Genomic DNA, 110,260 nt, shown 5'->3' with positions numbered 1-110,260 from the left:
CTTAGAGCAACACGCTTGTGTGTTGCTGCCCTCTACGTTCGTTGGTCTTTGCTTGCGACTCATCTCCCCTCACCCAGTCGCAAGCCAGTCGGCGACTGGTCGGGTCGTAAGGTGTGCGGTGGCCTTTAGAGCAACACGCCTGTGTGTTGCTGCCCTCTACGTTCGTTGGTTGGCATGAACAATAAAATATGCGCGCAGCTCAGCTGCATGCGCGTATCGAGTTGACCTTCCTTAGAGCAACACGCTTGTGTGTTGCTGCCCTCTACGTTCGTTGGTCAAATCCTTCCGATTTTCCTTGCGACTTGTCTCTGACCGGTCTGCGACGCACAAGCTGACAAGAGCCGTGACGTCACATCTCCCCTCACTCAGTCGCAAGCCAGTCGCCGACCAGTCGGGTCGTAAGTAGTCTAGTTCTAGACGATTTTCATCGAATCTCTATTTTCACCGATATATACGTACTATCCCGTGCGTACGCCCAGATGAGTGTATATTGGTGAAAATAGATTCGATGAAAATCGTCTAGAACTAGACTAGGTCGTAAGGTGTGCGGTGGCCTTTAGATACACACAGCTAGCGATTCGTGCTCGCAGCATCTCACGAGGATGCCCTTTCAACAGTAATTATCGCCACAATCATGGGCGGAAATCCCAGGGGGGACAGGGGGACGCGTCCCCCTACCAAAAATAGTAGGAGGGACACAACTATATCAAATGTTCCACCTACTATTTTTTATCTTTTATGATGGAGAAAAATTCATCATTCACAATCAAAGTAATACATGTATTTTGGACTAACATTTCTGGGTAAAAACCTTATTTTTTTTTTGGGGTTAAAATGACCTTACACTTTACGTGATAACCTTTTTTTTTGCTTGTCAAATTTTCCAGCCCGTGGTTCCCCTTACCTTTTGGGACAGATTTCCGCCCATGGCCACAATTGACAAAAAAAGGGAGTTTCACAACTTCAGATTTAATTTTTCTTTTCCAAAAATAAAACCTAAATATGCATTTTTATCAATCAGAAATCACTTCAAAAAGGCTTTGCTCAACCTGATTACTACAAAACACACAAGTACTTCACGCAGATGATAATCTCAAAGTGAAAATATCCGTTTGAACCAAAATGCCAATTTTGACATATACATGCCCCTTTTGGGGCTTTGCCCCCTCCCTCCCCCCCCCAAAAAAAAAAAAACACGAAAATCCATTCCGCCGCCCCTGCAGGTTTGATCATTTGACAATTGTCAACAATGGATCAACCTGAACAACTTCAGAAACGGAAGCGGATCAAATTTAAATGTAAAGATTGTGGAGCGAATGTTAACGACTATCTGCAAGTTGTAACAGTAGCCAGGGGCAGATCAAGCCTTCGCCAATAGGGGGGGGGGGGGGCGGCGGGATTGTTTCAGCCACATTTTCCCCGATTGGCCGCTCGAAGTTGATTTTTGTTTGTTTCTTTGAAGGGATAGTCCAAATGTTTACTTCTAAACTTTATTGTTATACAATATATCATTATCTCATAAGCCTTATTTAAATAGTGCGAGCGCGAAGTGCGAGCTATCTTTATAATTTCATGTATTTTTGTCCTAAAATTTAAAAATTATAGGCAGTGTTTGTGTTCTTAAACGAGATCATCCAACTAAATAATTACTGCGAGCGCGAAGCGCGAGCAGAAATTTTTAATATAGGCCTACGTTTTGATATGACAATAAAAAGACATGTTAACGGCTGCTCGCAGTTAGCCATGAATACGTTACAATATTTTAACAATCAAATAATGCGAGCTGAAATTTTTTACATTTCTACCTGAAGAATGGAAATTCCAAGCACTTTTTGTTATTGTGAAAAGGATAAGTATATTAATAAACAATTGATGCGAGCGCGAAGGGCGAGCGGAAAATTTCGAGATTTACACCTCAAAATGAGACACTCGATTCATGTTTTGTAAATCATAAAAAGGATGAGTAATTGGAAATCTTTTTACATCAAAATGCGAGCTTGCAGCGCTAGCTGATACGTATTGACAATCTGACCTGAAAAGGGATATTTTGAGAAATTTATGGAATAAAGGAAAATAATACCTGACAAATCAAATTTTGCGAGCGCGCAGCGCGAGTCAAAAATTTTAATTTTCAGACCATAAAACAGAAATGTTTACAGAGCACTGTTTAAAAATCAATTTGTAAATCAAACAAAATAATGAAAGTTCAATTTCCGAGCTGATATATGTTTTGTATATTGACTTCAAAATTTGATAATTTAAGCTCCATATTGACCAAGATATGTAAATCACTTAAAAGGTAATGCGAGCGCGAATTTTTTTTAGTGACATTAAAGCTTTTTAAAATTATTTTCCAAGTCTTCCCCTCATCTTATTTTATTCACTCGTCTTCCTCCTCTTATGTTTCCCCTTCTTTTTTCTCCTCTCTTTTCCCTTCTTTTTCTGTTTTTTTCTTTTCCCCTTTTTTTTGCTCCGCCAATAGGAAGGGGGCGGGCCCCTCGGGCCCGCTGGATCCGCCTATGCAGTAGCCTTTATATTTTGATCCAAAATATGTATTTTTTTTACAGTGCAATCTTTGTAGGATTCAGCTTAAAGTATTCAACAAATGCCACGAATTCAATTTCCAAATTTCAAAATCTTTTAGCATCTGAGGGGGCACATCCCCCATCAGGCCAACCCCTGCGCGCTCAAGCGCGCACGTTGGCGCTGTCGCACCAAATTTACAGGGGGGTGAAACTCCGCTTCTGCATCCGGTCAGAATTGAAGAAAATTTTGGAGGGTCAAAAGTGCACACTGCTCCCATTTTTCGTATACAAGCCTATGGACACCGCCACTGTTTTGGTACACCAGCGAAATGAAGGCGTGGACACGGAACGTCCTTCGCGCATAGCGTAAAAATATGTAAATTAGTATTTTGTCACTAATTAGCATAATGCGCGACCTGATTAATATCGTTTATGGTGTCTGTCAGTGATTACATCATGTCAGATCATTCGGTTTTTTTCCTCCTCAGAGTTTTATTATTCATCTATTTTAATGATCTATTTTTTATTGCTTGTTACGATTATTACTGCATCTTTGCTTTGTTTTAGCTGCAAATGGCCAGGATCTTTGCTAAAAAATATTACAGAGGAGGTTCCCAAAGAAAATGTTGCCATATACGATGACATCTCTTTAGGTTTCTGGAGCCCTTTTTTCTTTTTATTGCAGAAAACGAAATGAACCTCTTTTCATAATATAAACAAAGATAATAACAAATCACATTCTTTTCCATAATTGTAGTCTCCAATATAAGTCCTATTATGAATAGCAGTCCTCGGAGCACTTAATTCTAAATGGCGACTTCTATGTCAAACATCAATCATCATGACCTAGGTATATACCATATTTTAGGGGGGATCGGGGTTCTCAAAATTAAATAGGCAAGAGAGCAAACCGATCGTAGGCTATTTCTTTTTTATTTTCAACTGAAAATGAATCTGGTGTAATTTTCATTTGGAAAGAAAAAATACATTTTATATGTAGGTTTCAAATATTTGGAGAAATAATTATCCCCCCCCCCCCGTTATGAACAGTAAGGTGTTATAATTGCTTCTTTCAAAACAAACTGAACTTTCACCCCCCCATCTCTGTCTCTTTCTGTCTGTCTCTCTCTCAGAAACTGACATAACTATACACAACAAAAAAAGTAAGTCCCCCTTAAACAAACATCAATAATTTCCGAACCAATGCGAGTTTTTAATACATTTTTACATGAGCGTGTAGGTAATTGTATAAGCTACCCTCTGAGTAAACGTTATGGACCTATTTCACTTCATGCTTCAGTAGGCACCGTCAGAAGGCAAAAATGTCACTTTTCAAAAGTCACAAGCCAAATATCATGACTTTGATTCCATTTTATTGGAACTAATTCAGGGACCTGGGAACGATTTTTTCAGTGGGGGTGCTGAAATCTCTCCTCAAAGGTGGGGGGAAGGGGACACAATTGAGTTTTCCATAATTACACACACGCACACACACACACACACTCACACCCGCGCACACACACACAGCTCTATGGGCACCACACACACACACCCGCCCATCCACACACACATATACATATATACACTTATAAATTATGACAGTCACTTCTTAGCTTTCTTCTTATAAAAGAACGTTGATATATAATTAGATAACTCGAGCGCGAAGCGCGAGCAATTTTTTTTTTTTTTTTTTTGGGGGGGGATTTCATGTATTTTGTCCTGAAAATTTTGAGCAATGTTTGTGGTCCTGAACAAGATGCGTATGTAACAAATAACTGCGAACGCGATCAGATATTTGTTATATACGCTCTGGTCTGATCGAAAGGGAAGTGTTATAAGGACTGTTTGCTGTTAACCATTAAGACGATACATATATCAACCATCAAATAATGCGAGCGCGAAGCGCGAGCTGAAAAATTTGACATTCCGACCTAAATACTGGACATTCCAAGCACTTTTTGTATTCATGAACAGGATAGGTATATAACTATACAATTGGTGCGAGCGCGAAGCGCGAGCAGAAATAAAAACGAGATTTCAGACCTAAAAACGGGACATCTTAAGCACTTTTCTAATCATGAACAGGATAGGTAAATAACTATCCAATTGATGGAAGCGCAAAGCGCGAGCGGAAACAAAATTGAAATTTCAGACCTATAATCGGGACATTCTATTCATGTTTTGTAAATCAAGAAAATGATGGGTAATTGGATATATTCTTACATTAATAATGTGAGTGCGAAGCGCGAGCATAAAATTTTTTATATTCTGATCTAAAACTCAACACTGAATGTAATATGGTTTAAACAGATAAAGAAAAATCAGACGAACACAGTCAGACCGCAGGTCCCTATGCTAATGAGCAAAAAGGCCAGATTCATCCAAAACATCTCGTGGCTGAATCCTCCTCCTTGCAAAATCTCGTTATTCGTGAGATTTTCTTTCTCTAAGAATTTACCTGTTTTAACCTCAAGTTAAATGAAATATTATTGCACCGTCAGATAGAGTAAAAGTTAATCTTTCATATTGGTCATTTATTTTGTATACAATATTTTGTTAAATAAGTAAATTTTTGGCCTGAAAATGTGCCTCAAAACTGAATTTTCTTCCTCTGTTTTCTTTTGCAAATTGTGCAAAACTTTTTATTTTGAGCCTGAATGATATCTATATCACCATAAAGCTGAACTTCTGTACTTTCTCACAATGCCACTCTTGATATGCGGCACCTTTTAATCGGGTCAAGATCACACTTTTCCTACCAAGGTACAAGACGAGATTTATGAAATTTTGTACTTGCATGAAATCCAGAGTTCTGATTGGCTGGATAAGGTTCACAGAACAACAGGCGCGGGGTATTTGAGGAGATTACCACATGGGAAGTGTGACCTTCCCACGAACCCAGGCACTGGGACCGTTGGAATTTGCCATTTTGTGGTCTCTTTGACCAATCAGAGTGTAGTATTGTTGTTTTCAAACTGCTTTATGTACTTGGCAAATGAAAAGTGTGATCTTGACCCGATTAAACCAATTCTCATTTTGAAACTTATATCATTTCAAAGCATACATATTCAGCTTTATCATGATATAAAAATCATTTGGGCTCAAACAGAAATAAAGTGTGAAAATAGCAGCTTTTGTCAGGTGAAAATATTTATTTTGTAGCATATTTTAGATCAAAATTTTAACCTATATTACAAAATCTTTGAATAAATCCAAACACATGACCTGAAAGAATGATTCTTCTTCTTTACAATGGTACCAAATTCATGAAATTCGATGCACAATTAGAGCAGCAATGACCAAATGAAAAGAGGTGTTTTGGTCCGCATCAAGCTCATTAAATATGCAAAACATCTCAAGTCATGAATATCACTTGGATGAAAGAAGCCACTTTCTTGGGACCTGCAGTCTGACTGAACATAAGAATAAAGATTTGATCAAAATCCGACAACGAATATCAAAGTTATTGCATTTTAAAAATTAGCCTTATTCCGGTGAAACAGTTTTAAGCATGTCTTCATTAATATTCAATGAGCAAACTGATGATGTCATATCCCCACTTGTTCTTTTGTATTTTATTACATAAAATTAGGTTTATTCAGCATTTTCCCTTCAAGAACCAAAAACAGTTGAATTGACAACTGATTTAGTCTATTCATGGACCTATGAAAGCTGGACATTCATCGGTTAGTTAATGATTTCACTAACATCTGACTGTCATTGTCATGTGAATAACATTCTCTTCATATTGATCTCCTGTGATACCATCATGGTCGCCGTCAATTAAACCATGAGTTACAGAAGCTTTCGGTGATTAGACATTTAACATTAGACAAATTGTATGCGCAGAAGGTAATAAACTACCTGAATTCTCGGAAATTAATGTGCAGTTCTGGTTTACAAATGGTTATCTTAGTTCCATGGTTTTTATTTGGAAAAATGTATGAATATTTCAAGATAGAGGCTGAAAAGAAATTGATTGATTGTAATTTATAATCCAGAGAAACATGGTGGGTTTCTTGTAGGGGTCGTCCCCCTCTCGTTGTTAGAAAAGTCATTATGAGTGTGCAGAAGCGTGCAAATCGATAATAATAAATTTGATATCACAAAAATCGTCTGCTTCTCAATTTGTTGTTCCAAATCTGAAACATCTTAATTGAAAGGTATAATCTGCTACAAGACATCAGCCAACAAACGGCAAAAAGAGCAAAACATTCCTTTGTGAAGATCAGATTCGCCTTGGTAGTCGCTATTGTCAAAGCACCTGTATGTTATCATTAATATGCACATAATCAGGAGACGGCGACTATGATTGCATCAAAAGAATGCTCGCGTTAATCGTCCATTTCTTATAGGTCCATGGTCTATTGGATATTCTTAACTGCAACTTATTTCATTATAAGGGAGGCATATCATTCACACTGGTATGAAAAATGAATCAATTTTGATTCCATGTAATAACACAAGAAACATGATAGTGGGGATGTGACATCTTCAACCCACATAGGCGGAAATCCCAGAGGGGACAGGGGGACGTGTCCCCCTACCAAAAATAGGGGGACACAATATCAAATGTCCCCCTACTATTTTTGGTCTTTCATGGAGAAAAATACATCACTTCACAATCGAAATAATACATGTATTTTGGACTAAATGACCTTACATTTTGGGTGAAAACCTTTTTTTTTTTTGGGGGGGGGGGGGGGGGCTTGTCAAATTTTGTTAGGGTTAAAATGACCTTACATTTGGGGTGATAACCTTTTTTTTTGCTTGTCAAATATTCCAGTCCCTGGTCCCCCTACCTTTGGGGACAGATTTCTGCCCATGTCAACCCACCTATTAAATATTAATGACGACATGCATATCACCATTTTCATAAAATATTGCTAAACTTTATAATCAAATAACTTAACTATTTGTTATCAGATTTTCATAAAATTGTATTTGATATTAATATTTTCAGCCCGGAGTAGCCCCAAAAGCAAGCTGCGTAATATCTGAATAAACATGCGTGCGCGTGTTTAAAGTTAGACCTAGTATCTGGGCATTGTAAATACATTTTTTATTATAAAAATCAATAATGCGAGCGCGAAGCGCGAGCAGAAAATATTTGATATTCCGATCTGAAAAGGGTGAATTTAAACACTATTTTAAGTACTGTGTCGGAAAAATCTGAAGTGGGGGGGGGGGGGGGGTCTACAAAACGTCGTTCATTTTCATTATATTTCTGTCATTTATCAACTTACCACTAGATTTCCAGGAGGTGCTGCCTATGGAAAATAACACATGCAGCACCCCCGCTTCCCAGGACCATGGGGAAGAGCGAAAAAGACTGTGAAATTTGATTTCTATTGTCTGACTTGTAATTGTTTATACAAAACACGGGCGGTCGGGCGCGCGCACACTTGATTCGACATAAGACCTGGAATTTTCAAGTCCAACCACACCCATATCCCAGATGTCCCTCCCTGCTATCGAGTAGTGTGGTGTACACTTTGGTTTGCACCGTCGCACAGTGGGCCAGAATGAGTTGAAAGTGCGCCAAAATTATATTCCGTGTTATATTTTTACTTTAACATGTTGAGTAGGGGTAATTTTTGGCGTAGAATCGACTGAACATAATTTAAAGCCGATATGACGTCACATTTATACCAAATTTTGATTTGCTACTTAAAACCTATCTGTGAAAAGACAAATTATGCTAAACAATGTGTAGTATATAAACTTTGTGTTATGTATTGCTTTACGATTGACCTGAGTGAATGTTGGTTAAGCTTCTCGCATGCCTAAAAAGTGTGTATGAGATCCAAAACAAATTTTTTATGGCATCAAAATGATCATTAAATAAAAAAAATACTTTAAAATCTGAAAATATTAACCGTGATTGGAATATGTGAAAGACTATGTATATGATTTGCGATTGTCGGATGTGATAATGTACATTATAACATATATGAAAAAAAAAAAAAACTGAAAGGGAACCTGATTTCGTGGGGGTGCTGCCTATGGAAAATAATACATGCAGCACCCCCAGGAAAATTTCTGAGGGTGCTTCAGCACCCCCAGCACCCCCACTTCCCAGGTCCCTGAACTAATTCCACATTCTCATCATAAAAAATTGTCAGAAGGCTTGTAAAATATACTCTCTAAAAGACGATACAACTTTTTTTGCTAAATTTTATGGTTGAATAAACACAAGTCCAAATTTGCTATAATTGGATTTTTTACACATTTATATCAATAAAAATTATAGAATATGATGACAGATATTTTTGGAAGAGTTTCTTCAACAATATACATCGTTTCACGGTTCAATGAACATTTATTGAAAACAAAAAATACGATTTACAAATATCTGAGGCAAGTATTGGTTCATTTTTGGAACTGAAAATGATCTTTTCTTAACGTTTTCGTTATGTTCACGACCAATTAACATGCTTCAATGATTCAAAAGCGTTTAATTAAATATCCACGCTTGAATGAACATGTGGAATGCGATTAGCTCTTTTTTACGTTATTGGAAAAAAAGCAATTTGCTACAATGGATATCTGTCACAAACCTCCTTGCATAGTTTATTTGATTTGATTTTTATGAAAATCCCGATGTTTAATGCATCAGTGAGCACACAATATTCGAAAATTATGCAAATGAGAAGAAAGTTCAAGGCCTTGGCCCCACTCTGTGTCGTATCGAATGGTTATTTTGGTGTGCGCGCCTTTTGGATAGTGTTACTCTGAAGCCATGTACGAAGTTTCATGAAATAACTATTGGCAGAAGTAACAAAAACCGTCCATGAAACAAACCCTCATTTCATATTTGTTAAAATTTTGACTTCGTTTCTCATAGACCTGTGTACATTATGGGTGCACATGTTTAAGAATAAGTAACCCCTTATTCAATATGGTGGAACTTTTTTTTTCACGGCTGTCTTTAGCAATGTCATTTGGCAGTAATGTTAATCAACCTATGGGCAGAATTCTGTGCAAAAATGAAATCGATTTGTCTATTTATGGATGAGTGAGCACGCATCAAAGTGGAAACATTGGTATTTTCAATGTCACAGACTCATTTTAAAGGGTAATATAGTGAATATTGGGGGCAAATTCGGTTTCAAATAAGACTTTAATTCCCATTGTTTTTATCATCCATCATTTCTATCACCACACACTTTCCGAACTTTAAAAATGTTCATGGTTGAGCGAGCACATTCGAAAACTTAGGAATAAATACTCTTTATACTGCATAAATGTATTCTTTTCCTAACAATTTATCATGATCAGTTTAATTTATGGACAAATCAGTGATGGGTCCAGAATTTTAAAATGGGGGAGGGGCCTATAATCGGGGGAGCCACCAACATTTTCAAATTTTAACATGATCTAACAAGTTGTAGAAGATACTACCATAAACCCCTATGATGATACGTCACAATACAGGGGCCGGGGAGCGAAGGGTTTTCAAAGTGGGGGGGGGGGGGGCTGACCATGCAAACAAATCACAATCGTATGGTCATTTTTACATTTTTGTACATGCTTTTGGAAAAAAGTGGGGGGGGGGATGAAGCTCCCCGCCCAGCCCCCCCCCCCCCCCCCCCGCTTCTGAGGCCCCTGCAATACATTGTGCTCACTCAACCATGAATATATTATATCAAAATTGTGTGTGGAGTGGCTAAATGATGGATAATAAAACAGCATAACACCATAAAATTCACCTAAAGACAACATTTGCCCAACTTTGTATGTGCACAATCTGAAAAACGACTCTTGTGACTTTCAAAAATGGTCATTTTTAATTCAATCTTTAATTACTCATGCATGACTCAACCGATCAATCTTATTTTTCTCCGGGAGTTGCTTAATGAGTGTAGAAATATTTGGAGAAATAATTAGCCCCCCCCCCGTTATGTACAGTAAGGTGTTATAATTGCTTCTTTCAAAACAAACTGAACTTTCACCCCCCCCCCCCCCCATCTCTGTCTCTTTCTGTCTGTCTCTCTCTCAGAAACTGACATAACTATACACAACAAAAAAAGTAAGTCCCCCCTTAAACAAACATCAATAATTTCCGAACCAATGCGAGTTTTTAATACATTTTTACATGAGCGTGTAGGTAATTGTATAAGCTACCCTCTGAGTAAACGTTATGGACCTATTTCACTTCATGCTTCAGTAGGCACCGTCAGAAGGCAAAAATGTCACTTTTCAAAAGTCACAGGCCAAATATCATGACTTTGATTCCATTTTATTGGAACTAATTCCACATTCTCATCATAAAAAATTGTCAGAAGGCTTGTAAAATGTACTCTCTAAAAGACAATACAACTTTTTTTTGCTAAATTTTATGGTTGAATAAACACAAGTCCAAATTTGCTATAATTGGATTTTTTACACATTTATATCAATAAAAATTATAGAATATGATGACAGATATTTTTGGAAGAGTTTCTTCAACAATATACATCGTTTCACGGTTCAATGAACATTTATTGAAAACAAAAAATACGATTTACAAATATCTGAGGCAAGTATTGGTTCATTTTTGGAACTGAAAATGATCTTTTCTTAACGTTTTCGTTATGTTCACGACCAATTAACATGCTTCAATGATTCAAAAGCGTTTAATTAAATATCCACGCTTGAATGAACATGTGGAATGCGATTAGCTCTTTTTTACGTTATTGGAAAAAAAGCAATTTGCTACAATGGATATTTGTCACAAACCTCCTTGCATAGTTTATTTGATTTGATTTTTATGAAAATCCCGATGTTTAATGCATCAGTGAGCACACAATATTTGAAAATTATGCAAATGAGAAGAAAGTTCAAGGCCTTGGCCCCACTCTGTGTCGTATCGAATGGTTATTTTGGTGTGCGCGCCTTTTGGATAGTGTTACTCTGAAGCCATGTACGAAGTTTCATGAAATAACTATTGGCAGAAGTAACAAAAACCGTCCATGAAACAAACCCTCATTTCATATTTGTTAAAATTTTGACTTCGTTTCTCATAGACCTGTGTACATTATGGGTGCACATGTTTAAGAATAAGTAACCCCTTATTCAATATGGTGGAACTTTTTTTTTTCACGGCTGTCTTTAGCAATGTCATTTGGCAGTAATGTTAATCAACCTATGGGCAGAATTCTGTGCAAAAATGAAATCGATTTGTCTATTTATGGATGAGTGAGCACGCATCAAAGTGGAAACATTGGTATTTTCAATGTCACAGACTCATTTTAAAGGGTAATATAGTGAATATTGGGGGCAAATTCGGTTTCAAATAAAACTTTAATTCCCATTGTTTTTATCATCCATCATTTCTATCACCACACACTTTCCGAACTTTAAAAATTTTCATGGTTGAGCGAGCACATTAAAAAACTTAGGAATAAATACTCTTTATACTGCATAAATGTATTCTTTTCCTAACAATTTATCATGATCAGTTTAATTTATGGACAAATCAGTGATGGGTCCAGAATTTTAAAATGGGGGAGGGGCCTATAATCGGGGGAGCCACCAACATTTTCAAATTTTAACATGATCTAACAAGTTGTAGAAGATACTACCATAAACCCCTATGATGATACGTCACAATACAGGGGCCGGGGAGCGAAGGGTTTTCAAAGTGGGGGGGGGGGGCTGACCATGCAAACAAATCACAATCGTATGGTCATTTTTACATTTTTGTACATGCTTTTGGAAAAAAGTGGGGGGGGATGAAGCTCCCCGCCCAGCCCCCCCCCCCCGCTTCTGAGGCCCCTGCAATACATTGTGCTCACTCAACCATGAATATATGATATCAAAATTGTGTGTGGAGTGGCTAAATGATGGATAATAAAACAGCATAACACCATAAAATTCACCTAAAGACAACATTTGCCCAACTTTGTATGTGCACAATCTGAAAAACGACTCTTGTGACTTTCAAAAATGGTCATTTTTTAATTCAATCTTTAATTACTCATGCATGACTCAACCGATCAATCTTATTTTTCTCCGGGAGTTGCTTAATGAGTGTAGAAATATTTGGAGAAATAATTAGCCCCCCCCCCCCCCCCGTTATGAACAGTAAGGTGTTATAATTGCTTCTTTCAAAACAAACTGAACTTTCACCCCCCCCCCCATCTCTGTCTCTTTCTGTCTGTCTCTCTCTCAGAAACTGACATAACTATACACAACAAAAAAAGTAAGTCCCCCCTTAAACAAACATCAATAATTTCCGAACCAATGCGAGTTTTTAATACATTTTTACATGAGCGTGTAGGTAATTGTATAAGCTACCCTCTGAGTAAACGTTATGGACCTATTTCACTTCATGCTTCAGTAGGCACCGTCAGAAGGCAAAAATGTCACTTTTCAAAAGTCACAAGCCAAATATCATGACTTTGATTCCATTTTATTGGAACTAATTCCACATTCTCATCATAAAAAATTGTCAGAAGGCTTGTAAAATGTACTCTCTAAAAGACGATACAACTTTTTTTGCTAAATTTTATGGTTGAATAAACACAAGTCCAAATTTGCTATAATTGGATTTTTTACACATTTATATCAATAAAAATTATAGAATATGATGACAGATATTTTTGGAAGAGTTTCTTCAACAATATACATCGTTTCACGGTTCAATGAACATTTATTGAAAACAAAAAATACGATTTACAAATATCTGAGGCAAGTATTGGTTCATTTTTGGAACTGAAAATGATCTTTTCTTAACGTTTTCGTTATGTTCACGACCAATTAACATGCTTCAATGATTCAAAAGCGTTTAATTAAATATCCACGCTTGAATGAACATGTGGAATGCGATTAGCTCTTTTTTACGTTATTGGAAAAAAAGCAATTTGCTACAATGGATATTTGTCACAAACCTCCTTGCATAGTTTATTTGATTTGATTTTTATGAAAATCCCGATGTTTAATGCATCAGTGAGCACACAATATTTGAAAATTATGCAAATGAGAAGAAAGTTCAAGGCCTTGGCCCCACTCTGTGTCGTATCGAATGGTTATTTTGGTGTGCGCGCCTTTTGGATAGTGTTACTCTGAAGCCATGTACGAAGTTTCATGAAATAACTATTGGCAGAAGTAACAAAAACCGTCCATGAAACAAACCCTCATTTCATATTTGTTAAAATTTTGACTTCGTTTCTCATAGACCTGTGTACATTATGGGTGCACATGTTTAAGAATAAGTAACCCCTTATTCAATATGGTGGAACTTTTTTTTTTCACGGCTGTCTTTAGCAATGTCATTTGGCAGTAATGTTAATCAACCTATGGGCAGAATTCTGTGCAAAAATGAAATCGATTTGTCTATTTATGGATGAGTGAGCACGCATCAAAGTGGAAACATTGGTATTTTCAATGTCACAGACTCATTTTAAAGGGTAATATAGTGAATATTGGGGGCAAATTCGGTTTCAAATAAAACTTTAATTCCCATTGTTTTTATCATCCATCATTTCTATCACCACACACTTTCCGAACTTTAAAAATTTTCATGGTTGAGCGAGCACATTAAAAAACTTAGGAATAAATACTCTTTATACTGCATAAATGTATTCTTTTCCTAACAATTTATCATGATCAGTTTAATTTATGGACAAATCAGTGATGGGTCCAGAATTTTAAAATGGGGGAGGGGCCTATAATCGGGGGAGCCACCAACATTTTCAAATTTTAACATGATCTAACAAGTTGTAGAAGATACTACCATAAACCCCTATGATGATACGTCACAATACAGGGGCCGGGGAGCGAAGGGTTTTCAAAGTGGGGGGGGGGGGGCTGACCATGCAAAAAAATCACAATCGTATGGTCATTTTTACATTTTTGTACATGCTTTTGGAAAAAAGTGGGGGGGGGGGGATGAAGCTCCCCGCCCAGCCCCCCCCCCCCCCCGCTTCTGAGGCCCCTGCAATACATTGTGCTCACTCAACCATGAATATATGATATCAAAATTGTGTGTGGAGTGGCTAAATGATGGATAATAAAACAGCATAACACCATAAAATTCACCTAAAGACAACATTTGCCCAACTTTGTATGTGCACAATCTGAAAAACGACTCTTGTGACTTTCAAAAATGGTCATTTTTAATTCAATCTTTAATTACTCATGCATGACTCAACCGATCAATCTTATTTTTCTCCGGGAGTTGCTTAATGAGTGTAGAAATATTTGGAGAAATAATTAGCCCCCCCCCCGTTATGAACAGTAAGGTGTTATAATTGCTTCTTTCAAAACAAACTGAACTTTCACCCCCCCCCCCATCTCTGTCTCTTTCTGTCTGTCTCTCTCTCAGAAACTGACATAACTATACACAACAAAAAAAGTAAGTCCCCCCTTAAACAAACATCAATAATTTCCGAACCAATGCGAGTTTTTAATACATTTTTACATGAGCGTGTAGGTAATTGTATAAGCTACCCTCTGAGTAAACGTTATGGACCTATTTCACTTCATGCTTCAGTAGGCACCGTCAGAAGGCAAAAATGTCACTTTTCAAAAGTCACAAGCCAAATATCATGACTTTGATTCCATTTTATTGGAACTAATTCCACATTCTCATCATAAAAAATTGTCAGAAGGCTTGTAAAATGTACTCTCTAAAAGACGATACAACTTTTTTTGCTAAATTTTATGGTTGAATAAACACAAGTCCAAATTTGCTATAATTGGATTTTTTACACATTTATATCAATAAAAATTATAGAATATGATGACAGATATTTTTGGAAGAGTTTCTTCAACAATATACATCGTTTCACGGTTCAATGAACATTTATTGAAAACAAAAAATACGATTTACAAATATCTGAGGCAAGTATTGGTTCATTTTTGGAACTGAAAATGATCTTTTCTTAACGTTTTCGTTATGTTCACGACCAATTAACATGCTTCAATGATTCAAAAGCGTTTAATTAAATATCCACGCTTGAATGAACATGTGGAATGCGATTAGCTCTTTTTTACGTTATTGGAAAAAAAGCAATTTGCTACAATGGATATTTGTCACAAACCTCCTTGCATAGTTTATTTGATTTGATTTTTATGAAAATCCCGATGTTTAATGCATCAGTGAGCACACAATATTTGAAAATTATGCAAATGAGAAGAAAGTTCAAGGCCTTGGCCCCACTCTGTGTCGTATCGAATGGTTATTTTGGTGTGCGCGCCTTTTGGATAGTGTTACTCTGAAGCCATGTACGAAGTTTCATGAAATAACTATTGGCAGAAGTAACAAAAACCGTCCATGAAACAAACCCTCATTTCATATTTGTTAAAATTTTGACTTCGTTTCTCATAGACCTGTGTACATTATGGGTGCACATGTTTAAGAATAAGTAACCCCTTATTCAATATGGTGGAACTTTTTTTTTTCACGGCTGTCTTTAGCAATGTCATTTGGCAGTAATGTTAATCAACCTATGGGCAGAATTCTGTGCAAAAATGAAATCGATTTGTCTATTTATGGATGAGTGAGCACGCATCAAAGTGGAAACATTGGTATTTTCAATGTCACAGACTCATTTTAAAGGGTAATATAGTGAATATTGGGGGCAAATTCGGTTTCAAATAAAACTTTAATTCCCATTGTTTTTATCATCCATCATTTCTATCACCACACACTTTCCGAACTTTAAAAATTTTCATGGTTGAGCGAGCACATTAAAAAACTTAGGAATAAATACTCTTTATACTGCATAAATGTATTCTTTTCCTAACAATTTATCATGATCAGTTTAATTTATGGACAAATCAGTGATGGGTCCAGAATTTTAAAATGGGGGAGGGGCCTATAATCGGGGGAGCCACCAACATTTTCAAATTTTAACATGATCTAACAAGTTGTAGAAGATACTACCATAAACCCCTATGATGATACGTCACAATACAGGGGCCGGGGAGCGAAGGGTTTTCAAAGTGGGGGGGGGGGGGGGGGCTGACCATGCAAAAAAATCACAATCGTATGGTCATTTTTACATTTTTGTACATGCTTTTGGAAAAAAGTGGGGGGGGGGGATGAAGCTCCCCGCCCAGCCCCCCCCCCCCGCTTCTGAGGCCCCTGCAATACATTGTGCTCACTCAACCATGAATATATGATATCAAAATTGTGTGTGGAGTGGCTAAATGATGGATAATAAAACAGCATAACACCATAAAATTCACCTAAAGACAACATTTGCCCAACTTTGTATGTGCACAATCTGAAAAACGACTCTTGTGACTTTCAAAAATGGTCATTTTTAATTCAATCTTTAATTACTCATGCATGACTCAACCGATCAATCTTATTTTTCTCCGGGAGTTGCTTAATGAGTGTAGAAATATTTGGAGAAATAATTAGCCCCCCCCCCCGTTATGAACAGTAAGGTGTTATAATTGCTTCTTTCAAAACAAACTGAACTTTCACCCCCCCCCCATCTCTGTCTCTTTCTGTCTGTCTCTCTCTCAGAAACTGACATAACTATACACAACAAAAAAAGTAAGTCCCCCCTTAAACAAACATCAATAATTTCCGAACCAATGCGAGTTTTTAATACATTTTTACATGAGCGTGTAGGTAATTGTATAAGCTACCCTCTGAGTAAACGTTATGGACCTATTTCACTTCATGCTTCAGTAGGCACCGTCAGAAGGCAAAAATGTCACTTTTCAAAAGTCACAAGCCAAATATCATGACTTTGATTCCATTTTATTGGAACTAATTCCACATTCTCATCATAAAAAATTGTCAGAAGGCTTGTAAAATGTACTCTCTAAAAGACGATACAACTTTTTTTGCTAAATTTTATGGTTGAATAAACACAAGTCCAAATTTGCTATAATTGGATTTTTTACACATTTATATCAATAAAAATTATAGAATATGATGACAGATATTTTTGGAAGAGTTTCTTCAACAATATACATCGTTTCACGGTTCAATGAACATTTATTGAAAACAAAAAATACGATTTACAAATATCTGAGGCAAGTATTGGTTCATTTTTGGAACTGAAAATGATCTTTTCTTAACGTTTTCGTTATGTTCACGACCAATTAACATGCTTCAATGATTCAAAAGCGTTTAATTAAATATCCACGCTTGAATGAACATGTGGAATGCGATTAGCTCTTTTTTACGTTATTGGAAAAAAAGCAATTTGCTACAATGGATATTTGTCACAAACCTCCTTGCATAGTTTATTTGATTTGATTTTTATGAAAATCCCGATGTTTAATGCATCAGTGAGCACACAATATTTGAAAATTATGCAAATGAGAAGAAAGTTCAAGGCCTTGGCCCCACTCTGTGTCGTATCGAATGGTTATTTTGGTGTGCGCGCCTTTTGGATAGTGTTACTCTGAAGCCATGTACGAAGTTTCATGAAATAACTATTGGCAGAAGTAACAAAAACCGTCCATGAAACAAACCCTCATTTCATATTTGTTAAAATTTTGACTTCGTTTCTCATAGACCTGTGTACATTATGGGTGCACATGTTTAAGAATAAGTAACCCCTTATTCAATATGGTGGAACTTTTTTTTTTTCACGGCTGTCTTTAGCAATGTCATTTGGCAGTAATGTTAATCAACCTATGGGCAGAATTCTGTGCAAAAATGAAATCGATTTGTCTATTTATGGATGAGTGAGCACGCATCAAAGTGGAAACATTGGTATTTTCAATGTCACAGACTCATTTTAAAGGGTAATATAGTGAATATTGGGGGCAAATTCGGTTTCAAATAAAACTTTAATTCCCATTGTTTTTATCATCCATCATTTCTATCACCACACACTTTCCGAACTTTAAAAATTTTCATGGTTGAGCGAGCACATTAAAAAACTTAGGAATAAATACTCTTTATACTGCATAAATGTATTCTTTTCCTAACAATTTATCATGATCAGTTTAATTTATGGACAAATCAGTGATGGGTCCAGAATTTTAAAATGGGGGAGGGGCCTATAATCGGGGGAGCCACCAACATTTTCAAATTTTAACATGATCTAACAAGTTGTAGAAGATACTACCATAAACCCCTATGATGATACGTCACAATACAGGGGCCGGGGAGCGAAGGGTTTTCAAAGTGGGGGGGGGGGGGGCTGACCATGCAAAAAAATCACAATCGTATGGTCATTTTTACATTTTTGTACATGCTTTTGGAAAAAAGTGGGGGGGGGGATGAAGCTCCCCGCCCAGCCCCCCCCCCCCCGCTTCTGAGGCCCCTGCAATACATTGTGCTCACTCAACCATGAATATATGATATCAAAATTGTGTGTGGAGTGGCTAAATGATGGATAATAAAACAGCATAACACCATAAAATTCACCTAAAGACAACATTTGCCCAACTTTGTATGTGCACAATCTGAAAAACGACTCTTGTGACTTTCAAAAATGGTCATTTTTAATTCAATCTTTAATTACTCATGCATGACTCAACCGATCAATCTTATTTTTCTCCGGGAGTTGCTTAATGAGTGTAGAAATATTTGGAGAAATAATTAGCCCCCCCCCCCCGTTATGAACAGTAAGGTGTTATAATTGCTTCTTTCAAAACAAACTGAACTTTCACCCCCCCCCATCTCTGTCTCTTTCTGTCTGTCTCTCTCTCAGAAACTGACATAACTATACACAACAAAAAAAGTAAGTCCCCCCTTAAACAAACATCAATAATTTCCGAACCAATGCGAGTTTTTAATACATTTTTACATGAGCGTGTAGGTAATTGTATAAGCTACCCTCTGAGTAAACGTTATGGACCTATTTCACTTCATGCTTCAGTAGGCACCGTCAGAAGGCAAAAATGTCACTTTTCAAAAGTCACAAGCCAAATATCATGACTTTGATTCCATTTTATTGGAACTAATTCCACATTCTCATCATAAAAAATTGTCAGAAGGCTTGTAAAATGTACTCTCTAAAAGACGATACAACTTTTTTTGCTAAATTTTATGGTTGAATAAACACAAGTCCAAATTTGCTATAATTGGATTTTTTACACATTTATATCAATAAAAATTATAGAATATGATAATAATAATAATTATAATAATTATAACATTTGTAGGGCGCTTAATACAGGTGTTTCTAAGCGCTCAGTTTTCTGCCTATCAACTAAATTACCGGAAAAAAAAAAAAAAAAAAAAAAAAAAAAAAAAAAAACCTTGATATATTCAAAGCAAAATTTTAAACAAACAAATGCAACTAAGATGTCCACCTCAATATAGACCAACCCACAACTGATACCTATACATTAAAAAGGTGGGTCTTTTGCAAGGTCTTAAATTGATCAAGGGAGTTGGCATTATGGATGTAAGATGGTAATTTATTCCACTGGATTGGAGCGAAAACGGAAAAGGCTCGATCCCCATAACTGGTATTTGTACGTGGTCCTAAAGTAAGCTGCAAGGTTGTTGAAGAACGAAGTGGTCTGAGTGAGCTAGAAGAGCGGAGAGAAATGAGATTAGAGAGGTATTCAGGAGCTAGGCCATTGATTATTTTATACGTCATGAGAAGAACTTTGAAAATGATGACAGATATTTTTTGAAGAGTTTTTTCAACAATATACATCGTTTCACGGTTCAATGAACATTTATTGAAAACAAAAAATACGATTTACAAATATCTGAGGCAAGTATTGGTTCATTTTTGGAACTGAAAATGATCTTTTCTTAACGTTTTCGTTATATTCACGACCAATTAACATGCTTCAATGATTCAAAAGCGTTTAATTAAATATCCACGCTTGAATGAACATGTGGAATGCGATTAGCTCTTTTTTACGTTATTGGAAAAAAAGCAATTTGCTACAATGGATATCTGTCACAAACCTCCTTGCATAGTTTATTTGATTTGATTTTTATGAAAATCCCGATGTTTAATGCATCAGTGAGCACACAATATTCGAAAATTATGCAAATGAGAAGAAAGTTCAAGGCCTTGGCCCCACTCTGTGTCGTATCGAATGGTTATTTTGGTGTGCGCGCCTTTTGGATAGTGTTACTCTGAAGCCATGTACGAAGTTTCATGAAATAACTATTGGCAGAAGTAACAAAAACCGTCCATGAAACAAACCCTCATTTCATATTTGTTAAAATTTTGACTTCGTTTCTCATAGACCTGTGTACATTATGGGTGCACATGTTTAAGAATAAGTAACCCCTTATTCAATATGGTGGAACTTTTTTTTTTCACGGCTGTCTTTAGCAATGTCATTTGGCAGTAATGTTAATCAACCTATGGGCAGAATTCTGTGCAAAAATGAAATCGATTTGTCTATTTATGGATGAGTGAGCACGCATCAAAGTGGAAACATTGGTATTTTCAATGTCACAGACTCATTTTAAAGGGTAATATAGTGAATATTGGGGGCAAATTCGGTTTCAAATAAAACTTTAATTCCCATTGTTTTTATCATCCATCATTTCTATCACCACACACTTTCCGAACTTTAAAAATTTTCATGGTTGAGCGAGCACATTCGAAAACTTAGGAATAAATACTCTTTATACTGCATAAATGTATTCTTTTCCTAACAATTTCTCATGATCAGTTTAATTTATGGACAAATCAGTGATGGGTCCAGAATTTTAAAATGGGGGAGGGGCCTATAATCGGGGGAGCCACCAACATTTTCAAATTTTAACATGATCTAACAAGTTGTAGAAGATACTACCATAAACCCCTATGATGATACGTCACAATACAGGGGCCGGGGAGCGAAGGGTTTTCAAAGTGGGGGGGGGGGGGGCTGACCATGCAAAAAAATCACAATCGTATGGTAATTTTTACATTTTTGTACATGCTTTTGGAAAAAAGTGGGGGGGGGGGATGAAGCTCCCCGCCCAGCCCCCCCCCCCCGCTTCTGAGGCCCCTGCAATACACTTGCTGATCGGCATGGTTCTCAATTTTGTACTTCTGACTAGGTGTGAACTGCTAAGAACTTGGTCCCATTGGATCTGTAATTGACAATTTAAATTTGAGAGTTTTAGAGATAATAAAATTACTCTTCTTAAACAATATTTTTGAAATTTCCAGCTGCCCATATCCCAGGTCTATGTATGAATATTCCAAACTAGAACATAAAAGTTATCTGGACCCGAAACTTCATTCTCTATCGATCACATAGAGGCATAGGCCTACCTCACTCTGTTTATAAAAGTAAAATGATTCCAACCACATATTTCTACAGCTGTATATAGCTGGATCTGGTCTATGCTGGGCCTGTATAACTTAAGAATCACATCACATTTGAATGAAGTAAACACTAAAAACGTTTTCAAATTACCACCCCAGCCCAGGCCGGGCCCAGGGTATCCTGTTCAAATAGACTTGATTTAGGTCTAGGGTAGGCTACGCCATTTCATTCAAATCTAAGACTAAGACTAAGACAAGTAACACTTAACATAACAGACATTAATGCTAAGTCAATCGTATTTCAACACTGATTATTCTGAAGTAAAACGTTCCTGAATAAAAGAAACTGCTGAGAATTATACTTATTCATATGAAGATGAAATAGCGGGGACGGACTAGGCCTAAACTTTAACTTTCAAGCTTGAAGTTTGGGCCTAGTCCGTCCCCGCTATTTTCATACCCCATGACTACATCGACAATCTCGCTAGCCGGCTAGCACCGGCGATATCAAAGGCTGGATCCCGCTCTGACCATATCCCTACATTGACCTAAATTTGAATAGGCCTAAAATCAACAGTTTGTCGTTACTAAAAAACAGGAGGTCGGAAACAAGTCCACATCTACCCCTGATAATTGTCTAATCACAATAAAACTGAAATAAAGGTTTACTTTGGACCTACATGAAGCATTCCGATGAATGTCTAGATCTACGACAAACTATAGACCCCTAAATATAGGCCCTAGTATTTTTGAGAAACTCAATGACAATGATCACACTTATTTGGAATTGGAAGTCAGGCAAAAGAAATATTGAAATTGAGGTTTACATAGTAGGATGGGGGGTCGGGTGTCCGGACACTTTATATTTTTGAAGCCTTCTTTTTTGTCTTAAGATTACACTAAAAATATGAATTCAATAGTTGTAATCATCCTCTATTTTGTTCTCTATAATATTTTCTAACATTTTGTACTAAAAACTGATGTAACTTCGCTTGTAATTTTTTTCCAAATGACTTTCTAAAATTGATCGTCCGGACACACAACCTGTCCGGACACACAACAACTGGGTATACGTAATACAGGATGAGCCCCGAACCCCGGCAAACACATTACAATTTGCAAGTGAGATCAAAACATGAAAATGAGCGTAACTTACTTTTATTCCTATGGAATGTCATTAGAATAGTATTGATGTTTCCTCCAAGATTTTCCGCTCCAATGAAGTTCACTCAGAAACCATGATTTCGAACATCAATTCTATAAACAGATAATTAGTCTAGCTATTTCGTTTCAGAAACTTGAAATTCGCAGAGTCCAAAAGAACGACACTTCGCGCAGATATCGTAGGGAATTGTGGGACGGAAAAAAATGTTTAATGCATGAGTACATGAATAAAACATTAGCGTTTAATCCAATCATACAAGTGCATTATGCGTATTTTGACGTCATTCTCATGAATAAAACATTGACCCTCCAAAATCATCCTTCAAATTGTCCGCCGGCAGCCATGTTGGCTATGTACAAAACCTATGGGAAATAAGAACGCGCGGAAAGAGTTCCCTCTCTAGCTCCCTTCGGGAGCTTACGTATACGTAAGATCGTCTCTCTGTGCAAATTTAGTTGGCAAATTTAGCTGGTACACCCCCAACAAAATGTTTCTGGCTACGGCCCTGGACATATCATTCCGAAATACTAATTGAAGAGTAAGAAAGGGGGAATAAATTAAAATGTGGCGAAATGGAAGGGGAAATGTTTACGGGGAAGGGAAAGAAAAGAGCCTAAAGAAGGGGCCTGGAATCGGCTATAAAAGGCTAAGGGAAAACCTGAATTGGAAGATGAAGAACAACTTTACACTGCCGGGCTGCCGAGGATTAAAATATAGAGAACGGGAAGATGGCGTATCTGTATTATAAAAAAAAACCATGGTTTTACAACCGTAATCATGGTATAACCATGGTTAGGGGCGGTTTTACAATGGATCGATGGTAGTCCATGGTTTTAAATTCATAAACCAAGGTAAATGTGTGGCAGAAGTGTGGTAATACCATTGTTAAAATACCATAGTTATAATAACATGATAAAAATGTCATTTTATGACGATTTTAAAACCATGGTTATAAAAACCATCATTATACCACAGTTTTAAGAAAGTTAAAAAACAATAGTTATAAAACCATGACAAAATCATCTTTCTACTTTGGTGAAAAAAACCATAGTAATTTAACCATGGTTGTAACCATGGTTTCACAGTAGTATAAAAACAATGGTTAGGAAACCTTGGTTTAACTCCCGTTCTACTAAGGTTGGAAATCAATGTTATAAAACCATGATTTAAACCATGGTTTTATGATAGCTTAAAAACAGTATTTATAATACCATGGTTAAAATTCCGTTTTACAAAGGTTGAAAACGACGGTTATACACCATGATTTTAACCATGGTTTTAAGATAGTTTGAAAATGATGGTTATATAACCATGGTTTTAACCGTGGTTTAATGAAAGTGTAAAAACAGTGGTTACAATACCATGGTTAAATTTCCGTTTTACCATGGTTGAAAACGACGGTTATACACCATGATTTTAACCATGGTTTTATGATAGTTTGAAAATGATGGTTATATAACCATGGTTTTAACCGTGGTTTAATGAAAGTGTAAAAACAGTGGTTACAAAACCATGGTTAAACATTCGTCTTAGCAAGGTTGAAAACGACGGTTATAAACCATGATTTTAACCATGGTTTTAAGATAGTTTGAAAACGATGGTTATATAACCATGTTTTTTTTTTAACCGTGGTTTAAAGAAAGTGTAAAAACAGTGGTTACAAAACCATGGTTAAATTTCCGTTTTACCAAGGTTGAAAACGACAGTTATACACCATGATTTTAACCATGGTTTTATGATAGTTTGAAAATGATTGTCATATAACCATGGTTTTAACCGTGGTTTAATGAAAGTGTAAAAACAGTGGTTACAATACCATGGTTAAATTTCCGTTTTACCATGGTTGAAAACGATGGTTATACACCAAGGATTTAACCATGGTTTTATGATAGTTTGAAAATGATTGTTATATAACCATGGTTTTAACCGTGGTTTAATGAAAGTGTTAAAACATTGGTTACAAAACCATGATTAAATTCCCGTTTTACCAAGGTACTAACTTTGTTAGTCTGGGCCTATAAAGCTTGTCACGACTAACTCAGCTGTGGACTAACGAATGTTTTTCATTACTCGTATTTCGTATACTGCATGGGTCCATTGATATTTTGTATTTTTATTAATGACATGTGTAATTTGAAATTGCATGTACATTCTAAAATGTCTCTTTATGCTGATGATACCGCCATTTTTAATCACGGTGAATCAATTAAGGAGGTACAAAAGTATTTGCAAGATGATTTTGATTCAATAAGTAAATGGCTAGACTTAAATAATATGCATTTACACCCGCAAAAAACAAAAGCCATGGTATTTGGTCAAAAGAAAAAGTTGAGGGGTGCTCATTTGTCAGTGAAATTCAGGAACATACAATTAGAAAATGTAAAAAAGATTAAATACTTAGGTGTCATGCTCGATCCGGGCTTGACGTGGTGCGAACATATCGTTTGTAAAATATCTCGGGCAATAGGTTGTGTAAGGCGGATTAAGCACTTACTGTCCTTTGATATCATGAAGAAGCTGTACTTTTCTATGATTTTACCTTACATTGATTACTGTATTACATCTTGGGGAAGCAGTGCAAAAATACATTTAGATAAGATACAAAAACTTCAAAATAAATATGCTAGAATGCTTTTGAAAAAAGATTATCACAAATTTCTTTGTTGCAGTCACTGAAGTGGCAATCAGTAGATCAGCGTATAAAATATCAGTGTTGTGTTCTTGTATATAAAATAATGAATGATTTAGTTCCAAATTATTAAAAACCTTTAGTATGTAAACGGCCCGTGAAATACAGGACACGGTATTCTTTACGATGCCCCCTTCAGCTTCCCAAAGCTAGAATTGAACATAAAAGAAAATCTTTCGCATATGTCGGACCCAAATTATTTAATGCACTTCCTTCAAATTTACAAGTTTGTACCTCCTTGTTAGTTTTTAAAAAATTATGCAAAGCCTTTCATACGAATTGATAAAGAGCGAAATGATATTCCATTGACAATGCTATGTATGTTTAAATTGTCACTTCCCACTCTATATTTTGGTGTTAATTGTTTCTGATGTTAGATATTTTGTATTTTTGATGTTGTTTGTTGTTGTTGTTGTTGTTCATAGTTATCTTGACATGTATTTTAAACTGCCCTTTGTAAAGCAGTTTTAAGAACTGAACAGGCCTACCCTGCAGTATAAAATAAATAAATAAATAAATAAATACTTTATAATTGTGTTCAACACGGATTTCGCGCATTCCCCGCCTGCATGCCCCCCCCCCTTCCCGCTCATTTTCGCGCCTTTTTTTTAATGCGCGTCGATGTACTAGTACCACGTGTGTAACGCACAACCCGCACATGATATGCATAGCGCATATACACACCATAGAAAAATGCACACACAGTACACACGTACGTACGCCGTGCAGATACAATCAGCTTAATGCTTCGAAGGCCAAGGCCAGGGCTAAGCTTGAAGTCCATGAAATTCAGGCAATTAACTGCATTTTGAACTGAAACTATAGGAGAACAGACCCCGGGGGGGGGGCACTCGACCAAAAAAGTAGTAGGTCTGTGCCGCGGGCGAGACAAAAAACGGGGGCCTTGGAGCGGGCTTATTCTAAAAAGGAGGGTCCTCGGAACGGGCTTCGGAACTACAAATGTTTGTGAAAACGGGGGTCCTTGGAACGGGTCGCCTTCGCGTGAGTGCGTATTCATCCCTATGGAACGGGCATACGTGCACCCGGCGGCACGGGCGCCGGGTGCGCTAGCGCAGAGGCGATGGTCGGACAGCGCTTTGCGGCCGCTTTTCACCAAAATTGCGGCTTATCAATACGGCCAGAACGGCGTAACGCAAAATATGCGAGGCTTTGGAGCGGATTTCTTTCTTCTTTTTCCTCGATAAGAAGAAAATGCTATGCTTTGGAGCGGCTTTCTTTGTTCTTTGTCTCAATAAGACAAAAATGCTATGCCTTGGAACGGAAATTTGAGTGTAAAAATGGGGGTCCCCTCCGCGGCACATACCCACTATGCATTATATACTGAGTGCCCCCCCCCCCCGGGGAACAGACAAATTATAGAACTGTCAGGAGAACTGTCAGGAGTTAACGGTAAGTAAGCTAATCTAATCAGTAATCTGTTGGGCATTCTCGTGAATTAGTCCACTCCTGGCACCTCCTAGACCTTGCATGACTCGGAAATTGAACACTCAGCGGATTGTGCGTGTACCGTACGGTATGTACCGTACCAAGCCCGAGTACTACCGTGCGGTACAGCACTCTGCAGCAGGCAGTGTCACTGTCAGTGGATTATTTCAAGAGTTTGCCTTAATCTGTAATGTTGATGCATTTATATTGATTAGGAGTGTTGCATGGGTCTAGAAATGTATTCTGACTTCAACTTGAAGTTGAAGCCAGGCATTGGGGCTGGCTACATGTAGGGCCTAAAAGTTATGGCTATAGGCCTAATAGGCTTGAGCTTGCCTTGGACTTTGTCTTTGCCTTGCTTTGGACTAGATCTATTATTATGGTGGAACACGTCGTACTCGCCCTTGTAAAAAAAAAACATGGTTTGATGTTAAGGTAAAACCATGGTTTTGCATTGGATCCATCGTACAGTAATTTCATAGTTTAACCATAGTAAGATATGGTTTAATTATGGTGAAATCATGGTGCACTAGTGTTTAACCATAGTTAAACTATAGCTTTAGCATGAGTAAACCATGGTAACCATGGTTAAAAGGTGTTAAATTGGAACGCACTTACCATGACATTACTATGGCATAACCATGGTCACAACTGTGTTTTTACCATATTTTAACAATGGTTAAGAAAGTATAAAACCATGGTAAAGAGAAGGTGAAACCATTGTTAGAAAAAGGGGAAACCATTGTTTTACAGCTGCCAAACCACATAATTATACAACCCGAATCACGGTAAAACCATCATCAATTGTATGGTAGACCCACCTTTTGACCATAGTGCAATATTGTATGATGATGGTTAAACCGTGTCAAAGTACTGTCTAGCCATGGTTTAACCATGGTTTACCACGGTTAAACTATAGGTTTAGCATGGGTAAACCATGGTGACCATGGTTAAAAGGTGTTAAATTGGAACGCACTTACCATGACATTATATGGCATAACCATGGTCACAATTATGTTTTTACCATAGTTTAACCATGGTTAAGAAAGTATAAATCCATGGTAAAGAGAAGGTGAAACCATGGTTAGAAAAAGGTGAAACCATTGTTTTACAGCTGCCAAACCACATAATTACAACCCGAATCACGGTAAAACCATAATCGATTGTATGGTAAACCCACCTTTTAACCATAGTGCAATATTGTATGATGATGGTTGAACCATGTCAAAGTACTGTCTAGCCATGGTTTAACTATGGTGTACCACGGTTAAACTATAGGTTTAGCATGGGTAAACCATGGTTAAAAGGTGTTAAATTGGAACGCACTTACCATGACATTACCATGGCATAACCATGGTCACAACTGTGTTTTTACCGTACTATAACCATGGTTAAGAAAAGGTGAAACTATGGTTAAGAAAGTATAAAACCATGGTAAAGGGTAGGTAAAACCATGGTAAAGCGAAGGTGAAACCATGGTTAGAAAACGGTGAAACCATTGTTTTAAAGCAGCCAAACCACATAATTACAACCCAAATCACGGTAAAACCATGATCAATCATATGGTAAAACCACCTTTTAACCATTAGTGCAATATTGTATGATGATGGTTAAACCATGTCAAAGTACTGTCTAACCATGGTTTAACCATTGTATACCACAGTTTAACCATAATGTGCCACAGTTAATCGATGGTTTCATTGTAGATAAACCATGGCTACCATGGTTTAACCGTGGTTACAACCTTGTTTTTATCGTGGTAAATCCATCGTTTCAAAATGTCTTTACTATGGTTAAGAAAAGGTGAAACAATGATTTTAAAACAGAAACAGCGATAATAACATGGTTATGCAATGAAATCCAAAGTATAACCATGGTTTCACTACAAACCAATCATAGAATTACCATGGTCTTGCATCCTCAAAATCATGGTAAAAGCATGGTTGATATTGGATCCATTGTGCGACATACCCATGGTTTAACCATGGTGCATGATGGTCTGATGATGGTTAAACCATGGTGCACCTTGGTCTGCCCATGGTTTGGACATCCTTCAACCGTGATCGTACTACAGTTACTGTGATTTAACTATGGTAAATTTGAAAGGATTTACAACAGTATCACCATTTCCATTCATGAATTCATCGTGCATAAATTATCTCGGCACGAGCAGACGACTTAGACTCGAACTATGATCGAAATAAACTTCGAATTAGTGGTGATCGAATATGCATCATAATTACACAATAGGTGTTATTTTGGGGGCAATGTAGATCAAGTAAGTAGTAGTCAAGTTGGACATTACTGTTTATTTCGATGATTGTGTTAACCAAGCGAATCGGCCGGTCGACGTATTTTTTTTTCTTTTCGATGCACCGATTTCGCAAAATCTGCACCGGCGCTCGATGACATCGATCAAACACCGATTTTAAAAACGATCAAAGTTATGATATTTCAAAATCTTTGAGTTTTTTATATTGACACCTAAACATGGCCTAAGTTCAGTAACCCCAGATGACCTTTGACCTTGATCATGTGACCTGAAATGTATAGCAGATCGATCAGTGATACTTGGTTACCCTTATACCCAAGTTTCATGAAATAGGACCAAATTCTTCCAAAGTTATTATACCATTTCGAAAACTTAACCAAGGTTAAGATTTGGTGTTGACGCCGCCGCCGGAAAAGCGGCGCCTATGTCTCACTTCTGCTATGCAAGTGAGACAATAAAACCGTGGTTCTCAAGCTCAAACCAAAGTTTAACTGTAGTTTCACAGCCAGAAACGATGATAAATCCCTGGTTCTACAAACCAAACCACAGTAGAGCCATGGTTTTACAACCGACCTCTGGTATAACCATCAACTGCTATACCACCCAAACCAGAGTATAACCATGGTCGTATGGTCATACACAGCATACACGATCATCCAACATGTCTGCTTTTTACCTCTATCATATTATCTGCTGAAATGAGATAAAGTGGAAACTCAGTATAAGGAGGACCTTGGGATCATGAACCTTGTTATTATACCTGGAATCTAACTTCACCAGGGCACAAAAACAAAAGGACCTTGGACCAGCAAATTTGACTGTTATATTGGGAATCTCTGTATATTGAGTTTCTAGTGTATCAGCGAAAGAAAAGAGTCAATTAAAATACAGTTACAATGTACACATTCGGCTACATCATCAAAGAGCCACATTGGTGATGGTATAATAAGAAATTACATTTAAAATTGTAGGTCAGTCAGACAGATAATATGACAGAGGTCATATTCCACACTACACATCGCCACTTATTGTATCAATCAGTGAGTGATCACACAATGACCTAAAAAGGGACAAAATGCAAATCAGTGTTAAGAACAACGCAATGAATACTTTTAATAAAAATAAAGTCAAACACATCTAATACAGTACTACATGTACAGCTCTAGAAACATTACCCAAGTTAACTTACAAAAGAGGCAAGTCTCTATACATGGCAGGTTTGAATACATATCTAAAAAAAACAACAACATAAATTTGAATATATTATTTATAAATTCATGTACTTTTCACACACACAGTTGAGTTAGCACAGATATGGCAAGCTAAACTGAGTAAGGAATGCATACATGTACTCCTGAAAACTGTTTTACTACTGCTGATTTCATACAACCTGATTTGGCCAAGAAGACATGTTAGAAAGACTTTATACAAAAAACAAAAGAAAATACAAGAAAATTACTAAATGGATTCTCGACTGCACACAGTCAAAATTTATGCCTCCGCCATTGCCACTAGATCAGAAATATGTTGCACAGGTAATTTCCCATAAATCTTCAAATTTGTTCTATTCTTTTTATATTAAATAATTCATGCCTTATCCCAACATAAATAAACACTGAATGTTCAGTGCATGTTTGAGCTGCTAAGAAAAAAATTCACAGGCCGGCTCGGGTAGGAATCGAACCCACGTCCTTCTGGTTACTAGACAGGCGTCATACCACTTGACCACCGAGAAGCCCGATGGCTGGTAGCTGGTTTGATTCACATAATAGCAGCAGGTACTGTGTTGATATATCACATAATAGCAGCCAATAGCCATCGGGCTTAATTCCTGGTGGTCTAGTGGTATGACGCCTGTCTAGTAACCAGGAGATCGTGAGTTCGATTCCTACCATAGCTCGCCTGAACATTTGGTGTTCACTTATATTTGGATAAGGCAAAAATTATTCAATAAAATTAAATCTACCCAACGGAAAACCTTGATTGATATTTTTTATTATCATATTTATCACTCTCATATGCATCCAAGAACCATTAATATTGAATCTACAAGCAATTGTGACAAGAGACATGAACTCTTAGACCTTTGAACTTCTCAAGTCAATGTCATAATGTATGCATTGTCCATATTTGAAATTGATCTATCGAAGTCTTTGGTTTATCACAAGAACAATTTCATGCATACACTGACCTAGAATCAAACTTGATACATGAAAATAATTTTTAGTATTCATAAAAAAAGTTGTAAGTATATGACCTTTATGACCTTTGAACTTTGGCCCTGCAACCCCCCCAAAAAATCCCCCCCCCCTATATCAAGCATATATGTACCAAGTTTGGAGTTACTTCCTCTAACAGTTCTTTAGTTACACAAGAACAAGATATTTTAAGGCATACTGACCTCTGTGACCTTTGACCATGTGACCCCAAAATCCAATCAGATCATTCTCCCTCTATTATGTATATAAAGAATGTACCAAGTTTGAAGTTATTAGCTCCAATGGTTAAGTTATCACAAGAACAGGACATTTTAAGGTATATAACGACCTCTGTGACCTTTCACCCGTGACCATAAAATCAAAACAAAGTATTATCCCCCCAGGATATACCCTCATACCAAGTTTGATGTAAAACCACTCCACGGTTCTTGAGATTTCGACAAAACAAAACGGGACGGACGTACGGACGACCCGAAAACGTAATGCCTCCGGCCACTTCGTTGGCGGAGGCATAAAAAATCATAAATATTCTAAATAAATTAAGAGTTAGCACAGATATGTCAAGCTTAATTAAGTATGGAATGCAGAATGATGTCAAATACTCCTTAAAACTGTTTTTTTTTTTTGCTGTTGATCTTATAAGATTTGGTTTGACTGAGAAGACAAGGTAGAAAGACTTTATGTATATACAAAAAAAAAATCCCTGAATAAACTAAATAAATTAATGTACTTTTCACACACAGAGGTAGCACAGATATGGCAAGATTAAAGGACAAGTCCACCCCCCCAAAAAAAAAAAAAAAAAACCTTGATTTGAATAAAAAGAGAAAAATTCAACAAGCATAACACTGAAAATTTCATTAAAATCGGATGTAAAATAAGAAAGTTATGACATTTTACAGTTTTGCTTCATTTCACAAAACGGTTATATGCACACCTCAGTCGGTATGCAAATGAGGGAACTGATGACATCACTCACTCACTATTTCTTTTGTATTTTATTATATGAAGTATGAAATATTTTGATTTTCTCGTCATTGTCATGTGAAATGAAGTTTCATTCGTCCCTGAACACGTGGAATTCCATTATTTTAACATTTTGTGCTTCAGGCAAGGAGGTCCTAATCATCAAATTCGTAAAAATTGAAATATTGTATAATTCAAACAATAAAAAACAAAAGAAATAGTGAGTGACATCATTGGCTCACCTAGTTGTGCATATCACTGTTTTGTTGAAAATATGCGAAACTTTAAAATTTCATGCTAGTTTGATTTTTCTCTATTTATGCAAATCAGCATTTTCCTGGGGTGGACTAGACCTTTAATTTGAAGATTAGAGACATTGAGTCAAATTTTCAAAAACAGTCAATGAAACATACACTACTCAATGCATCCTCTTCCCAGTGGTACATGCTAGCAGGTTTTACATCCATATTTCATACTGTTAAGGTGACATTGCATTAACAAAGATATTACCTGAATTTCACAAATTTATTTTCGAGCTACATATTCCAAAATATATCCAGATCATCTCCTATAGTGGTACATGTTAGCACCAAGTTTCACATTTATATTTCAAATTGTTAAGGTGACAATGTGTTTAAACAAATAAATTTCACAAATTGACCTTTGACCTACATATTCCACAATCCATTCAAATCGTCTTCCTAATGATGGTACATGTTAAACACCAAGTTTTTACATCCATACCTCAAGCTGTTTAGGTGATATTGCTTTGACAATAAAATAACCTGAATTTTACATACAAGGACCACATATGAAGTTCATACCTTACGCAGTCTTGAATAAATTAAGTTTATGAGCAAGTTTGGATAATCCATGTGGAGTTAGAAGTTTCCAATAAATTCTGTAAATCACTGTAATAGGGAAACATTGAGTAAGCAACTCTATCAACGTCCGTCAGCATTCAATCAATCTCGGGATATTTAGTATATTTCAAAATCTGGTGAGAAAACTCTGCATAGATTACCTGATCCTCATCAAAGAGCCAAGGATACTTCAGTCGGTCATCAGTGATCCTTGGCCGAGGGACAGAATTTATGATCCATGCCCTTCTGTCTGCCAGTGTCTTCTGCATGCAGAACTCAACTCTCTTGAAGTCTGGCTGCCTTTTTTTCAGTGCTCATCCACTCTATGTGCCTTGCAACAGTGTCAGATTTGGAAAGAATAAAAAATTATACTTAAAAAAGAAAAAACAAATAGATTTAGAATCCTCATTCATTTAGTTTCTGTCAAATCACTTTTCATCCGAGTCCTTAATAGATATTTACAGCAAATTTTACTATAATAGCAAGTTTTATGCAACGACACGCCAGTCTTGTTGCCAAAGACAAGAACAGAAAAGCTCCACTTGGTCACACTTTGCGACTATCTGTCACAAACACACTGTACCAGTTAACATTTGGTGAAAGACCATAGCAGAACCAATGTACATGCGAATTAGACTAAAAAATAAACTTTAGGTAAAATCTAACAGAGAAATGCATTACAAAATGTAACAACAATCTAGCCACTGTAAGATTCCTGCATCAATAGTGATACTCAAACATTAGTAAGTTATAATGCAAGAAATATTCTCATATTTTATGCATTTACTCACATTTACTTAATTCATCAACTCTTAAGGTGCCCCATACACGTTTAAAGCGTTTTTACTGGCCAAGTTCTAATCCTCTTTAATAATCCTTCTGGTTGAGTCTCATATATAACTATGTCATGTGAAAAAGAGAAATGCCTTTAAGTTTGGCCATTATCAAGTAATATATTTATCTAGAAGGATGAATCAATTGCCAAAGAAATTAAATGGCATGCACTTGGGCAAGACTATGGCACATTGAGAGTTAATTGGGGTTTCTGTTTGGTACCAGATACTTACTCTCCACCATTCACCAGTTGCTGTGCACCGAGGACCACAGGTAGTTTGTAATTTTTACTCTCAATGGCCCTGTCACAAGTTCGTCCTCTTCCATGTCTGCAAAATCGTTGAATTTGTCTTGCCATGTCTGCAGGAAAATATCTTCTTCTTTCACTCCAAATGTTGTGCACACCACCCTAAGCAGCTCCCGTTTTGAGGTCTCCTCTGACTTGTTGGTTACCAACACCCTTCTTTGATTTTGGCCATATATCAATAAAAATTTGTACCTGGAATGAAAAGTAATTGATTTTCTTACTAAACCTGAATTTTGAATAAATAATGTAGGCAAAGAGCTTTCAGGATAAATGTGTGTAATCAAAAGATATTGCATGTACATGGACACAAATATTCAGTTTTTGCCTTGATGCAAGAGGCAAACAGACATATTCCAATGTTTGTCTGGGTTTGGTGATACATATTCCATTCATTTATCTTTTTTTCTAGTATTAGTTTCCTGTCTTCGAATATTAGTAAAATTGAAGGGATGGTCCAGGCTGGAAATATTTATATCTCAATAAATAGAAGAAAATTTACAGAGCAAAATGCTAAAAATTTAATCAAAATCCAATAACAAATAAAGTTTTTGAATTTCAAATGATATTATTCCGGTGAAACAGTTCTAGGCATGTCTTTATGAATATTCATTAGGTTGGCTGGTGATGTCATATCCCCACTTGTTCTTTTGTGTTTTATTATGTGAAATTGGGTTTAATAAAAAAAATTGCTACCAAGAACTAAAACAATTGGATTGACAACTGATAAAGTGGACTAGTTATTTATTGCCTCAACTTATTTCATCATAATGGAGACACATCATTTACACATGTATGAAAAAATGAAACATTTACGATGTCATGTAATGACATAAGAAACAAGTGGAATGCCTCTGGCCGTCTCACCTGCATCACGCGATTCAATATAGCAGCAGTGCTGATTTTGAAAACTACTATAACTCGCACAAGATGTTCAGTGATACTTTGATACTATTTCCACGTTTTATGAACTAGACCAATACACTTATAGAGATATGATGGCAATTCAACAAATACCCCAACGTGGCCAAAGTTCTTTGACCTTACATGACATTTGACCTTGATCATGTGACCTAAAACTCGCACAGGATGTTCAGTGATACTTGATTACTCTTATGTCCAAGTTTTATGAACTAGACCAACACACTTTCAAATTTATGGCTGTAATTCAACAAATACCCCAATTTGGCCAAAGTTCATTGACCCTAAATGACCTTTGACCTTGATCATGTGACCTGAAACTTGCACAGGATGTTCAGTAATACTTGATTACTATTATGTCCAAGTTTCATGAATCAGATCCATAAACTTTTAAAGTTATGATGGTAATTCAACAGATACCCCCAATTCGGCCAAAGTTCATTGACCCTAAATGACCTTTGACCTTGGTCATGTGACGTGAAACTCATGCAAGATGTTCAGTGATACTTGATTAACCTTATGTATAAGTTTCATGAACTAGGTCCATATATTTCTTAAGTTATGATGACATTTCAAAAACTTAACCTTAGGTTAAGATTTTGATGTTGATTCCCCCAACATGGTCTAAGTTCATTGACCCTAAATGACCGTTGACCTTGGTCATGTGACATGAAACTCAGGCAGGATGTTCAGTAATACTTGATTAACCTTATGGCCAAGTTTCATGAACTAGGTCCATATACTTTCTAAGTTATGCTGTCATTTCAAAAACTTAACCTCAGGTTAAGATTTGGTGTTGACGCCGCCGCCGCCGCCGCCGTCGCCGTCGGAAAAGCGGCGCCTATAGTCTCACTCTGCTATGCAGGTGAGACAAAAATGGAGATGTGACATCATCAGCCCACCTAATGAATATTCATGATGATGTGCATATTCCAAAAAATATTGATAAACTTTGAAAATCAATAACTTTGTTATTTGATATCCAATTTTGATGAAATTTTCAGCATTTTACTCTGTGAATTTTACTCCATTTATATACTTTTAGATATAAATTTTCAGCCTGGACCATCCCTTTAACTTCCCGCTACCAGGAAAGACAATTGTATTGTAGTCTATTAAAAATTTTGATTTGAAATTAAGATACAGTAGGCCTACTATTACGACACAACGGTCCAGCGATGGTATTTCCATTTTTCATCACATGAAATTTCATTCATTTCATAATAACCAACCATACTTAAATTCATACAAATTTCAGACAATTCCACTATTAGTGACACATATGGAACAACACTTCCTAAATTAATAACTTAACCCATTTGTGACGAAATTCCACATTACGTGGTTTGGCCTCGGATTTTTCATGAATAGTTGTAGGGCCTATATATGAAAATACCAAGGAGACTCGAAAGTAAACACTAGAACTATTGGCATTACTTTTCTTTTGGTAACAATCATCGCCGCTATGGCTAGGGAAATGCGCATATCTTTCAGTTGTGTACAACCGTGTAGATCTACTATCCTAATGTGCATGCATGCTGTAGAAATCGTCGAAACAAGGAGCCAGCCACGTTCCCACAACCACACTCTGAACTTACCAAAAAAAACACCAGATTTTCACATGGAAAAACATTTACAGACATATGAATTGTATGAACTTACCAAAAGAAAAAAAAAATCACATGGAAAAACATATTATACAGACATATGAATTGTACTCCCGCTTAAAAATAAAGGATTTATTAAAACATACTACTTTGCAGCTAGCTGATCCATTGATCAAGTATTACTAATTAAATGAGGACTAATTAACCCGCAGTAGCAGAGTCTGTAGCCTAGGCCTAGAGTCTAGACCTATCAAAATAAAAAAGAATACAGATCAGTGGACTGAATGATGTTGCCGTTCAAAAGTATAACATTAATTAGGACCACCGACACCGTACTCTAACGTAAACTTTAAAAAGTTAAAGTATAGATCTAGATCTAGACCCTAGTCGATAGTCTAACGTTAATTAAGCCAGTAGGAGATCTAAGTTAGTACAATATTTTTCTTCATACTCGATGGCAGCCAACAATTTTTTTTTTCAGGTAGGCCAAGCGCTAGCCTAAGTTAGGCCTAGGCAAGGGCCGGGACTAGGCTATGAGTACGACGTGTTCCACCATAATAATAGATCTAGTCCAAAGGCAAAGTCCAAGCTAGACTCAAAGGCAAGCTCAAGCCTATTAATATATAGCCATAACTTTTAGGCCCTACATGTAGCCAGCCCCAATGCCTGGTTTCAACTTCAAGTTGAAGTCAGAATACATTTCTAGACCCATGCAACACTCCTAATCAAAATAAATGCAGCAACATTACAGACTAAGGCAAACTCTTGAAATAATCCACTGACAGTGACACTGCCTGCTGCAGAGTGCAGTACCGTACGGTACTACTCGGGCTTGGTACGGTATACCGTACGGTACGCGCACAATCCGCTGAGTGTTCAATTTCCGAGTCATGCAAGGCCAAGGAGGTGCCAGGAGTGGACTAATTCACGAGAATGCCCAACAGATTACTGATTAGATTAGCTTACTTACCGTTAACTATCTCCTGACAGTTCCATAATTTGTCTGTTCTCCTATAGTTTCAGTTCAAAAATTAGTTGAATGCAGTTAATTGCCTGAATTTCATGAACTTGAAGCTTAGCCCTTGGCCTTCGAAGCATTAAGCTGATTGTATCTGCACGGCGTACGTGTGTGTACGTGTGTGTGCATTTGTCTATATGGTGTGTATATGCATGTGCGGGTTGTGCGTTACACACGTGGTACTAGTACATCGACGCGCATAAAAAAAGGCGCGAAAATGAGCGGGAGGGGTGGGGGGGGGGGCAGGCGGGGAATGCGCGAAATCCGTGTTGAACACAATTATAAAGTAGACAGGTTCAAAATGACAAATTATATATATGCAGTGGCGTAGCTACGGGGGGGGGGGGGGCCTGGGGGGGCACGTGCCCCCCCTGAGATTTGGTGTGCCCCCCCCCCCCCAGGTGCCCCCCCCCCAGGTGCCCCCCTGAAAAAACTTGGCAGAGCAAAAAAAAAAGGGAGAAAGAAGAAAAGAAAAAAAAAGGAAAAGAAGGAGAAAGACAAGAAAAAGGAAGAAGAGGAAAATAAGAGGAGGAAGACGAGTGAATGAAATAATGTGAGGGGAAGACTTGCAAAAAAAAAAATCTTTCATGTTACTATATAAAATTTTTGCTTGCGCTTCGCGCCAGTATTGCCTGTTCGATGAGATTCATATCTTGCTCAATAGGCTGATGTGGAGCAAGTTTTGAAGTCAATATACAAAACATATTTTAGCTCGGACATCGAGCTTTCATTATTTTTTTTTCATTTACAAATTTAAGTGCTCTGTAAAATGTCCGTTTATGGTCTACATATCAGCATTTTAAGCTCACGCTGCGTGGTCACATTGTTTGATTTGCCAAGTTCCTATTGTCTACGTGTATTCCATAAAGTTCCATTAAACAAATGTATTCATAATGCCCAGATTCTAGGTCTAAATTTAAAACATGCGCGATAGCCTGCATGTTCTTTTTTTTATGTAGTTAAATTATCCAGTTTCACATCAGAATATCAATAATTGTCTGCTCACGCTTCACGATTGCATTATTAATGATACCCAATTAACTATATCCTATTTATGATTTACAAAATATGAATAGAGTGTCCCGCTTTTAGGTCTAAAATCTCAATTTTCTTCCTCTAGCACTTCGCGCTCACATCAATTGTTTAGTTACATACCTATCCCATTTATTAATACAAAAAGTGCTTAGAATGACAATTTTTTAGGTCGGAATGTCAAAAAAAATTTGCTCGCGCTTCGCGCTCCCATTATTGAAATATATACCGTCTTCGTGGGTAACTGTAAGCAGTCCTTAACAGCCCAGAAGGAAAAACCAGTTCCACTGGACCAGTTAGACCAGTAGAATTTTAACTGGTAACTCTGGAAATTGGAACATCGGTTTACTGGTCTAACTGGTCATACTGGTCCAGTTAAAATTAAACTGGTCTTGAATTACTGGAATTTTATACTGGTCTTGTTTCTGGTGGTTTTTACTAGTCTCACTGGTCTTCATACTGGTATCCAATTCAAGCTGGTCTTTACTGGTATTTTCTACTGGTCTGACTGGTCCTCGAACTGGTCGAACTGGTCCTCGTACTGGTCTAACTGGATCAATTTATTACATGCATTTGGTTTGTTATATACCATGGTCAGTGAAATGTGATGGAAAAGATGGTTAGTAAATTAATCTTTCTGCTGTTATTTTAAATGTGATATATGAAATTACACATTTTCATTGTGAATTAGTTCACACACTTGGAAAGTTTTTTTTTGCCATTGCAAGGATATTCCATTGTAAATCCCGATTTTTCTTTTTAAAATAGGAAATATGCAAATGAAGTAAACCACGTGATCAGCATCATCAGAATTACTGGTATTACTGGTCTTGACCAGTTCAATTTCAAACAATGAATTACTTTAGACCAGTTGACTATATCAGAGGAAAATATCTTGCTTTGATCTTAATCATAATTAAAGGAAATAATTATTTTAATGATAATGTTAATACTTGATAATTATGATAATATTAATAATAATTATTACAATATCGATAACAATGATAACAGTAATAAGAATTATGACAACAATGATCATAATAATCATAATAATAATCATTATGATAATTATAAGAAGAATGATGATAACAATGATAACGATAATAACTTTCTCTGAATTGCAAGATTCATTTTCCATAATTCGTCAAATGATCTGACTTGAAATAAAGTAATTATTTATTGGACCAGTAACACCAGTTTGATGAAAAACAATTTAACTGGTATTACTACTTTGCTTCAACTGGAATGCAATTGTTTGAACTGGTCTCCAGTTGATTTTTACTGGTCCAGTTAAAAATCAAGTGGTCCAGTAAACATATACTGGAAACCAGTAAAAATCTACTGGAAACCATTAATTGGACCAGAAACACCAGTTTGATGAAACACAATTTAACTGGTATTACTAATTGCTTCAACTGGAATGCAATTGTTGGAACTGGTCTCCAGTTGATTTTTACTGGTCCAGTTAAAAATCAACTGGCCCAGTAAAAATATACTGGAAACCAGTAAAATTCTACTGGAAACCAGTAAAAATTCTTAATGGTCTTACTGGTTTTTCCTTCTGGGAGGTCCCTTTTTGATAATGCTAGAACAGTTAAATAAATTTCTGCTCGCGCTTGGCGTTCGCAGTAAATCATCTAGTTACATACGAATCTTGTTTAGGATCATACATAACATTGCCCAGAATATTAAATTTTCAGGACAAAATACATGAAAGTAAAAAAAAATCGCTCGCACTTCGCGCTCGCACTTTTTATAAGGCTTTTATGAGATCATTTCATGTATATGTTGTTTTATAAGAATAAAACTAAGAAGTGACTGATCGGGGAAAATAAAGGTGAAGATAATTTCGGGCTCCGGTCCCCTATTGGCGAAAGTCGGATCCGCCCTTGTGACACATACACACACACCGGAAAAATGGTGCCCCCCTGAAAAAGCAAGGACCCCCCAGTGCCCCCCCCAGGAAAAAAATCCTAGCTACGCCACTGTATATATGTACGTACACAGACAATGTTTAGTGACTGGACAGACATATTTTGAAAAAATACAAAAAGATAACTAGTCCTATTAAAAATAAAAAAAAAACACCAGCGGCTACCCCCGGCCCGACTACCTTCAAGATCAACAACAACGGCCCTGCTTAGTTAGTAATTCAGGTCGCAGGCCTTTATAATTTTAGTCATGCCTTTGGATGGCCGAAAGTTAGTCGTACAACATTATGAGGTGCGCGATACGCCTCATTTAGTCAGAAACCCCAAATGGTGTTAGTCAAGCCTGTCTTTTTACGAAATACGAGTAATGAAAAACCTTCGTTAGTCCACAGCTGAGTTAGTCGTGTCAAGCTTTATAGGCCCAAACTAACAAAGTTAGTACCAATTGGTAAAACGGGAATTTAATCATGGTTTTGTAACCAATGTTTTTACACTTTCATTAAACCACGGTTAAAACCATGGTTATATAACAATCATTTTCAAACTATCATAAAACCATGGTTAAAATCATGGTGTATAACCGTCGTTTTCAACCTTGGTAAAACGGAAATTTAACCATGGTTTTGTAACCACTGTTTTGACACTTTCATTAAACCACGGTTAAAACCATGGTTATATAACCATAATTTTCAAACTATCTTAAAACCATGGTTAAAATCATGGTTTATAACCGTCGTTTTCAACCTTGCTAAGACGAATGTTTAACCATGGTTTTGTAACCACTGTTTTGACATTTTCATTAAACCACGGTTAAAACCATGGTTATATAACCATAATTTTCAAACTATCATAAAACCATGGTTAAAATCATGGTGTATAACCGTCGTTTTCAACCATGGTAAAACGGAAATTTAACCATGGTATTGTAACCACTGTTTTTACACTTTCATTAAACCACGGTTAGAACCATGGTTATATAACCATAATTTTCAAACTATCATAAAACCATGGTTAAAGTCATGGTGTATAACCATCGTTTTCAACCATGGTAAAACGGAAATTTAACCATGGTATTGTAACCACTGTTTTTACACTTTCATTAAACCACGGTTAAAACCATGGTTATATAACAATCATTTTCAAACTATCATAAAACCATGGTTAAAATCATGGTGTATAACCGTCGTTTTCAACCTTGGTAAAACGGAAATTTAACCATGGTTTTGTAACCACTGTTTTTACACTTTCATTAAATCACGGTTAAAACCATGGTTATATAACCATCGTTTTCAAACTATCTTAAAACCATAGTTAAAATCATGGTTTATAACCGTCGTTTTCAACCTTGCTAAGACGAATGTTTAACCATGTTCTTGTAACCAATGTTTTTGCACTTTCATCAAACCACGGTTAAAACCATGGTTATATAACAATCATTTTCAAACTATCATAAAACCATGGTTAAAATCATGGTTTATAACCGTCGTTTTCAACCTTGCTAAGACGAATGTTTAACCATGGTTTTGTAACCACTGTTTTTACATTTTCATTAAACCACGGTTAAAACCATGGTTATATATATAACCATCGTTTTCAAACTATCATAAAACCATGGTTAAAATCATGGTGTTTAACCGTCGTTTTCAACCTTGCTAAGACGAATGTTTAACCATGGTTTTGTAACCACTGTTTTTACATTTTCATTAAACCACGGTTAAAACCATGGTTATATATATAACCATCGTTTTCAAACTATCATAAAACCATGGTTAAAATCATGGTGTATAACCGTCGTTTTCAACCATGGTAAAACGGAAATTTAACCATGGTATTGTAACCACTGTTTTTACACTTTCATTAAACCACGGTTAAAACCATGGTTATATAACCATCGTTTTCAAACTATCTTAAAACCATGGTTAAAATCATGGTGTATAACCGTCGTTTTCAACCTTGGTGAAACGGAAATTTAACCATGGTTTTGTAACCACTGTTTTTACACTCTCATTAAACCACGGTTAAAACCATGGTTATATAACCATCATTTTCAAACTATCTTAAAACCATGGTTAAAATCATGGTGTATAACCGTCGTTTTCAACCTTGGTAAAACGGAATTTTAACCATGGTATTATAAATACTGTTTTTATGCTATCATAAAACCATGGTTTAAATCATGGTTTTATAACACTGATTTCCAACCTTAGTAGAACGGGAGTTAAACCAAGGTTTCCTAACCATTGTTTTTATACTACTGTGAAACCATAGCTACAACCATGGTTAAATTACTATGGGTTTTTTCACCAAAGTAGAACGATGATTTTGTCATGGTTTTATAACTATTGTTTTTTAACTTTCTTAAAACTGTGGTATAATGATGGTTTTTATAACCATGGTTTTAAAATCGTCATAAAATGACATTTGTATCATGTTATTATAACTATGGTATTTTAACAATGGTATTACCACACTTCCGCCACACATTTACCTTGGTTATGAATTTAAAACCATGGACTACCATCGATCCATTGTAAAACCGCCCCAACCATGGTTATACCATGATTACGGTTGTAAAACCATGTTTTTTTTTTATAAGGGCGTAGCCTAGTCCCGGCCCTAGCCTAGGCCTAACTTAGGCTAGCGCTTGGCCTACCTGAAAAAAAAAAAAACTTGTTGGCTGCCATCGAGTATGAAGAAAAATTTTGTACTAGATCTACTGGCTTAATTAACGTTAGACTATCGACTAGGGTCTAGATCTAGATCTATACTTTAACTTTTTAAAGTTTAAGTTAGAGTACGGTGTCGGTGGTCCTAATTAATGTTATACTTTTGAACGGCAGCAGCATTCAGTCCACTGATCTGTATTTTTTTGTTGTTGATAGGTCTAGACTCTAGGCCTAGGCTACAGACTCTGCTACTGCGGGTTAATTAGTCCTCATTTAATTAGTAATACTTGATCAATGGATCAGCTAGCTGCAAAGTAGTATGTTTTAATAAATCCTTTATTTTTAAGCGGGAGTACAGTTCATATGTCTGTAGGTATATGTTTTTCCATGTGAATTTTTTTTTCTTTTGGTAAGTTCATACAATTCATATGTCTGTAAATGTTTTTCCATGTGAAAATCTGTTTTTTTTTTGGTAAGTTCAGAGTGTGGTTGTGCGAACGTGGCTGGCTCCTTGTTTCGACAATTTCTACAGCATGCATGCACATTACGATAGTAGATCTACACGGTTGTACACAAGTCACAACTGAAAGATATGCGCATTTCCCTAGCCATAGCGGCGATGATTGTTACCAAAAGAAAAGTAATGCCAATAAGTGTTTACTTTCGAGTCTCCTTGGTATTTTCATATATAGGCCCTACAACTATTCATGAAAAATCCGAGGCCAAACCACGTAATGTGGAATTTCGTCACAAATGGGTTAAGTTATTAATTTAGGAAGTGTTGTTCCATATGTGTCACTAATAGTGGAATTGTCTGAAATTTGTATGAATTTTAAGTATGGTTGGTCATTATGAAATGAATGAAATTTCATGTGATGAAAAATGGAAATACCATCGCTGGACCGTTGTGTCGTAATAGTACTGTATCTTAATTTCAAATCAAAATTTTTAATAGACTACAATACAATTTTCTTTCCTGGTAGCGGGAAGTTAAAGGGATGGTCCAGGCTGAAAATATTTTTATCTAAAAGTATATAAATGGAGTAAAATTCACAGAGTAAAATGCTGAAAATTTCATCAAAATTGGATATCAAATAACAAAGTTATTGATTTTCAAAGTTTATCAATATTTTTTGGAATATGCACATCATCATGAATATTCATTAGGTGGGCTGATGATGTCACATCTCCAATTTTTCTTATGTTATTACATGACATCGTAAATGTTTCATTTTTTCATACATGTGTAAATGATGTGTCTCCATTATGATGAAATAAGTTGAGGCAATAAATAACTAGTCCACTTAATCAGTTGTCAATCAAATTGTTTTAGTTCTTGGTAGCAATTTTTTTTATTAAACCCAATTTCACATAATAAAACACAAAAGAACAAGTGGGGATATGACATCACCAGCCAACCTAATGAATATTCATAAAGACATGCCTAGAACTCTTTCACCGGAATGATATCATTTGAAATTCAAAAACTTTATTTGTTATTCGATTTTGATTAAATTTGTAGCATCTTGCTCTGTAAATTTTCTTCTATTTATTGAGATATAAATATTTCCAGCCTGGACCATCCCTTCAATTTTACTAATATTCGAAGACAGGAAACTAATACTAGAAAAAAAGATAAATGAATGGAATATGTATCACCAAACCCAGACAAACATTGGAATATGTCTGTTTGCCTCTTGCATCAAGGCAAAAACTGAATATTTGTGTCCATGTACATGCAATATCTTTTGATTACACACATTTATCCTGAAAGCTCTTTGCATACATTATTTGTTCAAAATTCAGGTTTAGTAAGAAAATCTATTACTTTTCATTCCAGGTACAAATTTGTATTGATATATGGCCAAAATCAAAGAAGGGTGTTGGTAACCAACAAGTCAGAGGAGACCTCAAAACGGGAGCTGCTTAGGGTGGTGTGCACAACATTTGGAGTGAAAGAAGAAGATATTTTTCCTGCAGACATGGCAAGACAAATTCAACGATTTTGCAGACATGGAAGAGGACGAACTTGTGACAGGGCCATTGAGAGTAAGAATTACAAACTACCTGTGGTCATAGGTGCACAGCAACTGGTGAATGGTGGAGAGTAAGTATCTGGTACCAAACAGAAACCCCAATTAACTCTCAGTGTGCCATAGTCTTGCCCAAGTGCATGCCATTTAATTTCTTTGGCAATTGATTCATCATTCTAGATAAATATATTACTTGATAATGGCCAAACCTAAAGGCATTTCTCTTTTTCACATGACATAGTTATATATGAGACTCAACCAGAAGGATTATTAAAGAGGATTAGAACTTGGCCAGTGAAAACGCTTTAAACGTGTATGGGGCACCTTAAGAGTTGATGAATTAAGTAAATGTGAGTAAATGCATAAAATATGAGAATATTTCTTGCATTATAACTTACTAATGTTTGAGTATCACTATTGATGCAGGAATCTTACAGTGGCTACATTGTTGTGACATTTTGTAATGCATTTCTCTGTTATTAGATTTTACCTAAAGTTTATTTTTTAGTCTAATTCGCATGTACATTGGTTATACTATGGTCTGTCACCAAATGTTAACTGGTACAGTGTGTTTGTGACAGATAGTCGCAAAGTGTGACCAAGTGGAGCTTTTCTGTTCTTGTCTTTGGCAACAAGACTGGCGTGTCGTTGCATAAAACTTGCTATTATAGTAAAATTTGCTGTAAATATCTATTAAGGACTCGGATGAAAAGTGATTTGACAGAAACTAAATGAATGAGGATTCTAAATCTATTTGTTTTTTTCTTTTTTAAGTATAATTTTTTATTCTTTGTTTTTTCTTTTTCAAGTATAATTTTTTATTCTTTCCAAATCTGACACTGTTGCAAGGCACATAGAGTGGATGAGCACTGAAAAAAAGGCAGCCAGACTTCAAGAGAGTTGAGTTCTGCATGCAGAAGACACTGGCAGACAGAAGGCCATGGATCATAAATTCTGTCCCTCGGCCAAGGATCACTGATGACCGACTGAAGTATCATTGGCTCTTTGATGAGGATCAGGTAATCTATGCAGAGTTTTCTCACCAGATTTTGAAATATACTGAATATCCCGAGATTGATTGAATGCTGACGGACGTTGATAGAGTTGCTTACTCAATGTTTCCCTATTACAGTGATTTACAGAATTTATTGGAAACTTCTAACTCCACATGGATTATCCAAACTTGCTCATAAACTTAATTTATTCAAGACTGCGTAAGGTATGAACTTCATATGTGGTCCTTGTATGTAAAATTCAGGTTATTTTCTTGTCAAAGCAATATCACCTAAACAGCTTGAGGTATGGATGTAAAAACTTTGTGTTTAACATGTACCATCATAGGAAGACGATTTGAATGGATTTTGGAATATGTAGGTCAAAGGTCAATTTGTGAAATGTATTTGTTTAAACACATTGTCACCTTAACAGTTTGAAATATAGATGTGAAACTTGGTGCTAACATGTACCACTATAGGAGATGATCTGGATATATTTTGGAATATGTAGCTCGAAAGTAAATTTGTGAAATTCAGGTAATATCTTTGTTAATGCAATGTCACCTTAACAGTATGAAATATGGATGTAAAACCTGCTAGCATGTATCACTGGGAAGAGGATGCATTGAGTAGTGTATGTTTCATTGACTGTTTTTGAAAATTTGACTCAATGTCTCTAATCTTCAAATTAAAGGTCTAGTCCACCCCAGGAAAATGCTGATTTGAATAAATAGAGAAAAATCAAACTAGCATGAAATTTTAAAGTTTCGCTTATTTTCAACAAAACAGTGATATGCACAACTAGGTGAGCCAATGATGTCACTCACTATTTCTTTTGTTTTTTATTGTTTGAATTATACAATATTTCAATTTTTACGAATTTGATGATTAGGACCTCCTTGCCTGAAGCACAAAATGTTAAAATAATTGAATTCCACGTGTTCAGGGACGAATGAAACTTCATTTCACATGACAATGACGAGAAAATCAAAATATTTCATACTTCATATAATAAAATACAAAAGAAATAGTGAGTGAGTGATGTCATCAGTTCCCTCATTTGCATACCGACTGAGGTGTGCATATAACTGTTTTGTGAAATGAAGCTAAACTGTAAAATGTCATAACTTTGTTATTTTACATCCGATTTTGATGAAATTTTCAGTGTTATGCTTGTTGAATTTTTCTCTATTTTTTTTTGGGGGGGGGGGTGGACTTGTCGATTAATCTTGCCATATCTGTGCTACGTCTGTGTGTGAAAAGTACATTAATTTATTTAGTTTATTCAGGGATTTTTTTTTTTGTATATACATATAGTCTTTCTACCTTGTCTTCTCAGTCAAACCAAATCTTATAAGATCAACAGCAAAAAAAAAACAGTTTTCAGGAGTATGTGACATCATTCTGCATTCCATACTTAATTAAGCTTGACATATCTGTGCTAACTCTTAATTTATTTAGAATATTTATGATTTTTTATGCCTCCGCCAACGAAGTGGCCGGAGGCATTACGTTTTTGGGTCGTCCGTACGTCCGTCCCGTTTCGTTTTGTCGAAATCTCAAGAACCGTGGAGTGGTTTTACATCAAACTTGGTATGAGGGTATATCCTGGGGGGATGATACTTTGTTTTGATTTTATGGTCACAGGTGAAAGGTCACAGAGGTCGTTATATACCTTAAAATGTCCTGTTCTTGTGATAACTTAACCATTGGAGCTAATAACTTCAAACTTGGTACATTCTTTATATACAAAATAGAGGGAGAATGATCTGATTGGATTTTGGGGTCACATGGTCAAAGGTCACAGAGGTCAGTATGCCTTAAAATATCTTGTTCTTGTGTAACTAAAGAACTGTTAGAGGAAGTAACTCCAAACTTGGTACATATATGCTTGATATAGGGGGGGGGGTAATTTGGGGGGTTGCAGGGCCAAAGTTCAAAGGTCTTAAAGGTCATATACTTACAACTTTTTTATGAATACTAAAAATTATTTTCATGTATCAAGTTTGATTGTAGGTCAGTGTATGCATGAAATTGTTCTTGTGATAAACCGAAGACTTCGATAGATCAATTTCAAATATGGACAATGCATACATTATGACATTGACTTGAGAAGTTCAAAGGTCTAAGAATTCATGTCTCTTGTCACAATTGCTTGTAGATTCAATATTAATGGTTCTTGGATGCATATGAGAGTGATCAATATGATAATAGAAAATATCAATCAAGGTTTTCCGTTGGGTAGATTTAATTTTATTGAATAATTTTTGCCTTATCCAAATATAAGTGAACACCAAATGTTCAGGCGAGCTATGGTAGGAATCGAACTCACGATCTCCTGGTTACTAGACATGCGTCATACCACTAGACCACCGGGAATTAAGCCCGATGGCTATTGGCTGCTGTTATGTGATATATCAACACAGTACCTGCTGCTATTATGTGAATCAAACCAGCCACTAGCCATTGGGCTTCTCGGTGGTCAAGTGGTATGATGCCTGTCTAGTACCAAGGAGGTCGTGGGTTCGATTCCTACCCGAGCTGGCCTGTGACATTTTTTTTTATAGCTGCTCAAACATGCACTGAACATTCAGTACTTATTTCTGTTGGGATAAGGCATAAATTATTTAATATAAAAAGAATAGAACTATTTTAAAGATTTATGGGAAATTGCCTGTGCAACATGTTTCTGATCTGGCAATGGCGGAGGCATACATTTCGACTGTGTGCAGTCGAGAATCCATCTAGTTATTTTCTTTTGTTTTTTGTATAAAGTCTTTCTAACATGCCTTCTTGGCCAAATCAGTTATATGAAATCTGCAGTAATAAAACAGTTTTCAGGAGCACATGTATACATTCCTTACTTAGTTTAGCTTGCCATATCTGTGCTAACTGTTTGTGTGAAAAGTACAAAATTTATAAAGAATGTATTAAAATTTATGTGGGTTCTTTTATAGATATGTATTCAAACCTGCCATGTATAAAGACTTGCCTCTTTTGTCAGCTAACTTGGGTAATGTTTCCAGAGCTGTACATGTAGTACTGTATTAGATGTGTTTGACTTTATTTTTATTAAAAGTTTTCATTGCGTTGTTCTTAACACTGATTTGCATTTTGTCCCTTTTTAGGTCATTGTGTGATCACTCACTGATTGATACAATAAGTGGCGATGTGTAGTGTGGAATATGACCTCTGTCATATTATCTGTCTGACTGACCTACAATTTTAAATGTAATTTCTTATTATACCATCACCAATGTGGCTCTTTGATGATGTAGCCGAATGTGTACATTGTAACTGTATTTTAATTGACTCTTTTCTTTCGCTGATACACTAGAAACTCAATATACAGAGATTCCCAATAGAACAGTCAAATTTGCTGGTCCAAGGTCCTTTTGTTTTTGTGCCCTGGTGAAGTTAGATTCCAGGTATAATAACAAGGTTCATGATCCCAAGGTCCTCCTTATACTGAGTTTCCACTTTATCTCATTTCAGCAGATAATATGATAGAGGTAAAAAGCAGACATGTTGGATGACGTGTATGCTGTGTATGACCATACGACCATGGTTATACTCTGGTTTGGGTGGTATAGCAGTTGATGGTTATACCAGAGGTCGGTTGTAAAACCATGGCTCTACTGTGGTTTGGTTTGTAGAACCAGGGATTTATCATCGTTTCTGGCTGTGAAACTACAGTTAAACTTTGGTTTGAGCTTGAGAACCACGGTTTTATTGTCTCACTTGCATAGCAGAAGTGAGACATAGGCGCCGCTTTTCCGGCGGCGGCGTCAACACCAAATCTTAACCTTGGTTAAGTTTTCGAAATGGTATAATAACTTTGGAAGAATTTGGTCCTATTTCATGAAACTTGGGTATAAGGGTAACCAAGTATCACTGATCGATCTGCTATACATTTCAGGTCACATGATCAAGGTCAAAGGTCATCTGGGGTTACTGAACTTAGGCCATGTTTAGGTGTCAATATAAAAAACTCAAAGATTTTGAAATATCATAACTTTGATCGTTTTTAAAATCGGTGTTTGATCGATGTCATCGAGCGCCGGTGCAGATTTTGCGAAATCGGTGCATCGAAAAGAAAAAAAAAATATGTCGACCGGCCGATTCGCTTGGTTAACACAATCATCAAAATAAACAGTAATGTCCAACTTGACTACTACTTACTTGATCTACATTGCCCCCAAAATAACACCTATTGTGTAATTATGATGCCTATTCACCACTAATTCGAAGTTTATTTCGATCATAGTTCGAGTCTAAGTCGTCTGCTCGTGCCGAGATAATTTATGCACGATGAATTCATGAATGGAAATGGTAATACTGTTGTAAATCCTTTCAAATTTACCATAGTTAAATCACAGTAACTGTAGTACGATCACGGTTGAAGGATGTCCAAACCATGGGCAGACCAAGGTGCACCATGGTTTAACCATCATCAGACCATCATGCACCATGGTTAAACCATGGGTATGTCGCACAATGGATCCAATATTAACCATGCTTTTACCATGATTTTGAGGATGCAAGACCATGGTAATTCTATGATTGGTTTGTAGTGAAACCATGGTTATACTTTGGATTTCATTGCATAACCATTATTATCGCTGTTTCTGTTTTAAAATCATTGTTTCACCTTTTCTTAACCATAGTAAAGACACTTTGAAACGATGGATTTACCACAATAAAAACAAGGTTGTAACCACGGTTAAACCATGGTAGCCATGGTTTATCTACAATGATTAACTGTGGCACATTATGGTTAAACCGTGGTATACAATGGTTAAACCATGGTTAGACAGTACTTTGACATGGTTTAACCATCATCACACAATATTGCACTAATGGTTAAAAGGTGGTTTTACCATATGATTGATCATGGTTTTACCGTGATTTGGGTTGTAATTATGTGGTTTGGCTGCTGTAAAACAATGGTTTCACCGTTTTATAACCATGGTTTCACCTTCGCTTTACCATGGTTTTACCTACCCTTTACCATGGTTTTATACTTTCTTAACCATAGTTTCACCTTTTCTTAACCGTGGTTATAGTACGGTAAAAACACAGTTGTGACCATGGTTATGCCATGGTAATGTCATGGTAAGTGCGTTCCAATTTAACACCTTTTAACCATGGTTACCATGGTTTACCCATGCTAAACCTATAGTTTAACCGTGGTACACCATAGTTAAACCATGGCTAGACAGTACTTTGACATGGTTCAACCATCATCATACAATATTGCACTATGGTTAAAAGGTGGGTTTACCATACAATTGATTATGGTTTTACCGTGATTCGGGTTGTAATTATGTGGTTTGGCAGCTGTAAAACAATGGTTTCACCTTTTTCTAACCATGGTTTCACCTTCTCTTTACCATGGTTTTATACTTTCTTAACCATGGTTAAACTATGGTAAAAACATAATTGTGACCATGGTTATGCCATAGTAATGTCATGGTAAGTGCGTTCCAATTTAACACCTTTTAACCATGGTTACCATGGTTTACCCATGCTAAACCTATAGTTTAACCGTGGTAAACCATGGTTAAACCATGGCTAGACAGTACTTTGACATGGTTTAACCATCATCATACAATATTGCACTATGGTCAAAAGGTGGGTCTACCATACAATTGATTATGGTTTTACCGTGATTCGGGTTGTAATTATGTGGTTTGGCAGCTGTAAAACAATGGTTTCACCTTTTTCTAACCATGGTTTCACCTTCTCTTTACCATGGTTTTATACTTTCTTAACCATTGTTAAAATATGGTAAAAACACAGTTGTGACCATGGTTATGCCATAGTAATGTCATGGTAAGTGCGTTCCAGTTTAACACCATTTAACCATGGTTACCATGGTTTACCCATGCTAAAGCTATAGTTTAACTATGGTTAAACACTAGTGCACCATGATTTCACCATAATTAAACCATATCTTACTATGGTTAAACTATGAAATTACTGTACGATGGATCCAATGCAAAACCATGGTTTTACCTTAACATCAAACCATGGTTTTTTTTTACAAGGGTATATGAAGTCTATAATAAGCTTGCTAAATTACATGCAATAACGGTCGCAATTTTCAAGAAGAAAAATTACTTCGAGAGGTTCCCGAAGTAGCGCCCAGACCCCCAGAATGACCATTGTTTATGTCCGTAGCCAAGGGTTAGACATGCCCCTTTATACGGTATAATGAACCATGGGTGTCGAGCGGTCTTCATGGTTGGTGGGATGACTGACACAAATAATTGTTCCATGAGTGGGATTTTTTTTCTTTTAGTATAAGGGGGGGGGGTCAGTGGCAATAGGAGTCTAAAAAGTAGGGGCGGGGCTAGACATAGCGTAAAAGGCACGGTTTATAAAAATTTTATTAAAAAAATATAATTTTGTGATAGATTGTGACATGATATTCTAAAAAGTGTATAACATATTTTTGATGTCCCTTTCTTTCTTTTCTCCTTCTTTCTTTGTCGTGAAATCTATTTAGGGTAAATGGCCTTAGCACATCTGTACGCAAGCGGGGGTTGGGTGGGGTAGTCCTTACGACTGTATTTTTTATCATTTCTACAAGACTAGGAACTACGCACTTGAAAAAAAAATTACCCCAAAATCAACCATTAGCAGGACCCTGGAAACGATTTTTTAGAGAGGGTGCAGGTATAATTTTGACCTAAAAAAGGTTTTCACTACAAAATAAAAGTCAGTTTAGTCACAAAAAATCTGACAAGTAAACAAAATCAATTCTCATTTCTTCAGTATACGTTCTCCACTTATTTTAAATCATAAACCTAGATCAAGAATACTTGAGGTGGTAAAGTAAACAGGGCTCAACCCATGCGCTTGTTTGCAGGGAGGGGTAAATTAATAACAGAAAATAATGTGATGTATAAATATAAACATGATATTCTATTTCATCCTGGATTTTTTCTTTCTCCACCAATCAGTTTCTAACAATTTCTGAAAGGAATGGTTTCATTCAATAACAATAAACACAAGAGAATGCCAAGAAAGAAAATGACGGTCATCATAACGGTATGACAATCAATACTACCGTCAACATGATAATGATGGTCATAATTATGATAACACAGGCCATCCCCCACCTGATATATCCCCTACCCCCCCCCCCCCTTTCCGTGATCGACACCCATTTTCTCTTCTTAAGTCATTACATATTGGCCGATCACCATGAACCCCCCTACCCCGTCCATCATTGAGGAGCTGGCTCTGTTGAGCCACTGAATATTCCAATGCCCAGCGCTCATGGATGATGGGGAATATATCAACGATAACCCTCCCCTAACTTCGCAGGGGGGAGCACCACAACCACCACCACCATCATCATCAACATGATCATCATCACTATCATCATCATTATTATCATCATCGTCACTACCGACACAATCACCGCCACAGTCACGATCACTACCATCAAATGAATGCAACATAAACAAATTCATGACAGAAAACTAAATATTCTCAGTAAGGTTTGCAATATTTTGCATTGATCAAAGTACAAAGGGGTATATAGCTTACATAGAATATCACAATATCTACAAGAGTTATAGCATTCACAATTGTGTACAATCACTATCATAAAAGATTTACAGAATATAATATGTTACATGATAATACCTATCTATATTATAGTCATAGTGTGACCATAACCTTATTTAATTCAATTATTCTGAATAATATATATATTTGTATAATTGTATATAGGCTTATATGGAACAATACAATAAATATTTATCTATGTCACATTGAATAAGTATACCTTGATTCCAAAGCTATATTTTGACTCCAGACAACAAATTCGGGAAAGAGCACCATCTTAATTTTATCCGAATATTTGCTTGCCTAACCATAAAGAGTCCTTACATATACCCTCCTTGTGGTAACATTGTTAAGTGATGAAAGAAACCACAGCATACAAACAACTTAGAAGATGAGAAAATACTTTCATCATCTTAATATGGAAATCCAAATACTTATTTATCATAAAAAACTTTGCAAGAAACAAACACATTGAACGGCAATACAGTAAATGGATAATAAATCTCTTTTCTTTGTGAAATTATAGGCGTATAACGTTTAATATGATAATCCCATCTAACGCCATCTTTGTTCATATTCATCGTGAACTAAAATAAAAATAAATTACTTGAATAATATTACGATAACAAATACTCAATATCAATAAAAAAAATTACAATCATCACATCACTGGACATATACTGACGAACAATTATAAGACGATGAAGTAGTAGTAGGCCAACGGTATAGTCTGATGTTTGTGACACGGTTTACGTCATACCAATAAGATATTGCCAACGATAAAACAAAACGAAAAATAATCATTAAAAGAATATTAAGAGGAAGCCTAAAAATACATAAAACATTGATAGTGACGGATATGTTACATCAAAAATTATGTTTTTCCTCGATCGATCGATAAGAACACATTCACATTAGTTTACTACAGTAAAGTTTCTTTTTAAGAACCTATTTTTCACCATGAAAATACAACCAAACGATATTGGAATCAAGAGAGGAAATATGACTTTAAAAATAATGAGAGTGCGGAAACATAGAAATGAATTTGGATAACCGTGAAATTTCTGTTTGATCAAATGCCGTTATTAGCGGTAATACTAATAGGCACTGATGGCAGAAATCATCTCGCTTGATGGTGTTCACAAAAGTTAATAAAGATTTTCAGGATCTCAGTCTCGAAAAATATCTTGTATCAATAAATAAATCAATTAATAGATATAAAAAAAATAATGATAACCATAAAGACAAGACGCATGGAAAAGTGCGTTAGAATATGAAGAGTTCAAATAATTCGAAATACAGATTGTGTCGGACCGTGAAGTTAAAAAAACTAATCCCTATACTTAAAAATATCTCCATTGATTTTACTAAATTTTTAAAGTGTCACAAAAGTACTACCAGATCAGCTGGTGTATATAAGCACCAACATACACCTTTATTGATTAACGTAGACAATACACCCTACAAATTACAGTCATTGTAAACCACGTATCGTATTTAACTTTGTACCTTACACCTGGTTTTTGTGATAAAAAAAGACCCCGAAAGTCAGTCAGTATGTGCAAAGTCGACTACTACATAGATAAAATGAATATGCTGATATTAGAATAGACATGTTAAGCCTATGGGGTAGGCAAGAAGCAACAAACATACCAAGTGAAAGAAACGGGAATGTATTCGCATCAAAGGAGGAAAACATAATTTTCAATAAACCATAATTCGATACTCCAGTATCCATGTATTATGATAAAATTAGTCAACGAAGGAAAGAATTTAAAAAAAATCAATACTCCGTTTGTTTCGATTTATAACTTGGATGAATCGTTTGTGGAAAAAAAGTTAAAGTAAGTAATAAACTTGAAATGATCTATAGTATAGAAGGAAAATAACTCAATTCACTTCGTTCTGAAAGAAAATCGGAGAGCGCTTCATCAAGACGAATCACCCTTACAAGTTTCTGTGATTTTGATTAGTTGAGAAGTCTGTCTTTTACTATGGCATGCCAGACAAAACCAGACTTTGTAGAATGAAACATCCGAAAAATCATTCATGAAGGCTCCCATGATATTAAACTCAAAATTAATAAGTACATTATTAAGATCGTAGTAATAGGTATAAGTGGTTGTTTTGATTTAAAAAACAACAATGCAAAACACCAACGTAAATGAGAGCAATGATGTCAATTCTCTTGCACTATATGCTAACTAAAACTGCTTAATGTTGAGCCAGTGTTTACAATCCATGTATATATCTTCAGTAGTCTTGATTTTTTTTTCAGTAAACATATAGCACTGCTGGACAAATATAGAATTCATAAAAAAAAACCATTGGCTTGACATTCACCGTTTGCGTAGGCTATATCTGATACAGAAATAAAGATAAACATAACAATGAGTCGTATCCTGAACACATGAACGAAACTTTTGATTGATAAAATGTTTAAGCTGAACATGTAAAGAATAAAATATGTGCAAAGTATGAAATGAATGTAAATGAGATGTTGTATATTGCAATCAGCTGCCATAAACGAAATCACCAATATAAGAAAAGAAATAAACATTGGGTGAAAAGGCTTGGGCAGCAGACGGCGAACATACCGCCTGCGTTCTGTAGTTGCTAGCTGGGTGCTGAAGTTGATAACAGAAGCTTGTACCATCCAACTACTTCACTCTGGTCCAACTTTAGATCATCTAACCAGATTAATGCCTCACCAATTAATGTATTTCTACCAAAACGACCTCCAGCAGCCCATAAAGATACCTGTATGGATGCACAAAATATCAGTTTTGTAACCACCTTCCATTATGCTATAAGTGCAATATCAAATCCCTATTTTGTATTATTACAAAAAGCTCATAATGATACTAATAAAGAACATAATGAAAATATCAATCGAACGTCTTGTTCTGAGTTATTAGAAGGTTTATGTGGTCTTTTTTTCAGAATTTTCAGAACGTCAAACTCATAGGAATGGGAGGGGGGAGTTGGTACAAAGAAATGGTTGAATAATTGTATACAGTTAAAGCGGTCGTGATATTGGCCTACGTGTTTATCAGAAGAAATATCTGTAGAATCATCAACATCCTCACAACACTCATTTATGGCCAGGTACAGTGCAATGTATTTTAAATATCTATTTTTAATTCTCTCTTTTACTGTCTTTTTATATTCTTTTGCACCTATACAAAAGGGATATGGGTTGGCAGTCACACCTGCCCCCTGGAGCTCCGTCCCTGCCAATAACCATCATCCCTATTACTAACCTACCTCAATGGCAATTCCTTTCACGTTGGTATGATAGACAAAGACCTCGTTGAAGGTGGGATCTTTTTCTTGGCGACAAACTCGGGTCTTCTTCTTAGTAACCTTCCTTTCTCCCATTACTACGTATGCCTTTACGTATAGATCTAGTGGATGGAGAGATATAATCGGCATTGTATTTGAAACATTTGTAAGATAAGAATGCAGGGGCGGATCCAGCTTCCGCCAATGGGGGGGGGGGCGAAATTTTGTTAACCCATATTTTCCCCATTCTTCCGCTCAATGTTGATTTTTGTTTGTTCCTTTGAAGGGGTAGTCCTAATAGTCACTTCTTAGCTTTATTCCTATAAAACATAAATGTGTAATAATCTCATTAGCCATTTTATAAGTAGTTCGAGCGCGAAGCGCGAGCTAAATTTCTTTGGAAATTGTATGTATTTTGTCCTGAAAATTAAACATTCTGGTCAATGTTTGTGATCCTGAACAAGATGCGTATGTAACTAGATAATTACTGCGAGCGCAAAGCGCAAGCAGAAATTTTAAATATGCATTCTGGCCTGATCGAAAAGGCGCCTGTTAAGGACTTTTTATACTTAGCCATTAAGACGATACATAGTTCAACGATTAGATATTGCGAGCGCGAAGCACAAGCTAAAACTTTTGCAATCCGGCCTAAGAAATTGATATTCTAAGCACTTTTTATAATCATGAACGGGATAAGTATATAACTAAACAATTGATGCGAGCGCAAAGCGCGAGCGGAAAATAAATGAGATTTCAGTCCTAAAGACGGGACACTCATATTCTTTTTTTGTAAATTATGAAAAAAGGATGGGTAATTTGGTATCTTCCTACATTAATAATGCAAGCGCGAAGCCGAGCAGAAAATTGTTGATATTTTGATCTGAAACTGGATGATTTCAAAACGTTTTAAATAAAGAACAAGCTGCGTATCTCAATAAACATGCGTGCGTGTGTTTTAGAGTTAGACAGAATCTGAGCATTCGTCTGAATACATTTTTTATCATGAAAATCAGAAATGCGAGCGAAGCGCGAACTGAGAATATTTTATAATCCGATCGTAGAAGGATCAATGTAAGCACTATTTCAAGCACTGTGTAGGAAAATTGTGAAGTGGATTTTGATCGCTCTAAATATAGGATGCGAGCTGATATATCTTATCATTATTTTGCCCCATGCAGGACCGGGACATTCTAGGAAATTTGTCATCATATGAAAATGGTGACTATCTTCCTATTCCTCTTCCTAAGCCGAGATATTCCATTCTGAAGAAGGGACAATTTAGTTATCATAAATTCATGATAATGTTATTATTTTATTTATTAATCTAATAAGGTTAATGAGAGCGTGAAATTTGTTGATATTGAGGCCTGAACACTGGACATTTTAAGCACTTTTGTAATTATGAATAGAATGATAGGGTTATTATATTAACAATTATTGCGGGCGAAAATCGCGAGCCGAAATTTTTTATAAAATGTCAAAAAGGGATTTTAAGTAGTTTGTTATAGAATTAATATAGAGCTATACATAACTTACCAATCAAAACGCGAGCACAAAGCGCTAGCTCATTTGCCTACGTTTTGACAATCAAACCTGATAAGGATAGTTTTAGAACTTTATAGAATAGGGCCTACACGAAGAGAATAGGTACTTGACAAATCAAATATTGCGAGCGCGCATGCAGCGCGAGCTGAAATGTTGACACCATATTTGTTGATTCAGACCATAAAACGAACATTTTACGGAGCACTTAAAAAAACATCAATTTGTAAATCAAACAAAATAATGAAAGCTCGCTGTCCGAGCTGAAATTTGTTTTATATATTGATTTAAAAACTTGACATTTTAAGCTGCATATCAGCTTATTGAGCAAGATATGTATCTCATCGAACAGGCGATGCGAGCGCGAATTTTATATAGTGACATAAAAGGGTTTTTTATTTTTCAAGTCTTCCCCTTATCTTATTCTCTCGTCTTCCTCCTCTTATTTCTCCTTTTCTTTTTTCCTCCTCTCTTTTCCCTTCTTTTTCCTTTTTTCCAGGTTTCTTTCCCCCTTTTCTTTATTTTGCTCCGCCAATACTAGTTAGGGGGGGGGGGCCTCGGCTCCCCTCGATCCGCCTATGAGAATGAGTGATTTCTCTCTACAGATAAGTTTCTAAACAGTAATTCGAGAGAATTTGTCAATTTATTTGATAAATAGAATATAGGCATGCTTAGTTCTGGATTCATTATTTGGTCCGAATCCCTTTCATGCAAATTATTTTGATCTGTGCGGTAAGAAATTAGTTTTGTACGATGTTTTATTAAACTGTTTTTTAAGATTACAGATGTAAATACACTTAAGCAGAACTAGAAATTTCAGATAAAAATCGATAGGTTTATGAACTCACCAGGATGGTCCATTGGCTTTCCTTTATGTCTTATCTTTCTACATTGAAAGATCTCAACATATAAATTCTGTCCTTCAGTCTTCAACTCACGACGAAATCCTATTTTCATCTCACCAGATATCTCGTATTCTCCTGAAAAAAAAGATATACGAACTCAAAATGATTGAATACCGAAGAGTTCAATTAAGAGAGCACTAAGCTATAACATCCAAAATATATCTGTGTTTTTTTATGTCTGCAGGCCGCTAACAAGGACAAAAAAAATAATGCATTTCCGAAAAAACAATATTTGTCATATATTGTGGAAACACATCAACTTTTAAATGTACAATGTCCAGATCTGGGAGCCATTTCATAAAGGACTTTCAGCAGTTAAATCTCTTTCATTATGACAACTACCATGGTAACAGGGCTCAACAACCAATCAAAATCAAGGTTACCAGGGCAGTTGTCACAATGGCAAAGTTACAACAGTTGTATCTCTTTATGAAATCGACCCCAAGTCATTGAGTTATCCAAGCATATCTTATTTAAGAAAAATTGAACCTTGGTATCATATTCTAACATCACATTTCAAATGCATCAGGCGTGTCAGGGGTTCAACAAATAAAGCTGTGAATGTAAAAGGCAGTACAGTTCTTTTATGGTCAATGATATCTAAAACACAATGGATTTGATAAGCCTAAATATAATAAGTTTTGATTCATTTACCTCTGAGGAGTATGAGATCGACTTGTCCTGAAGTAAAAACACAAAAATAAGAGGTTAATCATAAACCTTATACTATAAATCTTTTTTGATTTTTTGAAATTAATGATACCCACAATATCAAAACAAATATTTTTGTAAATTTCTGTAGATTTAAGATACCACTACCTGTGTTCAATCACCAAAACTATTCTTTAGTTTGCTATTTTACAACAAAATAAAATCACCATCACTGAAAGTAAAACGGCACTCGATGCCTTAAAACAACTCGGAAACACACGATGGAACACATAAAGAAACTAAATGTTTCCATTATCTACACTGGGTAAACCTGTAATAGTGTGGATATGATAATATTTTGTTACTTTTCTTCTACTTACTTGGCATCTCTGGATCAACTACTTGTCCAGGTCCAAGATCACCTCTTGCCAACCTCGTTACCAGGGTTGCTTTCATTTGACTCTTCATTGGTAGTTCTTGTGCATTCTCTATCAATGACTGATGAGAAGGTGGTGGCTTCTGCTTCTCTATCCATGGTGAGAACCTGGGGAAAAGAAATTTAAATCAGTGTCAATCTTGTTGGTGGTAAAAAGACTTCTATTCTCATAGTTCAGGCAGAAACAAAAACCAGGAGAATAATAGCGAGTCAAATTAACTAAAATGTAAAATGGGAAGGAGTGGGTCTAGTAGAATTAAGCAAATCGGGAAAATAACAATTGTAAACTTAGATTTCTAAAAATTTGCACTACAATTTTCATCAAACCTTTGTTTTGAAATTTTAATATGTCTTTTTTATATCTTTTACCCTGTAATGTTCAGAAAAGTAATAAAGCTTGGGTATAAAAACTTGTGAAAATCGAAATAAATTTCCTTTTACCTGTCGACTTCTGACGTCTTCTTGTGGTTTTGTAGATTCTTTTCGGCAATATCAGGACCGTCTGCGTTGCCTATTTCAGCAACTGATTCTGAAAATGGAATTATAGATTAATCATACTGGTTAGATCGTGCTCATCATGTCCACACTGTGTCTAAAGCAGGGGCCGCGGAACCGGGGGGGGGGGGGCTGGGGGGGCTTCAGCCCCCCCCACTTTTTTCCAAAACCGTGTACAAAAACGTAAAAATTACCATATGATTGTGATTTTTAGCATGGTCAGCCCCCCCACTTTTGGCTCAGCCCCCCCACTTTGAAAAACGTTCCGCGGCCCCTGTAAAGCTGTACTTTATAATGGATATTGTTGTGTTAGTTTCTAGCGATGGATTAATAACAACTGTGACTATTTCTATTCCTATAATATCACAGATCAAGGGTGGCTAACAAGAATAATAAATGTAGAATTTAACTACCCAGACCTCTTATTTTAGTTGATTATTTCTTCTTTTCCACCTTTTTAAACCTTTCTCCTCTTATTTCTTCAATACCTGAAAATCTTGAGGTGGTACCCTCATTTCCCCTGTAGCGATGATGCAGTCACTAGTTATTTTCTTGATGAATAGTATAGTTTTGATACTATTCTATATCAATAGTGAATTTGTTTACCTGCTCTTTTGCTACTGGTAGGTAATGATCTCGTCATCTCCTGTATATTACCTGTAGACCGATAGTGTGTTGATGAGGTACCATTCTTCATTGGAGCTAACTTTAGACTGCATGTGGCAAAAGAAATGCAATAGTACAGTTTGACAAATATTTATTAACAACTGAGTTTGGAATAATCTTTGTATTTTGTTTAGCAACCCAAGATTCACATTTAACCTGTTGCCAGTATAGCCCGAAGAATATTTTAAGTTAACTTTGTTTATGAGGAGTTTGGATTGCATTTAAGCCTGTCGATAGGTTCATTTAACCTATGTAAACTAATTCTACATCCCGGCAAATTCAGGCATTGCGATTAACAATCAAAATTGTACATGTAAGGTTTAATATGAAACGTTGTGAGTACCTGTTAGTTTGTCTTGGGTCACCATGGATGATGGCGTCACGTTGGTTTTTCCCTATCTGATCTTGACTTGGTATGGGTCCTGATTTAGATAATTGACTCCCTGGATAAGAGGGAAGGAAGGAAAAAAACATGAAGGAAACCACAAGGCAATTTTCGTCTCGATAGTTCCAAATGACGACAAACAATGATTGCAATTTGGTTGAATGTGATTTGCAAATTTCAAATGCTGTATATAATTATTTCCGTTCTGACGGATGTGTTCTTAGTGTAATGATATTAGCCATTCAAATCTATATGTAATTTACTATAATTTCTAAAGGTAACATTCTTAATTTATTTTTAAAAAGTTGCTATGTAACTATTAAGACCCGCAAATAAATATAATTTACATGAACTTGTCACTCCAAATAAGAATATATTCAATGGAAGATGAAATATACCTTGTGCTCTAGATGCAGGATCAGTACTGGTATAGTTAAAGATAGAAAGAGGAGGAACTCTGCTACCAGCCTCCTGGTGTTCTACTTCTCTCTCAGTCTTTCCTTCAGTACATTCATCTACTCGTATTACAGGACGCTGCTCAAAGGATGTTTTTGTTGCTATTCCATTACTGTCTGATAGAGATGTCACAACCTAAATGGAAATAACGAACGTGTGTAATTACGTTATTGGTTTCAGCTGTATCATATTTGATTACACTGGCAATACATTTTATCCAATTTTGAATTGACCAAGCCATCTAAGTTATTATGCAAACAACTAAAACGAGCACCGTTTAGCTTCAAGAGTTATTTCAAAGACCTGATAAAGATTACAACAACCTATATGAAAACGACAAAAAAATGCCAATGAATTTACTCAGAAAATCAAAGTTCTAGATCCAATATTTAATAAAGTTTTCAGTACTGATACAGAAGTTGTCATTCTCTCTCCTCTCTCTCTGAAAAAACCCACCATACCAAAGATCAGTGACAGTACATCTAAGCGCTAATCAATTTCAAGAATCTCACTGAAATTATAAGATAATGGCAATTAGCCAGTGATGACATAAACTTTCAAGACATGAGACACATATGAAAATAATGTCAATAGTATTATCAAGTACACATCCGAAGTTTTGTTTTCTAGAATTAAAATATATTTTGAATTTAATCTAATTTTGGTTACGAATGGAACATAATCATAGGAATATACAAACAGATCTTCGCATGTGAATACACACATAAATAACATTTTAAGTAAAACAAAGGTAAATCAATGTTATCAAAGTACTGTTATTTTGAAATGAAAGGTACGTTTTCAAACTTATGAGAAATCAGTTAATATTATTGACGACCTACCCGTCCATTTCCATTGACGACAGACTGCATACTGCTCGCTCTCTGCCCAGCTAAACTACACATTGGTTTAGCAGTGACTGTTATCTTCACTGATGTACTAACTGTAGTGGTTGGGGGAGGGGTCTCTATACTAGGGGCTTCTGGGATAGTTTCGGGTAAGGAGTTCATATCTGCAGAAGACGAGAGACAGTATTTTTTCAATTATTAGTTTGAATTTATCCAACACTGGGCAACAATATGAGAAGATTATTTGCATCCATTAAGACAGATAAAAAACATTGCATGCACTTTAAAGAAACAAAAAATGAATGTTGACTTTACAGAACATTTTTACCAGAAATATTATATTATACAAAGCCGCACACAGTGGGACGGAGGCTACCCCATTGGTTTTTAAACTTACATTTTTATTCCAAACTTTAACAAAATTCCGCCCAAAGTGCATATGGACAAGATTCTTTTATTTCAATTAAAATTTAATATTCAATCGAGTGATTAATATTATTAATAAAATGAAAAACTTCAACAGAATCTATTACTCTCATAATTTTACATTAATAATTATGATTATAAAAACCGTCATTATTATCATGACTATATACTCGTTAGAATGTTTACCTCGTTTATATCTATCGTTCTCATGTGTACGACTGAAATGAACGTGTGATCTAGTTTGTGGTTGATTGCTATCAAGTTTTTTAGTTCGATGGTGCTCTGTAAGGAAAACAATATGATGCAAAACGAATTAAGATTAAATCAGGATAATCATATTACTTAACCAAAAACTACGGAGGCATCGTTTACACACATCCTAAATCTGAAAATGGCATATTGGCGAGGCTTTTGAAATAAGCAAGAATGTACTTAAAGAAGAAATATTGGAAAATCAGAATTAAAGTATCGCTAGACTTGAATTAAATAAGCAAAACAGTAATGATTTCGAATGAAAAATAGCGGATTTTTGTCATTTTTAGGTTTCCCATCATTTCGTTTAATACTTCTCTGCGTTTCAAATTGAATATGCAATAAGAGAACTGATCTTGCCACATCTCCATTTATATAAAATTACAAATCATTCCGTTTTTATACAAGAAATTGAAAATGGAATTGACTCCTGATTCAGTGTATTATATCTTCATTGCTGCAAATTATTTGGTTACAAGGAAGATGATTTTACACACATGAACGGAAACACACTGCCATCAGAATTGCGTTTTTATTACGACGTGAATATTACTGCTTCACCGAAATAATTCAAATCCTTGAAATAAAAAATAAAAAAAGTTGAAAAGTGCAGAAGAATGACCTATTTTCCACCCTGAAATGTTGTCACTTGTCGGCTCTTTCAAGGGGATAGTGTACCCATTCCGTTCATTTTTGGGCGTATTTTTATATTTTCTCCTGTTTAAACAAAATTTCACTAGTTTTGCTTTTCGTATACTCTTTATTTGTGCCATTTTCAGTTAGGAGTACAGCTTCAATTTTCACCATGCAATTTAACTTAAGAATTGTTTCCAGGCCACGGGTAAGTAATTGTCATAACGTCAATGCGCAATGCACAGACGATAACCCATTCTGTTAACCATCTCTAAATCACTATCACATTTGATTTAAAGTTGAAATAAGTGTTATTAATGCAGTACATCGCCTATTCAATATAACCAATATTAATCTTGAATAAGTAGTGAATAAATGTTACTTAATAAGCATAGTACTTGTAGACGGGCATGCTACGATGAGAGAATAATATACATGTAGATGTATACATATAACGTAGGCATAATGAAAATTACACACATATAAAAAAATATATATGTCTATTAATCTTTTACGCCATACCATGTTTAAATCGATAATCCTATTTTCATTGCTTCGAAGAATATCATTTCAAACTGGTATATTAATTCAGAAGAAAAAAAATAGCTTCATATTATATTTTCATAAAAAGACAGGCATTATATTAAGAGTGTCATGGAGGGGAGGGGGTAGGGGCGACCGACTTCTATCAACTTTTCAAGTAAGGTAAAAGAGGAGAAATAAAAGAAAAAAGGGAGAAAAGGAAGAAAGAAGAGTATTAAAAGAAAGGTAACTCTATAATCAATTTAAGGAAAACGAGTAAACTTCCCCATTAGGTCGCCTTGCCCCACTCCCCTATCAAGACATCCTTCCACCTATCATCATTGAGTTCTATTCACATAGAACAATATAAACATAATAATATGAAAACATATACTAGCAGAATATAGCAGAAATAAAATTATGAAGTATGACAGACAATAGCGATGATGTTAGCACGACATCTTCTCTAAGATGACGACGGATAATGGAAATTACAAGGGGAACGGGCACAATTTAATGAAATGGTAACAAATATAAGATATATCAACATGATTCATAAAATAAACAAATAAATCTAACTCATATAACCGAGGAAGGAGAAAATACATGGGACACGGGGTTATATACGGATGCACGAAAATAAAAATTATTGGCGTCTAAACCTTCTTCTGTTCATACCTTTCCCGAATTTAGTTGTCTGTTTGGTCGCTCGTCATGCTGCAGCAGTGGAGGGGTAAAGGGGCATAGTTATCAGATATTTGGATTAAACTCATCTTATTATGTTCAAGGGAAAGCCATGCGTTTGGCACGGATCTATAGGGATTATCAAAACTAAAGCAATCTCAAAACAGCAGAACATCTATTGAAAGAAGATTAGATATTGTAATATATGCTATCCCAATTTCGACTCAGAGAAGTGTTTCTTCATACAGTCATACGGGTTGGGACTGTTAGTCCAGTTTTCATGTTGAAGAAATATACATTAAGAATCTACTATTAGCGCTCATCTATTGGTGTTCCTTTGACAAACTTTGATTCAAGACCATGTGCAAGTGAAGCTCTTAAACGAAAGTGAAATGATTCTAATGAATTTATTTGATCACACTAACAGCATTTTTCACCAACAAAACAAAAATAAAATAAAATCATAAACCAAAATAATTCAAAAGGAATCTAAATGCTTATGGGTAGCAAAAAACGTGCTATATTCTATTGATAAAATGACAAGCAAAACTGATGATCGTGATCTATTTGTGATTAATGATAAACTTCTTTCACTCAGTGGTACCTTGCGTTGACGAAATCGATCGATCACTCTGTGATGACCGATCGGTATCGTATTCATAGCCTGATGATCTGGAGCTTGGTGAATCTGACTCTGGATGATGGTGATGATGACCAGTGTAACGAGGAGGTCTATCATATCCATTACCACTTCTTACATCTCGTCCACGATCACCATTGTTAATGTCTCCTCGACTTCCAGTTCGTCCACCCATGTGACTTCCACCACCGCTTCTCGGATCAAAGTTACGATCACCGCTTGATCGTCTCGACCGAGAATCTCCTCTGCCATCAGAAGACCTACAGGAAAGAAAATGATGAAATATTGGCAGTTGGAGGATAGCGGAAATACTTTGCACTGTTGGCGGAAACAATTCTCTTGTTTTACATTAAAATCTAATGGATCAAAAGCTAATGGTAAGTTAGCAGGTAATGAAAAATGTGGTCGTTGTCCACTCGTGACGAATAAGATACCTTTTATATCTAAAGACATGAGTTTTAAAATAGAATTGGTAAATCAATCTCATTACTGGTGATTATGGTGAATATGACTTAGATTGTGCTTTTTTTTTCTTTGTAGTTTGTGTGAATGTTTGTCTAACCTTTGATCATGATGATTTCTTCTGTTCCCTTGTCTGCTACCTGGTGAAGATGATGGTGGTGTCATCACAGAAGAATTGCCTGGTTGCTGACTACCTTGCATAGGTACATCCATTAAACGGTACCATCGAGGACGGTTCGTGAGTAGGCGTTCATCAGACAGATCTAGTATAACCTAATAAGGTAGTATTAAAGTCATGATTGATCAAAAAAAAAGTTTAATTTCTTGTTGTTAGAATGTACTTATTGTCCTATCAAACCTTTAAGCACTCTCATTTGGTGACTTCCTTCTTGAGATTTTTTACACCCACGGTTACCGTCAAACTTAATCATCACATTTTAAATTAAGAAATGCCTTCAAAGTAGGTAACAAACTATATGATAGGAAGAACATTTTTGATGAATGTCCTGATTATAAAGACTCACCTGCCCCATGAATTCACTGGTAGAACTTCGATCATAGTCCCATACGTTGACTTCGATAGTCCTGGATCTAATTTGACTTTGTCTTAAGTTGCGGAAGATGATGGATTGATTCCATTCTGGTGTTAGTGTTCGAGGCACGTAGCGAGATCTTTGTCTGTCTTCCGGACTGCTTTGAATTTGAAAAATAAATCAGATGTCGAATCAGATGTGTGTGATTCGTGGACTAACTAATTGAATATGAGAACGATCGTAATGTTTTCAATATGTTTTCAATATAACTGGACATATCACGATCGAGGAACAAATCATATCGAATAGGCCTATATAAAAAAAAATTACCAAAACAATTTTCTTTCAAAGTATACTTTGAACATTCCAGTTCTGTTATCGTTGAGGGCCTTCTTTCAAAATGTCAATTTTCCTGCTCCTTTCCTATCTTCTCCAACTTTCAACCCCGTCATTCTACTTTTTTATTTCGATAAACTTACCCCCTTGCGGGTAATAGGCACACACTGACGTAAGGATCCGCTAGATTGGTCGAATCTCGTGCAGTCAATCCACGCCCTCTCAAAATACCAACTAATAGCTCTGCGCGATGGTTGTCATAGGCAACTTGAAGCTGAGGACAAAAAGTCGTCATTTTATAGATAGTTTGAATTAAGTTTAGATTTTATAAGAATATATTTAAATTTAGGAAAAGGTACCGGACATGAAAGATAAACTTCACAATCTTACAAACCTATACTGCTCAATACATAATACTGCAGATCAGGTAAAGGAAATTAATTCATATCGGAGAGAAAATTAATTAAAAATCATTTAAAGAGCTATTTTTAATCTTATCCTTTTCTATCACTTAAATTTAGCATAGACATTATTGTGATAATGTTATGCGCTATTGATAAACAAAGTTTATTATTATCACCATTGTCATCAGTATTGCTATAATTATCAATATTATCAATTTCAAACCTCTTTTGAAAAGACGAGAATTAATTGTTCGAGAGTTTTAGGGATTGTTATATTTTGGGTACATTCAACAGTCATATCGAATGACAGTACAAGTTTAATGGCGTCCTCCATTTATATTATATTAGTTTAATCGGTTTCCGATTTTCGTTTGAAATCTTCCTTGTTGTTTCATTGTCACCAAAATTAGATCAAGACAAATTAATGTCAGGATTATTCTCTACTTACTTGAATCTCTCCGGTGACTTTTCTTCCTCTTCCTCTTCTCTACAAAGTTCATGAAAAACAAAATAAGGCATTACAGGGCATCAAGAACTTTACTTATTTTCCTTCAGAGCATATCCTATTAGGAAGATTATTCAGAGAAAATATATTCCTTTCTCTGCATTTGCTAATCATTACTTATAAAAACATGAAAAATATAATATAATATACCAGTCTCAATACGTTATGGTTAAATCTGAAATATTTAGACAACTCATACTACTTACTATCACTCTAGAATCATAATCTATTCGTTTTAAATGTTAAATCAATTCTTCTCTAGAAATTTCATGCAAGAAATCATAGCTGAGTCAAAACTAGAAATGTGCATGATTACATTCAATGAGTTAGCATATTACTTGCAAGTATGTATTTTCTTCGAATATACAAACAATACAAGCCATTCAATATTCACTTTAATTCAATCAAAAAGAACATTTGTTGGTAATTAAACGCGTTTCTTGCTGTATTACATGCACATGTAAAACAGCTGCAACTGGAACGTTCATGTTTACAAGTTTATAGACAAGATATAAAATAAAAGCTATAGGCCTTCATACAATTACAAAAAACAGGATCATGATAGTATGGACGCTGAAACATACATTTAACATGTTTAAAGGTCAAGTCCACCCCAGAAAAATGTTAATTTGAATCAATAGAGAAAAATCAGAAAAGCATAATGCTGAAAATTTCATCAAAATCGGATGTAAATTAAGAAAGTTATGACATTTTAAAGTTCTGCTTATTTTTCACAAAAACGTTATATGCCCAATTTAGCCACATGCAAATGAGAGAAGGACCAACTTGACTGAACCATTATGTTCAGGGAGAAATAAAACTTTGTTTCACATGACAATAAGGAGAAAATTCGAATATTCCATATTTCATATAATAAAATACAAAAGAAATAGTGAGTGAGTGATGTCATCAATTCCCTCATTTGCATACCGACCGGGATGTGCATATAACTATTTTCTGAAATCAAGTTAAACTTTAAAATGTCATAACTTTCTTATTTTTCATCCGATTTTGATGAAATTTTCAGTGTTATGCTGGTTGGATTTTACTCTTTTTATTCAAATCAACTTTTTGTTGAGGTGGACTTGTCCTTTAAGAATGTTACCAATTTGATAATAGACAAGACAGATATATGTAATTTGTCAACCTTCCATTTATTTTCAATTGCAAAACCTACAGCAAGAATCCAACCATTACATACCATCCTTACAGCCACTGATAAGAGTTGTGACGCTATAACTTACATGAGATGAGTAGCTACTATCTGAAGGTGATACTGAACTAGGACCATAAGAGGGATAGGTGATGCCCTCTAGTCTCTCAGTTAACATTCGTGGGTCTACTCCTCCTCCTATGAAAACAATCACACATACAAAATAAAGTTTCATCTCGCAATTCTAGGTGTGAGACCTAGAAATCCTTTTTTCATAATTTTTCAGAATGTAAAGGAAATATATTTCCTAAATTTTTGTATCTTCTTGGGTAACGTATGATTACTTTTATCGAATATACAGTATATGAATAAAAACATAATTAAGATATGCTCAGTTACCATATTCATTCCTCCTATATCCCCCTGGTGGCGGGGGAGGTGGTGGTGGTGGTGGCTCCCCGTTAGGTAATCGAGCACGTGGTCTCGGTGAATCAAGCAAATTTGGACCGCTGGAAAAACAGGAAATAGAGGAATTGAATCGAATTTAACTTTTATTTGTTCTACTTTTAGAACAAAAAACGACACTATATGCGTACAAATAAATATATTACAAAACAAAGGGTTTACACTTATTTAAATATTTGATATGAAATACGGAATGTATACCATAAATGAAAAACAATGCTTTTATTAATAGAACATTTCATTTAGAGATTAAAACACGTTCCGTTGTTAGGCTACTGAAATATTTAGTAAAGATACATTGATAAAATAAAATAATATTCCATTCATGCAATGACCTACGTGGATACCAAATAAGAAGGGAATTACCATTTTAATAGCACTTCAGTTTGCTTTTCCGATGATTTCACGATACGTTGAACCTCTTCATAAGTTCGTCCAGTTAATGAGATACCACACCATTCTAATACTTGATCTCCTTCTCGGAGACCTATACAGAAAAATATTGGTGAAACAAAGTTGAGCCGTAATTAGATTTAGGGATAATTTTTCATCACCCCATTTTCTCTGATTGTATATGGTATAGCTCCACTTTAAGCCACACGCATTTGAAATTCCTCTCTTGTCAAATTCAGATCACTGTAGCAAGGTAACCCTACTTAAATACGGTAAAAACAAACGAATAAACATGATACCTTAAGAATATTACTTCCTTGGACATTATACATAACGAATGGAAGCCTTCCATCACAGTCAACGGTGAGAGCCTGACGGCTGCAGATAAGTTTATTTACCTTGGCAGTCTCGGTCTGTCTGGATGGACCTACAAAACTGCAAGAGCCTGTTCAACTTTCAACAGACTTAGAAAAAGGATATGGGAGAAAAGAGGAATCAGTATACTGATCAAACTGAAGGTGTACCGTGGGCAGTCAACCTGCCCTCTTTGCTGTATGTCAGTGAAACCGGGTGGGTGTTTCATAAAGCTGTTCGTAAGATAAGAACGACTTTGAGAACGACTGGTGATCCTTTCTTTTGGTAAATGGTATACACCATAGGCGATGGTTTAGCGCGTAAGAAAGGACCAACAGTCGTTCTTAAAGTCGCTCTTAACTTACGAACAGCTTTATGAAACGGCCTCCAGGGGCGGTATTCTGAGGTCATTTTATCTTTAAAATATTTTATTTTATCTCTTAAAATGAAATTGGTATTCTGAGATGACATTTTATCTCTCAGATAAAATTAAACATTTTATCTTGAGTATAAATTTTATCTTGCGTATCTATGATGATACACAACAAAGCAGTGGCTGCGTAGACATACCCATCGCGTATCTGGCCATTGCAACGCGGGTGATGTGCTTGCGCCCAAGTTACTTTGAAGAAAAAAATAAAATAAACTTAAAAGAGGGTAAGGGCTATTTTATCTCCGCAACGTTCATTGAGAACAGCACCTTAAAGTTATTCCTGTACAATCAGGAAGCATTTCATAAGACTTTTCTTGACTAATATTGTCTTTGAAATGATGCTTGAAAAGATGCGATATAGACTTCGAAAAAAAGATGAGAGTATTTCCATTTTTGTTAAAAAGAAATCTCTGTAAGGACGCGCAGGCGTATAGTGCAAGCGTATTGAAGTCAATAAATTGACGCAATCTCACTCCTTCGCCACACCTCCTAGCGGAATGGATTTCCATTGGTTGAGTGATATGAGAGAGCTATAAAAGCGCGTTTCTGATTGGATATTGATTGAAAAATAGGTGTGTCTGATTGTACAGGAATAACGTTAAGGTGTTGATCTCAATAAATATATAATTTTTCTTCATTTTCATGTCAACAGTTGGAGTTAATTCAACTACAAATATTGACGAAATCAACGTCGCGGAAATAAAATAGCCCCTACCCTCTTTTAAGTTTATTTTATTTTTTCTTCAAAGTAACTTGGGTGCAAGCACGTCACCCGCGTTGCAATGGCCAGATACGCGATGGGTATGTCTACGCAGCCACTGCTCTGTTGCGTATACGTGTCATCATAGATACGCAAGATAAAATTTTGAATTTTATCTGAGAAATAAAATGTCATCTCAGAATACCAATTTCATTTTAAGAGATAAAATAAAATATTTTAAAGATAAAATGACCTCAGAATACCGCCCCTGGACATATCCGCAGAATGCCCGGCGAGCGTTTGCCAAAATACTTCTCTACGGCGCACAGTGGGCCAGAATGGGTTGAAAGTGCGCCAAAATTATATTCCGAGTTATATTAATACTTTATCATGTTGATTAAGGGTAATTTTTGGCGTAGAATCGGCTGAACATAATCTAAAGCCGATGTGACGTCACCTTGATACCAAATTTTGATTGGCTACTTAAAACCTATCTGTGAAAAGACAAATTACGCTAAACAATGTGAAGTATAAACTTTGGTTTATGTGCTACTTTCAGATTGACCAGAGTGAATGTTGGTTTATGCTTCTCACATGCCTAAAATGTGTGTATGAGATGCCGAAAATAGTTTTATGGCATCAAAATGATCATTAATTAGATTTATAAAAAAAACTTTCATCTGAAAAATATTAACCGTGCTTTATCAAGCTGTGTTGACTTGTGTAAAACGCATAGTATATAACACCACGAATGTATTACTATATGAGGAGAGTTTTTGGCTGAAATTATTCTACTAGTATGTTTTATCTCTGGAAGAGTTGTGGGTATAGCCCTTATTTGCGTTAGCAACCTTTATTTTGTTTACATTATGCCCGGAATTCATGTCATTTTCATGGAATGGGAGGGGATTCGTCCTCGCTGTGCAAAAGCGAACGGCAATGTACACCCATACGGTGCGCTACGACGACTGCGCGGTATAAAAATGACCGTTTTTGGGGTGTTGTGTCAAGTAAAATCGGCTCTAACATGAAAACAGGCAAAAACGGGCAGCTAAATTTGGTATCGACTTAAAGCTTAGACATCGGGAAAAATGATGCTTATAGAATTTAGACGGAAATCCACGGAAATCTAAACGTTTCTAATGTAAATGCGAAAAACATAGATTTTCAGCCTATTTCGAGGAATAATTATCCTATAAACCTCCTGAAAGGTGTCTTTTATCTACTTTGAACCCTTTTACACGAAAAAAAAGAATATATCAGGATTATGTGGGAGCCATTTCAGATCCCTACATGAAAAACCTCCTGTGAAATGGCCTGTTTTTCAACTAGGTTGTCATATACGCACATTTTGCAAAATGTCACATTTTACGATTTGAGGTAGGAAATTAACAACCTTTATGCAAATTCCGGAATGAAATATTTTGCTGAAGTATTGTTCAAAGTGTTGTCTTTCAGTTGGGCATGACAAAAATTAAAAATCTGAAATTGCCCAAAATGACTTTTGGCGCACTTTAATTGTTTCGCCCCGGCCCACTGTGCTGCGGTGAGCTGATGGTATGATTCACTCTCAAGGTGGTCAGAGGAAACGCTTTAGAGACACGTGGAAAGCTTCCCTGGAGTGCTGTGGCATCAACCCTGACATCTGGGAGGAATCAGATGAGGACCGTTCTGCCTGGCGCACCATGGTTAGGGCTGGTGTGTCAGGCTACGAGTGAAGACGTTTGGACAAGTAATAACAAAAACGACATTGTCGAAAAGACAGAACAAGCGCGAACGCTGTGCCTGCCCCACTCACTGCAGGCTTTTGCTTGTCCACATTTTTTTTGGCTGAGATTGGTCTATTCAGCCATCTTCGAACCCACAAGATTGTGTAAAGTTGTGGTCGTCTTCGCATGCGAAGGATGAACATCATCATACTGTCAAGAATGGTACATGAAAGCCATGGCATTACGTCGACCATTCATCTTTGGACATATGTTAGACTGTAAAGCAGTCTCACAATCCTTGCAAAAAAAAATCAATAGCAATGTGAACAATTATGTTATTGATATATTTTCAGTTTATTAAATTACTGGATCTCTTGTTTTTGTTGAAAAGTAAAATACTATTCATTTGAATTGTGGAATGTGAAAAGATGTTTACTGCATGAGTATGACCTATCTTATTGATTTACAAAGTTATTCATTCGTACATTGATCTTCTTTGGCAGGGTTACTATATTAGTATTATAATTGGATTCAATACAAATCTTACCAAAAATGAAAATATAAAAGCACTTTTAACTATGATGGAAAAAAAGAATATTCAACAACATAAAGAGTTAAGCTAAAAAGTACATGAAGAGTAAATGTTTGTTTGTTACCACTGTACGATCAGGGTATGAATTCTCCTTACCTTCTGTTCTCTCTGCTACTCCACCTGCATGTATTTCAGCTACATACGCAACCAATTGATCACTACCAGGCATCCTCTTACCACCTACTACCCTCATACCAAGTCCATTACCTCGGTTCGTTCGGTCACGTGGATCTCTCTGCAGACGGTACTTTCGACCTACACTAGCCTGTGGAGAAGGATCCTACGTAGTGAAATTTAAGAATCATTCTTTTGAATCTCATCCATTCCGATTAACTTATCAATCACAATTATAAGTGGTAATCACAAGTCTAGTTGTAACATCAAATACCCTTGACAAAGTATTTCAAGGAAATATATGAAAGGCAAACATTGACCCTTTACAATAAGTACATTGTTCTAGAAAAGAATGGAAAGAAACATTATAGCAATCTTAATCAATAAAATAATAGTAGACTTAGTTTTGAAAAAATAAATTTGGCAAGGTAAAGTCTTTCTTCTGTCGTGACTCGATGCATGATAAACATGTTAAAGCAAGTAAATAATAGCATTTCGCTAAAGGGGCTTTCACAATTGCTCGTGCGACCGTTTGCGATCACTTGGACACAATATATGTTGTACACAATCGCAACGGTTGTTAAGGCCACCGCACACCTTACGACTGTTCGCCATCCGATTTTGGAACAAATCGCATTTTGCTCATTTTCTAAAAATGTGAATGGAACATATCATTTTATTTGAGGTTAAAATTAATTGAAAGAATACTAATATAACCATTTTGAAAGATTGCAAGCCTTTATTTAGGAGCAAAAGCCAAATTAGTTCAAATCGTAGCCAATCGTACGATTGCTATGACGTCATTACGACTAGATATCAAATTCGCTTTTATTCTAAGAAGGATGATGGCATAGTCACACATTTGAACATATAGGTATTCGTACGATACAGAGTGAGATATTCCAAGTATCAATATTAGCATCAAATTTTACTACATTTTATTCTGAAATCGGGTCGCAGACCAATCGTAAGGTGTGCGGTCGCCTTAAGCAGTCGCACCATCAATTGTGAAAGGGGCTTAACATAAGATGGGAGCCAGCTAATATCATTAATAGCATTTGTTGTTTCTAACTCAGGGACTGAAAAATCCTCAGATATCATATTCATAAAGTGAGAAATTATTTACTTACACCTCCGTGTGGTTGTTGTGGTCCATGATGATATCGGAATTGTTCATCATGATACTGGGCACGTAGTCTTCGATCGACTTCGTTATCATCGCTATCTTCAGCTCGTCTTGACCATTCCGTCGCCTTAACGCGGATTTCTTGATCGCTGTAGTAATAATCTGTGAAGAAAAGAGACAAATGTGTGTGGTAATCTTTATTGTTCACATCATCGTCATCACCATCATTATGATAACGATCATGATTATCATTCTAAATATCGATAGTCACGACCAGGATCAACGTTTCTTCATATTCTTAACGTTCCAATGACACTGATAGTTAGCTGCACGTGTTGTTTTAATAGTAAAATAAGCGTTAAAGAAACGCCACAGCGATTACGATTAAAGATTATTCCTATATCTCAAATGATAGAATTCTGTACATAAATCTCAAGATATATTCGATGTATACCTTCAGGGTGCCGTTTGACCCTTTGATCATGAGGTACATCCATTGGTCTACTTTGGCGAGACGAACGACTGGTTTGTGGTTGTTGCCCCCCTTCAGACGAATCCCATTCTTCATCGGTAGTACCCCTACGTGTATCCCTATCATGAGAATGAGAGCGTTGTGGATCACGATCAGGAGGATGACTACGATGTGTATCTCGATCTTGAGATCTAGCACGATGGTTCTCATGTACTCGTGGTGGACATGGTGGGGGCTCAGGACGGCGAAATTCGGTTGCTTTCTCCTGCATTAAAACACCATCAATTGAATGATAATATTTTTAACCTTTTCCTTCCGTCTTATCGTAGCGTTAGTATATTTCGTAATTACTCTATTTTTATAATCAACGAAGACTAAAATTTGGGGGATCTATGTGTATATGATTTGTTGACATATCGGAAATCTTGCTTGATAAGGATTATATGTATTTGAGGATTCCCTACTTTGTTTATAGTCATACGTTTTAAATTTGGCTTTAAACGTGAATATTTCATGAATGTAAATGAACATTTTATTACGTTGATTTATTTCAATAAAACATACCAAGAAAAGGAAAATGAAGACTATTTTGGGGGAATCATTTTGTGGTAACAGTTGCTTACTTTTGTTATTATCCACGTTAAGTTATTTTGTTTTCTTTTCCTGCCATTGGCAAGTTGTGAATCTATTAAAGAACGAAATGTCGCCGGACACTGGAAAGGCTATTGATGTAATCAATTTCCCGATGAAGGCAAAAACGATGTCCGATATAAACATGAGAATTAGTCCCGATTGGTTAAAATAAAATATTTACTTTACACACTATTATATGTTCAACTCACCGGAGTGACTGTGTCATCGTATAAGACGTTTTCATCCTGATCAGAAAAAAGCCGCATCTCGCTGTTAGTGCTATCAAGACTACTTTCTCTAGACATCATCCTCGGTCTCTGCGACCTTTCTCCTCTATTGATACTTCCCTGTCGAGATGGGATTCCAGAATCACTCAAGCTCTCACTGACTCCACCATCTCGTTCTCTGTGGCCGTCGGTGATCGGTAGAATAAGACCCTGCTGATCACGGCGTATTCCTCGTTCACGATCAGTCAGTTGAGGTGATGAGTAATGAAATGGTGAACCACGTTTAAGCTTGGTGCGAGGGTAGGTGACAGGCTCTTGCCCCTCGTAGCGCACTGATTCATTCGCTGAGGAGTCGGCTTCGTAAGCTGCCTTGAGCGTCTCAAGACTGTGACTTGCTGATATGACGGGTTCACTGGTCGTTGATCCACTCGAACTCCAATCCGATTGTCTTCTGGTTTTGAGCTCTTCTAGTTTCCTTGCTGATTCCTCCATTTGACGCCGTCTTCTATCAAGCTCTTGGCGGAATTGCTTCTCCGTCTGCTCTCGGATCTTTCTCTCTATCAGTTCACCTTCCTTACTCAGGCGCTCAACATCATCCTGTAAAGAAGGGGGTATTTAACACTTTTGGTAATGTAGAAAATGAATGTACAGAAAAAAATTTGTCTTCCAGATTTATACATGTATACATATTTCTATGACTGGATATAAATGTGAAATGTAAAAATGTAATAAATAAATCAAAATTATAGCAGTTGCTTGTCATACGTTGCAAATTTATGGTCCATCTCATGTACATGATCAAAACTTCCTTTTTGTATTTGCCTTATTTCCCTATTGTAGCATTGACAGATGAATCTATGATTCATGGGTCTATTATGAGCAATATTGACCGTCAGACACTAACATAATAATATGCTTTCAGAATGGATGTTTGGTGAAAAAAAAGAATCGACCTCATTACTTACTGATGTAGCATTGGACGATTCCTTTCCCCGAGAGTTGTTAGAGGAGCCCTTTTTCGTTTTCGATGAGGAGTCATAAGAAAGCGACCTTTTATCAGCCATGCCTCCTGTACGTCGATCAGATATATTCTGGTGTAGGAAATCAAATTCAGAGTCTACATCTTCCTTGATGGGTGAAAAAGCGGGAGCTACAGAGTCCGTTGGCTGCCACCGTGCTTTCCTTCTCTGAGGTGAAGCTTGTTGAGATCCTCGGACAGGTAGTCCGCTACCAGATTTTCCTGTTTTGACAGTCGATGATGACTTACTACCGTTAGTTCCTTCCTTCTGCTCACCTTCTTGCCTCTCTGGACTGACGACACTCGTTTGGATTTCAGAGGGGGCTTGGGATGGGGATGGTGGGGAATTATCTAATTGCGCTCTGCGATGAGCGGTCACCTGTTTGAGCTCCTCTTTCATCTTATGACGAACAGTCTTTAAACCATAATCTGGAATTTCTGAGGTGGTGAACTTTTCCTGCAAAGGAGTTCTACGTTTGTTATCCTTTTTAGACCGGTTGTCATCTTTGGGGTCGCTGTATCTTGATCGAACTTCCTTTTCTATTTGGGAAGTATTGTATGCTTTATAGTCTGTACCGGTGGCTTCCGATATCTGTTTTTCAATTTCTCTCAGAATATCTTCTTCAGATTTTGATAATCTAATTTGATCTCCCTGAGACATCATCATTGAAGATGGCAAATCACTTGTTTCTATCTCATGAATACGATCCGAACTGATAGAGAGATTACCCGTTGGGAATGGATTATACATGCCATATAATGGGTGAAGTAAAGCAGCCAACTCTTCTGTTTCCTTGTCTTCACTTGTAATGGTGACGTCTGAATCTGAGAGGCTACCTTCATTCACCCCAGCTACACGGACCTTGTGGTGTTTGTTATATCTTCGTGAAAGCCTCTCCTTTCCTTCTTCAAGCCTCTTTGAATCTGAGGTGAGTTTTCTCAATTTTAGGAGAGCCTCACGTCTCTCTTTCTCCAGTTCTGCAGCCTTTCTAGCCAGTAGTTCTTTAACTTTCTTCACCTCAACACTTTTTTCAGGATCTCGTAAAATCTCATCAATAGTTGTTCTGAGGTCGGGTTTAAGAGAAACAGTAACTGGCTGGACATTCAGCGGAACTGCAGGGAGACGTCGGCGAACTTTGGCTGGTGTACTACTTTCACTATCACAACTTTCAGCATCACTCGAAGATGCCTGTCAAAAGAACATATAGTGAAATGGTAATAGAGAATATAAATTCGGCAATTATGCATTAATGATTAATTGAGTTGCTTTTGCCCTGGCTGACCATATACTGGTATGATAAATTAATGGATATTAAATGAATGGTTATGATCTAATTCAATATACAACTAATCATCACACAAGGAAGCTGTAAACAATTTTGTTCTGGTAATACCTAAATAATTTTGTGGTTTCGTTTTTAGATGCTCTAAAGTTCTCGTAATAGTGGCGGAAACTCCATTCAGCAAAGAAATAAACGAATAACAATCATATCAATTATTCATGTATATACTAATTTGTATCAGGAGAAATAGTAGTGAATTTAGTAGGAATAATAAACACATGCCTTAAATTCAACATATTCGTTGTTAAAGATATCTTTTAGACTTTGAAGCTATCAAGATCCTTAAGCATACCTTTAGATAGTCCTTTCCCGAAAACTGTCCAATATTTTTTATGGCAGCGATTGTGTCATGTGTAGAACTCAGTGACCCTGTATCTTTTCTCGATGCTCTTGAGTTTCTCTTAACTCCTCCACTTGGTTCTGGACTTGATGACCCACTTGATGATGCATTGGATGCCATTGGGTGCTTAGTTTCCTCCAAGGCAAATGGTCTTTTGAAGCTAAAATCAGTATCTGTAGAATGGGTAGATGAGGTAGGTGACATCTCAGGGCTGGTACCTACACCAATGCTAGTTGTATGGACAGACTTAGAAGGGGAAGAAGAGTTAGATTCTGGACTTTCGTTACCAGGTCCTACAGCTGCGTCCGAGAAGGATTTTGAACGAATCTTAGTGTGTTCACGGAGAAGAGGTGGTGTCGTTTGGGTCCGTCGTTCAACCATGGTTTGTGTTTGAGCTGATGTAGATTTCAAATTATCACAGGCTATAACTGTGTTTTCAGATGTGCTTGTGCTGTCTTCAGGGCTTATTGTGCTGCCGGTTTCAACAAATAATGGGCTTTTAAATGATTTTCTACCGGATGAAGGAATGTCTTCACTAATTGTTTCAGGCCATGAGATGCTAGCGAGTTCCTCGAAACTAGATCCCATTTCAGTGAGAACCGAGCGATATTTTCTTCGGTCATCATTGGGAGCATGGGTGTCCACCTCTTCTTCTACTTGCGTGGAGTGTTCCATTGGAAACATGGTTTCTGGAAATGTGCGCTTAGCAGCCCATGATTTTGGAGTTAGGGGAGGTGAAAAGAGATTGGGCGAAATGGGACTAGTGCGAGGGGAGGACATGTCGAATCTTTTACTCGGACTTGTGATCTTAGGTCGTTCATAAGCTCTAGAATCTACGGTTGGTGTTCTTGGTGAATCTAAAACACCAGAATTATCGCGCTTCGTGTTTGGGGTAAGATCTATGTCTAGTGAAGGGCGATATGGAGCTTGATCTACGATCTCCTTTTCTACAGTGGCTGCAACTGGAGCAATGTGCTCACGTGTTAAAACGGAAGACAAAGATTCAAAAGTCTGATCAGTTGAAAAATCTGATAAATCTGATGCTGATGGTAAGCCATCTCGTGCCGATAGTTGATCCTTACACGGTGACATATAATCAGGGCTCTCTTGGGTTTCTTCTGATGTTTGTTCCTGTATAGTAGATAGAATGGTTGTGCGATCTTGTTCCAGTTTGGGTTCCTCTTCTTCTGATTCTTCTGCTTCCTCTTCCTCCTCCTCCTCCTCCTCTTCTTCGTCTAAATAATATTCATCAATGTCCTCTTGTTCTTCCATTACGGTTGCTAAACCCTCTTCTTTTATACGGTAAGGCGAAAGATGTTCCACTACTTCATGTTCCATACTGATATCTTCCATAATTACGTCTTCCATGTAGTCGGTGTAGTCATCTCCGCTGTCAAAACTAGAATATGACCGATCTTCTGTCATGTAATCTTGGTCCTCGTAGTAGTCTCGATTGATATCTTCTTCTGAATCATCTGCAAGAGAAGTGCATTCAGAAGACAACGGATCTCCGCCAAGTTCAGACGATGGGCTTCCTCCTTCAACATCGAATATAGGTGAGAGTGGCATATCTCCGGTGGGCTTTTGACGTTTTGTACGCACCCCATTATTCGAATGTTTTTGTCCTATTACAGGCATTCTCCTTCCCAATCCAACTTTTGTAAGATCTTCAACCGAGATGTATTTTGACTCGGCCCCATCTGTATTTGGAGGCCATATAGAATGTCTTTCATCATCACCGCCTCCAATTGCACCTAGATCCGTTAGTCCTGGTAGATCTGATAAATCTTCTGAATTCTGTTTAGGTCTATCTCCAAGCAGTGTTTTCCTACCTCTCCTGTCTTGGTCATTTCTAATTTCACTATCACTAAGACTTTCATACTCTGATGGAACAGTTTCCTGTCTTTTGGTGAGTTTATAGTGACTGTCGTCAAGAGAACCCTGTCTTGGCGGTGTCTCCTCAGACTTTCCTCTCTTTAATCTCAACATTTTAGTAACTGCTTCTCCCATCGGCTTTCCTTCTGCAAGTCGTGCTTCTTCCTCGGCCATTTCATCTGCATCTATATGATGTGGATTATACATGGTGGTGTCAGATTTATCCGCCATGCTACGGGTAGTGTTTGATAAATGCGACAGCGTAGAAGATTGAGGTTCGTCTTTGCCCACGTTAGAGTTAAGACTTTCTTTTGATGACATTAAAACAAACGTCGAAACTGGACTTTCTCTATCAGCTGTCAAAGTGAAAATAGGCCGTGGTTTCTTGTCCGTCAAGTCCTCCCCAATGTTAGTTCGCTCAGTATCTCTTAATTCTGTTTTTGTAATGTCTATTGCACGTCCACTTTCTTTGGTTTTCTCCTCTGTGTTTTCAAATGACGCATTACTCTCAGCCATGGCTAAGAGCTGACGCATCATTTCAACTTCATCTAAACTACCCTCTTTCTTATTATGAGATGAAATATAAGGCTTTTCCTGGGATTTATTACTAGAAAGGGCAATGCTTTGTTTCAGGTGAGGAGATTGTTTTTCACTCTCACGTCCCGTCACTTTCGTTTCTTCCTTGATCACAACCTCAATTCTACTAGGCCTTGGGTTTGAATCAGGCGATTCATTTCTAAGTCTAGTCCCACTTGGATTCTCTCGTGCTGTTGCGACGGGTACAAATCCTACATTTTCATCGCGAGTGAGAATATCAGTTCTTCTAGAAACAACATTTGAAGCTATTTGGGAATGTATTGATTCGTGCACTAGATCATGTTCAGGCTGTTTTACAGACCCAAATTTTCTCGGGATGTCTTTAAACACAGGACAAATATCCAGACTACGAGGTTGTTGCGGCGAAGTCAGCTTAGTACTTTTCTCCAATACAGACCCGCTCTTTCCAGGATTGTTCCTAACGTGCCCTGATACTCCTTGTGTAATGTTATCCGTAGGACAAACCTCTCCCTTCTGTGAACAATCAAGAGCATTACATTTCTGAGAAATAGCCAACTCTTTATCACATGCAGTCAATCCCGTTGAATTATTATCTGATTTCTTCAAAGAAGGACAATCTTGCGATACGCCTGTCCTATCTCCTTCGAATTGACGAGAAACTTTCGATGACGGGGAATCTCTTGATTTTGGTTTGGTTGGATTATCTTGCAGGCGAGGGTTGCGGGGCTCTCCGTTCTTGCCATGTAATTGGAAACCATCTGTTGGTTGACTGACTACCATAGAGTGACCACTACGGCTAGCATGGCTCGGGGAGGAATGTGACGATTCGGCTGATGAAGGCGAGGTGCGGGATCCATTTCTTTGGCTTTTTGATGATTGTGAGTCTGTCATACATAGAATGAGAATGAAAGAAAACAACGTAATTAAGTTGAAATCGATACGAATCTAATAAATAATTGTTTTATAATTACTTTATAATGTACATGTATTTTATGTAAGGGTCAGTATTTTACAAGCCTCGGCTTCTTTTTGGTCCTAACAATTTTGTTACATATATTATGCTTTGTAATTGATTTTACTTTATACTGGTTTAATAAAATGAATTTAGTTTAATTTAATTTAATATTCTAAAGAAAATGCATTGTAACAATCAAATTTCAACTTTTAATTTGATTATATTTATTGATATGACATTATACCTGAATACACATTTCTATCGATCACTAGGGATGGACGTTTCACCAGTACAATGCATACCACAACCTCAAAATATAAACAAGGCAAAAGCGATTTTGTGTCTCGCCCACTTATGAAAATAACCAGAAATATCGTGATTTGCGAGGGCACGCAACAGAATTGTATCGAAACTTCACACACTTGTCATAAGAGCCTTGCACGTAAACTTTAATGTTGACCTGAAAATGACCTTTGACCTTACCATGTGACCTCCGACTGCAGCATAACATGCAGATTGCCTAAGTACATCTACCATCCAAGTTTGGTTGAAAAGTGACTTACGTACGGTTGCGGAGTTAGGTGTCATAAGAGAGTCTTGCATATAAACTTTAATGTTCACCTGAAAATGACCTTTGACCTAACCATATGACCTCCGACTGCAGCATAACATGCAGGTCCCCCAAGTCCATATACCATCTAAGTTTGGTTGAAAAGTGACTTACGTACGGTTGCGGAGTTAGGTATCATAAGAGAGTCTTGCATATAAACTTTAATGTAAACCTGAAAATGACCTTTGACCTTCTCATGTGACCTCCGACTGCAGCATAACATGCAGGTTCCAAAGTCTATCTACCATCCAAGTTTGGTTGAAAAGCGACTTACGGTTGCGGAGTTAGGTGTCATAAGAGAGTCTTGCATGTAAACTTTAACATTGACCTGAAAATGACCTTTGACCTTCTCATGTGACCTCCGACTGCAGCATAACATGCAGGTTCCAAAGTCTATCTACCATCCAAGTTTGGTTGAAAAGCGACTTACGGTTGCGGAGTTAGGTGTCATAAGAGAATCTTGCATTTAAACTTTAACGTTGACCTGAAAATAACCTTTGACCTTACCATGTGACCTTCGACTGCAGCATAACATGCAGGTCCCCCAAGTCCATGTACCATTCAAGTTTGGTTGAAAAGTGACTTACGGTTGTGGAGTTATGTGTCATTAGGTTTGTGACGGACGGACGACGGACGACATTTGGATCCCTAAGTCACCTCTGGTGGGCGAGACAATAAAAAGAGGGCATGATTTTGAAAGGGACTCCTTTAGGTTTTTAAGAGGTTTTGAACAGAATAATTTAGCTAAAGGACGCGGCACTGAATCATGAATCAATTGTCACTTTTGAAATGTCACAAAAATATCTTTATCGTAATGACTTATTCATTACTTTATTTTTATGACGCAAGGTCTATTTTGCTCAATTTATCTAATTTTGCAGAATAGATTTGGTACTGAGAGTAGAATCGCCCCATGTCAACTTATTTTGCTAAAACATTTCGGTAAAGAGGTTATGCTGCTTTACGGTAACATGCCCAATCAATGTGGAATTAACAAATATTGTTGTTTTGAATGCAAAATAATTAAACTTTTCACCTTTTTGTGTCGATGATCTTTCTGATTCTAATGAAGAAGAGGATGATCGGACACCATTTCCTTTATTTGACTTGGTAGCTGGTATATAAAAATGAGATAAGATTTATTGTATATTTGTTAAACTTAAACTGAGAATAATCTTAACTTTTATTTCCTGTATTTAAGCAAAACTCAATTTATTGCAGAGTACATTTTGTAAGACATAATCATAATACTTCAAAATATTCTTGTGTTTAATCCGATTTTGATATTCTTTTTTGATGAACATGAACCAAACCCGTCTTAGCCTCATCAAGAATGTATTCATATCTCTTCTTGCACTGTTAAAAAATATACTTATAAAAAACCAAAAATTCCTGCAGCAGAGTCTCGAGAACACCTGTAATCTTACTGCACTGTGTAATCTTACATGCACTTGTGTGTAAAATTACAGAAAATTTGTATTTGGCGTATACATGTATAGCCTTAAAAATAGATTGTAATAATATTGTTTTCCCCTTTTTTAAATGCAGACCTGTTCTGCAAAAAAATTGTTTAATTTTTTTTTTTGTTATAACAATTTACAGAATGATTTAGTTATTTCGTTCTGTAAATTTGTTTTTCTTCTGTTTTTTTTTAAACAGTGTGGGATCTAGAAATCTTTGTAAATTTATTGAGTGACTATCTCAGTATAATCAGTTTTTCATGAACGGATTTGTTTATGCTAACTTGGAAATGTTAAGTAACAGTGTAAGATGAACATATTAAGTATGGTGTATCATTAAAGGTATTTCCAAATTATCTGAGAGGCATTGGTTTGGATATCACGGATTACTATCTACATGCAAATCAGTTAAAGGTTCAGTGTTAGGTAATAGTACTTAGGTGTGAATTTAAGCCTTCTCTTGCAATTTCTACCCCAATTAAGAGTGCACATTGAAGGTATCTTCATTATTGATATCAGTGTAAATATGTTTTACAATCATTCGTATCATGTGGCAATCCCTGATTTGTAAAGGTAAAAATGGTTTTACACGGACGGACTCTTTTGCTGGAAAAAAAAAATTGAGCTGCATCCCTGTTAAAAAGGATTAATTCTAAATAGGTTCCCATCTAAATTATTCCATCTCAAAATTTACTATCAATAAACGTTTCATATTTTAAATCAAACGGAAGGATATTATCTCATCTCTCGGAAAAGATAAGAAGAGTTCATGATCACTGAAGAATTGTGAGTTACGATTCTGTGATCGAAAATGGTTTGAAAATATGAATTATTGTAAATGATTATTCATAACCATTCATGCATGAATTAAAATTTGCAACTAGTTGAAAAACAAAGCTTTTTTTTCCTTTTCACATATTTTTCTTTAATATTGCCAGGTTAGGAATTTGAATGTCTTGTCATTTACAGTGTACAAATAATACCACTTAGACAACATATTCATATGTATCATACTTACGCGAGCTTGAATCAGGTGACTGTGGATGATGACGGTCCAAGCTACTATTGGAAGACGATACCTCTGTAAGAGGTTGGTTCTGTAATGAAGTTACGGGAGCTGATAACTGTTCACTAAGCCCTCGATGTAATGGCGGACGATCCCTTTCACTATCACTTGCAGTAAAAGACGCACCTCGTTCCAATTTCTTTCGTCTTTCACGACTCTGAAATAAAAGAAACGAAAAAATGGTTCCCAAATGGCTAGTAAGAGACGATAGATATAGAGAGTATTTTGCTTCAACATTACATTGCTTCATTAATATAAGAAAACCTGTACATCACAAAAAGGTACAAGCTATACGCTGTTCTCTTACCTAATTTTCTTCACTTTCTTTCTTAATTATTCTAATCTGTGCATGAAATCAAAGATTTACTCTAAATTATTCATTAAATGCGGTCCCTAAAAGCTAATGATATATTCACAAAAACTTTGCAGGATTCTGATAAAATGTAAAAAAAAAAAAAAAAAAATCGGTATCACATTTTTTTGTCTCTTTCAATTTTTAAAAGTTCTTATGATGGAAATTGTCGGCAATTTTATTCTGATCCTAAACAAGACAAAGTAACTAAGTTTTATCTGTAAAAGTTGAAACAATGATATATCAATGGATTTTTACATAAAGAGACACAGTTTTCATTGGATCGAACCTTAATTATAGTTTTTTAAAAGTTTTTTAAAAGCAAATTTGGGTGATATACGAAACTATCAGCGTACCATCAGCCCGCGTATAGCCGGGGTCGCGAATTTTTTCTAAAAGGGGAGCGAGACTTGAAAAACAAGTTGTGGAACGACGCGACACCAGCTTGTCGCGTTATTGATTTAGAACGAAAAATGTCGAAATGTAAATTTCATTCCGTAGAACACACTAACCCACACACAGGGTACATGCAACAGTTTGGTCTTATATGTCATGTTATTCTTTACAAAGTATTTTCACTGCTACCGTTTTGTGTATTAAATATGTTAATTATTCATATAAACGTGCATTCCCCAAGCTCTCCTGGAAGCAATAAACGATGTGGTAGAGCGAAGCGTAGGAGGGAATTACACCGTACACTATACTTCTTTGATCTTTGAGAGAGATAAAGTGTCTCGTTCAGTTTCGATATATAAGAATCGTATCACTCCAAGAAGAATAAAGTTAAGGTAGATTAACTAGTACTGTATCAAAAAGAAGGCGGGAAATGTAAGCTAAGACCTTTTTGGAAACATATTTTTTCAACTCCCAATCCCCTGCTAAAATACTCTTTTAGGGTTTCCTAAACAATGAGTATACACTGTAAAAAATGAAGTGCTAATTTAGCACTTACGGTGCTTGTATAGTGACCGCACTACGAGTGTTGTTTTTCTAGTTCAAATTTAAACTAGAAAATCAGCACTCGTAGTGCAGTCACTATACAAGAACCGTAAGAGCTAAATTAGCACTTTATTTTTTACAGTGTACATGAATGTTCAGTTTGATGATTATGATTTTGATAATTTTCAATGTTTTAGTTTATTTTATATGTATAGCGCCTTGAGTAATGATTCACTAGAAAATGTGCATTAGAAATAGCTTTTATTATTAGTATTGTTGTTGTTATTATCATTATTACACTGTAAAAAATGAAGTGCTAATTTAGCACTTACAGTGCCCGTATAGTGACTGCACTACGAGTGCTGATTATCTAGTTCAAATTTAAATTAGAAAATCAGCACTCGTAGTGCAGTCACTGTACAAGCACTGTAAGTGCTAAATTAGCACTTCATTTTTTACAGTGTAACATGGATCTTTTGAATTGGTTTAGCTCATTATTGTATGAACAAGGTTTTAAATGTAATCGTTGATGATCACACACGAGATGTACACATCTTCAAACAGGATCGATCATTATCACTTTGTGTGTTGTGGTAACATTTAGCATCCTCTCTGAAAACTGGGGTAATTGGATCACATACTCGAGCTACCGTAAGAAACGAACATCAAACACAATGGGGGAGTTATAGGAGCAACATAAGAACTGTTTCTCATGTGCTTTTATGGGAGAGGTGAGAAACTGACAAGGGGCTCGTCTCAGACCGCCAACACAATTCTAATATGGAAACGAGGAGGAGATGTATTAAATATTTAGTCTTCTTGTATTAAGACGTGGTTTATTTGACAGGCTATTTAGAATAAGTTATATCGCTGATCAAACGACTTTCTTAAAGAAATGCAAACGCACTATGACATATAGCATCAATAATCACTTCTGACAGAATGAGACTACTCGATATCCTCGACCAAGATATCTAAATAATCGAATCATGTATAAATTAATATGAAATCACTGTTGTATTAGAGTGTGAAAATATGCGAATTACAGACGATCACCTAATCAATGGATATCACAGTTTGTGTTGGAACAGGGTGGTCAGTGATTTTATTTAGCTCATTCGAAAACTCAGCATATCCTTTTTCAAAATGTGAAAAGAAGATATTTAATCTTTATTTATTGATATGCTAGGTACATATTTTTTTCCTGTAGCATGCGTGTGTGTTTGCAACCTATAATAACAAGGTAGGGATACATCCTAATCTATTCAATGCAATAGCACACATACACTGGCGTATTTAATCCCGGGGATGGGGATACACCCCCCCCCCCACACACACACACACACACACTTTTCGGAGAGGAGGTAGCATGAACAATCATCACCCTTTTCAAGACAGAAACGATATTTCTTTTTGGATATCAAATGATTAATATTACTGTTAATGCATGGATTCATCTTGAAATGCAGTCAAAGTGCTTAAATTGTCCTATTTGTTTGCATTCGAAAATCTTACAAGAACTTGGAAATGACAAATCCCTATACGTTTGGCTTGACTAAAAATGTTGCATTGATAAGTCCATGTTTTAATTGTATAATTTTAAATCTAGCTGCCGTGAATGTGTGTGTGTGTGGGGGGGGGGAGTATCATATCATGGCATATATTGCTCTCATTCCCCCTCCCCTGCTCAGACCGGATTTACATCACTGCACTTTAACATCTTTTTCTGATGTAACCTTTTTATATAAAGTGCATCAAAACTCGACTAGTCAGTAGAGAAAATTATTTCGAAATAAAATACTCTTGATGATCCATCCATACAATTGTAGGAGCATCAGCGCAGTGCAAATTCCATGAAGATATGCAAACTTTTTCAAACTTGACACTCAACCTCGGACAACAGGTCATTCTCGAAAACTAATCAAATTAAGAGCACACTCAACAATTAGGCAACGGGACTTCTCGCAACGAGTAATCAACCTATGGAATGATTTGCCTACTGAACGCATTCAAATCAAATCTAGAGAAGGCCTGGAAAACCAAGTTTAATCGTTTTGACCCCTACACAGAATTTTCATAACTCGTCCAAACCCACACTTGTAAAATTGTTGCGTTCAACTGAGGACAGGTTCAAAGAAGATGCAGAGGGGCAAATAAGTCTTCTATACTTTATACCAAACATCAAGGTAAATCAAGGTAAAAAAAAAATATCTTTGTACGTACAAGTGAATATGACTCCGAAATTCAGTCCAAATTTGCCTGTTGTTTATAGACAGACGAAGGTCTTTTTGTGAATACAACCATTCATGGCAAAACAACGAATAAATAACAATGTTGTAACATTGTATCGATAAAAGAGTGTCTTCATTGGGGGCCAGAATATTGTTTTCAAATAAGGCTATAATTCCCAAGTAATTAAGACCTTATACTTTATGTCGAAGGTGAAAAAAGGTGGGGGTTATTAAAGTGACCTGTGATATGAAATGGGGCACTGTTTCTCATCTAAAGTCACTCAGGAAGGGGTGGAACTGTCAGAAATAGTGACTGTAGCTAAGCTCAGCTCCCCATTTTTTACGATATTGTGCCCCTGCATAATTATACAGCGCATAGCTGCCGTGGTGTATTTATCTACATCAGTATGCAAGCTTTGCATCGACAGAGCATTGTGTATTCGGCTCTACCGCTAGACACCTTAGGAGAAAATTGTAGGAGGTTAATAATTGTCATTTGATTGATTGATTGATTAATTTTATTTGTCAGGTAACTATAGTTATATGAACAAGTACAAGAAAATATGAACAGAAGTGTATACCTTGACAGGATTGCCCATGAAAGCCGAGATGGCTTATTTCCAATGGGGTCCTTACATCAGTAATTGAAGACAATGTACATCTATGAAAAAAACACCTATAGAAATCTACAAACTACAACAATTAAGTCTAGACCACTAAATTAACACGATGAACTGTAAAACTTAATATATAAAAAGACAAAAACAAATAAGTTTGTCATGAAAAACATTTACGCAGTCAACAAAATATGATTAAAATAATTGTAAAACAGGTTGAGTAAACGATCATTACTTCTAAGTTACATATGAGAATTATACTAATAATCAGTTTTTAAGTAGCGCTAAATGCATCGTAACTAATACAAGATTCATGAATCGTAAAACCTAAAAGATATGAAAAAGTACGAATAAGTTAGACATCAAACTTTTACGCAAACAACAAAAGATGATGAAACAATGTAAAACAAGTTGATTAAATAAATCATAACTAAATAGTTGACTACACGATGCACATGAAATTAGAAAGAATATTTAACATTACAGAGTGGGGACATTTTTAAAGTTTTGTTTCAATACTCTTTTAAATTAAGTAAAAGTCTTAACCGATTTAACATGATTAGGGAGGGAATTCCAAAAATGTATACCTTTATAATAAAATGTGTTGCCAATTTGACCTTTTCTCATAGGTACCACAAAGTTAAACAGGCTATTTCTTGTTTCATGCCCGTGAATATTAGATGACCGTGTAAATTTTTTTGATATGTAATGATATTCGTTTGAATAGAAAATTGTATGAACATGGTGAAGTATAAGTTGTTGCGACCACAAGTCTATGCGAAGAAGGCCAGCTTTTTCGATTTCATTCTTCCCAACATGTGTTCTTGGGTGTAAGCAAGTAATAAATCTAACAATCTTATTTTGAATAATTATAAACTTTTTTTGATCAACCTTTCCAAGACTGACGTACCATGCTGCATTATATAGCATAATCAAATAAACACTGTATTAATGAAAAGCTTAAAATGTGTCTGGATTTCGTATTCATGCAATTTTGGTACCGGTATAGAAATTTCAAGCGAGCATTAGCTTTTTTGACAATAGAGTCAACCATAGATGTACATGAGAGATCACTATTTAATATCAGGCCTAAATACTTCACGGAATTCTGTCTCTTAATTAATTGATTGTTATAGTATATATTGAAATCATCTGTATGCTTAGTCTTCCCCGCGAACAAAACAAAATACTTTCAGTCTTACCAACATGTAAGCTAAGCTTATTATCTGTCATCCATTTAACACAATTTGATAATTCTAAGCTAAGTTTTTCACCGATCAGCTTAGGACTTGAATCAGAATAGAGTAAAACACTGTCGTCTGCATATAAAAGTAATTTACTTTCATTAACACAAATACACATATCATTGATATAGCACATAAAAAGAATGGAACCTAATATGCTCCCCTGTGGAACTCCACACTTTATAGGTATAGAATAGGAAAGTACATTTTGCATGGATACCACTTGACGGCGATTGGTCAAGTAAGACCTAAACCAATTCAAGCATGCTGAATTCAAACCCATTACTTCTAATTTCTTTAAGAGTATTTCATGATTAACCGTATCGAATGCTTTTTGTAAGTCAAGAAGAACCATCCCAACATAACGGCCTTCGGAAATTTCATTCCTAAAAAAATCCAACAAGTGAATTAAACATTTTTCAGTTCCTAAAACCAGACTGAAATTCATAAATGATTTTGTATTCTTTAAAGTATTTTTCAATTTGAGAATACACGCATTTCTCCAAAATTTTCGACACTATGCTTAACACACTAATAGGTCTATAATTCCCAACATGAGTTTTGTCTTTCTTTTTGTGTAGTGGTGTGACCCCGGGGGGGGCACTCGACCAAAAAAGTAGTGGGTATGTGCCGCGGGCGAGACAAAAAACGGGGGCCTTGGAGCGGGCTTATTGTAAAAAGGAGGGTCCTCGGAACGGGCTTCGGAACGACAAATGTTTGTGAAAACGGGGGTCCTTGGAACGGGTCGACTCCGTGTGATTGCGTTTTCATCCCTATGGAACGGGCATACGTGCATGCAGCTATAGCACGGCGGCACGTGCGCCGAGTGCGCTACCACAGATGCGATGGTCGGACAGCGCTCTGCGGCCGCTTTTCACCAAAACTGCGGCTCAGCAGATCAACACGGCCGGAACGGCGTAACGGAAAATATGCGAAGCCTTGGAGCGGATTTCTTTCTTCTTTTTTTCTCGATAAGAAGAAAATGCTATGCTTTGGAGCGGCTTTCTTTGTTCTTTTTCTCAATAAGACAAAAATGCTATGCCTTGGAACGGAAATTTGAGTGTAAAAATGGGGGTCCCCTCCGCGGCACATACCCACTATGCATTATATACTGAGTGCCCCCCCCGGGGGTGTGACTTTAGCGATTTTCATTTCATCAGGGAAGGTACAAGTTGAAATAGATAGGTTAATAATGTAAGTTAAAGGTATAAAGACGTTTTTTGCACCATCCTTTAAAAATCTAGCAGGAACCAAGTCAAGTCCGGTACTTTTTGATATTTTCAACTTGGATAATTCATCAAATACAAACTTTTCTGTGACAGGAGAAAAATTAAAACAGCCTCTTTGTATTCCTTAATTGTCGTATAGTTTTTTAGGTTAGGACTGTCGGCCCCAAACTCACTTCTGTCCGTAATGGGGAGCTCACAAGCTAATTAATTGGCCACTGTTGTGAAATAATTGTTAAATTCGTTGGCTATCTTTAGATTATCATGACATAATTCCCCATTAATATTAATAACACTTTTCTGAATATTTTTTTGTTTGTTTTTTAAACCTAACTCTCTGAGATTCTTCCATAATTTCCTAGAATCATGTTTATTGTCTTCAATTTGATTTTGGAAAAATTCGTCTTTAGCTTTCCTCACTTTCCTTTGTACCACATTTCGCAATAGTTTAAATTTCCTTTCGAGTTCTAAATTACCAATATCCTTTTTCATTTTCCTGAAAGCTATAGTTCGTTATCTTAAAACCAATAATTTCACTGTTCATCCATCTTTCTGTTCTTTGCTTAATTCTTACTTGTTTTAAAGGTGCACACTTATCAACTACTGACATGAAAATACTTTTGAATTGTGACCAAGCAATATTTACTTCATTACATTCAAATATAACAGACCAATTGATTTGAGATAAAACGAAATTAAAATCATTATCACAATAGTTTTTCATACATAGAATGATTATAGTTCTATGCTGCCCGAATACAGGCCTGATAAGTTTCCTTGAACAATACGTTAAAAAATGATCACTTAAGCCAATTTCAAAAACACCACTTTGACAAATATTTTCTTCTTTACTACAAATTACATGGTCTATTAATGCAGAAGTGTATCAGGGAGAGAATCAATAAAGTGATTGTCTCTCGGGGGTCTGTAGACTACACCTAAAGTAATAGGCTTTGTATGTGGTAATAGAATGTCGATCCACAATGATTCAATACCATCAGGTGTAAGATCTTCTCTTAGATTAAATGCAACTTTGTAATGACATTGAAATGGTATGTGACCGACATAATTACCATACAAGAAATAATGATAGCCTTAACGTAGTTGCACCCGTTGTTCACCTTTCAATTGTCAAACAAGCTTTCAGATTTTCCGGTGCCAAACGATGGAACGACATACCCCATAATATTCAAAATGCACAAACTATCGAAACATTTAAATTGATTTTTAAGAAGTTTTATTTCAATAATTAATATTATATGCCTTTTGTTCCATTTTACTTTATTTTTCTCGTTTTGAATTGTGTTAATGATTTGGGATATCAAATATGTTGGAACGAATAATTTTTATGTAATATAATTCGTACTCTTAGTAAATAAGCTTCCATTACTTAACTTGGCGATATTTATTTTGTAAAATTTTATACTTAAGTCTAGTATGATATGCTCAATGATGATTATATCCTTAATTTCCTTCATAAATTTTGTTGAATTTTGTATTTACTATGTCAATGATATCATACATCTTAATTTATATTTCACAGCTATTGTTTTGTCTACAGGATAGTTTTCACATTTCGTCAATTAAAAAAAATGAATACAGTACAAGTCACCATTCTTTGAATCACTATTGCCTGTTTCGGCCGGAGAGCAATGGATGTGGTCCACTGATCATGCTGATTCTATTGTTCTCTGGCTGAGGCAGGTAGTGCTGAGTCTGGGAATTGTGACTGGTTGTGTATTTTATCTCTAAACAATTTTGTATTAATGATAATTCTGATTTTAAACGTTATTTAATTCACTCATTACTGTACATTACCCAAGTTACTCTTTTATCTATTATGTATATATTGTTATTTTATGTTAACAGGACCAGGCTGAAAAACAGTTAATCTGAGCCTGTTATCCTGTATAAAGATATTTTAATAAATAAATTTAAAAAAAATAAAAAAATATATCATTTTTAATATAAAGGCAGACCCCACCACCATGGTCGCCTGCACGATCTCGTCTTAATATAGAATAACCATCGATATAAATTTCTTCATTTATGGACGAATTCAACCATGTTTCAGTAATCGCAATTACTGAATTCTACTTTCATAGAGAATGACGCGTAGTTCAGGAATTTTATATAAAATGGATCTGATATTTAAATGAACGAAATGCAACCCTTTTGCTTTAAATATATCATTAAATGATTTGTATAAAACAGCCTTATCAATTCCAGTAGGTGTGTTAAATTCAGGGACAGGAGGTGCATTAATTGTTGAGGTGGGTTGAACATCAATCAAGGATTGTGTAAAAATGGAGTCACAAAATTGCGGCAATGAACAGGTTAAATATCCAATTCTCATTTGGGTTTTGATACAGCCTAGTATATATGTGATAGCACTTTTGACAAGTGGTACACAACAGTCCATTTTGGTTATTTTTAACGGGTTTCTTGCAATGACCACAAGGGAATTTATAGTTCGGACAGGGTTTTGTTTCAACGTCGCCAGACAATAAAAGACGAAAAAAGACTTGATTATGTGCCTGATATATTGTTGTTTGAAAGGTGTGTGGAGCCGGGTTATGTGCAAATGCCGGGATATGTGCAAACAGCGGTATATGTGCAAAATTTCGCCGGGATTTGTGCAAACAACGGAATTTGTGCAAACGCCATGCCGGGAAATGTGCAAATCTGTCAAAATTTATCAACGGCATCTGTACAAACGTAACGACGGGATATGTGCAAATGAACAATTTTCACGGGAAAAGTGCAAACCTCCGGCATATGTGCAAATCACTGTTTTATCCATGTTAAGGCTATTTCTCATGAAATGTTTCATAACATTACTGCATAAGAGAGAAGCTACAGTACCATCGACAATGCAACGCTTTTCAGAGAGGCAGTGGGGGGGGGGGCACCAGACAAAAATTTAAGACCCACTATCGTTCGGAATAACATGGATGTAGAGTGTAGTCTTTTAATCCTCCAGACCCGGTCATTTAATAATTTGAAGATCCTTCTAAACTAAGATCCTGTACTAAAGCATACGTAAAGAGCATAGCCTTTCAAAAATAATAAAAAACTGCAACATCTCACCGTCTACCAAATTAAGACCCTGTAGAAATAAAAATAGAATGTAGTCTTTACCCCTGACCCTGTTGCATCAATAATAATTTTAAAAAAATCAAATTTAAGACCCCCGCTGTCTCATTCTTGTAGAATGAGATGGGTTCAAAGTGTAGTCTTTACTCCAGACCGAGTGATTAAACAAATTCAAAACTATTAAAGCCCCGCCATCTTCCACTAAGACTCTGTTACAAAGAACGTTTATATAATGTATTCTATCCAGACGCGTTCATTTAAACAAATTTTCAAGACCCCACAGTCTCATTCCTGTGAAAAAAAGAATGGATATAGAGTGTAGTCTTTTCTCCAGACCGTTGATTAAAAAACCTTCAGAATTAAGACCCAAAACTAAGACTCTGTAATAAAGCCAGGTTATATAACGTAGTCTTCACTCCCAGACCCGTTTTTAAAAATCATGTTATAATCTTCAAAAATAAGACCCTGTAATAAACCATGGATATAAGAGCATAGTCTTTACCCCAGACGCTGTTATATAAAAAAGGAGATCTTCAATTTGAAGACCCCACCGTCTCATCCCTGTGAAAAAAAAATGGATATAGAGTGTAGTCTTTACTCCAAACCTGGTGATTAAATTTCAATACTAAGACCCCATCATCTTCCAAACTAATAGTCTATAACAAAGCACGGGTCACTAGCATAGCCTTTACTCCATACCCATTCATTAAAAAAAAACTACACTGTACGCTGTACACCCACTGTATAATTACACTGTATACTTATGTGCTACATTACAGGGTCTGAAGATGACGGGATTGTAGGTTCGAAGATTCTTGATTTTTTTTTTCAAATGACTGGGTCTGGAGAAAAGAATAACTCTTTATCCGTATGCTCGATTACATGGCAAATGTTTAGAAGATAGTGAGGTCTGAGTTTTAAAGTTTATTTCCCTTTTTAACCACCGGGTCTTGAGTAAAGTCTACGCTTAGCTAATTCAGGTAATTGGCGCAAATATTCACTACTGAATGACACGCGCCGTATAAGCTAAAACAACAACAACAACAACAGGTATAGCGTTAATCCTGTTGCTTGGAAGAATATATGGCCAAGACTGAGTATTAAAAAGTAGACTGATGATATTCATCTTGTATGGTTCGGTCGCATTGGGTCTGGAAAAGGAGACTACCGGCATTCGTTTCGTATGGATTTGTCACTTGAAGGGTCTAAAAAGTATAATAGCATGCACCCTTTGTCTCATACAGATCGTTCCACTAGGTCTGAGAAAATAGATAAACATTCATCCAGGGTCGGCAGAGCGAAATTGATAGGGGGGAGGGCACAGCGAAAAAGGGCACTTCCTCTTTTGAAAAGGGCACTTGAAACAAAAAAAAAAAATTTAAACAAAATAGCATATGTACCCTACTTAGGGCAATGAGCAAAATAATTGAGGGGGCAGACATGGCGTATGGGGCAACATTTCTTTAAAGCTGCGAGCGAGCAAAATCTTGAAACTTTTAATGGAAAAAAAGCATTTGTGATAGATTTTTACGTAGAGAACAATATCATATTTCACCACTTTTGTTTCCTTTTCTTTTCTATTTCTTGAAAACATTTTTAAGGAGGCAAGTGCCCCCCCTCCCCCTTCCCCAGTTCAGATGCCCCTGCAGAAAAGAAAGGATGCTAATTGCAAATACATATACATTATATTAGCAAACTGGACATTTGAACAAACCAGAAGAGAGGGGACATTTATCAGACGTAAATGAGGACACATTCATATCAAAGCTGAAAATGTACACACTGCAGAAGAAGAATTTTACCCTGAAAAGGGGCGAGAGGAACACTTTAAAAGGATTTTTATTATTAAAAATATGCACTTTTAGAAGGGATTAGAACGCGAAATAAGGAAAACGGGCGATGATCGGGCATGAAAAGAGCGGTTTAAAGAGTGGAAACTTATCTGATACGAGAATGGGCACTTATATTTATAAAAAAAAAAGTAAAGGGGTACTCTTTAACACATAAAACGGGTCCTTCTAAAATGAAAGGGGCACTGAACGCGTTGAAAGGGGGCAAAAATCTTGGGTTAAAAGGGGAAAACTTTTCAGTGCTTAAAATGTGGGGGCACTGTGCACCCCCTGCCCCCCCCCCTAGATTGCAGCCCCTGCATTCATATCATATGGAACATTCATTGTTAAATCGAGGAAGTGTATGAATTACAACCTAAAAATATTGCATATAGAGAGTAAAGTGCACCGCATCTGTGGGTATATAGTTCAAAATTAAATGCCTCTTGTTGGTAAAGTGCGCCATGACATTCGTGGGAAATATCATATACGTTAGTGGGCACAGTGTTTTTACACATGTAGCTGTTATTATAGCTGGCGTCTGTACATCACTTTGGGTGTGTAAGAGAGAGCAAAGACTGCCTTGTTTTTATATTCATAGATTCATAAAAAATAACATCAAATGCTATTGTAATCAAGACATTTTGGGTTTATAATTAAATTTCATAGAAATTCGACAACTTCTGATGAAATTTGGAAATGAAATCAACAGATCAAGTTCAATGTGTGTATCAGTGGAAATCATGCTTGCCTCTCCCTCCCCCTTAATTAATTGCCCCATGCAGTGTTCGAAACAGTACTGAATGTATCTTTAAGGTGACACGACATATGCTCCTGCGACAATTAATATCTCAGAAGGCATAGGATTAGTGTTAGGATTGTGATAGATCTAGAGTTTTTGGTTCAGAATATTGTCATGATACGATTAGGGTTGATTTAGTTTTGGAGGTTAGCTTTTATGTTTCGCTTAATGTGTAGATTTTCCATCGGAGCAATTGTCGCCGGAGCAAATGTCATGGAAACCCCTTTAAGCCTGGTGCCCCACTGCCTCTCTGAAAAGCGTTTCATTGCCGATGGCACTGTAGCTTCTCCCTTATGCAGGTATGTTTCTCATTTTTAACAGTAATGTTATGAAACTTTTCACGAGAAATAGCCTTAATATGGATAAAAACAGTGATTTGCACATATCCCGGAGGTTTGCACTTTTCCCGTGAAAATTGTTCATTTGTACATATTCCGTCGTCACGTTTGCACAGATGCCTTTGATAAATTTTGACAGATTTGCACATTTCCCGGTGTGGCGTTTGCACAAATTCCGTTGTTTGCACAAAACCCGGCGAAATTTTGCACATATACCGTTGTTTGCACATATCCCGGCGTTTGCACAAAACACGGCTCTACATGGTGGCCACGGAATTATGATGATATAAAATCCGGGAGCGAAAGTATTTTACGCGCTTAAACGATTTGATAGTAACATATTCAAAACCAGATGAGACATGGAAAGAACATAAATATGAAATTAACAAATAATAGAAAACAAAATTCATAACATATATGTGAGCCACGCACACAAACACACACACACACCCTCACAATCCTCCCCACTCACACACTCACACAAACGAGTTTTACATAGTCTAGGCCTACATCTTATTCATTTACTCGGCCAAAGTATATAATGTCCTGGAGGGTCCATGAAGCACTTGTATACTATATACGCTTGCATCTACCATGTCCAAAAGTGAGAATGACTGTAGCTGGTATAAATGCAGTTTTGTGTTAGCAAGAAATTGATCCACAGTGTGCTGCACTCAACCCAGGTGAGGTAAATGGGTAACCTAGCTGGCAGGAATTTATTCCTTGAAACGCTGAACACGTAACAGCTGCTCTGCTAAAGCCAGGGTAGTTCTGCTGCATTACTGAAGAGCGCTTAGAGACTTCTGCTGTTAAGTGCTATATAAGCAAGTGTAATTATTACAATTCTGATGCTGTTAAAATAACACAAGGAATACGTCTGATGCGGAAGACTACAGCTTCTAGGACACACCATGGACTAGAGTAGTAGGTCCATGGACACACACATGTGTAGAGAGACAGAGCGAGAAAATAAAACAATATCGACGAGGTCATCAGGATAAAAGAATGTTAATAGTCCTAGTGTAAGCAGGGAAGTGAGAGTGATAATGTGCATAGACAAAATAATGTGTGCAGAAAAGTGTGGACAAAAATAGGAGAGAACATCCAAACGGCAAAACTAGAATTGCGTATATGTGGCGATAGAAGTGAAAGTATTTTGAATAACTGTTATTGTTAGTGCCAAACACTCCCTTTGTGTATGACAAAAGTTATTCATTACTCAATATTGTGGCAGAGTGGACATCAAAGGGCTGCGCCTTGTAGAGGTGGCTGCATGCATGCATGCATGTACTCAAACAAGTAGGTAGCAAGATGAAACACAAAATATCCTCATACGAAAACGGTCACATAATCAAAGAAAAAGCACGTTCAAAACACAAAAGTATCTCCAAAAGACTCGTTGAGGGTTATATAAAAAGGTGTAACACTATTGTCATCGGACATCTAAAGTATTAATCTAGTCCACGGAAGTAAACTTGGAGAGCACTGCTACACAGCAGCAGCAGTGCACCCTCCTGCTCCCACATTCATACCAAATTCGATAAACTCGAGGCCATATTAGGCTGGTGGCTGTAAAAACATTTCGATCGTTGTTTCTTCTCATTATTACCTTTACTTGCCAATCAAATTAATGAAATGCAATCTTGGAATTGACATAAACTAAACATACGAACATTGCTACAGGTTTGCATGAGAGCGGCGAAAATCAAACATGACTGAAATTACAAGTAGCTTGTCAAATTGTATTGATTTTATGCTTTGCAAACATATTCCATTCGAAACAATAAAATGGTATGCAAACAAAGGGATAGCTGGATAATCTCATATCGCATATTTTTGTCGTATTTAGCAACAAAACCTTCTGTGGGACATAAATGATTACATACAAATCAAATAATGAAATCACGAATTAGCTTTCAAAATTAAAAAAATCTGTGTATTTTGATTCCGATTGTCTATTAAACAACTCACCTTGTTACAGCAGTTATTTGTGAATCGTTGTTGTGTGATGGATTCTTGTTTAACTTGCCATTTTATATTTATTAAGCCGCAAATATAGAAGAGGAATTAAAACATAGGCCTATTGATTAACAATATTTTATCACATCTGTCCTGAAAATATTTGTATATTCCATATCCCCGCAAGTAAACATTTTTCTAGGGCAATGGTTGTTGATTGGTTGATGTTAAATGAAATGAAATTCTTGTTCCTCGGAAAATTATATCTCGATGCCATAGATGTTATTTTCCGAGCAACGAGCAATACAAAATGAGAGAAAGAGAAAGAGAGAGAGAGAATTAGATAGAGACAGGGAGAGAAAGAGGAGGGAGAGAGGGGGTACTTGGGATGGGGAGGGTAGAAGAGAGAAATAGAAGTGGGATATGGAATAAAGTGCCACAGATAAGAGAGCTGGCGTATTCTGTTGGTTGAAGTGTTTTAAGAAGGTCAAATAAACCTTGTGGTTGAGAACGAACTGGTCATCTTAAAATGGAAGGCTTTAGGTCCTCTTGAGTCATCTACCAGGTGATGTGAGAAGTCTGGAGTATAGAATGTCATCTCAAATTGGTCTTGCTTGGTTATTGATCGAGGGCAGATGAAAAGGAGTGCTTCAAGATGGAATATGGCGCTAAAGAATGGAAATCCGTTGAAGTCCGCCTGGATTAAAGATGAGTAGCTGGAATTGGTTTTACTTTCTTCAAGCCAATTCGCTACTGGAGGACACAGTACGACACACTCCAGAGTTGAGAATTAACTCTGCGCGTGGTGTATCATCAGGTAGTTTTATGTTTATGTATTAATCATGAAATCACTTTCGTTGCGTGCTCATGTACTTTATCATGTAGGTTTATCGTTAACTAATCTGTGATAACAAAAATAAATAATGAAATTTGCAGATAATTTACGATCAACCCTAACATTGTGATATTTGACCATTTCCCAATGATAAATTCTTGTGCTCGTCCACTTTTCCTTACATTTGACTAGGATTCACGCGGTTTACCTTTACACAAGGAAGATATCGTAATTATGATGTTGATATACAAAGAAGTCTTGTGAGAGAATACTAATACTTTTTTTACTTGAATTACGAATACTTACATGGACTGTGGAAATGTATTACACTTGCTTATGTCCTTTGATCTCGATATTTAAGTCAGCAATGTCATGGTAGTTTATATTAACCATATACCATGCAGTTGGAAGAATTTCCAATAGAAGCTATATACATGGATCCATCTATCCTCTTATGCTTTGGTGTCGTTCAACCAAATGAACAGATTTTTTCTAACTTTACAGTATCATTGTTAACCGTTGCTACATGGATTTGATTTCTTAAATGAAATATAGTCACTACATATAGATTGTTTCTGGATTAGTATATATCTTCCAAAGAGTACTGATGGCCAATATTATTTGAAGAGATAATTGAGAATCTTTAGTGTATGAAATATAAAGCTGATTAAAACGATGCAGGAGACATATGCATATTTTTTTTTCAGTATTATTAGCAGACAAAAGTCGAGGAGATTCGATAGCTGAGAGCATATGCATGGAAACCTTGTCATATTAATTCTTGAAACGTATTATATAGCTCATCAGTGCATTGAGCTTTAGAGTCACGGATCACGTCTGTCTGCTCTGGCGCCTGAATGACGACAAAAACAAGAAAATATATTCCAGTTTAGAAGCAAATCGTTTGACTAGGTTATTCAGACACTCACTGAAATGAATTCAGGAATTTCTTACAATCACTGGAAGTTGTTACCAGGTTAAGTGAGTAATGAGTAGGCAATATATCTGCAGGACATGAAATATGAATTGTATATCTTAGTAATAGCAGCAGTGTATATCAGTCAGCCCACAAATTGAGACTCGTACAGACTTATCCTAAAGGTTACACGAGTCATTTGCGATATAAACGACAAGAGCTTGATACTGCATAGAATCAGTATAGCGAATAAGTTACATACTGTAATTTGGCTAATCGTTATCAAATTTACACGTATTATCTTTCTATGACCCTCTCTTTAAATTCATGATCTGTGATGGCAATTTCGTGAAAAAATGTTATTTTGTAATTCTCATCTTTAGTGTCATAAGACAGACAATAGTGGGTGCTACCCTTTCCCATTGTTTGATTTACTGGTTATGAGGATGGTTTTGCATATAGGTTGCCCCTTGATGTACAATATTCTATGATGAATATTTTCATTTATGTTTAGTTACAGGCTAATTGCTTGACTTCCAGTTTTGTTATTCGCTTTCATTTAGTATTATCATAATTATTTTGTATATTATATATTATTGCATACCTCATAGAGAAATTTAGAATTCACCATGTGCTATATTCTCTCTATATATTATTGTAATCCTGAATTGGTATTAGTTATCATTAGAGTCAATAACAACATGTTTCGGTGCAATTTCAGGAAAGTGACAATATAGCAAACATCACTTTACCGAACTCTACCGCACATAATGATCAAATCCATGGTACACGGAGCGGAGTTTTTAAATTAGCTATGATGATGAGATCATCACGTACTTATTCATGAGCATTTTGTGAAATTGCAACATAAAATTCATGGTCCGTGGTTTTGAAATGGTGAATATACTTGCTACAACTCTGAAACGGCGTTTGGACACGTTTTACTGACACTCTTGTTACCATAGGAACGAGACCATTAACAGCGTAATGCATTACTGACTCTGTTCCTATGAACTGGAAAAGAGGATGAAAAGTGCATTATAATAAAATACAAAAAAACAATTATAATTTCAAACATACATTCCTTCAAAACATACGTTATTAAATGTTGCTATAAATCCAGGGACTACAGGGGGCAGGGGGACGGTGACCACCCCCTGTGATTTTTCGAGTAGCTAAAAAAATGGGGGGGGGGGGCAAGGGGAAGACTGAGTCGTGTAAGTCTATATTACCAATGTTATTGTATAAAAAGGGTGATAAAAAACTCTTAGATAATTAGCGCCCTATTTCGTTGCTAAACATTGATTATAAACTTGCTGCCCGTATCCTTTCTTTACGATTACAGAAAGTGATAAATAAACTGATATCACAAGATCAAGCTGGATTTTTTAAAAATAGATCTGCTTCTGAATGTATAGATTCAAGATACTATTGACTATTGTGTGTTTACGAAGAAACAAGGTGTTGTGATGTTTTTGGATTTCAAAAAAGGTTTCGATACCATTAATCATGGTTTCTATTCTTTTTGCTAGAAGAACTCAATTTTAAAGATTCGTTTTTAAGATGGATAGAAACGTGATATAAAGGTGCATGTGGACGTGTTTTAAATTTTGGTTGGATATCAGATAAATTTGCAATAGAGAGAGGTGTAAGGCAACGTTGCCCACTTTCGGCATATTTATTTATTATTGTTGCAGAGGTTTTAGCTCAGAAAATTAGACAAAATAATCAAATACAAGGGATCCAAATTCCACATAGATTGAACGATAGAGATATACGTATCGTACAATATGCAGACGATACAACCATTTTTACTGATTCTATACAATGCATCAAAAAGATAATGAAAGAAGTCGAGACGTTCGGAAAATATGCTGGGCCAAAAATCAATTGGACTAAATCAAATCTTATGAAAATGAATATAAACAACAGTGAAACTAACAATCTTCTTTTTACTGAAGATCCTATAAAATGTCTTGGTGTTTTTGTTGGAAAAAAATATTCTGTTGTCCAATCTCTCAATTGGGAAAATAAAGTTATTAAAAAAAAATACACTTGACTCATGGAAAATGAGAAAATTATCATTACATGGAAAAGTGGTGGTAATAAAATGTTTAGTAATGTCACAGATAGTACATACTGCTACGGCAGTACCAATCCCTTCTAAAATAATCAAAGATATTAATAAACTAGTTTACAATTTTGTGTGGAATTCCAAAAAAGAAATGGTGAAACGTAATGTTTGTCATAATCCTGAAAAAGAAGGGGGATTAGGAATGGTTGACTTAAAGACAAAATGTCGATCACTACGTCTATCATGGATCAATAAATATTTGACGGGTGAAGACAGTGCTTGGAAAACCCTGTTTGACTACTGGACTCAGAAAATCGGCGGGGATTTGCCTCTTTGTTTGACTTGTAATTGCAAAAAGAGTGATATGTATCGTATTTATATGAAAAAAAACATTTGCCCATATTTTATGTTGACATGTTCTGTTCATGGGCTGATTTAAAGTATATTGATATGTTTAAAGTAACAAATATTGAAAACGAAATTATTTGGTACAATAGTAACATAAAGTATAAAAAAGATGTATTATATTTTCCTAACTGGATAAAAAACAATATTTTGAAAGTTAAACAAATCCTAACAGGTGGTGAATGGAAGAAGACTGATTCAATATGCACTATTTTTAAAGAAAGAGAATTACTTTCTACCTTTGAATTGTTGAAAATAAAAAGTGCGTTCCCGAAGTTCTGGCTTGACAAATTACGTAATAGTGCACGAAATGTAAATAGCATGTCACCGAAATCCAGCACTATTGAAATATCAACAGGTGACTGTATAGAAATCAATGGCATGAAAGCCAGACATTTTTATCATTTGATGATCGAAAAGGAGAAAAGAGACCTCCCTTGTATTCATTTTTGGAACGATTTCTTTAGCTTGCCTCTTGAATTTAATTGGAAACGATTATTAGAGTTTAAACTTGATTTTATAAACGACAACAGGATTAAACAATTTAATTTTAAATTAATTCATAGAATACTACCAAGTAAAGACAATCTTTGCAAATGGAAAATTAAAAAGTTCCCGAAACCAGTATTCATATTCTTTATACCTGTCAAGTGGTAACAGTATTTGGGAAAATTGTTTCTAAATTAATAAATGCTTTGTTCGATGTAAAGATTGTTTTGAATGAAAAAATTATCGTGATAGGTCATGAAATAGAAAGAACAGAAATGAATGTGGTTAACGTTATTTTAAATTTTTCACAATTTGTAATCTATAGGAATTATATTAGAAAATGTTTTGGAAACGACAAGCATATGACTCATACTTTTTATTTTTATGAAAGATCTAAAGGTAGAAATTCGAAATTATCTAAGAAGAAAATGTAATCAGAAGAGACTTGATTTAAAACAGGTCTCAAAGTTTCTTTCAATCCTTTAGTTCCTGTTTCGTTATTTTATCTATCTATATTTTTGTATGTCACTTTTGTAAAAACGATTGTAAATATCATATGAACAAATAAAGTCCCTCTTATGAGGATTAAAGAGAAAAAATATTACCAATGTTATTCAATAGCGCAAAAATGACGTCACATCTTGGTGGTTTCTTTAAAACGATTACAAAATCCTGCTCCCTACATTAATTTTGTATACCTAAATCTTGCAATGACTGCATTATGGCCAGATTACTTCACCCTCATCCAATTCCTGCATTTAACGCTATCAATTTCCCCTTTAAGTAATAACTGAAAATTCGTTGTAGCATAACGACCAAGAAATAGAGTCAGAAGGAGTCAGTGTATGAATCACAATCGTAATTGACCTCTACCTGGTTATCATCTTCCTAACAACCATATAACTCATGAAGTCACATTTTACCTTTATCCTTAAGTGTTTTTAAAGTCAAAACTATTTGAAAGGGTTTGAATACTAATAATTACATGAAAATTGACTGATTTATTTCACCTTTTTCACCAATTTGCTTATCATTGATTTTTATGGAATTTTTCTATCAATTATTCAACAAATCTTCTAAATTATAGAAAATTGTATAACCATTTGTTACACTTTGCTGCTTTTGTTGTCTAAATGATCAGGTAAATATGCAGTACTCTTACAGACAACTTCATGGACATGAATGAAGCTTTACAAGTAATGGGCCTTTTCAGGGTTTTTTCTATCAAATACATTCAAACTGCGGATAAAACAGAGGTTAAATGACAATGGTGCAGAAACGGTAAAAACTGAAATATACAAGCCCCCTTTTTTAATTGGAATTCATAACTCATCGGTTTGGGAACTATAGTTACATATGCGCATAATGTGCTTTTCATGCATCATCTCTGATGATGAATTATGACGCGAAATACCGATTGTTGTCAAAATCATAAAAATCTACTCCTCAGTACAGTTACGAAACGGAATGCTTGATTGGACTTAATCTACTCTCTTTCTATACTTTACATTTAATTCTGAGACTTGTGAAAATCAGAGAATATATTTCTTTATACCCAGCAGCAAAACTACATGATCTTTCCTGAATCATTATTTAGAAAGTACGGCATTCCACCAATACCGTATTTATATCCATTGCAATGATTAGTTGCAGTGATTGACTTGTATACTATAGTATGTATGTGGTACAAAAAACAAAGAAACAAATCATAAATAGACATAATTCCTTTAATTCCTTATCACAAATTAAAAAATTATTTCTTTGTTTTATATTAAATCATATGCAGAACATGAATGACACTAAACAAGCTTGACCGAAATTTTGTCCCAGCATGCTCATAAGAATGCATTATTTTAACAGATCTAATATAATATTTCTTGAAGAATTTGTAAACAACAAATTCTTAAGGAAGTGGATTTAATTCTCAGAACATTTCCTGCCGTGAAAAATTTCTTTTTCAGGGGGGGAGGATCGAAAAGACTGAGACGTCATTATCCGGATCGGTCAGTAACTTAACATTTTTTTATTACTTCATTTTCTGATGTTTTAAATCCCTTTAACAGAATTACCAAGTGCTAAGGGAAAAATAATGAACGAATGATTAATTCGAGAGTTCTATTGGTTAACCCTTTTCCCCATAGCACTTTGGAATTTCAAGGTGACATTGGTTTAAAAAAAGACAAGAAACAAAAACAAGCAAAAAAAAAGAAAAAGAAAAAGGTTCTCGCTCCAAAATGAAGCGATTTCTAGAAATATTTTTACTTTTAGCATACCAACCCGATTTTGAAGGGTGCTGCCTATGATGTACGCAGCACCTCTTAGAGAAATCTTGGGGGCATCTCGCTTTTCAGGGCCCTATGCTCGTCGGCCCTTTAGAGATGTGAATCCCTTTCAACCTTTTATATTTTAGAGTGTACTATATATAGTGTTTATATCATGATGAGCATTAAACTGACACTACCAATCTCACATGTCATGGTGGAAAAAACTACCTAAAAATGGTCAGAAAGCAGGGTAAAACAGAGAGATAAAACACTTAGCCTAATAGTACCATCGACTAATTGTCAGTACCGTTTTTTTTCTCTGCACTAATTTATTAGTACTGTATGAATCAAAACGTGAGTGTATATCCCATAACAATGAATGCCATGGCGAATCATGATGATGCATTAGCATGAATTAATCAGAATTCATTAGTGAACCAAGTCTAGTATCCTATACAATATGAAATGTCTTTTTGATCTATTGATATTTGTTAACATGAAATACTGAGCAAAATAAGTCGTTCATTTGACGTACGACAATATCTTTTTCACATGAAATAATGTACTAATACGTCTGCAAAAAGACATAGCAAATTATCAAAAGAACAATAGATTAATTGAACATTTAGATATAAGACAATTCTGAATAGTCATTTTGTTAAACATGCAAATATCGTGCACAGAGATAGCTACATTCGTGCTACATAGTCGAAATGTTATTCATGAAGTGAAATACAAATTCGGAGAATTGTATACTCTTCCAAATGAGACGATGATATCAATATATACAATAGAGGTAATGAAATTTGTTAATTTGGTCGAAGAAATATGAATTCATATTAATAAAAATAAGGAGTGTAAGTGCTGTGCATTGAAAATTGAGAAGTTCGTTATTCTGAAGCCATGCAGCATGCTCATGTAACGATCCTCATTCAACAAGTCGACAGGTTATTATAAAAAAAATAACAATTGATGCAATGACTTCTATAAGCACAATAGCGGCCTGCTAAAACAAATAAAACTTGCGCAATATAATCATGCAGTTTAACCTTATATCTTAACATTAAAAGCATGAATACAAAAATAGCAAACGAGGCTGACATCATTTGCGTATTCTCATCAAAATATTTTGACGAAGAAAAAAAACATCGATATAAATTTTGCTATGAAACGTTAACTAAAGGACTGCAAAGTGACCCTAGTGAAATAAAGATCGAATCATCCAAGATTTATAAGCAAAAGGAAACACAAGATATTACTAGAAAAAATGAGCAGCCAGCAACATTGATACATCGATCGTAGAGCAATACTCGAACTTGGACTTTCTCAAATTTCAATGCAACAGGACTTACGACATTAATGACGAATGCAGCATCATCAAGGCTGTTTCTTCGTTTCCTAGGCGACCTCCGACTCGCCAATATTGAGGCCTGCTGCCACAGGCCAGACTGAGTTATAAAAGAGCGTTGCCGTTGACACAGGTTGCACAACCATTGTTCCCTCTGCACAACGAAGTGGGAGGATAAGTCAAGATGCAACATATAAAACCAAACAGCGTACATGATTTACAAGCGTTATTCACATTATTCAAATGTGCATCGCATAAAAGACTACTTGTTACTATACTATTTACAATTATATTTAAAAAAAAAAATCAGTTGTCTGTTCCCGATTGACAGACGTGACTGCGTGAGTGGGATAACCGACGAGGGTGTGTGAGTGGGTGAAACATAAACGGTTTATTATTCTTCACTGATCGAGGATAATTGTTGCATT

General features: G+C 36.0%; 1 protein-coding gene across 4 annotated transcripts; it reads right to left on the bottom strand.

The window, feature by feature from the left end:
- Positions 1–54,127: 54,127 nt before the first annotated feature.
- Positions 54,128–109,983, bottom strand: LOC129256767 (uncharacterized). 4 transcript variants are annotated; one of them, XM_064097641.1, is made up of 28 exons: positions 109,837–109,983; positions 86,821–87,025; positions 85,379–85,456; positions 80,297–83,661; positions 78,609–79,850; positions 77,626–78,240; positions 76,766–77,048; positions 76,316–76,473; positions 75,168–75,351; positions 71,257–71,377; positions 70,825–70,934; positions 70,517–70,623; positions 69,216–69,254; positions 68,507–68,637; positions 68,019–68,187; positions 67,595–67,767; positions 66,997–67,292; positions 64,488–64,583; positions 63,870–64,039; positions 62,970–63,162; positions 62,530–62,629; positions 62,127–62,233; positions 61,467–61,554; positions 60,970–61,133; positions 60,593–60,619; positions 59,882–60,013; positions 57,474–57,613; positions 54,128–56,966 (listed from the first exon to the last, which is right to left on the bottom strand). In XM_064097641.1, exons 4-28 carry the CDS (start codon positions 83,555–83,557, stop codon positions 56,823–56,825), a joined length of 8,250 nt encoding a protein of 2,749 aa, XP_063953711.1. In that variant the 5' UTR covers positions 83,558–83,661; positions 85,379–85,456; positions 86,821–87,025; positions 109,837–109,983; the 3' UTR covers positions 54,128–56,822. The 4 variants fall into 4 exon arrangements, with proteins under 4 accessions (XP_063953711.1, XP_054750908.2, XP_054750909.2 ...); XM_054894933.2 differs by lacking the exon at positions 109,837–109,983 and having other exon boundaries at positions 86,821–89,216; XM_054894934.2 differs by lacking the exon at positions 109,837–109,983 and having other exon boundaries at positions 68,019–68,184; positions 86,821–89,216.
- Between the last annotated feature and the right edge of the window lie 277 nt (positions 109,984–110,260).

Source organism: Lytechinus pictus, chromosome 3 (assembly GCF_037042905.1).
Source record: "Lytechinus pictus isolate F3 Inbred chromosome 3, Lp3.0, whole genome shotgun sequence".
Lineage (NCBI taxonomy): Eukaryota > Metazoa > Echinodermata > Echinoidea > Temnopleuroida > Toxopneustidae > Lytechinus > Lytechinus pictus.
Note: the sequence above shows the minus strand (reverse complement) of the source record. Positions and strands in the feature narration are given on the sequence as shown.

Excerpts from the sequence above, each read along its gene's own strand:
- LOC129256767 (XM_054894933.2), bottom strand. The coding sequence starts at position 87,118 with ATGAAGCAATGTAATGTTGAAGCAAAATACTCTCTATATCTATCGTCT. Across the intron at positions 75,352-76,315 it reads CACAACAACCACACGGAGGT|GATCCTTCTCCACAGGCTAG; the intron begins GTAAGTAAATAA and ends TTCACTACGTAG. Across the intron at positions 61,555-62,126 it reads TACCAGTAGCAAAAGAGCAG|AATCAGTTGCTGAAATAGGC; the intron begins GTAAACAAATTC and ends TTCCATTTTCAG.